The 123,539-nt window shown below is 37.5% G+C and overlaps 1 protein-coding gene and 1 long non-coding RNA gene across 8 annotated transcripts; one reads left to right on the forward strand and one right to left on the reverse strand.

Annotated features, from left to right (window-relative positions):
• Window positions 1–20,526: 20,526 nt before the first annotated feature.
• Window positions 20,527–45,903, reverse strand: LOC135291479 (uncharacterized). Of its 4 annotated transcripts, none has more exons than XR_010354268.1 (4): window positions 31,093–45,903; window positions 27,541–27,619; window positions 27,387–27,438; window positions 26,682–27,290 (listed from the first exon to the last, which is right to left on the reverse strand). It is a non-coding gene; the product is annotated as an uncharacterized LOC135291479 (long non-coding RNA). The 4 variants fall into 4 exon arrangements; XR_010354267.1 differs by having other exon boundaries at window positions 30,151–45,903; XR_010354265.1 differs by having other exon boundaries at window positions 29,976–45,903.
• Window positions 45,904–46,096: 193 nt separating this feature from the next.
• Window positions 46,097–100,420, forward strand: CHD1 (chromodomain helicase DNA binding protein 1). Of its 4 annotated transcripts, XM_064405709.1 has the most exons (37): window positions 46,097–46,400; window positions 48,185–48,394; window positions 65,378–65,582; window positions 66,547–66,648; window positions 67,951–68,018; window positions 69,222–69,371; window positions 69,682–69,959; window positions 72,320–72,545; window positions 73,409–73,509; window positions 73,761–73,939; window positions 74,986–75,113; window positions 75,701–75,917; window positions 76,602–76,691; window positions 77,527–77,717; window positions 78,798–78,986; window positions 79,298–79,460; window positions 79,869–80,021; window positions 80,501–80,572; window positions 82,254–82,403; window positions 82,993–83,141; window positions 83,377–83,473; window positions 83,567–83,662; window positions 84,592–84,768; window positions 84,936–85,096; window positions 86,436–86,477; window positions 87,173–87,303; window positions 87,681–87,819; window positions 88,536–88,686; window positions 89,666–89,788; window positions 90,157–90,288; window positions 92,469–92,732; window positions 93,134–93,274; window positions 95,684–95,862; window positions 97,718–97,814; window positions 98,034–98,091; window positions 99,027–99,237; window positions 99,435–100,420. In XM_064405709.1, exons 2-37 carry the CDS (start codon window positions 48,342–48,344, stop codon window positions 99,796–99,798), a joined length of 5,427 nt encoding a protein of 1,808 aa, XP_064261779.1. In that variant the 5' UTR covers window positions 46,097–46,400; window positions 48,185–48,341; the 3' UTR covers window positions 99,799–100,420. The 4 variants fall into 4 exon arrangements, with proteins under 4 accessions (XP_064261779.1, XP_064261780.1, XP_064261781.1 ...); XM_064405710.1 differs by lacking the exon at window positions 92,469–92,732; XM_064405711.1 differs by lacking the exons at window positions 46,097–46,400; window positions 48,185–48,394; window positions 65,378–65,582; window positions 66,547–66,648 and adding an exon at window positions 67,520–67,580.
• Window positions 100,421–123,539: the final 23,119 nt, after the last annotated feature.

The following is a 123,539-nucleotide window of genomic DNA, read 5'->3' on the forward strand; positions in this document are numbered from 1 at the left end:
ATACTTCAGCAAAGATTTCAGGGGTATACTGTGCCTACAGAATGAGATATCCATATTGGTGGTGAGCTCTGACATTTGGCACTGTGTTGAAGGAAATGAATAAAATGTCAGAGTAGCAAAGAAACTTTGTGCAGATATATATCTGCAGCTGAAGTAACAGGGGCAACAGTCAGATTTTGTTCAGAAGCAGACTCATTATCACAGAGGCCTAAACTTAGCAGTGTATCAATTGTATTGGATCATATAAAATTGCATATAGATACTGTGAAAACAGGATTAGTTAACTTATTAACAAGTTAACAAATTTAACAGTTCATTAACTGAGAAAACAGATTAAATGTCACACAATTATCCTGAATTTGGAAAGTGTAAAACTGATTTAAATAGCATGTGTCTCCCCCTTGAAAATTGTAGGCTTTTAATGGGAATAATGTTTCAGATTATGTGAACAACAGATTTTGCTGAAGGTGCTGTAGGGATGGAGCATGGAACATGTGAATAAGCTTCCATGATAACTTTTTACAAGGTTTATTACTTCAATAGAACTTGACTGATTCAGGTCCTCTGAATGCCAATACGTATCACCATGTTTCTATCCTATGAATTCCTGTGAGATATATTTTCTCTTGACAAGTCCAAGCAACTTATTTGCAACACAGGGACATACGACAGAGGAAAGTGTTATATTCTAAAGTCAAGGAAGAATATTTCTTAGAAAGATAGTCACTGATGTTAAATTGTCTTACAGAAATGTTCTTGATTCATGGACTGTGTAAAATCTAACAATGCTGGGTTGCTCACTTAGGGTGAATATGATGACACACAGTGTCATGCAGTGACATACAGTGACATGCAGTTTAGCATGTCAGATGCAAAGCATTAGGGGAAAAGAAAATAAGATTGCCTTGGTCAGTAAAAACTATAGCAAGGCAATATTAGTATTTTTAAATGCCCTCTTGGCAAAACTGCCATCCTTAAAACCATGGGTTCCAGTTTTTTGCATAGAGGTTTTTTTTTCCCTGAATCAGAAGCTAGTATTCTTAATAATCAGCAGATTAAGGTAGTCTTTGAGTTTTCAGATAGAAACCAAAAAAGTAGAGCAACTTGTGTTTTTTATTTTGAAACAAGAAGAATTATTGATGTCCTCGAATATTTGTTTGTTTCTTTGGTGTGGGGGTTGTTCTGTCATTGAAATGCATAGATTTGTTTAGTATTCAAGCCACGTAAAAATACAAAAACCTTGTATCCAAAAAATTTGAATGCAAAAAATTTGCTTCAAGACAGCTATGAGACAATTTTTTTCATGAATTGTGATGTAACTTCAAACCTGTGTGTGGAAACTGGCAATCATTTTTAGATTTTTTTAGAATTCCTGACTATTAGTAATTGAGTCTAATTTATTGGTTAGAGTCAAAGTCAGGAAACAGAATTTTAAAAAACTGGGATATTCTGTGATGGTATACAGCAGCTTTTTTGGGTTATATTTCCAAATTCTGAGTTAAAGTGTAGAACCTTTTTCACTTACAAAAGGAATATGGAACTTTCTTGTCTTATACCTAAAAGGTAAGAATTTGAGTGCCAGTGAAAGACCCTGAGACAGTTGCCTGTTAAAAATAATGGAGCTTACTTGAGTTTTACCTTTGAGAAAAACAAAAAAATACTTTTTTTTTCCTACTTCCATAAACCAGACCTTGCAGGTTAATTGGAAGAGCACAGAAATTACTTTACACAATTATTTGCATGTCAAGGATGTCTGAGAAGGTCTTCTCATCAGAAAATGAAACAGTAATTTGGAGAAAGGCACCTAAGAGCTCTGTATATTTTCAATTTTTCTTGTTTAGCTAGTTGAACTAAAATGTTATTATATGGTTCCTGATACTTGTAGCACCAAAGGGCAACACATCTATTTCCTTTTCCCTCACAACTATCAGCCTGTCTATATCATAGAATATTCTGTGTTGGAAAGGGTCTATAAGGATCATTAGGTCCAATTCTTAAGTGAAAGGTCCATACGAGCATCAAAACCACAACCTTGGTGTTTGCTAACACCACTCTCAATCTCAAGTGTTTGTTTTCATCCTTTATGAAGTCCTTGTGGAATGACTTTCTAGTGATTTTGAAAAAAGAAGACATAAGAGGTGACCACGTGTTTCTGCTCTGATAGGAGGTTATCGAGCAGCATGCTGCCTGCTGTCCCTGTAAGCCATATTAAGCTCTTAAACCCTGAAACTATCCAGCTCTTTAGGCCTCTAAGTCGTGTTCTAGTCTCTATTATTTATGCTATTTGAGGGCATCTTTGTCTAAATGTGTCTTGTGAAAAACACCAATCACTTGTTTTAAAATTTTAAAAGTTTAATAGTAGTGAAATGGTTATAAAAATAGCAATAACAATTAGAGCAGTAAGAATTTGGACAGAGTCAGGACAATAAAGAACAATAAAAAAGCAAAGAATTATGGATGTCCGGATGCTTCCTGGGCATTAAGCCCTCCAAAAGCATACCCAGCAAGAAAGGATTAACCCTTAAAAGCAATAGCCTCTTGCATATTCATATGTCTCATATATGATGCAAACATTCCTTTCAAACTAGGGATTTTTCTGTTTATTCTGTTATTTTTCTGTTAATTTATATTTATTTCAACTTCCCCCCTTCCCTCTTGTAAATCATTGTTTGGCTCCTCAAAGTCTGGAAGGAGGTGGAAGGAGTCTGGTTCTTCCTGATAAGGAGGCAATAATTCTTCTCTTTGGATTTTAGTGTCTCATTCCTGTTATCTCTGTGCAAAGAATTTCTTGATTATCTTATCCATTCCTTGAGCTAGTTACAAAAAGTATCTTACCTCACATAGTTTCTATTTTAATATTAGGTTATAGCCTAAAACTAGATTTGCCACACTACTTAAAAAGGATTAATTAACAGTACTACAAATTAATACAACATAACACATATAGTATTCCTTCCAATATTTGTGAAGAGCCAATCATATAATATACATTTTTCACACATTTAAACTTACCCTTCATGCATCAGAAATCTTTTTGAGTAATCAATTAAAAAAACTTCAGTTAAATCTCTTTTCTTTTAATGACTCTTCCCCTGACTATATTCAAACTAGCTATAGTCTGTTGCAAAACTTTGCACAATATGCTCTGCAAAGAATTTACAACTATACTTTGTAAACTTTTCTAAGAAAAAGTGATTCATTTTATATTTATGTGTGATTGGTGCATGACTGCTTTTTAGGATGCAGATGAGTGCCTTTTTAGATAGGTGCCTTTAAAAATCTAGCTATTTAGGTCTACATAATTGTTATTTGAAATGTCTTCATTAGCTCTGGACAAAACTAATTGAGCCATTTTATTTAAAGAAAACTTGGTGAAAAAGAGAGTATGACTTCTTGAACATAAAAGTGGTATCTACCTTCACCTAATGTGAAGGTAAGGAATATTTTGAAAGCTGGAAAATAATGCCTAAAACCAGGTTTTGAATGGAATTCTGATGCTGCACATAGATGTGCCCCAGAGGAGCTATGGAATGGCACTTCCTATACCTGTTCAGTTACAGAGCCAGGGACTCTCTGCTATTCTAGTCTAGTCTAGTCTAGTCTAGTCTAGTCTATTCTATATTGTTCTCATCATGGTGTTCTTACACTAAATGCTTATCATAATTAAAATAATTGATTATATTTCTGTGTAAGTTTTTGCAAAATTCCTTGAAGGGACTAAGAAATGCTATAATGTTTAGCATTATTTTCTCATGTTTGTTTATTACCTTTTCATCTTGTGCTACTAAAGGGCTCTGACAGTGCCAGGATCAATTACTTGTGCCCAAAAGCATGAAGTAATTAAGAGGGGGAAAAAATGCTACTGAAAAAAAAAAAAAAAAAAAAACCCTTATGCTTTTTATTTGAAATCATGAACATATACTTAAGGATATATCACATAAATTTATATTCTTTTTTAATTTTCACCCCAAAGAATTTTGGGGTGAAACTTGCTAATAAAATCACTGAATTTTTTTGCATTCTCTGCTTTCTTATTTTAAGCAAGGGAACAATAAGAATTAACAATAAATTTTACTCTTTTCATTGTGTTTTTGTAAAACTGAGCTGCCAGATAGAGTCTGCTTGTATTACAATGGCAAGTTGCTGAAGGTAGACAAGCTACTTTAATTTGTTTCATAGAAGGAATAATTTTATATTGGAACTTACTGAACTCAGCTGGATATAAACTTTCTAACATGGTTTTAAGTATTAGAAGCACACTTTCTTTACTACAACTTGCTGGGCACAAGGAAAATTTTCTTCTAGTCTTGTGTAACCAAAGACAGGCATAGAAAGCTTTTTGTTACACATATTGTTTACATATTTATCAGGTATCCTCGCTTGCTAGATGTGTATATTCGTTGCCCTGTTTTTGCATAGTTCCATCCCTATCAGAAGTCCTTATTTGGTCCTCAGGGGTCTCTGGTGATGTTTGATGCCCAGATTGTGGTGTCTGCTGGTTGACCCCTGGTTCTGAGCAAGCACAGTTTGTTTCCAACAATTTGCAAGACTGCTTTTACCTATCTGTGCTCCCAGAGCTCAGCCCACATGCCCCCCAACCAGGACTTCTCCAAGGTTGTACTGCCAGCATTCTGTTACTTATCAGATCATGGGATGTGGCAATGTCTCATTTCCCTTATCAATATACAACTACATTTTTAAAAAGTTGTTTATAGCACCAATAAATTTACTTAAGGAAATTAAAATTACTTCTTATTACTGTGTAGCCATGATATTTTATGGAAAATCCTTTGCTAGGATTTTTCTGCTGTGAAGTTGAGGGGCCTCAGGAAAGAAATGTAAACAATAACTATCTGCTGTTGTGCAATGCAACAGGTGCATCTGTGATTGGTGCATATTGGTTGTTTCTAATTAATGGCCAATCACAGTCAGCTGGCTCAGACTCTCAGAGAGTCACAAGCCTTTGTTATCATTCCATTCCTGTTCTTTCTAGCCTTCTGCTGAATCCCTTTCTCTCTGTTCTTTTTTTATCGTTTTAATGTATCATTTTAATATAATATATATCATAATATAATAAATCAGCCTTTTGAAACATGGAGTCAAGATTCACGTGTCTTCACTCGTCCTGGGAGCGTCCTCACACAGAGCATCGACCAGAGTTACTGATCTGAGATAATGCTTCTTTGGCAAGTTTTCCTCGACAATGGTATCTTTTGGTATTCCGATGAACGTATTTTTCTTTCTTTAGTCTCATATTTATCTTCAGGTCTAACAGCTTCTAAGAGAATCTAGGCTATCTATCTACAGATGAAAGCCAGAAGGAGTTCCAGCTTGTTGTTATAGGTGACCTTCTTTCATGTTCCCATGCTTTTTTTTTTTTTTTCCTAACTTAATTGATCAAAATCTGCGATACCCCCATGTTTTGAGCCTCTGGACCATTGCAGCCTCTTCCTCTGTCACAGAGACACTGTAAACTTCCTAGAGGCACTCTGCTTCTCAGCTGAAGTAAAATCATGTTGCTACCAAGCACTGTCTTCTGCAGCACTTAGTTAAAATCTTCTGCTGTCTTCCCCAGAAATAACAGTTCTGTTCTGAACAAATGATTAGCAAAAGGACAAAAATGCTCCAGTAGAGGGAGCCACCATGAGTGCCATATATTGACTGTTGTTAATATATGTTGTTAATATTGACAATAGCTCATTTATTTTCCACGCTGCTCTGGACTACACAGAGGCTCACCTGTACAGATGTGCTACTCCTAGTAAAAGCTTTCTGCATAGTGCACATACTTCATGCATCCATGGTAGTCCTGTCCCTTCCTGGAAACCCTGAATATTCTCTATAAGGATGAGTAGCCTATGGCTGTTTCCTGATGCTGAAAGCATGTATGTTAAAAAAGGTTGGAGGTTGAAGCTTCAAAATAAACAGCATTTCTTCCCACTTTGATTAATTCTTAAAATTCAAATGTATCCATTTCAGAGATTTACATTTATGACACTCACATTAAATGCCAGAAATTTCCTGATTAATAGCCACATTTAAGTACTCTCTAGGTTTGCATTACTCCTTGCCATTTAAAGTTACATGTTTTCCTATTTCTGAAATTTTGATGCTTTGCTTTCTTGTATTTTTTCTTGCAAAAGCATCAAGAATTCAATATGTTGTGTCAGTGGTGAAGTATGCTATCCATGGCTTTAATACTTTTTAAGATGATTTTCATGAGATGGGAAGCAAAGGGAAAAGAAAAAAGCAAACTAGAAATATATTCTCTTAACATTTTTCTTGTTTTGTCAAAAAAGGGCTTGTTTTAAGAACAAAAAAAAAAAAAATACAACAGGTCTATCAATTACAGAAATCTATATTATTTCCTCTATGAAATTGTGGAATGGTGCCATGATTTTCTGCTTAGAACTCTTTGGATTATTTTCAGAGAACTAATTAAATCTCGCTTAGATTCTTAGTATTATTATACACAACCAATTTACATTAAAACTCACAAGATTACACACAACTGTACTTTGAAGATGCAGAAAGTAGAGTTCATTATCAATTTTTTTGTAATCGTAGAACAGATAGTGGTCTTAAAAGACTAACCGGTTTTCAACATAAAAATGAGTTAGAAATGTTTCCAAGCACAGCTTGCACTCATTAATCAGGTGTCAAGAACCACAGTTTACAACTGGACCTTTATCACACCTTACTCTTTGTCTTCAAAGACACATTGAATGAAAAAGAGAAATTAAGAGCAGACCATATTGGGATAGTAGTTGAAAATATGGAGAGTGCTTGTTTGCTGATAATACTTCTAATTATTTTTAAATGTTTGGAGTTGTCACCTGTCAACAGTGAAATGCAAGAGACAGAAAAAAAATTGGTAACATTTTATTGAAAAATAAAAGTTTAGCAAAAAAGCCAGTGAAGTGTGTCGTATGACCAAGATGCAGACATCAAATACAGCCTTAAAGAAAGCAGAAAATTTCATAATAAGGCCTATCTAGAGAATGCACCAAGACACCGATGTACTGTACATAATGGATTTTAAGGAGGTAAACCAGCAAGATTGTCTCACACATTTGCATTGTGTTCTCTTGATAGTCATATTATAGCAGAAAAGAGAAACTATGTTGCATACAGGCAGAGATATTATCAAAGGAAAGCCTTATAAAATGTGGTTTAGGCCCTGCTACTCCAGCTAAGCTAGCAGTTAGCCTGCAACTTCCCGTGTGAAAAATCATAAGAACGAAAGCTGTTAGCACAATAAACCATTCTGGTAAGAGATTCATTTGCACCTGTAATAAACAAGAAATCTGTCACATAGGAATCAGTAAACAAAATATGTAAATTAACAAAAAATAGAGAGATTTGACGGACATACACCCTGGCCACTGACTGACTGACAATAAACTGAATGTTAGTGTATCATTAGCCAGTTAGATCTAGCACAGTGCCATCTGATATTTCATATAAATATGAGCTTTTTTTTATTCATTAATAATGAATGGGCTTTTTCTGCATGAAGAAATTGAGTTCTGTCTGGTTATTATTGCAACAAACCTACAACTGCCATAACTAATTACTACCAAAAATTCAGTCTTAAATTGTGTGATTTAATGCTGCAATCCTTACAGTAATTTGGTATGTGCCGAGTGCTGTCCGAGGTTTTTTCTCTGCTCCCCGGGCTGGGGAGGAGTCTGCACCGGCTGAGCTGTGGCACAGCAGCTGACAGCCGGGGGGCACTGCCCAGATGCGCCAGGGACGTCCGGGAGCGCCTCAGCAGGAGGCAGCAGTGATCAGCAGGAAGGCGAAGTAAGAAAAGAGGGACGCGTCTCGGGGGCAAAGTCCAGACTTTAACACCTCCAGGGGAAGCCAGCCGAGTCAGGACCACGAGGTGGGGTTACAGCCGATTATAAAGGGGGCGGAACACACAATACATCAACCAATGAGGGAGAACTTGGGAGGGAACAAACTCGTGACAAACATGCCGGCTAGCCAATAGGAAATGTGACAGGGAGGGACTCTTGTTCCCGATCCAATCACCCACCGAAGAGGGGAGAACTTTCTGGAAAGAGGGAAGGGGACAGTGGGTGATGGACAGGAACTCGGGGAGGGATTGACAGAGGGTAACCAGGGGAACAGGGGTGGAAACAATAAACTGACACTCTCAAAAGGAGGGGTTGCCGGGGGGGGGGGGGGGGCCCAGGACCGAACCATTATAGCTTTAGGGGGAAACAGAACAGACCAAATGAACCATGCACCACAACAGGTATGGGAAGCAATTTGCTATGGTGAGTTTCCTCCTCTGTGTCTACCCTTCTCATCATTAACAGCTTTTCCAATAGGAAAGATTCAAGAGGGGTTTTGGCAATTTTTCTCACTCTTCTATGTACAGGTTCCTTGTAGGGTGCATTAGTTTTAAGTTGGTTTATTCCTGTACCCCCCATTCCTGTTTATGGTTTTGCCCGGGCTATCTCTCTCTCTCTCTCCCTCTTCTTGATTGTCCCGTCAGTTACGAGTTATCTCTCCTAATCCCTCCCTGGCTGCCTGTCTGTTATTCAGTGTCCATGCCCTTCCATCCAGAACCTTCTGTCTTGGACATGGAATGATTGAACCAGAGGTCAGGGTTCAACCCTCAGTTTATTCCCACTGGAGATCCGAAATGTTTGTTACGCGTTATTCCCTCCTCTCAAAAATTTAGATTGGTCATTGTATTCTGTTTATAAGGCCCTGCCGGGCATGCATTTTTGTCCGCGCCCGACGCACTTTCAATAAACCCTCCCGTTTTCCCTGTCGGCGCGGTCCGGTCTTTCTCCTGTGGGTCGCAGCCCAGCTCCTCTTCCAACGGCTCTGGGGGTTCTCGCCCTTCTGAAGGCATTCAGCCTTAAGCACTCTCCCTAGGAAGTCTCCCAGGGGGAGAGTGCCCTTCCCCCCTCAGTGCTGCCGGCGGCGCGGCCGGAGCGTGCCGGGGAGTCAGAGTCTTAGAGGCTAGCTGTCGCCGCTGCAGTTCCTTATAGACAAATATAAAGTGAAGCGGTTGACATTGCTAAATTAGGTTCTTAAGAGTCATAGCACCTATCTTTTCCATCTAAAGTAGATTGGATGAGTACTTAGAAAAAGGGGGTGGGAATGAACACATTAAAAATATAGTCTCTTATGTGCAATTTTATTTTAAAAATGTGCCTCCCAGAAAGCTTGAAAGTACCTTTAAAATTGTAATGTCTTTGTAGTCTTCTAATATCAGGGAAAGATGTAGAAGAATTTTTGGCAGAACAAGAACATGCTGTACCCCTCTAGGGACTGGACAACCCTGGCCTGCAGATTACAAAGTTACTTTGAAGATCACGTACCATCCTCGAAAAAGATCAAGATAGACCACGTACTGTCCTCGAATAGATACAACAAGGAAGAATTAGCATTGTGTAAGGACGAAGCTGTATGCAAAACACAATATGAGAACTGCTGATTTAGCACACCTTAGCTAAAAATGGTTATAGTGTGACAACCAATCAGCAAATAACATGTATATATGGATGCAGCCACTTAATCAATGAGCATTAAGCAGTAGTGGCGTGGAACAGTGTACAGAGAAGCATAAATATGCCAAAGTTGCTTAATAAAGTAGGACAACATGCAGCCATATTGGTGTGATTGTCATTACTCAGCTGACTCTCTGTAGGACCCTCTTCAGAAAGATACCAATTTATGTATTTGAATCTGATAGTTTATGATAGAAAATTGAGCTTGCAACACTTTAACAATTATCTTCCACATTTCAATGACCCTGTAATGCCAAAACTTTCATATGTAAGAAAGCATGTTGTATCAGAAAGATCCAGAAGAAAAGTTAGAGAATGTTTTCTCTGTGGATGGAGGTAATGCAGAAATATGTTGACAGTAAGTGATGCCTGTAGTAGAACTGCTTTTCAGAACATACTTCAGACTCAGTCAGAATTTTATATGCTCATTTTAGAGACTCACTCACTCACTCGAGTGTCTGTCTCTGAGAAACTTGTGACAGTTTATATAGTTATATCATTCATTATACAAATTTCAAAACATTATTTTAAAACATAATTAGAAGTGTTTTTAATTAAATCTTTAACAAAAAACTCCAGTATTCTAAAATATAACTTAGTACTTCAGTAAGCAGAATGCTACTAGAAGCTGATATCACGCACCATCAGCACTTGCTAACATCTACACTTCAAAAGTGTCCTTTGTGTTGGTGTGAGGCAAATACCCACAGCTGTTGCCTCTATTCTCTGCAGAAAAACTGAGTCAATGGTGTTGATGCATGGAGCTTTGCTCCTCCCTTCACCTTCATGCATTATTTGCCCTACCTTTCTCAACATGGTGTGCATATTGCACCCCTCATTTATCAGCTCTGTCTCTTTCCTTTCCTGATTGCATTAGAGGGCTGCAAGTAGGTTCCTTGTGCCTGTCTCTAGCAGAAACCATGAGGGTTAATACAGAGCAACCTGCTCATGAACTCTAAGAGGCTCTGGTGAGAATAATAGTGATAGTATAGGTGGCATTGGTAAAGAAGGGACCTCAGGAGGGGAAGGGAGCACAAACTCAATGCAACTCAGTCCTTGTCACAGACAGGCTATCAGTTACTCCTTTCATTTCTGTAAGGTAAGCAGTTCAGGGTCTGTGTTGAATAAAATGCTTTCAGACTGAGTCAGCAATTTCAATTCCAAATGACAAGTATAACAGGTGATGATGCAAGGAAAGTAGCATGTGACCTCCTCTCTACCAGACAGTTTCTCTGGAGGCGTGCTCAGCAGTCTGAGGACATCCCGTACTCCTTCTTGTGTGCACTTATTATCTGCTCTCCAAGCACAATCACATTTTAAATGAGAATAAAGGTGAAGAAAGGCTGATGGGATAGAAAGAGGATTTTGAAATTTCTAAGGAGTGTGTGTTTCTGCATGCATTCCTGTCTTCCACAGAGCACAGAAATTGTGAATTCCCAGGGGCAAGAAATCAGGCAAGGAAGACAAGATACTGTCATGGCTGAGCTGGGACCTGCTGGTCAGACTAAAGGAAAAGAAGCAAATTCACGGGAAGTTGAAGCAAGTACAGGTGACTTGAGAAGAGTATAGAGAAGCATGATTGTTTAGGGCTGGGATGAGGATAGACCAAAGTGAAATATTGAAGGCAGCTTCCAGCCGGGCTATGCCCGGTGAGCTGCCTTGGCCAGGATAGCTCAGTGGTGCTCAGCACAGCATCCGAGTTCCCAAGTAGCTCCCAGCCACAGGCAACCTAAGCAGGCTTAAGTGATTTCAGCTCTTAGTGATTATCAGCTCTATTTCAGCTCTTTAGCTTGCTAGGTGCTGCAGACACCAGGAGAGAGAGGAGAAGTGCTGTGTGAGGTTATGAAGAATTCTTTATTGGTCTATGAAGATTCTCAGTGACAGCTTCTTCTACTAAACCAGGCAGGAGTGGGGGTTTATATACCTTACAGGAGTTTTGGAAATTGTCCAATAGTAAGGGTCAAGGGAAAGTGACCTATAGGCTTACAGAGAGATAAGCAGGCTCTGAAAGGCAGAAGAGAGGGGCTTCTAAGGCCCAGTCATCATGACCTGGCATTTCCTAGCTCAGGCTTCTGACCTCCAAGGAGGCCTTGCAGGCCCTGGGCCTGCTACACCCTATATTCTACTAAGCAGGGGCCTTTCAAGACTCTGTCTAAGTTTCTAGAGTCTGAGGGATGCTATGCATCACCATATATCATTAGACCCAGGGTCTTAGATAGAAATGAATCATGTAGTTAATTCATTTTTGGGACAGTCTACTGAAGATATCAGGCATAAACTTCAAAAATCCAAGGGCTAGAAAGGAGAAACAGTAAGGCCTTACTAAAAGAGGCATAGAGAATATCTAGTAACCAGCAAGAAGCATACAAATGAGAAATGAAAAAGCTAGTAGCAGTAGTACAAGAGGAAAAGTAAGAGAAACGCAAACAGGGACCACCCAGACAAGGTCCATCTCGGTTAGGCAGAGACCAGTGTGCAATTTGCAGGAGGACCAGTCACTAGAACAGCCAATGGCCACAGCAGAGACAAGGTGAACATCAAGAGAAAGGGGTGGTGGTTGCTCATATACAAGACGACTGAGGAGGATAGGGGGACTTCACCCAAGCGGAACCACTAGTTATAATAATGAAGCTAGGAGAAGAGAGGAAGAAAGTGAAATTTTTGTTGACACAGTACCAACATATTCAGTTTAAAATAAAGCTTTATTGCCTGTGGGGAATGATTATGTTGGAGTGCAGGGAACAACTGATCAATCTGAAAAGGCATATTTTTATAAATCTCTAAAATATAGACTGCAGAAACAGTAGGGTATACACAAATTTTTATACCTGCCCAATTTGCCAAAGGCGCTTTTACAGAGAGACTTACTGGAATAATTACAAGTAGCCATCACATTCAAGACTAAAAAGGTTACTCTAGAAGTAAATAATTAAAAGTATATAGGAGTGTTAAGTTTAATACTGACAACTATTGAACCTGAAGAAGAAATCAGTGGAGAGGTATTATGCCAATTTTCTCTTGGACTACAGACCTCTAATGTGCCAAGGAGGATGAAAAATGCCCCTCCCATGGTGGTCAAACTTAAAGAAGAGGAACCACCAGTTAAGACCAAACAGTACCCCTGAAAAAGGAAGACAGGACAGGGATCAGCCTTTGAGAGCTTTTTACAGTTAGGATTGCTAAAGGAATGCCTGTCTGATTTCAATACTCCCATTTCACCCGTTTGAAAGCCTGATAAGTCTTGTAGAGTAGTACAGAATTTAAAGACTGTCAACAAGATAACGTAAGATATCCTGTGGTGGCAAATCCATATACTTTGCCAACCCGCTTAACATGTGAGCTAACCTGGTTTACTGTTTTAAATATAAAAGATGCCTTCTTTTGCCTGCCCATCCACGAAACCAGCCGGAAAATCTTTGCACTGGAAGAGGAAAACCCTAAAAGAGGGTGCAAAACTCAACTCACATAGATCATATTGCTTCAAAGTTTTAAAAACTCTCCCACTCTGTTTAGAGAACAACTTACAAAAGGCCTAGAGTCCTGAGACGCTCCAGAGGAAGAAAGAAAGCTATTGCAGTACATAAATGGTCTTTTAATAGCCATTCAGCCCAAGAAAGCGTCTGTGGCTTAGACGGCAACCTTTTACATTTCCTAAGACTCCAAGAATACAGAGTATCAAAGAAAAAAACACAGATAGTGAAAGAGAAGGTAATCTACCTCGGATACTAAGTTAGTGCAAGACAACAGACTTTAGAGCAAGCTCAGAGGGAAGCTAAATGCCAAACCCCAAAACCTCAGACAATAAAAGAACTCTGAGTCTTTCTAAAGATGTCAAAGTGGTGCCAGCTATAGATTAATAACTATGAGCTACTCATAAACCCCGTATATACTCTTATTACTTATAAGAAATAGATATCGCCAGTAGACAAGGGAGGCCACATGGGCCTTTCACCAGTTAGTGCCCTCATATCAACTCCAGCTTGACAACTACCAGACATGAGTTAACAATTCTTTCTATATTCCCGTGAGAAGCAGAAGACTATCTTGAGAATATTAGCCCAATATTTAAATCCATATCAAGGGGTGGTTATCAACTTTTCCAAGCCACTAGATGCAACAGCCTAAAGATAGCCACGTTGCCTCAGAGCTGTAATAACAGCTGTGCTAAATATCCAAAAAGCAAGCAAATTTACCCTGGGACAGAAAATGACTGTGCCAGTGTCACATAGAGTGTCTACAGTGCTGGAAGTAAAGGGCGGGCACTAGCTTTCACCACAAAGGTTTTTGAAATACCAGGCCATTATAGTAGAACAAAATGATGTTGAGATAGTAGTAACTAATATTATCAATCCAGATTCTTTTCTCAGGGTGAAGCAGTACTATTAAAGCTACTTACTCCAGCAGTCCAGATTTAAAAGACACTCCTTGAGATGATGCAGAGACCTGGTTTACTAATGGGAGCGGCTACATCATCAGTAGAAAATGACATGCTGAATACGCAGTCACTACCTGCAAGAAGAAAATTGGGACCCTTGCTAACAGGGACCTCCACACAAAAAGTCATGCCTTAGAAATGGCAGAAGAGAAGACAATAAATATATACACAGACTCAAGATATGCATTTGTGGTTGTGCATGCACATGGAGCCAGTTTAGAGTGAGAAGGCAGTGGAGTGGTGGTAAGCGTGCCGCGATCTTCCTGAAGAGCGTCCTAGGAAGGACGGCTCAGGGGCACAGGGATGTCCTTCTCCCAGCCCGGCATGTGATGTTCAGCTCTGACTTCTTCTTCCAGGCAAGGAGGAGGAAAGAGATTGGAACTCTGTATGGCATTCCACAGAGTAGTAGCCTTTATTAAGAGCAGGGCCCTCTGCAAAGGGAGCCAGGGTCACAAGCATTCCTAAGTGGGCAAAACCAGGGGTTTATATAGGGAAGGTGAGGCATGGGACAAAACTGGGAGTCAATAGGCTGCAGGCTTAGGGGCGGAGCATAAGGGGAGGGACCAATGGGCAACAAGGGATTAACATAGAACTGCAAAGGCCTCTGGGGGTGATATTTGCTCACCCTAACCACAAGTTGGTAGCTGAGGGTTTAGCCCTCCAGGAGAGGGCAGTAAGCCTTTCTATGGCCAGGTCTTTGGCTCCCACAAACTTCAGAAGGGAAAAACATTTCAAATGGACAGGAGATAATTCTGCTAGAAGAAGCAGTTCACGTGCCTGAAAATGTAGCAATTATGCATATTAAGGCACACCAGAAAGTGAGCTCAGAATTAGAAGAAATAATCTGGTGGACAGAGAAGCAAAAGAACAGCAAAAAGTGAGATTCCCACTAAAAGAGCCCTAATTCCAAACAGACAAATTTCCCTTGAAATTAAGGCAGAATATAATAAGAAATACAGAAAGTTAATCCAAAATTAAGAAGATACATATATTTCATAGAAGGGTAAGCTACTATTAACAAGAAACCAGTTATTCCTTCTCATTTGTAGAAATCATTAGTGAGGGAAGAACATCAGAACACCCACTAAGGAATTGATGCTTCAAACACATATTTAAGTAAAAGAATTTTTACAAAGAATTTATATGCCACCATCACCCAGGTAACCCTTCAGTGTGACAATTACCTTAAGATTAACACTAAGAATATCCCCAAACCAAAACTAGGCCAAATTAGGAGGGGCCATAAACCCAGGCAGCAGTGGCAAATTGACTTTACAGAACTCCCAAGAAAAGGGGGTTATCACTATTAGTATTGACAGATATATTTTCAAGGTGAGCGGACACCTTTCCCACTAAGACTACCAAAGCTCAAGAAGTAACCAGAGTATTATTACAAGAAATAATATTATGCTTCAGTCTTCCAATCGCAACATCTTCAGACAGAGGATCACATTTTATTTCAAAAATAATGTAGCAGATTAGCATTTGCACCTAGGCATAGATTAGGAATCTTATACTCCATACCACCCCCAATTGAGTAGCCAGGTATAGAAAATGAATAATTGGATTAAACACCAAATTGTAAGGCTAGAGCAGGAAACAAATTTACCCTGGTCCCAAGCTCTTCCACTAGCATTTTTGCAGATTTGGACTAAACCTAGAGCCAAAGAAAAGTTAAGTTCCTTTAAAATGCTTTTATAGAAGACCATATAAAATACAAAAGAGAATGTCAATGTCTACCCACAATAGAGAGATAACAATGGCCATATACATGGCAGCATTCTGTAAACAACTCAGAGAAAATTAAAAAAAACATATAGCTGGAACTCAGAGCAGGGAGTTAAATGGATGAGTACATAACATACAACCTAGAGATTATGTATATATTAAGTCTCTTACAGAAAAAAACCTTTAGAAGCACAGTAAAAAAGGCGATTCCAGATGCTTCTTACTATTTTCACCGCAACTGAGATCAAAGAGAACACCTGGATTCACCACCCTTGAGTGAAAAAAGACAGAAATAGAAGAAATAGAAACCCCTTAGACAATGTTAGTGGGAGACAATAAACAGAAAATAAAACTTACTCAAGCAAAATAAGCATATTACAGCTGGGAATAATTAACACTTTTATTTACAAGAGTTTAAATAAGATAATTACTTTGCGTGTAATCACAATTAAAGTCCTAGAATTGGAAAGTACCTCTATCCAAAACAATACTAAATGGCTTTAGTCCCCAGCTTTTATTCGGTACAGTAGATTAGATCCATGAGAAAACATTCTGATATAAAAGATTTAAACCTATCAACTGTGGTCATACACAGAAACCCAGTATATAAGAGGCAAGAATGGTAAAAAGACAGTCTATAGTAACTTCAAGAGATTATTAAAGTCGAGATCAGAGTAAGATGTCAGATGATCAACCAAACTACTCATAAGAAACCAAATAAAATTATTTGTGTTTCAGCCTTTCTGGCATACAAGCACCAAGAAGTTTGTATAGCCCAAGTGAATCAAGCCCAAGTTAGTATAATTTCACATTACTGCAGCCTGTAGAGGTGACTTGTCTTTGAGTTCATAATGTTATCAAGCTCTCATTTAAATTTGTAATAGATGCTACACCTATTACAACAGCAAAGCTTCATACAACTCATACCAGCAGTCAAGCAACCCAAACCCAAACTAAATTTAAAACTAAAGTCTATGAAGTAGGCAGTAGGTAGTAAATAATATGGGACAACAACAGCAGTTATTTAATGTTGTGGTGTGTTTTTGGATTTTTAACTGTTTAAACTGTAATATGTTAGATTTTCCTATGTTATGAAATGTTTTTTTCCACACCCCCTGTTCAGTTTCAAAAACAGTTCTTCCCAGAGTTGTCTACCCCATATTTTCCCAACCTTCCTTATGTTGACCCTCATGCCAATCCCCTTTACCCCTCCCATACTTGTAAATCCTCTCTTGTCAATCATCTAAACCCATCCCCTGCAGCTTGTCAATTAGGGTCTTGCTGTACCCCTCTTACCAGAAAGTTCTGTGTCAGTTATGCTGTTCCCTCTCACCCATTTGTGCATTATGTATTCACCCCTCCCTCCTTCTGCCTCATCGGTGTTATGTTAATGTAAGCCCACCCTATGTTCGTCCTTGCTAATCTCTAATTGGTTGTAGGAAGTCTCCTCCCGGGAGATTGCCCCCCTTTATAAACTGTTGTAATCCCGTTCTGTGTTCCCTTCTGTGTGTGTTCCCTCGGGGCTTGTTTCATTGTATCATTCCGCCGGGAAGAATAAACGTTTTGGAACTTTGCCACCAGAGTCCCTCTCTCCGTTTGCGTCACTCACCATCGAGGAGGAACCTCTCCGGGTGCCCACCTTCGGCCAGGCCAGGTGGAAGGGGAGGTTCCAGCCGAAAGGCCGAACCGCTACCCTGGGCCCCGGCTAAAGGAGCTCGAGGCGGGGAGCGGCCACTCGGTGGTGCCGCTTAGAGGAAAAGGGCTGGACAGCTCGCTGGTTGCGAGGCTCGCCCTTTCTCCCGGGGTCCAGGCCGCGGCGTCAATTTAATCCAAAGTGGTCTCTCAAATGTGTTGAATTGCTAATGCAAATCAACATATCGGAAATCCAGTCAGCCTGCCCCTCTTTCCTAAGGATATCATTCAAGAGCTACACAATGCAGTTACAAAGACAAGTACACTTCAGGAGCAGAATGAGAAAATATTTAACTAGAATATTAAGGACAGGATTTTAAATAAGTTCTAAATAGAAACTTATTAATGAACAAGCTAGCCACGAAAAGAAGTTATTTATCAAAACTAAAACAGCCCCTACAGTCGTCTTTATTGACATTAAGAACTAGCCAGTAACAGGTTTCAAAAGTGGTACTAAAATGAGAAAAGTCTGAGGACCAAGACAACAAGGTAATAATGTCTGTTCTTAGAATAGTTCAAGATAACGTGTCTTTAGCTTTCTGTTGTATACAAGCACAGTTATAGATGCAGGCAACAACAGGTTGGATCATATAAGAAAGAAATGAAAGTGAATTTCCAGTTGAAATTCAAAAAGTTTGAGACAATGAGATTGAGTCTGGAAGAAAATTTCTGTCTTAGTAGGCTAGAGTAAATTTTACCTACGATTTTGCTTCTAATGTAGCCACTACCTTTGTGCTTACTATACGTAAAGCCACTGTTTATGGTATCCACCCCATCATTATACTTAGGCTAAACCATGAGAGAACAGTGCTCTACCCCTCAGAACATAGAGCATGGGCACGAATAATATATAAGAACTGACAAACAGTAAACTTAGAATCTTACATTACCCAGGAACAACTAGAGTGCATTTATGAAAGTCATACTCTTGATGCTCAAGATGTGTGTCTTGATCCTGAATAAAGTATTTGCCCCTTTGAGATTCATCCAGTCAGTAATCAGAAAACTGTACCTGTGTATACCAGCCAAAGTGGTGTATGCTTAAAAAATTTGTGTACCTCTGTAGAAATAAATAACGAAGATGTAGCTTTGCCTAGTAGAAATTATTATGATTTTTGTATTTGTAATTTCATTAAGATGATCAAGTGTGATTCTTTGTATCTAGCATCAGTAACATCTTGCTAGCTGATCAAAATCAATCACACAATTTATCACAGGTTATCACCTACTCATATTAGAATAGACCTTAAAATAGTAGGACAATTAATTAAACACCAAGACCTAATTAAATTTTTGAAGAAAACCCAAGAAAATAGAGAGAAAACTCTAATTACTGTCCATCATGATACAAGAGAAAAAAGCAGAGTTCTGCAAAGAATAAACAAAATGCATATTGTCACTAGGATTAGACAGTCACCAACTGCAACTAATATTTATAATACGTTGTGTCAACTTATTATAATTTTACTGACATTATTAAGTTTAAAATTATCTTATAATACTTATTTAGAATTAGAGAATACTACAGTGAACACCAGTGTTAACCTCTTGTGAAATGTACACAGTAAAACTTTAAGAGACACATATTATCACAGAGATTTCTATTAAGTAAAAAATTTGCTTATTTTCTAGAAAAGGAGGGGAATGAGACAAAAAAAAGGAGTCTAGACTCTCAAGGAGTGCATATGTTCTTTAAAGAGCGATCCTGTATGCACCCAGCACTGAATAAAGATATATACCTCCTTCACTACTTTTACCAGTTCTAGTTTTTTCAACAAATCATTATATCAAGATTAATATTAATAAAGGTCTCCTGAATGTTGCATTTTTATGATAGCTTTTCTTCCTGGCCAGAGTTTAGGTGAAACTCTGTTCTTCAGATACACCAACACTTTCCAAATCTTTAACAAAATATATGTGCAGTGGTATTAGAACTGTGCATTTGTAACATTTTTCCTCAAAGGCACATTGAGAAATATGAGACTGTGAAGAAGAATACATGTAGTCAGCTGGAGCACGAATGAAAAAGCTTACATGTTTGAATGACTGAAAACAATACAGCCTTTAAAATACATGTAGGTCAGCTCATTACAAGATGCAAGTCTTCCTACAACATCTCGTTTAAAGTTGTTTCTAATATTACATTTCTAGTTCTGGTACTGAAGTGGTCCCATCTGCATAAAATTGAATGTCACGGACATAAGAAAAATGGTACTGGCAAGTAATTCAATGTCAGTATTAGACCTAAAACAGATTGGAAGTTTCTCTACTGTAATAATCAAATTAGCTTTATTTTGCTCTGTAATTGCTAAGCTGGTCTTCCATCTGCTACAATATAAACGGACATTACTCATGGGTGCTGCAATTTAAAATTAATAACATTTACACTATTCTCTCAATATTTTAATAATATTTTTTTAATTTTAAATGTGTTTTGTTAAATCACTTTCTGAAGTTAAATTTTCAAAGCAAGAAAAACCTAGCTACTTGGAAATACGTCATTCTAGTCCATGGCAACATTTTATAAATTCATGTAAACACACTTTTACTTGAATCTCAGCTATATTCCCTAACATAATCATAGTATTCTTAATATGTATCCCGGGAAAATAAAAGAATGGCATTCAATATGCCTCAGTAACTCTGTCCTAAGGTTTTTTTCCGTGGGCTTGCTAACAAGAAAAATAAATTTATTTTAGGAATTGAATCTACATAAGATCATAAATCTTGCATTGGCTTACCTATCTAAAATAATCCAATGGTTTTATAGCTTCACTAACTGACTGTAAATATACTCTCTTTAAATTATTTTTTTATCAGAGACTTGTGCTTTTACCAGGAGAAAGAGTTAAATTTTCTTGAAACGAACTCTATATAAACTCCTAAGCTTCTGTTGAGGGAAGCAGAATTCTTTACAAATAAGGATTTTCCACCTCTAGCTGTGCCAGAAACCCCCATCAGGTTTAAATATAGAAACTAATTATGACAGCAGGGGTTTTCTTATTTTTACTCTGGTAACTGAAAATGTACTGGTCTATGGAGGGAGGAGACAAACCAGGTACTCCACCATTAGTGGAGGAATGATGTGCTCTAACCCTCCCAGACTGCTGCCAGACACAGCAGAGAGTAAGCTGTTCAGGAGAGGTGGTGCTATACAATTTTTTTGTTGTGGTGGGTTGTTTCAGCCTTAGGGGCACTAATGGATGGCAGATATGTTTACACCCGCAAGATCTACTGTGAGACAGTTTTTTACTGTCTCCTGAGTTTCTATGACTCCAAACATTCTTGCATCTTTGAAAAGCACGACAATTTCTTATGCTGGTTTCAGCTGAAGTAGGTCTGGGCTGTGTTTTAATTTGAGCTGGACACAGGGTTAAAAATAGGGAGAACTTTTTGTTAGTTCTTAGCAGGGCTTTGCAGAGAATCCACTATCTAAAAACTGCTATTTAAGTGTCTGCTGGAGAGATATAAATATTCCAAGAAATATTCTGGTCAAAATATCTGTCTTTTGCATTTGCATAAATGCATTTCAGTAGTACACCCATAAATGATTGTTTCATTTAAAGGTGAAGATTTTTTTAGCCCTCATTAATTTTATAACCAAAATCATATCTTGCAGAATATAATTCTTTTTCATAAATCTATCAGATTGCATCATTGCAGCACTATTTAATTGAATGAAAGTGGTAAGAAAAATTTAACATTTTTATTACATATGAAATCACCTTAAAAATCAATCATTTAAAAAGTTGATGGCTTCACACCATTTTTCAGCCTGTTTTCAGAGCAAGCAGTGAAATGTAGCTTTCAAAAAGTATGCTATATTGTTATATTCTCTGAGAATATTAATGGTATTTTTTTCAGCCCATCTTTATTAGAAAGCTTAGCATATTTCCTCATCTTCTATAGGTCATTTCAGTATTTAATACTCTTTCCTGGAACGTAGGCAATAGACCAGCAACTACAAAATTCCCTGCAAGCCCTGTCTTCCCAAAGGACCATTTAAAAAGGTCATTTTTCTCCTCTGACTAATCTGCCAGTATTTGCAGGGAGAATTTGGTACCTTAAGTAAACCTCTTAGAAGGGATCACATTGCTGGCAATATTTCAGGCTTTCTAGAAATACTTGCTTCTTTGGATCTTAATTCTATTCAGAGTACATTTAATTTTTTTCACTGAAGCCATTCAACAGTGCCTCTTCTCTTACAAAATGTGATGTGTGTGACAAAGATAGACCCCCACAAAAGGTTATACAGCTAAATTGTTAAGAATGGTGGCTCACTCCTGCAGTTACATTTGTGACTGAGTGGATATTCGAAAGCTAAATATTCCAGGCCTTTGAACACCAAAAGAAGTCTTTGTCTTTTGCAAGAGTTACTCCTAGGATAATTTGTGTTAATTTTGATTTCTACGGTGTTAGCCCTGTTGCAGAAAAAAAGTAGATTGTACTCTCTTCTTGTGTACTCTCTTCTTATGCTCTCATTTCTCCCTCTCTGCTTTGCATGCCCTAGTTAATCTACTTGTGTGACTCATTTGGCATCATCTCAGAGTGCAAATTCTGCATAGTTTTACACACTTAAAAATACCAGTTGTCAAGGAGTGTGACCATTCAAAAGGGCAAAGAAGAACTGTAGGGCTGGGCAGCTTAGGTGCTAAAAATATAAGTGGTTGAAGTCATGCCATATTAAAGTGACAGAGCAGATCAGTTGATATAGGACTTTCAGCTGGGCACCTCTGAGAACAGCAGCTTGTCATCAATGACACAGCAATTGTTCTAGCTGTAGTAGAGAAAGAGAAAAGAGACACTCAGTGGTTAAGCTATTTGGCATGAGAAAACAGCAAGAAATATACCACAAAATACTTGAGCTGGATAAATTGTGTTTTTCTAGAAAGAGTTTTGCACTTGTTCTTTCTTGCCTGCGCCTTTACTTTTCACAAAAAATGGTGGGGGTTTTGATTATTATTTTTCTTTTTTAGTTTTGTCTGCCTCCCTTTTTCCACCTGCTATTAACAATTTTGCCTTTCTTTTCTGGCTTCTCTTTCTTTACTTATAGAAGGTTGTATGAGGTCATCCAACCCTGTCATAAACATTCTCATACTGTGGGAATAAGTGTAAGGTACCTCTAAAGGGATAAAACAAACACAGAAAAATAGAGGTTTTTACAGTCTTCTGTGAGAACATTAGCACACAAGATATCTTTGACCTAAGTTATGCTGTATTGATCTAACTTTTAGTCCACTAATTACTATTACAAGTGCTTGACCTTTAGTACATAGCCTTTGAAATCAAGTCCAATAATTCAGCTAATCTTTTTTTTATTTCTAACAAAGGCTTTGTTTCTTAAGGAATATTCAAGAGCAAGAACATCCACGGTAGAGTTATGCTGACATAACTAAAAGCGTCATAAATTCTGGTACTGTTTGTGCTGGTAATACATCTAGAAATGAAAGATTTTAGATATTTTTTTACTTTTAAGAGTTGGGGGCTTTCCCCCCCACATAATACCTCTTTCTGAAATGTTTCTCAGGATTTACACATAAAAGCCAACCCTGTAAAATATGTTGCTGTTACTCTGCAGTAACCGCAGCTGAGCAAGTAGTGATGATAATGTGGGTTAAATGACATTCCTTCTGCAGTCATGGAAACTCTGAGACTGTCTACACAGCCATACTCAATAAAGGTTATGATGGCTTAGCTCCAGTCCTAAAGTTAATGTGCATTTTAAAACTTCCCAAGAAGGTAAATTCAACCTCCTTCATTGCTCTGTGTTGGAGTCCAAAGAGAATTTCAGTGTACTTTTTGTCATTCACAGCTGTCATTGCTTAGCTCTTGAATGTGAGATTCCCTCACGACTGATGAAAGTTGTCTAGTTAAGAGTGGTCAAAGACATGGTCCTGCTGTAGAAGGAGATGAGAAGATTTTTGCAGTCTTAGTCATCTCTACTGCTTGTGATGTCTATCTGAAACCAGTGGGAAGTTTTCTGAAGGTAGTGCAGAAGCCAGCAATATGGACAGCTTAGAGTGGGACACTTGCTGTGGTGCTACCATGCTGATAATAGAAAGGACTTAAAAAATTAAAAAGGGAAAACAAAGCAGTTGAAAGGAAAAGAAAATTCAGCATTATTCCATTCTTCAAATATATTTTTCTTTAAATCATCATTTTCATGAAGTTTCATGGCTTGAATTGGTATCCCTGAAAAGGAATCTGAAACAGAGTAAGCTTTTTAATGGAGTAGACATGATAAACACAGGCCAGGTGGCCTTTTTCACATCAAATACAAGTCAAGCTTGAGCTACTCTTTGCTTAAGGTACTTAGCTCACACTTGCTCAGAATTTTACTCTCATGATTGTCATTGAAATTTTTCAAGGAAAGATCTGATTAGCAATGTTTGTGAAAAAGGAGTAATTTATCTCTTGTGTTTATGTGAAGCAGATGAGCTTTTTGCCATCCACAGTGCTGCTTAACCTTTTGGGTCATATCCCTCTTCCATATTGTGCTTAAGGGGTATTAATCTACTTCAGAATTGGCATATGGAGTACTACTTTTTTTTTTTTTTTGAAAGCTCACGCAAATTGACCAACTTACAGCAAATATTTCCCAGCTAGCATATTTTACAGATATTCTAACCTTCTGAACAAGTAACAAAAGCACTCTAAAATACTTCACTTTTTAAGCACAAAACTCCTTTGCAGTTGGCAACTCTAAAATGAACTAGCTGTCTGCAGTATTTTAACGTGCACCATATCAATCTAAGTAATTCAAAACAAATAAAAAGTTTTCAATTTGAAAATATTTTAAAATTGTTTTTGAATACACAAAACATACCCTTACCATACGCATTACCTGCAGATTTTAATCATTGTGAAAGCAAATCCAATTTTCATAGCACACTTTTCCACAGTTTTCCAAAATAGCTCTCGGCACAGTTTTCTGCTTACATGATTGTTAAGACACTCTAAGGTACTTCTAAGATACTGTAGTAAGCAGAAAAGGAGAGGTTGTGCCTTATTTCTGACTTCCTTTGGTTTTCTTTTCTTGTTTTCTTGTCTGACTTCCTCTTATTTTTCATGTCACCTTTCTAAATGCTGTGATTTTGATTTAGATTTGCAGTTTGCTAAGCTATGTTTTTTGTGTTAAATTCTTGTAAATTTTGAAAGGAACCAAACCTGTAAATACGCACCTTTTTATGATTTGCTACCTACATATAAAATCTTCCTGCTTCTCCAAAATGCTTTTATTTCATATGCATTTTTATCATCATTCAAATTAAAAGAGAACAGTTTCTACAGTCACAGCTTTTGTACTGGATTCAGTTCAACGTGCACTAACGTTGCAAAAAAGTCCTGCTGGAAAAATGGTCTGCATAAAAATTGACCAAGACACATGGGAACAAGGATCTTGTAAAAGTTTGTCGTTTCTCTACCTTTCTAGCAGTCTGTCTTCACAGCAAGATTTGATGAAGTATTTGGCTAGTATTTATTTGACAGAAGATAGTAGCAAAAGGCATATTATCCCCTCCGCTATTTGTCATTGTCTAAGCAAATTTATTCTTGTTGTGTTACATAAAGTCTACTTATGACAGCACTGTAAATATGTTCTCACAAGTTTTTCCACCCAGATGACAGATATACCTTAGGTCACTTCTACAGACTAGTTTTCATAAATGTCTTTGTACAGGTTCTGTTAGCATTTTAAAAGTGGGAATATTGCTGCAGTGGTTTAAAATACATCTCACTTTCTTTATGCTAGCTTTCTGCCAGACACAAAGCATAAATGCCTGTCTGCACTGCCAATATACCAATTCACAGTCTAGTAGTGCCACTAAAACATGATTATGCAATTCTCCAATAGATACATGGTGACAAATGCTGGGAAACACTGGGAATATAGTCCTGACCATCAGCTGCCCATAGTCATAGTCGTTTCTATGGACAGAAATGTGTCACAAGTATGCAGAGTTGTTATCTTTGCCCAGTTAATTACTTGGCCATTGCATTACATTACATTACATTACATCTACTTGGCCATCAATAATATTTGCAATGTTGTTCTCTAGTTCTTAAACAGTAGATGTTAATAGAATCTACAGCTCATTTTCTGAATGAATGGAGAATATATATGTATGGACAGTGACTAACAATATTCCAGAGAGGTGTGGAATTATTACACTGTGCAAAAGTACAATATTATCTGGAATTATTACACAGTGCACAAGTACTGTATTTTTTGTTACTCTGCATTGACAACCTTTTTTTTTTTTTAGCTATATTGCCTTTGTTTTTTCTCTTACTAAGTCTACTTTTAGCTTCCATAAGAAGGTTGTAATACCTTAATTATGGACAAAGTGTGATACAACTGCATGACTAACAACAACAGAAACAACAGAGAAAAAATACTTTTCTGTAATATTTAGGGGACAATTAGGCACTTTGAGCAAATGGTTTCATTAAAAATTTAAATATAATTACAAATTATTATAACAACACATGAGGCTTAAGTAGTTTTAAAATTGATTCCAGTTTTTCCTTGATTATTTACAACCTAGCTTCAATATGGTGCACAATGATTTCATCATCTTCCCTGAATACTATTTATTGTGAAAATCTCACCTGTCAGAATAGGCTTCTTTTGTTGCAAGTTTATGATCAAACTCTAACTTGATTTTAGTTTTCAACTTTCTTCTTTTGTATACTGCAATCAACAACTTTTTCACACTGCTAAGCAGCAAGTGTAAATTAATACTCTTCTCAAAGTTTTCCATTTCCTGTAAAATTAATTTACTTGTATTGAACTCTTTTGTAGACACAGCAGGAAAACCTATCCTTGTCATTCTGTCTCTGAAGAAAATATAGTCAAGTTCTCAAATCTGTTCTCACACCTTTACTTAAATGGGCCAACTTGTGAACAGTTCATCATCTGAGAGTTTACAACAAGTTGCAGCATTCTTATAAGCCCTTCTCAAGTTCCTCGTAGACGAATTAATTTTCTCCTTAAAAAAAAAATTAAAAATTTGCAATTAAGCAGCAGCCATGGACTCTTTCTTACTGCCATCATCTCTTGTGCACAGGCAGTTTCCCAAGACAAGGTAATCAGTTCTCTGATAAACCCAGGCTTAATTTTTTTTCTCTCCCCCAAAGAAAATTCCTGCCTAGACATATTTATTTATGCACTCTTACTCTTGTTTGGTGCAGGTGAAAAAAACCACAACTTTCCTGGAAGCAGTTCCGTGCATTCTGCAAAAGCTTGTAAGTAAGGTACCACATTAGGAAGATCTGGGCTTTTCTCCTTGATACATGTTTTTGTGGACTTTTATGCCAGCATTTACTTCCTCCTCCTTTCTCCCTTCTCCAACCATTAATGTGTTCAAATCCAAGATAGTTTATTACACTCTAATACATGTATGCTACAAAGGAATTCAAATTAAATAACCATTTACCTAGATACTACACATAAATTCCCATAACCTGAACCATTAAAGAAAAAACAGCACTTAACAAGAAAGTGACCATATCCTTCCTGCCATTCAAATAATCATCTGTTGGAATTGATATATGCCTTTAGGACAATTAACAGTACATCAAGGAACTGGATTTACTTAACATGCAATTGAAGGAAGTTTAAAAGAACATTCAGACTGGCAATGATTTAAGTCCTTCTTCTCACCCTCATTCTGTTTACTTTAAACTCTATGTCCCTGAATAATACAATAAAAAATATATTAGAGGTGGCTAATAATTGTATTTGAAAATAAAGCTTTATTGTGAAAAATGAAGTTTGCCTAAAGTCTTCATTTACTAATTTCTGAATAGATTGGATGAAAAAGAACAGAAAACCCAACAGCTTGTTTTTTCTTGATCTTTGCAGAAAACTTGGGAGTGGAGCTTTGCTTTTCCTGCCTTGCCTTGGAAGAAAGAAAACAAAAGAAACCAGAAACTTCTTTAAATCTTGACAAATTATGGAAAAGGATAGCCTTCTGCTCAAACAACATTAATGGTACCTTCTTGTGCCTCTGCCATTTGTTATAATCACTTTAAGCAGAGCTGTGTCATCTAGGAGAAATAAATAGTTTAAACCACACCAACAGAGCTTGAGATTGATCTGACAGGCTCTTCTTCAGATGGATGTTGTCAACAATAGCCATTATTTTGTACCTTTGACAATGTTATTGTTTCTTTTAGATGTTATTTTCCTATATCACTTCATTTTCTTCTCTCACTTGGCTTTTCTATCCTTCTTTCAAAAAAAAAAAAAAAAAAGAAAAAAGAAAAGAAAAATAGAGTTGGTTATAAGGCAGCTAGAAACAGAATAGGGGTACTCAGAGTCCACTTCTCTGCAGAACTAGATGTGATTTTTTTTTTTTTAATTCTGCCTTCTTTTTCCCACTCCATCTACCTGTCTGTCCCTTTGGATATTCTCAAGTATTTTAATGTAAAAGGAATAGCTGTTAAAATTTAAAACAAACACAAATAAACACAAACAAAAAACCAAAACCAAACCCTTCACACCAACAGTGTTAATCCTACAGCAGCTTTTCCTTCTATATACTTGTACAGCAATAAATAAATTAAAAAACTCCTAAGGAAATTGCAGAATGAGAGTTCTCTTAGCATAATAAAGATAATCCAGTTCTGAAGCTTTATGTCAGCGAAATTCTGCATTGATTGCCTTGTGCAGCAGAATTGAGGCCCTGCAGTGCATTAGTCAAACATCCTTCAATGATTTTCTCATCAGAATCTGTATGGGTGAGCCAATCTGCCACAGTAATATTAATACCTTTTTTCACTAGAGGGAGCCAAAATCCCTCTGTATGTAGTTGTAAGTATCATATTTCCAAGTTTTCAATCCAGTCCTTGTATTAGCATTTACTGTGTAAAAGATAAATGTGCTACTCCTGGAATATAATTGCTATGGGATGGGCATATCTGAGGCTCAGTTTTGCCAAGGCAAAACAAGGGTAGTGATTATATGGAAGTACAAGAAGTATGAGGGACAGCACAACAAAGTGCTCAACTATGGGACTCCTTCTAACACAAAGATTTTGTACCGGACCTCAGAGCTGATGAGTAGTTGTCGAACAGGATCAGCAACATTACTACAGCTTGGCTTCATGACATGTATGTTTTGTAGTAACTCAAAGACAGCATTCACCAAGCAAGCACTTGGGGGAACTACACAACTAAACATGGCTTAACCATGTTCATAAGATCACAGCTGGAGAACACAGTGCTAATTTTGAGTGTAACAAGGAGAATGCTCAAATAAGTTTTTGGCTAAAAAACCGATCTTCTCCACCATTTTGATAATATGAGAAAGATCTTTTTTTTCATATGTATCTTTGATGATTCCAGTGATATTGCAATACTGGATTTGTATATGGCAAAAGGCTTCACAAAAAGAATGAAAGAACTGTATTTGGGGACTTAAAAGTCTGGAGTTTTCTTTCAGGTTTTCTTTTTTTTCCTCTTTCCTTTTTTCCCCCCCTCCTTAATAACTTCTGAATACTATGGCCTTAAGTTGTAGAAAATCAAATGTACATTTTCTTAGCTATAAATCCTCTTTATGCCTCTAAAAAATTATAAAAGACAGTTTTGTTTCCATTTGTTATCTAGATTACTATTCTCTTTTGGTTTATATTTGGTTTTAGCTGTTTACAAAAATTTATTTACAACTAAAAACAGCTCACATCAACCCCATTGTATACACCATCACACATTGCTGTTTCTTTAGATTATTTACTGTATGAAAAAGATACAAGGAAAAAATGCTGATGCTGTTGGAAAAAGGTGACCATTAAGGTCCCTACCAACCCAAACCATTCTCTGAATCTGTGACGTTAGGAAAAAAAAGAGTTAATAATAATAAAGATAGCATCTGATCACTTGTTAATCTTGAAAACAACGTCTTAGTTTCTAATTGAGAAGGAAATCGTCATGCTGTTTTTCAGAAAAATTTTAATTGACTACATCAAAATACCTTTTACAAGAACCTTAATAGAATTATTTTCTTTTTTTTCCCAGTCAATTTCAATTTTTTTTTTTACCTAAACAAGTTTTACTTTTTATCCATCTCATTGTTTTGGAGACGGAAAACATGAAAGAGAGTAGGGGAAATAATTACCCTTTCCCAGGGAAAAGTAACTCTCATAAATTTGCGAATGTAGCAGAAGAACAGCAAAGTCATATTTTGATATCTGTATTGCACTGCATTTGTGCTTTGAACTTGCAGACATATACTTGCAAAGGCTTGATAAGATTATAGGCTTGTTTCAAGAAATCACATAAATAATTTGGACATAAAAGTGGAAATTTCTGCACATTATAGGAATTAAGGGGAGGCAACATTTTTTATTTTAAAACATCATCTAGGTCTAATCAAAAAACAAACTGAACAAAACTAAAAGATAAGAAAGTAACATTGACTCAAAACATAAAATCCTTTCAATCTTCAGATCTGGACAGTGTCAGATTGTGAATGCACATCTTGTGTCTACATATTAATGATCACTGCATCTTCAGCTCTCTGCACTAACGACTCATGATAGTCACTCCTGCCCTTTTGCTACATTAATGAATTTAAGAGCACTTACAGCAGTCTGTTAATGACACAGTTTCCTTGTCCATAATATCTCTCCAAAGCCCAACACCCTTGTCCCCTTCACCATCCACCTCTGCACTGTCCAAGTCTGGGTGCAAACATAATGCACCTGGGGATACTTTTTAAGGAAGCTCTGTCAGTGAACCCTAAAGGGGTTCAAACCTTACTTTGCATAACAGAACTGTGCTTGAAAGCCCATTATAGATCTAATAAAGCTCTCTAAGTACAGAAGGAGGAAGTAGCAGCTAAGCAAATAAAGACTGCCTAATAATAATTTGCACCATAGTAACAGAGTTATGCATTAGCATCTGTATACTTGTATTGCCCCTGATTGTGATAATTATGTTTCCTCATAGCAGCCTGTATGATGCTACACTCTGCATCTGTGACCAAAATGTTTTGGTTATTGAACTGGGCTGGCACAGTCCAGGCCCTCTCTGTTTGTCACTCTGTCCTTGCAGCAAGCAGGCCAAGGGTGAGCAAGAGCCTGGGAGAAGCAGTGGCCAAGACAGGTGACCCCAACTGAACAAATGGAAATGCCATATGCCATACAATGACATGCTCAGCATCAGATCTGAGGGTGTAGTCTTTCCAAAGTAGCCAATCCTCAGACACAAGCTGGGCACTGACATACTGTTTGGAGACAGCAAGTCACTGCCATGACAATACTTGCTCTTTTTTCTCTCTCTTGTTCATTATTTAACTGTTCTTATTTCAACATGTAATTTTTTCTTAAAACAAAAAGCAAGAAGTATCTCTTTAATCATTGTGCCTATTCAGTCCATGGATCACCTTGCAGAATTTTCATACAAGAGGAAGACGAATGTGGGGGGTTGATGTAGAAAATGTATTTACTCTTTAGGTCAAATTTGTATGTAGCCTCCTCACATTTTCTTGGCATGAATAAATTAATTATACAGAAAATAATTTTCCCCATCTTTTATTCTATTAAAATGAAAATAAAATTTTTGACTAACAAATTCAGTTTTGGTAAGAGTAGCAGCAATTTTGTGGGTCTTTATACTTCAGTAAAAGAATGAGTTGAAGTTTTGACTCCTTATTTTAGAGATTTTAGCGAATAGTATCATAGAATCACATAATATGCTTACTTGGAAGGGACCTATCATTGATCATTGAGTCCAACTCCGGGGCCTGCGCAGGACATCCCAAGAATCACACTATGGGCCTGAGAGCATTGTCCAAACACTTCTTGAACTATTTCAGGCTCTGTGTTGTGATGATTCCCCTGGGGATCTTGCTCCACTGCCCAACCATCCTGTGGGTTAAAAACATTTTCCTGATATCCAGCCAGAACCTTCCGTGACCCAACTTCATGCCATTACTCGAGTCCTCTCACCACGGAGAAGAGATCAGTGTCTGTTCCTCCTCTTTGCCTCACAAGGAAGTTGTAAACTCTGATGAGGTGTCTCCTCAGTCAGATCAAGTGACCTTAGCTGTAGGGCTTCCTCTCCAGACCCTTCATCATCCTCATGACCCTCCTTTGGATGCTCTCAAATAGTTCCATGTCTTTCTTATACTGCGGTGCCCAAAACTACCCCCAGTGCTCAAGGTGAGGCTGCCCTACTGCAGAGCAGAGTGGGACAATCCCCTCCCTTGTGCAGCTGGCAATGCTGGGGCAGGCTATGGTTGGCTGTTTGGGCTGCCAAGACACTGCTGACTCATATTCAAATTGCCTTCAACAAAGAACCCCATGTCCCTTTCCAAGGCACTACTGTCCAGCACATCATTCCCCAGTGTATACACACAGCCATGGTTGCCCTGGCCCAGCATCTGTCCTTGTTAAACTTCATAATATTGGTGACTGCCTAATCCTCTAGTTTTCAAGAATACCTTTTTTATAAGATTTTCTTACCGGGTTACTACTATTGGTAACTATATGTTTCTCCATAAGTAACACCTTTCACTATCACTGATTTAAAATTTATGACGCAAAAACCAGTGACATATCTTACATTCTATTAGAATGATTGATATCTGCTTCTAACAAAATCCTTTTTTCCACACAGGTTTATGTAACAACTCATGTTTCAAAATATTATAATGAAACTCCCTCCCTTACTTCAGACCTTGTAAAGAACATTAAGCATACTGAGATTCTCTACAGATAATTAATGTTTAATTTTTGTACGGTCCTAATGCATTTTATCATTCTTCACTATAATCAATTCACCCTGCTTAAGCAGTAATTTGCCAGAGCTGTTCATTCAATCAACAAAGAGCATGACAACACTCTGAAGGATAGAGTTAGTAAAATACTTATGCCAAAATTGACTCACCATTATGTTCTCAGTGACAAGAGATCTGCATTTTTTAAAAATCAAATAATTTTCCAGTTAGTGATCCGACTAGACATTTCTTTGTCCTTTTCTAGTATCCATGTTGTTGTATTAGATATCAAAAAGATCAGCAATGAGAGATGAAAGATAAAGGTCTCAATTTTTAGTTTAGTCATTTTGCTTTAATATTTCTCAGTTATCTGTAGACTTCATCCTTCTAGAAAGCAGTAAGATCTTCCAGTTTTTGAGTTAATCTTAAGTTACCCTTAACAATCTAGGAAAAAAACCAACCCCAAAACAATAAACACAGTAAAATCTAAAGACAAGTCAACAGCAGTGGTTTGGAACTAGTGGACCCACATACCAGTTTAATAAATACCTCGTGCAGAATATCATCATGTGAGTTATTACAGCTCAACTATGACTACTCCAGGACTATCAGTTCTGATCAAAGAAATACAAAGATATGTAAATCTAGCTAAACTTAAAAACTATACTGAAGATTCAATTGAATAATTCTGTTGGGTCTAGCTGGAATTTTCATTGATGCTCCTTCTATTGCACACTATCAAATTGTACCAAATTTCACCAAGTTCCAGAATATAAACACAAAAACATATTAGATAATGGGTTTTCTTAATATAGTCTGAATTAAAGTTCAAGTGCCAGTGTATCTTGCACTGTAACTCATCAATGTTAAAACACAGATGTAAAAATTATTACAAAAACCATTCCCATTATTATTATTATGAATTATAAACTAAAATAGGGCAGATACTTTACTAGTATAAACAGTTCCAACATTACAGAACTAGATCAGTTTAATAATGAATAAAAGTTACACTGTCATTGGAGAATATCCACAATTCTAGTTTTTACAAATGCTGATTGTTCCACTTACAGTTTTCCAGAGCTTGTTTCATAACAAAATTGTTAATAATGTGGGGGATTTCCCCCTGAATTTTAGTATGTGTTATGAAAAACTACTATTTCAGACAAATTAAAATTACTAATACTACTAAAACAGCTACTACCAATTGTAAACTGACTGTGAAAGGCTGTAGTTACATACTTGGAAAAAAACAGTTTAAAAACACAGAGAAACTACTTACATTAAATTAGTTCCCAAGTAGAATTTCCAATGAAGAACAGGTTACTTCAAGAAGTAAAAGACATTTCTTAATAAAATAAAATTTACTGTACTAAAGAATATTTCATTTCAAAAATCACTAATGTTTACTTATGCAAGGAATTCACACGAACTACCTCTCAGTTTTCAGGCACACACAAGTACTAGAAGGTACTGAATACATACTTTTGCAAAACAGCTACACAATAATCCAGAATTTCTAAGTGAAGAGCTACTACTCTTAATTTACCAACAGCTTCCCAAAGTGGAACAGCTGTGCAGCATATTTAATTTTTATTTTCTTATTGCTAGGTAATGTTGGCCACCATAATAATTCAATTTTCTTCTTAAGAATGACCAACAGCATAGTACAAACCTTAGAACTCAATATAATTTATAGTACAAAGAAACCATGATACAGCTATTGGAACCACCTGGATGGAGGCAACTTAACTTGGAAATGAAACTTCAAGAAGTCATGACCACATACTTACTTAGCACTTACACATAAGCATAAAACAGGCAATTCCCTAAGATTTTAAATTACAGCACTGCTTTTCTCAACATGTCACAGAATGTTGACAATTCTTTTCAATTCAATTATTTAACATGATCCTCAATGACATGAAAGTAATCATCTCTGTTTCTTACACAAATACACACTCCAGCTGAAAGCTGAAGTCTTTTAAGTTTCAGTTTGCTCATTATTTTATACCATATTACCTCAACACTTTAACCATAGGCTGCAGTATTCACTAGCTGTCTTGTTTTCCTTCCATGTGCTGACTTTGACTAATTGAATTTTCTTGGAAGAAAAACCTCTTGGAATTTCCTTCTTTACCCAAAATGAAGTTAAAATCTGATTTCAGAATGAAAAAGATTAAATCTTACAAGAAAAATCTACCAGAACTTAGATCCAACAGTAGAATTACTAGGTTCCCACACAAGAAAAATGCATGTGCAAATTCTACTACTGGGTCAGAGACAAAAAAATTAAACCAATGTTTTAAGTGACAGAGGAGAAGCCAAACAATGGATTTAGTACCTTTTCTGATTACTTTTAACCCTTCCTTAAGTATCCTTTGCTCCTCTGCTGGCTGATTCCCAAGGTTACATTCTTGTAATGAAGAAACTACACAATCTGCTGTTTCCTTTTTGGTAGAGATATGCTTCGTAAATACAAAGGGCAAAACACTATTAAAATGATCATTTGCAAACAACTTTCCCAATCTTCCATTTTGGATAATACAATTACTTCCAAGTCCCAGATCCCTTAAAGATATTAAATACTCAGTGTGTATTGAAGGAAGCAACACCTATTCATATTATAATCCAGGTTTTTTCTACCAAAGATAGAGACATACATATTGTCACTCTCATTTACAAGCTGTACATGGACCCCTAAGGTTGGTTTTGAAGGGCTGATTTTTAAAAATACTTAAAATACAAACAAGCAAATAAAACCTTCAAAACCACAGCACTGCAACAGCAAATATTTCTTAGCTAGTAGAAGAATGACTTTAAGACACAGTTATTTAGGGGCAAACTGAAGAAATTCTTTGTTACAAAACCATACCTTAATTTTTCAACAGAAGAAATAATGTCTTGGAATTTAAAGAAACTTTTTTCAGGTTTGACTTACTTCATGATTGTGACAGTAAAGAAAAAGTTTTAAAATAGACATTATTTTAAAAATCAGTATGAGAAATCCTCAATTGCATTATTTGAAGGGTATATTTCTATTGTCCATTTATCAAGTGTAATCCATTCCTTTATTTAGGAAAATTTTGCTTAATTGCCAGAACTGTCTCACACAGCTCTGTGATCTCAAGCAATTCACAATTACTATTTCTCTTCCAACTTTCATAAATGAAGCTCTGAATTTTTTCATAGCAATAGCATGCACCAAAGCACCCTGCACCAAAGGCATTCTATATCTTGAAGCACCCTTTCTCACTAGTCTTTGCATTTCTCTTATTTTTGGAGCTCAGGAATAAAATTTAGTAATGTACAGCTGAAGTAAGTAGCTTTCTTATGACTTTGACTATGTACTTCCTTAATGTCAGCATAGATTTTAAATTATTCATCAAACTGATGAACCATATGAAAAAAAAATAAAGATAGCTCTCATTTCTATTCTACGCTCCCTTCCTATTTAAAATTATGAAAATGTTTTCCTGTCTGGTATTCTTAGCAAAGTTAAAAGTACTATTAGACTTGTCTTTCCAGGACTTTTAAAACAGAAATTGCCATTTTATCTTGATCTAGGACTTCTTCTTTCTTTAATTAAAACTCAGAACTTTGTCTATTTCAAATTCAGTAATTGAGTTTAGTTTTTCTTTAAGTTTTGACATTGAAAAGAATGAGGGAGGGGAAAGCAGAGTCTCTGTATTTTAAGTCTGTTTATAGAAAGATGTGGTAGAAATTCTGGCATATGAAAGTATCTTCGATCAACAACAAAAAATGAAAGCACCATTTTGTGTGACCAATAAAATCGAGGTGGTAATTTAATTTGAACATTTTTATTAAGTTTGCAATACTAGCAAGAATCATCATGATTCCATGGACTGATCAGGAAAACTATCTAACTGACCACTAGAGATTTATTTGAAATGAAGACACCTGGTACGGTTCATTGATTTGGTCATATTATTGTATTCCTCATGCCTTCGATGAAAAAAAAACCCAATCCAAGTTACATCAGTAGTGAAGTTTTGGGGGTTGGGAGTTTTTTTTCTTTTTTAAGTGAATATTCTAAAAACAGATGTATTTTTGCGGTAGGATTTCTAATTTATGTATCTGGAGATGCACTTCAAACTAAAAACTTAAATTAAGAATCTGCAGATATACTTGCCTTGGTTTGAAAAGTCTTGGTTGAAAAGGTGTTTGCTAAGGAAGGCAGGAGCCTCCACTGAAATGGAAAATGTAAATCCCCTCCCTCCAAACTGTTATAATTTTGAAATTAAGGGGGCTCTCAGGAAAATATATGGGAGCAGGAATAACAGTTTTTATTAGGGAAGAAAATATTTTAAAAAACCCCAAAACAACAACAACAAAAAAGAACCAAACAAAAACTGAAACAAATGTAGTAATACAAAACAACACAGACAGAGTCAGAATACAATCTGACACCCTGTAGGTCAGGGTGTTGGTAACAGTTCAGTTGAAATGGTGGCTGCAGTCATCCTGGAATGACTGATGTTGTTCTGTTGAAGCAGTTGATCCTGTAGAACGGTGTAGTCTTCCTCTGAAAATCCAGTGGTGATATAGATGGGCCTGGTCTTCCTCTGGGAATCCAGTGGAAAAAGCTCCCTGTGGTCTTCCAAACCTCTGATTATATCCAGGAAGGAATGCCTGGCTTCTCCTTCTGGGCAGAGCTTCTCACAATGGCATGATGTAATTTTATCAGTCATGCAGTGAGACTCAATGCCTCATTAACAAAAGGTATCTCCCTGGAGGGAGGACTGGTTGTGGAAGAGATAAAGAAAACTTCCCAATTAACAGAAGGTAACTGCTCCACAGATAGGAATAGAATACACACACCCATTTCCAACCTAAGACACAGTCAGTTGACACTTTCTGAATTTTAAGTTGTTGGTTTCTTTAAATGACTAAGAGCCTCTTAAAAGACAATCCTGTTGCAGTTCGAATTTATTTTATTGATTTCTTGTTAAGTGGTTCATCCTGTAGTACCCCCATGTTCTCCCTGAGTTGGTTTACCTTGGGTTTTACTCTCCCTCAAAGCTGTCCCTCAGGCCATTCCCCACCTCTTGTTCCAGCTCTTTCCCTGCCTGTCAAAGCAACACAGCCCTTGATTCCTGAACTTTCTCTGCCACTTAAACCTGGGGCCAGTCCCTGTTTGCAACACCCCTTTGGAATTCCCCTACTCCTCAAAGCCTCATTGGCCCATGTGACCCATCCTCCTCCCCACTCCTACCCCAAATGGTCCAGGATACTTTATGTAATCTCCTCACTCCTCCCCTGAGGATTCCCTATTGGTAAACTGTTTGTGTCCACCCCCTGACTTGTGTGCGTACAAAACCCCTTGCACAATACAGCTAGGGGCTTTTTGTCCTGCTCCCTTCACCTGGAATAAACTGTTCCTTGTGGAACCTCAAGACAGAGAGCCTCCTCCTTTGTCTTCTGCCTGGTCCCTGTTGTGGTTTGTGTCTGGCATGTTAGAGCAAGTGGCTCTAAAAGTTCTGCCTCTGGTAAATCCCCATACCAAGGCAGTTCCCCACTCCTGGCATGGCGCCGGAGTTCTAAGAGCTAGCCCAGGTTCCAGCAGTCACTTCGCAGTCCCACATTCAAATTATATGATACTTTGCTTTACCAAGTATGTTTGGTATCCATATCACTGAATGTTCTCAATTTAGAAACACAGAATGGCCAAATACAGTCCTGCCAAGTATTAATTTTCTGTGATGCTTTTCTTTAACCAACAATATTATTGCATTTTCCTGCTTCATAATAATTTACTAAGTTGATGAAATGTCTCTGAATTACAGCAGTGCTTGTACTTTCTCAACCTAAGAGGCCATACCATTGAAAATTTAACAAGAGGTCCTGTTATTCCACATGTGTAATTTGAAAAGTCTAGGATCTAAATATGTCAGTATCCCAACACATAAGTTCACTTACGTTATCTTGAATATCATGTTAAAAGCAAGCATGTGTTCAGCCTTACAGTAGGAGAGGCACAACTTGTATTTGCAGTCAGCTCCATAACTCCTGTCTTCTGCTGCTACAAGACCTTTTGCATTTTATATATATAAATGCAAGCATACAACAACACAACTTCCTGCAATGCAATACAGTGTTCTTACTTCCAGTCATCATATCCCTTAGTCTTGCCACACAACTATCAATTTGTAAGGACTTCCTCAGGAAAGAGAGAAGCATCTCAGCAAATTGCTTTGTCAGAGTGATGAAAAGAAAGAGAAAATTGTTAAATCTCTTCTGCATAACTCACGTCTTTGTGAAAGCATAATTCATGGCCCTCCATGGGACAAAGACTAGTTTTGAATTCTGTCTCCCAACCTGTACTTGGAAGAATTATCCAGTTCCAGCACAAATACCGCACACTTCCTATGAGGCTCAGGAATGCTCGGATGCATACCCAGCTAATGTCAGCCACCAGAAAAAACTTCTTACTCTCAGAATTATGGAGTACCAGCTCTCAAGGCAACTAAGCAGCTCAAGTGGAGGTAAAACACAAAATCATTTGGAGATTCTGGAAATCTCATTATGGTGAAAGTGACTTGGTATCTTACTGCATTGGGTCTACAATGCAAGATTATGATCATTGCAGTGGACTGTAAGGACAGCCTCTCTGAGGAGCAGCCAGCTCCAATGGACACAAGGCAGAGCTGAGCTCTGCAGTCAAAGTGGTAGCACATCTCAGAAAACTTATTTAAGAAATGGTAAAAAAGGCAGCACAGCAGTTGAGAGAGAGGCATGAGAAATATGTGAAACCAAGACCAGAGAATGATGGGACAAGGTGCTCCAGGCACTTGTCAAGCCATTTCCCTACAGCCCATGCTGGGCTAAATTTATCTTGATAGAACTGGGAGCCATGTACAATCTATGTTGAAGCAGTTTCTGAAGGACTGTATCCCACAGAAAGGACCCACCCGGGAGTACTGGAAGAGTGTGATAAGGAAAAAGGGGCAGAGAGGAACTGCTATGGGTTGATCCCAGCAGCCATTTCCTGTGTCCTGGCTCCACTCAGGGAGAAGAATCAGGATTGAATGACTGAAATTGAGCCTGAGAAAAAGAAGGAGGATGAAGGGAAGGCAGTATAGATATTTTGTATTTGTTTCCCACCATCCAGCTCTATTTTAATTGGCAATAATTAAATTGTTTCTCCCATGTCCAGTCTGTTTCACCTGTGATGTAACTTAGTAGGTTTTCTCTCTGTATTTGCCTTGACCCATGAATTTAGTCTATATTTCTCCCCATCCTGCTGATGTTCAGGAATGAGAAAGCAGCTCTGTGGGTGTCTAGCAGGCAGCCAAAGTCAACCCACCACATGTAGTGCAATTTGTCACAAAGAAGAAATGGAAAAGTCAGATAAAAGGATTTGGTTTCATTGACAGACAAGCTATAAGGACAAAAATAACCCGCTCACTTAAAATTACAGACTGTAGCAGAAACAAAAAAGAACATGTTAAAACTCACATTTCTTATTACTCATTACATGTTCTAAGGAAGTCTATTACAGCATCTAACTTTACAGTTCACAACTGCCAAGAACTCACAGAACTTCATCTTTTTTGCTTCTGTTCCCACACACAGCTTCATATTTTCTAGCACGTGATATAAATCCTCTTATACTTCCTTGCCCGTAGGATTGGACAGTGTAGTCTTACATGCTCGTCTGACAGCAAAGGCATTTCCCTTACATTTCTTTAAGTTTTAGGGTTGACTTAGCTCTCTTCTGCCTCAAGTAACAAATCCCTGTCTCTAAGGTGTTTCTTCCTACTAAACTGAGTTCTCAGCTCTACTTCTAAGTGGAATCATTAATTTCTATAATCTTTTTGAAGAATTAAGGCTTTGTATCAATAATTTCAGACAGAATTTTTATCCAATCTTGTTGGTAAGACCTGGAGACAGAGATCTATATTTTAATACATTAATGATTTGTCTTAGACAAGACCTCAGAAATCGGAGGTCCCATTGCCCTTCTTTTATTTACATTAGCAGTAAATGAATTATGTAATTAGTTTAAAAATCAATCTGAGAAAATAGATACAGAGACACTGTTATGAGTTCAGTGTCTTGCTGTAAAGTACATGCAGTTAACACTTTGTAGCCATTTTTTCTTCCAGTGCTATTGTATCCTTTTATTTCTTACTTACTGCCTCTTGCAGTAAGTAAGAAATAAAAGGATACAATTGAGGATTAAATTCTGAATGACAGTACAAACTCTTTGAAGGAATAAATATATTCTGCATTTTTGCAACTCTTCTCCACTTCAAAATCACTGCTTTCGATCACTCTCTCTATCAAAGAATTGGTTGTTGTAAACAGCAATATAGTACAGGTCTTCTCCAAACAGCCCTTCATATTTTATATGTTATATAGTTAAGTACAGAAGCATGATTCTTCTTTCAGACAGTGCTCCTGCTTATCCTCCATTTAGTAACTAGAATAAACTGGCCACATATGATTTCTTCAAATTCTTTAATCTATTTTTCCTAACAGCATTAGGATTAAGTAACAAATCTTAGCTTTGAGCTGAATTCTGCACATTCTAATAGCTCTTCTCAGAGAGAGACTCAGACACTGAAAACTGTTACTCTGTATAAACTTATTTATACCTAGAAGTACTGAAGTACCAAAAGACTACTCATTAGTATTACTTCCAACATGACCTAGCCATTATACTGCCACAATTCAGAAGGAAAAAACCAGTCTGATAGAACTTGCACCAAGTGTAACGTAATACATTTTTTCAGTTGGTCCAGTAAGAGAATTGCATTACTCCAGTACAAAGGGCATAATTTTCAAGGTTTTGGTGAAATGTAACCAATATACTAGTATAAAATATGTTGGTTTGCTAGAACTGATGCCTGAGAGTGGCCTTCCTGTAGCAGAGAGGAAGCTCTGAACATGTGGATTTGTAAACACTTGTATGTAGGCTCTGTATGATTGGAATGTGAGCAGGGGATTCTCATGACTGAAGTAGGCATGCAAATAAAATTTCCAGGTGTAAATACGGTGTTATATATAGTACCATATAGTTATGCTACTTTATGCTTCTTAACTTGTAGTAAATTAGAAAAACTAACGCTACAATGACACATTACAAAGAATTGGCATTTTATGCATAAGGCTATATAACAATGCTTATCAAATTAAAAACAGGTTCCTGCTAACACATGGTCACAGAGGAGGGCCTGCAGCACAACAAGTGCCTTATGATGGGAACTCATTAAGCAAGGGTGCATATTCCATCAGACCTGCCCAGTATAATTTTTGCTGTGACATTCTACCTGCCAAGTGTACCTGATCAATGCTCTACAAACCAGGCCTGCTGGCCAGCCATGTGAATTTGGGAAGACAAATCATAAATGAGACCTCTAGAAGTTTATGGTACACCACCAAGCAAACAAGGAAAGTACACCACAAGCAAACAAGAAAGATGCCAGATGAACAAGACCTGGATAGTATAACTGTTGTAAACCCTGAAAAAGGCAGTCTGCACTAGAAATGGTATAACAGTTCTCTAAAGGAGAGTTATGGCATATTAAACCTACCAACATTAACCTGACATATTTTGATTGTTTAGGTTAATATCTAAGAAGAGAAAGAAAAATATATTTTACACTCATTTTTTACTTTTGTTAGCTAAACATTGAGAAGGAAACAGTAATAGACATAACGCTTATTTGACACCTAAGGTCTACACCCTGCAGATGCTTTTGGAGAGAATTAATGCTTTCAACAAATCTCTGTTAACTTAGACCAAACAAAACAGTATTTTGAAGAAAAGTGTGAACTTTTCTCAGTTGTCCTGATGCGTATTAACTTTAAAGACTCAATTATAACCATACTCATGTCCTTGTTTATATTACTCATTTCAGCTTTCAGCAAGATATTCAGTCAGTGTAGAGATACAGTGTTTCTGTAGAGGTCCAGTTGTGTACAGATACAATGTTCAGACAAGGTAGCAATCTGTAAAAACTTTAGTTGATTTCAATGTGCCGTTTTAAGTGAAGCCTTAGTCATGCTTGTCCAGCGACCAGTTTGTTGTTCAATTTAATTAAATTCATATAGTTAAGAAATTTTATGCATACATTTGTACCAGCCACAGGTGTTATTTTTAACTTAAAAATAATTTAAATTATGTACTGACATTTTTTTTAGGAATCACATAAATAATGTAAGAAATTTATAATTAAATAATGAAAAAAACCTGTATGGTTCGTTGGTCAAACTTAACCAATGTATCTAAACTACTCACTCTTTCTTTTTTCTTTCACAATTCCAGTTTCTGTGCACTGCAGTTAACAAATCTACCTGCACTTTAAGTACTGGCAGATAATTGACATTTAAATCTAACAAGACTTTGCACCTTACATAAAATTATTTTGGAATAACCACTTCTGATCAACCATTTGTGAAGACCTAAGCAAGTCGCAGATCTAAACTAAACTGATTTCTGACAAGAGTAATCTGAAAGTGGCCCACAGACTAAACTGATAAAAAATTCACTAGCTTTCCCCCCCTGGACCTCAATGCACAGAATCAATTTATTTTTTCTTTCAACTAATTCTATAAAATAACTTGGTTTTTTTTGTCCCTGTTGTTTTCCTCTAAATCTTATCTCTCTAGTCTTTAGCATTTTGCAGCTGGCTGGTTTGTTGGGCCCAAGTGAGGAGAGGATTCTGGGGATGGTAAAAACAAAAGGGGTGTGAGAGATAAAGGCGGCAAGAAAGAAGGCAAGTCACAGGATAATGACTGTGTTACTTACATAAATTGCTATTGACAGCTTCTTAGTAGAAGAGAGAATGTAAGATTAAATGGAATAAGAGTAGGGATACAAAATGAATGAAAAAGAAGAAAACTAGACTATACCTGCTGCATTTAACAGCTACTCAAGAGAAAGAAAATCTTTGCTACGAAATTATATCTCAAGTTGTGGTCTTTGAGCTTTTCAGGACATGTTTTATAACTACCTGAAGGGTAGAAGCAAAAGAATCAAAGTACTAAGTGTGGTAAAGGAGTTGTTTAGAAAGAGAACAAAAAGCAAAGAAACCAGAATATAATGTAGTGCATAATTAAATCTTAGGCTACTTCTTGCATCTATCTTGCCTCACTGCAAGATACTGTATTGAAGGCTTTAGTACTTTAAAAAGGAAAAGCTTCTTTATCCAGAACTTCTAAATGTTAAGAATAGAACAGTGCTAAGTCTTTTCTTAATCATAAGTTACTGTGATAAACATGAAGCCCTACCAGTGTAAGAAAGATAAATAACCTGAAACATAGACATTGAAAGGGATTCTGTTCATTGCATAACAGTGCAGCTATCTTGTACAGCTATCTTGTCTATAAGAAAAATCCAACTCAGAGTGGAGTGACTGCTTAGGCACAATAAATTTTCTCACTCACACCCTGGTGAGGTGCCAGAAACTTGCAATACAGCTTCACAAAGAAAGAGTTATTTATTTTATATTTAAATATAATTTTTCCACAGGTGGTAGCTTTCTGTAATGACAAAAAGCGTTGTCCATCTGTCCTTAAAATGTTGTGCATTATGTGTACTTCTTTCTTGATGCAGACTGAAAGCTGTACATACCAGTAGTCAGTTTTACTTACACTATAAAATGCTGCTAAGATAAGAATGTCATCTATACTTTACTGTGACCTCTGGGAAAGAAGAAATTGGTTAAAGATGCAACATGAATAAGTTCTGATGTGAAAGAAGAGTCCTTCTCTCACATGAAAGTGGAGAAACATCTCCAAACAATGTTTTGGCAATTTTTAAGCACTCTAAGTAACAACTACTGCTACTATCACACTGCACAGGGATCACTGCATGTGCAGCTGCATGGTGACCTAGTTCAGACAGTTAAGTGGCTAGTTTTTGGCTCTCCTAGCAGATGAGGTTGGTATCACAGCAGTTCTAACTCTGGTTATTTAAACCATTGTGAAAACATACCTTCAAAAGGGATTTCCAAGGCTGAGAGCTGAGAAACTCTACTAAACAAATCTAGGTAAAGAAAACTGAAAAAGCCAAGAAGATTAGTAAGTAAAATACAACCAAACATGTAGGTGTGCTAGTTTTGGCTGGGATAAAATTAGTTTTCTTCAAAATAGCTGGGATGGGGCTATGTTTTGGTTTTGTGCTGGAAACAGTGTTGATAAAACAAGTATGTTTTAATTATTGCTGATCAGGGCTTATGCAGAGTCAGTGCTTTTCTTGCTCCTTATCCCATCCCACTGGTGAGGAAGCTGGAGGTGCACGAGGAGTGGAAGCCAGGATAGTTTAGCCAAATGACCATGGGGATGTTTCAGACCATATGGCATTATGCTCAGTATATAAAACTGAGGAAAGAGAAGGATGGTGGGATAGGTGATAGGGCATTGCTCCCCTAGGGATGGCTGAACAACCACCTGCTTGTGGGAAGAGGTTAGGTATTTTTTTTTAAATTTACCTTAATTTAAAAGTTATTTTCATTTTGACACTCGTCAGTTTAAACTTGAGTCCATTCTCTTTGCAGCACTCTTAACTATCCCAAAATATTCTCCATTAAGATGACTTAGGCAAAGTTCAGTGCTTCAGTAAGGAACATAGTATAAGTATTCCCTTGTTGTAAACTTTCAAGCTGTTTTCTTGTCCAAGCAATTCCTAAATGCATCTTTCTTAACTCCAGAGGGAAAATTTTTTTCTCTGACATCCATCACTGTGATTTTGTGGTAATCTCCTATACAGTGCTTGAGAACTGAGCCAGTGTATATGCCTTATCTGGCCTCTGCAACTCCTCAGACAGGGAATTGTCGAGCGTGACAGCCAACATCACGTTATGCTTGGTGCACTGAAGGTTCATTGGTAGGCTCCAGGAAACCTAACCAACTCAGCTGCAGGGTGGTGTGTATATCAGCTGTCCCACACATCACTGAGCACCAAGGCAGCCAGAATTGCTCACCCTGGAAGAGTAACCATGAATTAAGGTCTCCATTTTACTGACTGTGGCTCACATCTGGGTCCTGGCCAACACAATTCTTCAAGCCTGAATTCATTTGGCACCTGTGACTATCTCCCTCTCATATACCCACAGGGTGAGTAGCTTCCTTCAAGATCTCCTTTACTGATGACGGAACTGTTTTCCTGCTGATCTCTTTCACCCTTTTGCAGAGTGTTCAAAGGTCTGGTGCCAGATGTCAGTCACTAATGTCCCCTCAATAGTCTTACAGAGTGACAGAGCCTTACAGCGCAGGTGTTCTTTCACGGGGAAAAAGGCAGGTAAGCTGCTTCCACTTTCCAGAGCCATGTTGTGTTGTTTACAGCACACTCTCATTTAGCTGATACTTTCCTTTGCCACTCTGAGAACATTTGGACACACAAAATACTTTTTTGCTTGTGTGTTGTTTTTCTTGGGGCTGGGTTGTTCGGGTTTTTCCAATAACGAGCATGCGTCTCGTCAAACCATGCTGATCACTGGCAAGGAGTGGGCGTAGATATTTGGATCCAAGGAGGAAGGCCAGCTTCCTGCCAGGGACAGTCCAAATCCCCTTAAGCACGCTTTAGCACCGCTTGTGACCTCGTGAAGTGAGAAACGCGGTTGCGTTTGTCGTCGGGCCGTGATTTTACACTGAAAACCGCAAACAAAACCCCTGCGCCGCGCAGCGCCGTTCAGGCGGCCCACTTCGGGCTGCGGCTGCGGCGCTCAGGTCATAGAGCTCCTCGGGCAGTGCCCCGCGCCCGTACACTGGGATTGGAGTATTCCCAGCTCTAGGCAGAAGGGAGGTAACGGCGGATGGCGGGCGGGAGACCACCGGCTCCCAAAGCGACCGCACAAATTCCGCCGTGGCCTGCAAGGCCCGGCGGCGGGACTACTGCTCACAGCCCCCGCCCGAGGCTCCTCCTCCCACTGCCGGTCGGTCCCAGGGCGCAGGGCTGACATCACGCCCGGGGTTTCCATCCGACCGCGGGAGGGGGAGGCTGAACGGAGCGGCGGTGTGATGGCGGCGGTCGCCAGGACTTAGGAGTCGGCGGCGGAGCGGAGCTGCGCCCATCCCGGTTCTCCCTGCGCCCCTCCCAGAGTGGTCCTGACCCATTGTTCGAGCGACAGAGCGAGTGAGCCCGCGGCGTGGGCAGCGCGGAGCCGGCAAGAGGAGCGGCGGCCGCCCAGGCCCGGCCGCGGGAGCCGCCCGCGACCTGGGGCTGTGGTACGAGCGGCAGTACGCCCCGCAGGGCGCATCGAGGCTTCGGGCCTTAGGGGTCCCGGGGAGTGTTGGGCCGGCCGGGTCCCAAGCACCCCAGGTAGGCAAAGGCCGCCATGGCTCCCTTCGCCGGCCGGGAAATGTGCAGCTGCGGGAGATGAAAGCTAGAGGGGGGCGGGCGGTGTGGAGGAAATGCGGCCCTGCTGCCGGTCTCGAGCGGGGGTCCATGGCCGGCGCCGGGCTGCCTCCCCGGGCCCTCTGCCTGTTCTCCGCCGAGAGAGGGAGGGATTCTCCGGGACCGAGGTGGCCGGTGTGGTCGACCTGCTCCCGCGCGCTCCTGCGGGGGGAGCCAGTGCGGAGCCGCCCGGGCGGCCCAAGAGCGGCTCCGCTCCGGGCCGTGGGGGGCGCCGGGGGAAGCAATCGTGCAGGGCGGCGGCGGTGGCCTTGGAAGTGCTGCCAGAGAGCGGCGCCGTGCAGGCCGCGCCGATTGCGGTGCGAGCGGGAGGCGCTGCCCTCGCTCCCTGTGGGCGGGCAGCGAGAGAGTGGCGCGGGCGGTAGAGGATGAGAGTCGAGATCGCATCGGCCCGGAGCGGAGAGCGGGCGGCGGGGACAAAGTTTTGCCGACGCCCGCGATGTTTACCTGGATGCCTAAGGCGCGGCAGTTCGTGCCGTCGCGGGATTGCCCGGCGCCCCTCTACTTCTACGCGGGATCCCCAGTCGCGCTTCGCGGGCCCGCTGTGGCTGCGGGGCTCCTTCCGATCGCGCTGCCGTTCCTCATCGCCATTGTTCGCGGTCCGAAGCGGCCCGGAGGTGTGAGCGCAGGGCAGCGCCCGCCCCAGAGCGAGAGTTCCCTCACCACCGCCTCGATGGGCTCGGGTTGCGCTGTGGCTTGTTCTTGGGGAGCACCCCAGGGCTAGGCAAGACCCTAATCGCCTTCACACCGCTAAGTCCATGAGGGCGCGAGTTGATCTGATTATCACTGAGCTTATACTTGCGGCCCGTTTACCGTCAGCCTAAACTTTCTCTGGCTGCATCGAATACTGACTGTGCAGTAATCAGGCCTACGAGACTGATGTGTATGGTATAATGATCATTCCATCTCTGGGTTCTTGCTGGTTTGATTTTGTGGGAGCTCGTGTACAGTCTTTTATCTTCCTGCTCCCAACTGTAAGTGGGTTTCATTACATGTGTTCCTGGAAATGCTTGCACTGTGTTTTGTGTATGAAATACATTTTACTAAGAAGATCTTAGCAGAACATTAGTATTTACCTACCTCTTCTAGCAGACATTTTTTCTTTAATATTGAGATCTGTTTTGTCCTTAATTCAATACTATGCCCAAAGTTAAGACACAACGTATAGTGCAGATAGGCAGTAAACTGTTCTCATCCCGCAGTAATAAAGAAAATATAGTTTCTGTAATTTTCCCTATTCTGGAGCTAATAGTTCAGCAGAAATTGCCGTCTTCGTAGCAACATCCATGAAATGTTGCATAAAGAAGCATAATGGCAGAAAGAAGTGTATGCTGGAACCCTGCTGCAGTCAAACAGAAAGCAAGACAGTTTTTTCCTGCATTTTGGGTATTTTCTTTAGATCTTCCAGGTTTTTAAAAATAATTAATATGAAGACCTGTTGTTCTCTGGACATTATTTTTTGTTGTTTTCACAGCAGGAATTTCATTTTTTCCTCAGAAAAGGAAATGGTGATAAAATGTTCAGCCATGAGCAGGTAACACACACACAAAAAAAAGCTATTTTTGAGTTAGACATGATGTTAAACATGCTCCCTTTCACTGTTAGTGGAAAAAAAAAAAGTTTATTTTTGGAATGTCTTTAATTGCAAACATACTTTAAGATTGTGTTAATGTTTTCCTTTCCTATTTTAGGTGTTTTGGGAGAAATCTTGAATACCCGCTGAGAACACTAAAGCAAACACGTACAGTGTCTGGAAGACATACAAAGTAGCAAGAAGTGGATTCCTGAGATCCACCTTATACCTTGAGTGGACTTCTATTTATTTTTTTAAACTTTTTAATATTTACAATGAATGGGCACAGTGATGAAGAAAGTGTAGGAAATAGTAGTGGAGAGTCAAGGTAAGCACTTGTTTATTTCAGTTATTCTTAGTTATGTATTGTCTTACATTTTGTTTACTAAAACTAATTTATATTTCAACTGAATGCTGAAATGTGGTGGTTGGCATGCAGATCATAGTTAGAACTGGCTTTGCTTTCTTACAGGTGCTTAATCTGCCTGTTACATTCACATCATTTCAGCTAAGAATGGGAGTGATCATGTGTATGTCTTACATAATAAAGCTGAAGTAGTATTAAAGCCATGTCAGCATCCAGCAGCATAGTGACTCTCTTGAGAGAAAAAAATGCCTGCAAAAACAAATTCAAAAACATTTAATTAAAGTATTAAAGCTATCCTCTGTAAAGTGGAAGGCACATACGCATAATATACGTTGTATAAAACCCTAGCTAGGGTATCTTTAAAGGAGCAGTGGTTCACTTCAGTTTTTGATATTAAATACTTTATGGTTCTGTCATTCTTCATGTCATTCTTCGTGAGCTGTCCGACTTGTGTAGCTGAAAGTGTTAATTTTGTATTTGTTTTTGGGAGTGAAAGGGCTGTTGTCCAGCCATGTTCTTAACTAAAAACAAACCTAAAATCAGTCCTCTGATGTCAAATTACAATCTTCTGTCAAGTGCAGAACATTGAAATGTTTGGAAGAGTCTGATTAGAATGTCCTTGTGTCCCTGGGTGACAGCCAGTTTGTAGGGCGTGGAACTAAGTTCACTTACTCGAACAGTTCCAAGTTCAAAAAGCCCCTCCTGTGCTTCAAAGGTTAGATTTCTAAAACTAGAAATATTATAAACCTAAAGGTTTAAAAATCAACTTACCAATAAAAGGTGAGGATTAGACTTCTCCTCTAAGAGGTGGTTTGTGACTGCTGTTTTTCTGCCCCTCTTCCTGTCAGATTACAACCTGTTCAGCTTGTTAGCTAATTCTGTCAGTCAGAGGGCCGTAAAGAAAACTGCGTTCTGCAGACTATGAAACTTCCAGCTGGGTAGAGAGAGATATGAATTATTGTCTCTAGAGAAGAAATGAAAGAAGAACATGTAATTGCCTGCTAATCAGCCAGCCTGTGCTGGCCATCAAACTTCTGCAGTGTATGATGGACTGGGAAGACAGGGAAGAGAGAATTGTTTAGGTGACCCTGGGTACAAATCACAAGGAAATTTATGAACAGTGAAACTAAAGACACTTTTATAATTCTTGGGTATTTTTATGTCAGGATTATGACATGCAGAGTCATTTATGTCAGGATGTTGACATGCAGAGGTGTCCTAGACAGACTAGAAAGTAGATTTTCAATTTTGTGAATAATTCGTAGCTCAAACGCATAGTAATTTTTGAAGATTTCTGCTTCCCATAAAGTTGATATTGTTACAGTTAACAAATTATTATAAAGTCACTTCTGGGGCAAAATATTGCTTGTTACTTTAAAAAAAAAGGCAAAACAAAACCTTCCAAAGAACATGAACCTACCTGGCACAAGTTAGTGTGTATTTTCTTACTGCTTGAAAGAAGCCACCTTGCTGAAAGTCTGTGGAGAAACTATTTTGTATTGAACTGTCATTGCCCATAACTATCTGTATATAAAAGTTATTTAAAAGTTCATAAGTTCATAAGACTAAAGATATTAAATGTCATAAAGTTCCCGTGAATTTAATGAAAAATAAATATCAGGAGGATGCACAGTACTCAAAACTTCATGTTTGCCTGGAAAGTGAAACTTTATTCTTCATCTTAAACATCCTAATGAGCACATCTTAAAACTTAAAAAAAAATTTTAAATCCAAGCAACTGTTTTTCCTAGGCTTGTGTCACTTGATAACCCCGTAATTAATTCAAATGCAGGCCTTGGAAAGTTTATTTTCATGTTTATTATCAGAAAGCTTTTGGTCAAAGTGAAGTGAGAAATTTTGACATTTTAAATGATGGAACTCTCTTCTGTCTAACCTAGTTCTGTTATTAAAATAATGCAGAATATTTTTATATGACTTATCCTTGGGTTATATCTGAGTGGTTTTTTACTTTAATGTGTAGATTTCCAGTACTCTAGATGATTTTCACTCTGAGGTGAGGTACTTTAGTAGGCTGCAGTTGTAGAGATCCTTTACTGTATCTTGGGATGTGTTGCTGTAATTATCCTTCAAATCTGGGTGTGTGAATTTTAGAGAATAGAGGTAGAAATCGGCAACAGAGTACGTTTAGTAAGCTTATAGTGATCCCATTCTATTCAGAAATGAAATAAGTGAAGAAAGAGCTGCTGCAGGGAGTGAATTGCAAAGAAGATCAAATTCAAGAATTAGTAGGAAAAAAGATGAGGTGAAGATGAGTACAGTGATCATTTAAACAGCAGCATTGGTGTTAAGTAGGAGAAGTCTTTGAAAATTTGTGTCAGTTTGCAAATTTGATACTTCAGAAGTGCAGTAAAGCAGTTCACTTGCCTTTGGTGTATGGTGTCAACTTCTGTGCCTGTCATTCTGGAATGATAATAAATACATCCTGATGTAGCACAGCTACCATCATTACTTCGGAAAGTTAAGCAGTTGGTCATGGCTGGATTTACAAAAATACACCAGCACATGGTGTTTTATGGAAACACCATGACTTGAAAAATTTGTTGAAAGCTTGTGGTATTCTCCGCAGTAGGAGGGCTGGAGAAGGCACTGATCAGACCTTTGACTTGATGGACTGTGGTAAGGGATTGTAGCTTGCCTTTATTCACTGTGTCTAGCTATGAAGGTGATTATTTTTCTGAAGTGAGAGGAATGAACAGTTTGCCACAATGCTTCATATTTTTCCAGCATTGCATCTGTTCATCTGTCTGCTAGATCACTAGAAAACTTTCTGTGGTTGCAGGTGTTTGTCCTGAAGTTCTGTTTTGCTGCAGTTGGAAAAGTGCATGGCCACACCATTTGGAGTTTGTTTGCCTATTTCAGCCTCTGAAGCTCTAAATCAGTACTAGAACTGGGCATGATGGAAATTACTGTAAACATTGTTAACTAGTCTTGTTGCTTGGTGTTCCAGTTTCTGTCCAGTAATCACAGTGGAGTCTACTTTCCAGTTTCTTGTTTACTAGAAATAACTATTCTATAATGGTTTTATGTAGCTCAAAGTAAAATATTACAGATACTGTTCATCTGGATAGCAGGTGAGTGTAGACACAAAGACTTATTAGCAGTATGCTGAGAAGCTTACTCAAGCAGAGCATCTTTGTATAGCGTTCTTGACAACATTCAGTATAATTCATCATACAAACATCAATATGAATACATACATTCAAGTTACATAGCAATAAGAAAGTTTAATCATCAAGGAAGGACAGTTGTACCTGAATTGCAAGAGAAGTGCCAGGTAGAGCAAGGACTGCAGCATTGAAATGTTGGCACTATTTGAATAACAATCTGATTTTCCATCTCTTTGTTCTTACGTGTTTCTGCAGAGCAAGGTGTATAGGACTTGAGCATACCTTTCTTTCCTGTGGTAAAAAGACTCAGTGTAGCTTGAGTGAAAGGTAGCTGGCCATTTTTTGCAGTAAGCAGGAAACAGCTGTTTACACCAAAGACTTCTACAAGTCTTTACACACTTGAAAGTTGCTATTAAAAGAAGAGAGGAATTTCAGTGGGTTTAATTTGTTTAATGGATTGTGTAATCTGTGGACCACGTAATTAAGTAAAGAGTAAAGACTTGGTCAACAGGCTTCAATTTATTATATAAATGCATGCCTTCCATAGAGAGTAACAAAGATTCGTTTAAAGCAACAACTAAGTGGGAATTAGAATAGAAATTGAACAAGCATATTTGCAGAATTACTTGCATGCACTGGCTTCTTTTTAGTAGGAGTTTAATAGATGATATTTGTGAAAATGTATGTATACATCAAGAGAAAGCATATATATAAAACTGTATATATTTAGATGCATATTTGCTGCACAGGAATTCTCAGATCAACAAAAGTGCCTGAATGATAAAGAAAACTGTTGGTAGCATGTACAGCTAGTGGATAAAGCTAGTGGATAAAGCAAGCTCTTTGCAGTATTTTTCTTCTTAATTAACAAATGGTTATTTTATCAGGAACAATCTCTTAAAGAGTTAAGTGTACTAAAGCATGATAAGGTTAAAAGCATCTTTTCCCTTATTTTTCAAAGAGTTCAGAGACAGCATGTATCCAAACCAAAGTATTTTTTTTCCTAGAAACCTTTCCAATGAAAAGAAAAAATCAAAAATTCATGATCTAGTTCTTGATTTGCATCTGTGATATTAAGTTTGGTTTTGTTACCCCTGCTGAGTTTATCCTGGTGTTTTGTCTAACCCAACTGGATGCCACATACCTGTATCACACATTTTAAATTAAATTCCTTTATTCTAAGAGTTTCAAGATTTTAGCAGATGCAGGCTTTTCATGTTCCTCAAAACAAAGTGAAGTGTTGTGATACCAGCAGTGTATACATCAGACTTGTCCAGATGTGGTCCCTCAGCTGGCTTCAGCTGTTTTCTTTGGTTGGTTTTTTGTTTGTTTGTTCGTTTGGGGTTTTAAAGGTTCATTTTTGTTTGTCTGTTTGTTTATTAAATTCCATGTAATACTTTTTTGCTGGTAGTCTCTAAGGAGCTTCTAGTAAAGACATCATTGTATTGTTGGTGGATCCAGCTGTGTTGAAGGTTTCTCAGATTACACAACATAGTAGTAGACCCCTGGGTAATCACTGATGCCTCGTGCCTGTGAAGGGTTCCTGGAACAACTTTGTGTTCTTAAGATGTGTGACTTGCATCTTTCAAATAAAGACTTTCAATGTAGTTCATAGGGTCATGAAAGTTGGTAGGTAATCAGTTTAATTTTGATAACATTGTTTTGTTTGCAGCAGTAACAGCAGATAATTAGTCTGCAGGACAGGAAACACAATGTGTTAGCCCATACCAGGAAAATTCAATGCAGTTCATACTCTGTAATAGCTGAGGACAGGAAATAACATTTGGCAGATTGAACATTATACTCTTTGTGCCTTCTGTTCTCAACTGGCAGTGATGAATAAGATAAATCTACCTTATGCATTGTAATTAAGTTAAATAGTTAAGATTTCTGGAAGAAATAAGACTCGAAAAGCTTACTGTTTACACAAGTTTCTTACTATTTACACAAGCATTTGTCTATAGAAACGTACGTACAATTTTATGAGTTTGGCATTTAGTATTTGTTACTTCTGCAGTTTTTGAATGGGCTCTTCATATTCCTTAAGCTTTTCTTCCATCAGCTTGTTTTAAAAAACCCAACAACAAAGCATCAAAGGAGACAGTCCATTGTCATCTCAGATAAGTTTCAAAGAGTCTGCAGATAGTAATCTCTTTATTTTTTAGTCTGTTGAGCTTTAGTTCGCTTAAATTGTTATGCTCTGTCTTACTAGCATTGAAACAGAATATAACTAAGGTAACATCATCTAATGAATTCACTTGAAATCAGTGATGTTAAATTAGCAGTTCTTGGATCAGTTATTATCGTAGACAGGAGTCTAAATTTTCTGTCAGCTCTTTCACGATGTGACTTGTTTAGCTTTCCATTTTAGGATGAGTATTCCTAGTGCCTAGTTTCTGATTGTATGATTTGCTCTAAAGGATAAGCTAGTGAAGCTGAACTTAAGACTGCGGCAGCTAAACTAATGGCTGCATGGCAGGATGCTTGCTTTAAGCTTGTCATTTCCCTAAAGTGTTTCCCAGTTTTATTGCATAGGTATTTATTTGGGGAAGTTGAAAAAAATTATATTTGTTTTAACCTGTTACCTGCTTTAGTACCTTCTTTAACCTATGTTGCTTTTCTTTCAAAGAGTTCACAAATAAATACTACATTCAGGCACAGATTTGAACATGTAGGGAGTACCCAGAGGCAGTGTTTGTTGAAAAACCAGACAAGACAAATTCTTTCAGGGTGTGTCTAAATTCCATACCAAATCAGATTTGACATGTGCTGCTGTACAGGTGGAACTATGAAGGGCTAGAGGTAAGAGATTTCTTAAGTGCCTATCCTGGAAAGTGCTCTATGTAGGCTTTACGCCTCAGTTTGCCAACATACATGAAACTAATTTTCATGTAGAACTTCCATCCTGACACCTGCTGTTCATTTTCAGTATATGTTGTTGGTCTGCTACTGGCAGTTACTCCTGACTGTTAAATTTTTCATGGTTACTGGAGTTTGTTTGCACAGTAAAGAAATAGTCTCACTTCAGCAGTACCAAGGAGATACCAATAAAGATTATTGCTTTATCCATCATGTTTGTTTCTATTTTCCGTATCCTTATGAGGGTCCACTGTTCTGCAGTCTTATACTAGCCTTAGTTTATTTTGGAGAGGGGAGGTTGGATTTTTGAATGTTTATTTTTTCTATTTCAGTTGGGCAAAGTAAATGCAATTTAAGGTTTCTTATTCAGGAGCCTCTTTAAACAAATAATGACATTTTCATATTACCTTTTAAAAAATAAGTATTACAGGTAATTTGCTTGGAGGTGAAGGAGGGAAAAAGGCTTATGTGACACAGAAGACAGGCTTAAATTTCGTTTTGAGTAGTTGAGATAAGTGCCTAAAAGCATAAATGGTCTTCAGTGGTTAATTGTAGCAAACATTGTATTACTGTATCTAGTATAATAACACCTCTGTAATGTAGCTTAACTTGCTTTGCTCTGTTTGCATCTGCGCTTCATGTTGTGGTTTTGATAGTGTTTACAATTTCGGGAGCCATTTGGCTTTTTGGAATTGTAGTCATTTGGGAAGAAGGTAAGAAAAAAAGTCAAATTGGACAATAAAGTACAGTTGGTTTGAGGAGGTCAGCAGTACAAGACCAGAGCAAGGAAGGGATAAAGATAATGTGGTGTGGTAAAGTAGGGTGAATTTGACAAACACATATTCATAACAAACATTCTTAGTTAACTGAGAATGAAGGCTGTTACACTGATAGTTCCTCTGATTATGTTAGGTAAAGTGACTGTTCTGTCAGGAGACTTGAATGAAAAAAGTAGGTTCTAGCTCTTCACTGTCCTGTAGAGAGACCATCTTGACTAAGTTTGGAAAGGCTGAGGGAGAGGCAGAAGTAGGTCCTAATTTGTGCTGCCTAAAAATGGAGTTTTCTTGTAGTTACCAGTTTTAATCAGGCTTTTTTTGGAAGAAAGAAAAAAGTAGATACAGGTGCACAGGCAAAATAAAAGGCTGGTTAAGTTGTATCTTGGCCATCTGTCCTGTTCTTCTTTAGGTATTTACAGGAGTGTAGGTGAGGTATCCACTTTTGTGCTTAGCTGAACTGTTTCCAATAGGGCAATTTAAGCAAAGACTTTGGCTTGTATAGGAAGAAGAATTGTCAAGAAATAACACACTTGGCATCTCTTTCTGTAAGATGAACCTTTAAGAGAGGGAACCAGAAGCCCTGTTCCTGAGACAGTATTTGTGTGATAGCGTTATGCAACAGCAGACAGGTAGTTGTTACAGTATTCCAGTCAGTATTTTGGAAAATACTTAATGTTCCTTGACAGCCTTCCACTATAAGTATGATACCAGAATCTCAGTAATTTGTAATGTCAATTCAGGTGATAAATTTTGTGAAAGTCAGTGGTGCTACTTTGCACTAATGAGTATTACTTGTTGCAAGGAAAGTTAGTCAAATTAGGGACCCTAGTTAAACTGTTTATCAGCTGATGCTTAAAGTTCTTTGGCTGGAAAATAAATTACTTATAGACTGTGCCTGGAAAAATGCAGGTAAAGTTAAAGAATCCCATAGGAAAACATGCAAACGAGAGCAACCAGATATTATGACTACCTCACTGCTATTATCTCCCTGTATTTTTAATACCTTCATTACAGAACTTAGGTTCTGTTTCTTAAGTGCAGGTAAACTGCCTTTCTATCAGACAGGTTCTTTGTCTTTATTGTAGCAATGATTTTAAAAGTAAAATTTTAGCACAGTATGAAATATTCTCACTTATAATTTGGTTTGCATTAATAGCTGATTCAAATATTCCGTTGAATATTTTCAGAAAATACATATTTTCTTCTTACTTCATATTTCCTTTCCTTTTCCACTTCAAGGAAGAGTAAACAATTTCTGCAATTCTTCTAATACAAGTTGTTGAAATCAGAGATTACTTGTTAAAATAAAATATTGCTTGTCTTCATGCTCTGAAAAGCTTTTAGACCTCTCTCCAGCTGATGATAATTATTTTTGCCTTGTTATAGCTGATTGTTGGGGTATCCCATTTCAGCAGATGAAGAAAATGTCAGCTGAGCTACTAAAAATCTGTCTGAAACTTCTGTATGCATTTTCCTCTGACCTTCAGAAACTCATACAATTGCATTTCACAAACTGGTAAATGGGCTCTAAATTTGCAGTGGTCCTGCTAAACACTGCGATGTGGTATAAGTTCTCTATGCTGTTGCCTGTTTTATTTGTCTCATCTGCAGTTCCATGTGCTAGGGGAAAGGAGAGAAGATGTTACACCATGTAATAGATGTGCTAAAATGGAATAATACCATAGACAACTTTTTTGTTTGAAATCAGTTTTGGGTTTTTTCCTAGATTCTGTGTTGTTTTCCACTGGTATATGCCTCAGTTTCAGGACAGCAGTCTGAAGAAATACTGCCTGATCATACCTGCTTGTTTCTTGCACGTTTTTATAGATGCTTAAGGATGTTTATGGGAACAGAGGTGGTTTTGAAAAGCTCTGTCTTCTCTCTGACACCATAGGGGACATTAGAGAGGGCAAAAATATCAGTGTCAGAAAAAGTTATTTTTATATATCCTCACAAATATTGTATTGTATTGGTGAGGACTGAATGTCTTTTCAAAGTGTGGCAGGGCATACTGTTCCCAGTATGAATTGTGTAAATATTTCTGTAACTTAGAGCAAAGGTAGGAGCAGTTAGAGAAGTTTTACGGTTCTGTTTCTTGTTTCTGCATTCCCCTTTTACTATAAGAAGATGACATATATAAATGCCTCTTTGAATCCCTGTGTGTAAATGTATATAGCTCTTCTTAAGTAATTCTATTGCTACTCTTAAGCTTAGCATCTAGCATACTAGGATTTAATCTGAATTACTTTTCATGTGGAAGAGGGTCATAGTTAATTTTGCAAGAGGGATATTTGTTTTTAGTAATCAAGGCTTGTTCCTTGTCTGGGTGAAGCAGGACATCTCTCCTTTACTTTTTTTTTTTTTATTCCTTAGTGCAGTGGTTTCCAAAATAGTTGTTGGTGCACTCCTGTCAATATTTCAGCCTGCATCTCAATGTATATATATTTCATTTATGAAGTGTATATATGTAATAATACTTGTACTAGAATCTACCTTTATAAAACATACACAGGAATTAGAAAATTTTAAAGTTATGAGATAAAGATTTAATATTTGAAAATATTAGATTTTTATTGGTAAAAGAAACCTTTTAGCACTTACTAGAAAAATGTTAAGAATATTCTTGTTTAGTAATGTCTTGGTTTAACATTTTGTGACACAGCGGCTTGAAGGTATGGTTCTTCTTAAGTTTATTTTGTTACCTTATTTTAATGACTAGCACATCCGAAGAAGATACCTAGCAACGATATATGGCTTCAGATGGAAGAAGTGCATTGTTTACTGCACTTACTAAGTCGTAGTACTATTTTTTTCAATCCTATCAGCTGATTGTGCAAAGGTTTATATTAAATTTTGTCTAGTAAATTTCCAAGTACCCTGTCAATAATTTATTTCATGCATGTTAATCTGAAGGGATTGCAGTTTTTATGTTTTTAACAAATGGGTTCAAAACGCACTGAAACTTCTTGGAAGATTTTTTAAAAGGTTGGAAATTTTTATCTCCCAGCATTTAATGTGTATAGTTACAATAGCTTTTTTTAGGTAACATGCATTGGTTTTAGCAATAAGATCATATAATGATGGAAACCTTTCCAAACATCTGTTTTCAAAATGCTGTCTCTATGGCATGAGTTTCTTTTGAAAACTTTCTTTTTAACTTTTTCACTGTTAAAATGTCACCTTCATTTGGAAAGGGATATATAAAGTCTGTTTATTTTTTTCAAAAATATCTGTTAGGTAGCATACAACTGGTAACAAATTATTTCCACAGAAATGGTCAGTATATTTCAAGCACTCTTCTTTTTAAAACAAACACCCTCATAGCTCACCCAGAACTAATATTCCTGGTCAACAGTGCTTCTTAGCAGTTCAACTTCTTATGGTATAAATACTTCTTTATGTTCATTTACTATCTTGTTACAAAATATAGTAGGTATTTTACTATTTAATGGACTTGTTTTCATAAAATTAAGAACATCAGTGACTTTATGCATTCTTCTGGCTCCAGATTCTTTGCTGCAATAGCTTGCCTATTGTTGATGGAGTGGATGAATTTACTTTGTACTGCAATCTCTTACCACCCTTACTAGACTCTGGTTTTTATTCCAGTCAAAGCAACCACACGTTCCTAGTTACATTTGCATAGTTTTTTCATAAAACTTCTTTTTTTTCACTTTTTAAAATTAAAAGTAGTTTACCGTTGATAAAGTAACTTTTCTAATGCTTTTCCTTTAGTGGCTTAGGAAAAGTAATTTTTTGTGTACCTCATTATTGAAATTCCTGAATTCAAGACATGTTAGAAACATCTGTACTTTCATCCAACTGTAGAGCAAACATTCTGAAATGGATGATTTGTTCTAATACTTGTTTCTTCAAATCTTCAGCAATGTTTTCTATATGTCTTTGAACAGAACATTTCTTTCTTTTTGAAAGAAATGTGCTTCATTTTGTCACTGTAGTTTTCCATGCATTATTTTAAGCAACAAAAATTCAGTTCTCAGATGGCATGATGGTTTTTGCCTCTTGATCTTAGGTAAGAAAACCTCAGAGCAGGCTGCTAAATGTTTATCACTGAATTAAAGGACATTTTTTAAAGTACAAGATTGACTATTATTGCATTACTTGAAACATTGCTGGAAAAAATGAAGGTTTATCTTTGTGCTCTGGATGGTTAGTTTTCAGCTGTCTTGCTAATTGTGGTGGTTTCATACTACCATTGGCTCAAGATATGATGCACATTTAGGGTTTGAGTAATTGTTAACATTGGTAAGTAATATTTTGGATAGTCTTGTTAACTGAAATTTTCTTTAATCCAACTTCTTGTCAGATGTCATTAAATTGTCGTTGTTTGTTACCTTGTACTGTAGTAGAGGTGTCTGTGCTGCCATTTTCTTTTCACACGCACTCAGAGTGCCTTCAGCCCATTGTTTCCTTACAGGACTCTTTCTAAACTACTCCATTCTGTAAGGGTTAGTTTGGTTAAAACTAAGTAATGCTATCCAGGAATCCACCTCATCAGGCAGAGACAAACTGCACACAGGTCTGTCTTACTGCACACAGAAGGAATGGAGCGATCGGGCCACTGTCACCTGTCTGGGTTGTGGAGCACATACTTGCCCCAGGGCCCCTCAACTGCCTTATGTGGCACTGGCCCATCAGATGTACGGGCTGAGTGAGCTTACAAGTGTCAAACTGTTGGCAATGAAGGGAGGCTGAGAAGACTGATTCAGTGATCAGAATCCAATTTTATTGTGGGACACAAATGCTTATATACTATTTCAGGGAGACTAGTAATGTGTACTACAATGATTAGTTTAAAATCACATACACAAACTTACGCATATAATAATATCTCTTGCTTGCAGAATGTAATGGTTTTTGGTTTTTTTTCCGGTAAACCTGTCTGATTTAATCTTCTTGCAATCTAGGTCTAATTTTCAAAGTTCCATTTGCTTTTACTAAGGCATCCTCTTACCAAATCTCTTATGTTAACCAGGTCCAAAGTCCGTAATCTGTCTTGTACCCCCAACATTCCAACATCATTTGTTAAATAGTTGAATGTTTGTAAAGTTGAATTTGGGCCTGCCTCCCCTTCCTTCCTTTCTGTCCCTTGCTGTCCTTCCCATCCTTTCCTTCTTGCATTTCATGGGTTGTCACTTTGGTTTGGGTGGGATTTTTTGCTTTGTTTGTTTGTTTTAGATAAAAGTAAAACTAAATATCAGTTCCAATATATTCTTTACATACCTCCACAAATTGTCTTTTCTGCTTGTGTGCATTCCTCTTTGAAAATCGTTGTCTTCATGCGACAGTTTTGTCTCATCAGTGAAGTGTGGTGAGGCTGGGAGAGGGGGGAGCTGTTTCTCTTTCAAGGAACACCTTAGGGCAAATACTACAGCTACAAGGCTGGCTCCTTAGACCATGATAAAGCCTTTAGGTAAATCCTAGCATTCCTCACATCAGTTTGAAGTATGGATTGTCTTTATCACTAGGAAGGCTGTCTTTAAGAGATAGTTTGTCAGTTAAGTCCTGAGGTAAGGTCAGTCTGGCTCATGCCATAATGCAACGACTCATTGCTTTGTGTAGGTCAGGACTACACGTGGAACAAAAATAAAAGTACGGATAATGTCCCAGTGATGTTACATCTGTAGAGGCAAAGTGCTAGAAATAATTGGTCTCTGTGTGTTAGGGTGATATGATATAGTAAACTGCTAGTATCTATGCTTAATAGAAGTAGAAATGAAAGACTGCTGCTACACTGGCTTTTCAGTAAGACTTAATTTTTACTGCTCCACTTTTTAATTATGGAATGCTTAAGAGATGTGGCTAGAAAATGCCACAGACATATTTAACTTTTCCATTTGTTGTAAGGGGAAATGTAATTCTTTATTCTCCTTTTTACGTAACTCTTCTCCCTTTGTCCTGAGGAAGTCTGTGCATATTGTGGTGGATTTGTTCATTTTTAGAAAAAGTTACATAGGTCTGTGCTTTTACTTCATTGCTGCTGCTTCTTACAGGTGTTTTGTGAAAAACAGATAAGGTGCTCCATTATATCGAAAGTGGATAATTAGTTGAGTCTGATATTGGTCTAAAATTGCTTTGCGTGAGATATGTGAAGAAACAAAAAAAACAATTGATAATCAACGCTATTCTTTCTATCTGCCTTGTAGATACAGAGCTTTAAAGCTAATTCATTCATTCTTAGACTGAAAAATCATATTCAATTTCTGTTTGAATAGATACCTAGTCCTGTTAGACTATTAGTAGAGGTTTTATTGTTGTTGTGTTGATACAAAAATATTTTCTTTAAATTACTGTGTTATACAAAATATTATCATTGGAAGTTCTAGACAAGTATTTTAATTTTTTTGTATGTATGGGAAAAGCAAAACAACAGTGTGCATCCAGAAGTGTATAAAAAGAAAATTTCATCTTGACATAAACATGCTCTCTTTTGGATTCTTGACTTATAGGAGGAACAATACTCATTTTCTCTGTAATATTGAAAATACTTCACACACTGAAAACTGAGCCCTAAACCAGTAGTTCTTGCTGTAGGTGCGTTTTTTTGCCTTATGTGCCCCATCTCTGTTACTGTTGGTTCAAATCCTTCATATTTCTCTGGAGGAAAGTCGTTTGATGTATGGACTGTTACAGCTATTGGGGATTTGCAGGTGTTACATCTCATGCAGTGCTGCTTGTCTTAAAGATCTGCAATTGTCTTTATGCAGAGCTTATTTATTATTCGACTTTCTACCTCCTTTGCAAACAAGAGCTTTAGGTTTCTGACTTATAGTGACTTTGTAGAGTTTGTGCCTCCAAGTTTCAGTGTATGAAAGTACATGATAAAAGAAACTGTCAGTTACTTGTTCTGTAGCGAGTCGACCGGAAGAAGTCAACTGCTAAGTCAACAGTAGAAATGAAAACCTATTTGTTATTCTTACCTATTTTTTTAATACATGCTGTAGTTCCGTGAAGATATCTGGGACTATGTGGTGCACAGGCAGAACTTACAGTTCACACAAGTTTCACACAACTGCATTAATTTGGATGATTATAGTTGAAGTAGTCTCTTCCCAACCTAGACTAGCAGTGTGTGTTTGAGCTCCTGTAGTGCTTTTTATGAGTTAATATAAAATGTTTTATGCGTGTATGTAAACTGACATAGATAACTAAGCTTTGATAAATGTTTCAGCAAGTTGTTGCTGTTACCCTGGTTGTAAAATTATTTCAGGCTACTCAGTTTGTCTTTTCCCCTTTCCTTGTTCTGATTTGACACTGGGATAAGAAAGCCTAGTAAGTTATTATTGGCGCTATATGTTTTAATTTCATTTGACTATTTTTTCTGTTTTGTGTATCATGTGTTAATCTCTGGTAGGGATCCTACATTGTCCTTCATACATGCTATCATATAGGGCACCTCTAAATCAGTTGTGGTGAACTTTTTTATTTGTTTTTTCTTCTTGTGATTTCTTGTAATTTCTCTCCTCATTCCTTTTACTTCTATGTGGAGATTTGTTTTGTAGTCTTGCATTTATTAGTAATGCAGTTGAATTAAGATTTTTACTCTTTGTCGATGTTACTGTGAGTTGTGATGCAGTTGAGTTGTATTAGGCTGCTCTTCTCCAAATCAGGCCAATCTATTTTGAGAAGCAAGGATTATGGAATAGCTGTTACTTTGCCGATCCTTCTTATAAGCCTAATGGAAATTCATTACCAGACTCAGAGCTTTGATGAGAGCTAGCTGGCAAGATAAGGAGCCCATGTTCTTTTCTTTGAATACTGTATGATCTACATCAATATCCACATGTTGACACATTGGTATTGTTTAACAGAGACCTTAGATGATAGTTAGCTGATCCCTTAGTAAATAAGAAAATCTGGCATTGCTGTAGAGCTCAATGCAAAAAAAACCCAGCTAAATAGCATTATCCACTAGACTTTGATTTTCCCTGTTTTAGTCCTTTTGGTTTTGAACTTACACTCAATTCCTGTGAAGAACATAAAACGACTTAAAATTTCCCCAATTGTTTGTCCCTGGAGATGTCCAAGAGGCATTTGGTCTGGTGCTGGGTGATAGGGTTTAGGAATTACAGTGATAATGCTGGGTTCACTGGATGATCTTGAAAGTCTCTTCCAATCTTGATGATTCTGTGATTCCGTCTAATAAGTGTAATTCTTGCTTATGTATCTAAGTAAACTAAATTTTTTTTCGTATTTTCTTTTATCTCCAACATTCTCTTCTCTGTCTGGTTTGCAGTGTTAGCAAGTTGACCAAGATGTATTATTGCACTGTTAGTTTCCCCATGCTACCTTAGAAAACTGGCACTTAGTTTTGGTTGCCTCTGTCTCTGTATGCAGTTAAACCTATGGTTAGTACTGTGTTAGTATGTGTGAATTATTTTACTGCTATATGGAAGCTAAATTAATTACCATCCATATGGCTTGGTGTTTTGCATAAGTTTTTGATTGTAATCCATGTTGTTAATGTCCTCTTTGAGCAAGCCTTGTCCTGCATGAAGGTACTTGATTCCTTTCCCCTCCTTCAAGATTCTGTGGGATTTACATGTTTTTGGTAGCTTTCTATGACTGGAACTTTGGCTGGTACTTATTTGTGTCTCTCATGCTGAGTTTTCTTCTATATATCTTCATTTACAGTTAGTGCTGCCTTCTGTAGTCTGCCATATATTTATGGCACTTTGCTTTGCTGAGAAATATGGTTATTTTATAAAGGTGCAATTCACCTAGTATTTAAAGTAAGGTAATATTTGTGTGCAAAAACTCTATTACAATAGTTTTACTTCTCTTAAGAAGACAATCACAGAGTGTCATTAATTTCTGGTGTAATTTAACCTCCTGTCATATATTGTATCATCATATTCTGTAACCTGCTTTTTGGGCAAGTGGAGTTAGTGTTACACCACCATGCCTGAAGTAAGACTTTGATGAAAGAAATTAGAAATTTCGGAGCAGCCTTCGTTTCCCAGCTTTCCTCTCAGCAAGTGCAAGGAACCCAGTAGCAACATGTTTCTCCACATCTTGCCCTTCAGGGCAAGGAAGCTTCACTGTGTTTAGTTTGCTGCTCTTCATTTTCCTGGTTGCTGGTTGCAGATGGGTGATGGAGGTGCACTCTGCAGGGATCTGTTAATGAATAGCTTCATTTCTTTTTTTCTGGCACAGTTTTGTTGGTGGCAGCAAAAGAAGAGGAGTGATTTTGCTTTGTTCTGCAGTTCTAAAATAGACGGTTGAGTATATTCTGGGACAAATGATCAATCTTCCCTCTCCCTCACCTCACCTCCAGCTGACTGTCAGCCTGATGAGTTGTGCTGGCAGAGACCAGCTGGGCTTTGATACAGTTTTGACTTTAACATTTTCAGTTCCAGTGTCATGTTTACTCTGGTTTTTCAGCATTCATGTCAGTGTGTACTTAATTAGAAATTATTTTGCTATGTGGTGTTTCTTTCTCATGTTATTTTTGAAATATAGTATTAATCTGGTAAGGAATTTTCCTAAAGTTTCAAACTCATCTACTCTGTGAAAAACAAATGCTAAAATTATAAAAGAAGTATCTTTAATTATTGTGTGTTCTAATTATGTTAAATCTGGTGTAAAATGAATATACAGATTAAATAATTTAGACAGCTCAAGTGTATGCCAAGGAAAGTGCTTTGGCAGAAGTCATACCACCTCTGACAAAATCAGAGTTGTCTCTGTGGGAGAAGTTTGTGCTTCTCTTTTAACAGAACACCACGGTCTGTGTAGTGTTTTGTTTTAAGGACTACCGTGGCTTTATGAATATTGAAAACAATACTGGGTAGTCTTTTGTGAAGTAGACTAAACTATTAGCTAATATGGCATTTGATGGCGCTAAGCAGGGATTTTGAAGGGGGTGAAGCTCAAGTTTGTATGGCTACCAAGCATTTCTACCACTTTTAATTCCCCTGTATGACACTGCTGTATGTGTCACATAGAGTATGTAATTACACTTTAAATTCTTATTCCCTGTTTATTTTTAGCTTTATTCAACTCACCTTATTTTGTCAACTGCCTCCATTTGTGTGCTACCCATTTGTCTGGTCTAACTTAGCAGTTGAGTTATAGGTAAAGCTAAGGTGACCTTTTTTTTTTCTTTTAATCCTGCTGCTTTGGCAGTTGCGTAATGTCCTACTGACTTGTCGTTGCAGCCGATCAGATGATGATTCTGGATCAGCATCAGCCTCTGGATCTGGTTCAAGCTCTGGAAGTAGTAGTGATGGAAGCAGCAGCCAGTCAGGCAGCAGTGACTCTGACTCTGGTTCAGAGTCAGGCACTCAGTCAGAATCAGAGTCTGACACACCTAGAGAGAAGAAACAAATTCAATCTAAACCACCAAAAGTTGATGGATCTGAGGTAAACAAGATACATAAATGAATCCTTTGGCAAGGAAATGGCAAAGGAAATACTAAAAAGCTGGCAAGGAAATACTAAAAAAATACTTTAAAGAGCAATGCTCATATAAAAAAAATAGGTAATGAAGTGTTCTTAATTAGATTTTAGCTTGATTGGGTTAGTGAAAGTGTGTATTTTGCTGCCTTAAACATTGGGCAAGTTTCTCATATAAGTATTTAAATTTGTGCTTTTAAAATTCTCACATTTGTGAGTATTTTCAGTTAAAAGGCTACCTAGATTTCATCATACAGAAGCATGTGCTAATTTACTGAAAGTTATGGAAGAGAAAGATAACATGTATTGTTGTTCCTGAATTCTGTTTTTATATTGTTTCTCAAATGCTTGGTTTCATTGTATCTATAAATAATTGTATAAAAATTTCATACAGTTAGCTTTATAAGGAAGTCTGCTAAAAGCAGGAAAAAAGTGGTGTTGAGAAATCTCTTCAATCCAGTGGGCCAGAATTACATGTACTCTCCCACGTTTAAGGAGTGGTATACCATATTTATGAAGGTAGTTACAGATGAGACACACTAAGAACTGAAGACTGTTAAGGATTCTCTGTTATGTTTTTTCCCATATGTTTAACTATTACTGTATGAAACAAAATCGTAGCAGTTTAGCAGTCTGAAAGAATTTATCTGTGTGAATTTAAAGTTTTGTTTTAACAATTATCTATACAACTATAGTTAAACATATATCAGTAATTATCCTGGTGATTAGCATATAACATTCTGTTTTGTAGAAATCTTATGACTTTAAAAAGCTGTCTGATATTGTTAGTTAATGTTAATGTTTTGTAGTGAATTTTTTTGTAGTGAAATGTTTTAATTGATAAAATTAAGATGCTACTTAGGAAAAGCATGTGTGGTAAACTGGAGATTTTCAGTATGTTTATCTGACTCGTGCATCTCTTCCTGTTCAGTTTTGGAAGTCTAGTCCAAGTATACTTGCCGTGCAAAGATCAGGAGTACTCAAGAAGCAGCAACAACAAAAGGCAGCCTCATCAGACAGTGTTTCAGAAGAGGTGATTAATGTAATTTTTAAAATGTACACATTGCTGTCTCATTGTCTTACACATTGCAATAAAATTACATAGGGCAAGTTCATGTTCTCTGAGTGTGCATAGAAGGCTGGGGTTAGTCTACAAAGGTAATATTCAAGTAACTGACATTTTAATGCAGAAAAGTAAAGATACCTCTGGTTACTTGTTTCCAAAGTGAGTTGTTCCAAAATTTTAGCAGTCTTGATTCTACCTAAAAAAGCGCTTTTTTTAGGTAGCTATTCTGTGTTCTCTAGACAAAATTTTCAAACCACACAGTACTGACTTACATTGTATTTCTAGCTTCTTGAGTTTATTGTAAAGACAATAAAAATGCTAAATTATTTTTTCAATGTGTTTTTGGAAAAGATGTCTGCTGTAGTTTTCAGAAATTCCATATTAAGTAGAAAACTAATTTTTACACATCTTGTAATAGTTACTGCAAAAGAATTCTTGTATTTTAAGAATGAGGCCTGTATTTCAAAACCTAAATCATAGGCTAAAGAAATACTGACTTTTTGCAGTAGGAATATCTTTTAAGAACACTAATTGGAACTATGAAATGTAATTTATTTGTAAAGCTGTCTTTTTGTCTTGTATTACAAAGACTTTGTAATGTAGTCACACTCATTTGGTTGAATTTCTGTTTTTGTCTGATTTAGCAGCTCATCTTTTAAAAAGAAAACTTAATCATGTATCATTGAAATGTTAATTTACACCTGTTTGGCACTATCTTCCAGAAAGATACTTTTCAGGATAAAAGTTATTCTAAACTAAGTTTAAGGCGATGAGACTGGCCTTAAGAAAACCTAGCTTTAAGAAGTTTCTTGTTTTTTTCTTCTAGTGTAAAGAAAGAAGGGATATGCTATTCTCAAAATTGTCTTAAACTGGTGTTTTAATGTGAACGAATATGAAAGGTGAGAAAGCTCTTGAGGGTAGGAGATTTCATTAGGAATTTTACAGTGACATCATCTTGAGTAATGTGGAGCAGCTTACACCATGACTGTTTTTGTGTGGGCACAATGTTGATTTTTTAAGATGGCAGTTTCGTGTGGTGTTCTCCAGAGTGGCATTGGCACAGTGTAGTCATAGATTAATAAATACAAAAACAATAGCAATATTCAAACAGCTAAATTGCAAGGCATAAAGAGGGTAAAATATGAATAATATGCCTCAAATTTGAAAGTGGAAACTGATGTATCTTTTCAAAATCTACCTGTTAGAAGATTTTTACATAATTGTTTTTGTAAAAATGAATTGCCTTTGGTTTATTTCATTCCCCTGCAGGACTCCTCAAGTAGTGAAGATTCAGAAGATGACTCCTCCAGTGATTCCAAGAAGAAAACACATAAAGAGTAAGATATTTTCCTAAGTTATAGCACACATTTTTTATTATAGAGACAGATGCTTGTAACTTATGTTTGATTTCCTCACTCTTGAAATGCTTAAATTCTCTTCTTAATTTGTCTTGATCTTTCATTTCCAATTTTGTAGTTTAAAAATGAACATCTCTATCACACTAGTTTTTCAGCAAAAAAGTCTGCAGTATTGTTTGAAAACGTCAGTGCTTTTATTTCTAAAATACTTTGTTGCAGTTTACTTTTGAGTTGGAGGGCCTCCATAAAAATTCTTGTAGACCTAGGAAACTACTTAAATAGATTGTCTCAAAGAAAATTCAAGTTAGAATCCCTTAGTTAATGCTAGATGGCTTATCTTTTTGTGGATTGCTTTTTGTTTCCTTTTTTTCCTTTCCTTGGACATGCTTAAAAGTTATTGTAGTTTTGATATGAAATAACTCAATTAAATTGTTATTTAAACTATTAAGATTGAATTATCTTGTATAAAGTCAGAGTTTGAATAAAGATACTGTATCTCATCTTTCCTGTCACAAAGTAAAAAATCTCAGTTAAGCAGAAACCAGAAACTCCTGCTACTCTGTTACAAGTGTCTTACTCATAGTACCTTGCCTGGCTGTGAAGCACTGATGTGAGAGTTTAGTGGAAGCTTTTGGGAGCCAGTGCCACTCACTAGTTGCTGCAGTTCAGGTTTTTCTGCATTTCTCAAATCTGCCTCTGTTAATTTTCAATTCTTGTGCCAAAGTTGCTGATTCTTCACATGGGACCATAGGCATTAGACAATACGAGACTCTCCAGAGTCTCATATTAGACATGTTCAAATCATAAAGTATGATAGGACTTCATGATTTGAACATGTCTAACTTCTGATGAATATGTATCTTAGCAGGTAGACTTATTTTCTAGCATGCCATGTTAACTAATTTCTTCATGCTGAAATTTATATAGAAATCCAGATTTTTGTTGTTATATTAGATTTTAAATCTACCTCTTAGTCCAAATCCCTGTGATGCCATTGGACGTTTTTTTAACTTACCTAGTATTCACTGAGGATGAATTTCTGTCTCATCAATTGAAATAACTGTTAGAAGATTTTTATTTCTGTGAAGAGTCTTGAAATTACAGCAGATCCCTCATGGGTGAATAACTGTGCTAAAAAATGCAACAACATGAAATTCCTGTTTTGTCTTTCATCATGTACAGTGAAGACTGGCAAATGTCAGGATCAGGGTCAGTGTCGGGAACAGGTTCGGATTCTGAATCGGGGGAAGACAGGGAGAAAAGCAGCTGTGAAGAGAGTGAATCTGACTATGAGCCAAAAAACAAGGTCAAAAGCCGGAAACCTCCAACCAGGTAAGAAGTTGGGGATTTGAATGCTCTATTCTAAACTATTTCTAAAAAACAATTGAGTATTTACTACTACTATGCATGCACCTGAGAATGGTGGTATACTTACTGAGAGGAAAAAAAAAGTGATTTTTTAAAATATACATAATATGATAATATATTAATGCTTTCTAGTGAATACCTTTTCCTGTCTGCTTTAAACGAAAGCTGAGTAATTGAACATTCATTAAATACATGTATTCAGAAAACAATGCAGAAAATTTCTTGTTGCCTCTGTTGAAACATCATTGTTGTGTCATGCATTATTGTCTTGAAGAATTAAGCCAAAAACTGGGAAAAAGAGTGCAGGACCAAAAAAGAGGCAACTTGATTCTTCAGAGGATGATGATGATGAGGAGGATGATGATGATGATTATGATAAGAGGGGATCTCGTCGCCAGGCAACAGTCAACATTAGTTACAAAGAAGCTGAAGAAACCAAGACGGATTCTGATGATTTGCTAGAAGTTTGTGGAGAAGATGTTCCACAACCTGAAGAAGATGAATTTGAAACTATAGAGAAATTTATGGATAGTCGGGTTGGCCGTAGAGGAGGTATTTTTTTAAAGTGTTTTTAAAATCCTTATTAAGATCATGGTGCAACTTCAATGCATATTCTCATCTATAGGTTAAAAAGCAATAGTTTTAAAGTTACAAAGAAGTCATACTGTGTCATCTTTTATATTCATAAGAATGCTTCTATTCCTTTCTAAGTATTGCAGAATACAGAAAAATTGCATACCTAAGTAGAAGATAAAAATCAGGTGGAAGATAGCTCTGTATTGCATGAGTGCACATCATGTTGTTATGACACTGTTTGTACAGTTCAGTGGTACTTGATCAGTACACATTATGTACAATGCAGTGGAGGAAGCAGACTTACATGGGAGAGCTGACTAGTCTGAACATTGTGAGACACTGTTGGTACGGCTGAACCACTGAAATAAGGATTTCAGTTACTGCAGTACAAATACAGAACAATGTGTGGAATGGCTACAAAAAAATCTAAAATGCTTTGTATTTGAGCCTGCAAGTTAAAATCATAGACTCTTAGAATGGTTTTGGTTGGAAGGGACCTTAAAAATCAGCTAATTCCAACTTCTCTGTCATTGGGAGGTATACATTCTACTACACCAGTTTGGTCAAAGACCCATCTAACCTGGCCTTGAACACTTACTTCCAGGCATGGTGAATCAACAGCTTCTCTGGGTATAGCTGGGCAACCACTTATGATGCCTCACCCCCCTCATAGCAAAGAATTCTTCCTAATACCTGATCTAAGTCTCCTTCAGTTTAAAGTCATTACCTCTTGTCCTACTACTATGTACCCTTGTCTAATGTCCCTCCCCAGCCTTCTTATAGCTTCCTTTAGGCACTAGAAGGTGCTGCAAGGTCTCCCCAGAGCCTTCTCTTCTCCTGGCATAACAGCCCCAACTGTCAGCCTGTTTTCATACCATAGGTGTTCCAGCCCTCTTTACCATGTTGGTGGTCTCCTCTGGATGTACTCCAGAAAGCTCACATCCTTCTTACCATGGGGACCCCAGGGCCTGGGGTCTTCCTTTTTTCTCTTTTTCAAAAATGAGGTTTATATTTCTCCTTTTCTGGTTAGTGTGAACTCCCCTGAACCACTGTGACCTCAAAGATTATGGTTGTGGCTTAGTTATTTCCTCCGTCATTTCCCTCGGGACCTGTAGATGTATCTTATCTGGTCCCATGGACTTGTGCACTTTCAGTGTCCTTAATTGGTCTCAAACTTGATCTTTTCCTGGAGTGGGTGATTCTTCCTTCTCCCATTCTCTTCCTGCCTTTTCTTCCTCTGGTGTGGCTGAGTCATTTGCTAGTGAAGACTGAGGCAAAGCAGTTGTTGAGTACCTCAGCCTGTTCCTTGTCCCAGGTAACCTGTTCTCCCCTACTACTCTTAATTATCTAAACAAACACATGAAAAAACCCTGCCCAAATGCTGAGCCCCCTTCAGGGCTATGTTTTTCCATTACTTGTATCTAGTGTCTTAAATTATTGACCCTTCTCAGAACTTGTACTCTTCTTTTCTCTCTAATTCCCTCTCCCATGCTATCTCATATCCAGTGTATGGTGTTACTGCTGTGGTCAAAGCCTTAGGAACTAATCTGCTTTCATTCTTCCTACACAGATGATGTTGCTGCTTTTTTGGCATTGCCTCTCTGTTAGAGTTTATCTGCTCCAGCAGCTTGCTTTCCTTATCAACACCACTTGGTGAGAGCTAGATGGTAGTAATGTCAGGGGTTTGATCCCTATACAGGCTTAAGAGTTGGACTCTATGATCCTTGTGGGTTCCTCCCAGCCCAGAATATTCTGTGATTCTGTAACCTGTCCACACCAAAATGAGCCTGTTTCCTGCTGCTAGTGTGCTGCAGCTACAATACAGTCTGTATTTAATCTGTACTTTATAATTTTTGCCTCGTAAGATAACAGAGGCAGGACAAGCAACAATCTTGTTTAGGAAAAAGGAGATTTATAGCGTCCCTGTTAGTAGGTTTTTTATGTCTTGAGGCTGATCAGACATAACATCAGATTTTTTTTTTTATGCTCAGAGATAAGTAGTGTAATAGAAGATGGCAAGCAGTTTTAGTGTGGAGCATTCCCTAGTGACTGCTTTAAATACAGGAATACAGATAAAATTTTCATGAGGAAAGGTAAGATATTGCAGGGTAGGTGTAGAAGTTTTGGTTGCTCTTTTATTCTCTTGACTGCTTGTGCATGTCTTAATATATCTACATCATAGTCTTTCAAATAATAGTAATGACATTAGTGCAGTAGACACAAGTCAAGTATATGCTCATCTAAAATTACCACCAATTACTTTACTGCATTTCTTCTAACTGGTTAACTTACGACAATGTACTTACTGAAGGCATATGATGTGATTTCTTTCTCAGCCACAGGTGCTGCAACCACAATATATGCAGTTGAGGCAGATGGTGACCCAAATGCTGGGTTTGAAAAATCAAAGGAGCCAGCAGAAGTACAATATCTTATTAAATGGAAAGGTTGGTCACACATCCATAACACTTGGGAAACAGAGGAAACACTGAAGCAACAAAATGTTAAAGGAATGAAGAAACTGGACAATTACAAGAAAAAGGATCAGGAAACAAAACGATGGTGAATCTATTCTTTTTATGATACTTATTTTGAAACACTATAGGTATTCTGTTGTGTTTCTGAGACCTGTTACCTGGTTTTGAGGACATAACTTTGTGTGTCTGTGCAATGGGAAGACAAAAACTTTGAAAGCCAAAGCCCCTTTAACATGGTCCAGTAACATAATTCTCTGAATCTAGTGTGGGGGTATGTGTCTGTATGGTATAAATGGAGTTTTAACAAGATGAGTAGTATTTAAAAATGAATAATAAATTGTAGCTTTTGGTAATTTTCCCATTTTATTTTGATTGTATTTCTTCAAGAATTGCTGCAAGGATCAATGTTTTCTTGGTGCATTAGCCATTTCAGGTAACTTTGAAGAATTCAGTTTTCTTCACTGAAACCTGAGGTTGAAGCTTGAGAATAAAAACCATGAAGAAATATATGCATTTTAAAGTCACCTCTTTGGTGCCTAGTTTTATTACTATGTTTAATAAAATCAATGAATGGTGGTGGGATTTTTAGCAACTAATCATTAGATGTATTCTTACAGAGTGAGCCACCCTGACTACTATTCCATGGAAATAACCTGCAAAGTGTACTGCTTATCTAGAGACATAGCTACTACAGCTACCAGTTGTACTAGCCAAGCAACTAATGGAGAATACTAATTATCAGTGATAAATGTATTTTCAGTCATTAATGGTGAGGCACTGAGGCCAGATGCAGCCATTTTGTAGTAGGGATTTTTAAGTTGTTCCTTCAAAAAAACTTTCCAGCCAAGATTTGTAGGATAATTACATTCAGAGCTGTACGGTTGATGAATTTTCTTAGTTTTAGAAGTGTATGGTGTAATAACTGTTGTGAATTAATTCCTGCTCCAGGCTGAAAAATGCTTCCCCAGAAGATGTGGAATATTACAACTGCCAGCAGGAGCTTACAGATGATCTACATAAACAATACCAGATAGTGGAAAGAATAATTGGTATGTTACAAACTTGTGGACAGAAATCAATGTCAGGGATTCTGTATGTTCTCAGTGGTCTTGTGTTTGTAGTTAAGAAATGTAAAATATTGATATCACAAAATTTTAATCCAAAACAAAACTTCAGGTAAAGAGAAGAGCTGTCAGGCTGTCTGTATGGGTCTAGCTTCTGTTGCATTATTACGTAAAATGAATGTTTTCCTACAGTACAGAAGTAAAATGCTGATCAGAACTCTGGTGCATTTTTGCAGCTCATTCAAATCAGAAATCAGCTGCTGGTTATCCAGACTACTATTGTAAGTGGCAGGGTCTGCCTTATTCTGAATGTAGCTGGGAAGATGGAGCTCTCATTGCCAAAAAGTTTCAGTCACGCATTGATGAATACTTCAGCAGGAATCAATCCAAGACCACTCCCTTTAAAGATTGCAAGGTGAGTAGGTAATTTACAATGGATTTATAATGAGTTGTACTGATGATCAGTACAGGGTCTGTACTAGGATAGGGTTAATTTTCTGCATAGCAGCCTTTACAGTCTGTGGTTTATGTTTGTGACCAAATGGTTTTGGTAACACCTATTGGCTGTTACTGAACAGTGCTTGCACAGTGACTTCTCTGTGTCCTGTTGTGTCATCCCCACCATGAGTAGGCTGGGAGGGAGCACACCAGTAACAGCTGAACCCCGTCTGACCAAAGAGGTGCGTGGTGCCGTTTAATGTCTTACTCAACAATAAATTGAGTGGGCTGAGCAGGGGCTGCCTGTTGCCTGGAGATTTTTTGGTCACCAGTCTGCTGATGAATTGATGTGTGACTCATTCTGTCACTCTGGGATTTTTTTTTTCTATGGTTTTTTGTTTTGTTTTTTAACTGGGTGTGTGTTTTTCCTTCACCAGTAGACTCCTTATTTTGACCCACAATTTTTTTTCTCACTTTTACCTTCTCATTTCTCTCTTGTCCCTCTAGGGTGGAAAGTGAGTAAGCAGTTGGGTGGCAGCTTGGCTCCTGGCCAAGTTCAAGCTACCACATCAGTTATAATAGTAAAAATGTGTTTGTTTTTTGTTTTTTATTTTTTTTTTAATTCTCATATGAAATACCGATTATGATTTTTTTTAAAAGTTTTTTTAGAATACCAATAATGATGTATAGTAGGATGTATGGACAATAGCACTATTGAGGGTAGGTTTTGTAGATGCCAGTCCCCTGCATTTTTACTAGCATTCAGAAATGGATTTGTTTAGTATTGTAGTTTATTTTAAAAGAAAACTTTGACTGAGTTAATGTCACTCATGTTGTGACATTTGGATTCGCAATCAAACTAGTTTCAACTTGATAATTGCTTGCTGGTTTTTTATATAGCCTGGATAAAAACTAGAGTTGATGAGCTAGTAAATACCTGCTGTTACTTTTTCTATAGGAACATCTTTTGGTAATTTCACTTACAGTTCAATCATTGACTGATGATCAATTTGCTTTTCACAGGTTCTAAAACAAAGGCCACGGTTTGTTGCACTAAAAAAACAACCATCTTACATTGGAGGACATGAAAGTTTAGAGTTAAGAGATTATCAGTTAAATGGGTTGAATTGGCTTGCTCACTCATGGTGCAAGTAAGGAGTCTCAATTTTGTTTGTAAATTGCAAGCGTCTGTAAAGTATTGAAATGTTTTTTTCTGTTGGGTAGTTTGGTTCTTTTAAATCAGAAACTTCCATACTGTAAGCTCAAAATAGACCTCAAATAGAGGTCTAAAGGGACTGGTTTTGATCTAAGTAGTACCAAGTTATCATTTTATGGCCATTCTCAACAAAAAACAGCTAAGATATGTCATTACTTTGATTTTAGTTTCAATGGAATAAGTAATATTTTTAAAACAACCGACAGACCTAAAACAGTAAAATGAGAAAAGCCAAACAAACATATATGGAATGTCAGCATTACTGTTAAAATTTAAAAATTAGCCTCAGGAGGACTACTTGCAACCTTTTTGTTAATTCAGGGGGTTAGGAGGGATTGGAAATCTTTTGATGCAAAAACAATGTAAATAAATATCTTAAAAATGTATAGTAGTAAAATCTTGAAAACTGTTATGATTGGGTTTTATGCTCAAAAGATAATGATTTCTTTTTATCCAAACCTTCTCCATCTCCACATGTCCCCTAAATAGCTTTGTTTCCTTTTTTTTTCTTCTTTTCTTTAGAGGGAATAGCTGTATTCTCGCAGATGAAATGGGTCTGGGTAAAACAATACAAACAATTTCTTTTCTGAACTATCTGTTTCATGAGCATCAATTGTATGGGCCTTTCTTGTTGGTTGTGCCACTTTCTACTTTGACGTCTTGGCAAAGAGAGATTCAAACCTGGGCTCCTCAGATGAATGCTGTAGTTTACTTAGGAGACATAACCAGTAGAAATATGGTGAGTACTTCGCCTTGTCATTGGAAAGTCTTGTACGTAAACAAGACATACTTCATATTTTTATTATCTGTGTATCTCAAGTATTTTGGTTGGGACAGAGCAAATATTTGCTGAAGCCCTATGTCTTTAAAATGTGAATTGAAGGCTTGGATTTTGATCTCATGTAAATGTGTGTGAGAGATTCCCTTTCTGCTTAATAGTGGACAGAATTTAAAAAAAATTGTCTTGCATTTGAAAACCAGTTACCTTCTCCCATGTGATTATTTAGGTGGATATAGTGAAAATAAGTATATAAGAATGCCAGTCATGATATTACTTTATTTCCTGAAAGGTTATTGGTTTGTTAATGTTATTGATCTTACCCATTAAAGTAAAAAGTTCTTGTCTGTTATGTATGTGTATGTATGTATACATATATATATATATATACACACACACATATATATACATATATACATGTGCATATGCTTATGTACATATTTATGTATAAAATGTATATGTTAACATGTATATATGTTTATATGTTACATATATATAAATGTTATATATGTGTGTGTTGTCCTTCTGTTCCATTATCATATTGCTTTATACTAGTAAATGTATACATTGTTGCAGTATTTTAATTGATTACAGTTAGCAAGACCTTTTTTCTGCAGCTTATAGTTTACTTGTTTCTTTTTGTAGATAAGAACTCACGAATGGATGCATCCACAGACCAAACGATTGAAATTTAACATACTCTTAACAACATATGAAATTTTGCTAAAGGATAAGGTAATTGCCCTTCTGTGGGAAGAGAAAAAATAATTTCCCCAGTATAGAATAATTTGCTTTAGACTTGCATATATTTGACTTATGACCCATTAAATTTATGGAGAATATGATAGTTTTTGCTACGATAGTGTGTAGTTTGGGGTTTTGGTTTTTGTTTCTTGGGGGTCTTTTCTTATTTTAAGCATTTCTGGATTTTACATACCTGTGGTGAGGCTTTCAGCCTTTTTCCATTTTGTGAGGTGGGTAACACTTAATTTTCTTCAGTTTGCTTGAGAGTCTCAATGCTGTAATGATCTCCTGTCAGCTTCATGCTCTGCTTCTTTGCAGACCACCTCAAGGAACTGAAACAGAATCTAACAGAACCTTAATCCCAAAACTAGGAAATCCCATATAGTTTTTCTGTGATACTCTGCATACAGTAGTATGTGCATATGTATTAATACTGCCTGTGAAGTGAGAGGACACAGAGTTATTGTTAATACTTCTAACAGTATGTGGAAATTGATAGAGATATTCAAGAAGCACTTGACTTTGTTTCCTTCATTTGTTTGTATGGGAAGAAGTCAATAATGATTTTTATTCTGTGCCATTTTAAAAAAATTGGGTCAGACTTCTGGGCATTTTTTAAAATAATAAATGTTTTCTTAGGATGATACGCAGCTTTTCATTGAACCTGGAAATGTAAAAGCCATAATTAGTACTAAAAACATATAGCTGTTATTTTATTAAAATAAATCAAGAAATGATTGGGTTTATAGCTTGTTTGTATTATGTGGAAAATCACATAATGGGTTGATTTGAATAAAGTTTCCTCCTTCTCCATTTCCTTTTCAAGTCATTCCTTGGTGGTCTGAATTGGGCATTCATAGGAGTTGATGAAGCTCATCGTTTAAAAAATGATGACTCTCTCCTGTACAAAACTTTAATGGACTTTAAGTCTAACCATCGTCTTCTTATTACTGGAACACCTCTGCAAAACTCCCTCAAAGAGCTTTGGTCTTTACTCCACTTCATCATGCCAGAAAAGTAAGAAAGAGTTTTCTATTAAGTTGTTCATGGCAAAGTAGTGTAGTGATGTGAGAATCAGTAGAACTAGGGAATTGTACTGAAAGATAACTTAAATATCCTACATAAAGTAAATGCATGTATCTTTTGATGCTGCTTTAGGTAAGTTATGCTGGTAGAAGATGTCACCTTTTTCCATTTTAACAAAAGTGATGAATTGATGTGTGGGTCAGAACCTGGGAAAAACGCTTTGTCTTAGCCTAAGAGAAAAACCATGTAGATTTGCTCTGGGAGAAGAAGAATGAAATTTTTCATACGTAGTACTATTGATGAAAACAAATTTGTCAAGATGACAAATACCCTATAATTCAATCAGATAGCTGGTTTTCCCAGGTGTTTTTGAATACAGTACGTTTATTGCATTGGCCTGATTTTGTACTGACTTGTTTAAACCTAAGGTAAACTAGAGGTCATGTGTGAAAGCACATGTTCCTGTCAGACATCTTGTAAATCCCAAGCACCATAGCTCTGCTTAATTTGAGCTATGGATTATACAGAACATTACGTGCAAAGCCACTGAGGTTGGATAGCCATTATTCATTTGTTTGATCATAAACTCCATTCTCCAAGTCTGTTAGTACAGACAATAGTTATACATGAGCTAAACCGTACAAGCTGAAAGACACAAATTTTTAAGTATGTTCTTGTTCTCTTGCACACTCTCTGGATGTGGAGCTGGCTTTTTGTGCTGTCTTGATAAAATATAATAATGGACTTTTCTGCAACCATCTAGACAAGTGTCCTTGCAGAAAAATAAGAACATTTCATTTCCATTGTGTAATCAGATGTCTTTGTTCTGTAGACATTTTTGGAAAATTCCATTACTCTATTTACAGGCACAGTATCTGGGATTTCTTGGGATATGAAAATTCAGAAGTGGGATGAAACAGAAGGGAGCAGGGAAGAAATCTGAATGTATATATGTTTTTGTGGTGTATGTATACATGTTCTGTGTCTGTATTACCTTTCTTCCTGAATTTTGCTTCATCGGGGTGTTCACAGTATGTCACTATTTTGCGCTTACACTTTTTTATGTTGAAGGTTTTCTTCATGGGAAGATTTTGAAGAGGAGCATGGCAAAGGAAGAGAGTGTGGTTATGCAAGTCTTCACAAAGAACTTGAACCATTTCTGCTGAGAAGAGTTAAAAAAGATGTAGAAAAGTCTTTACCTGCTAAAGTTGAGCAAATTCTGAGGATGGAAATGAGTGCATTGCAGAAGCAATATTACAAGTATGTACCAACTCTTTGTATATTCTGCTGTTTCAGTGATATGTCTGTGTAAATTTATTGAATTACAGTGATGTGTATACTGTATGGAAGTTGGGGCTTTGATAGGATTTCACAATAAAATTCTGTGAAGCAAGGGCTCAAGAATTGCATTGGTCTAATATCTGTTTATGTAGTTTTCTTTTGTTGGGCATATTGATACACTCTTTTGGGAGATGCTTTTTTTCTTTAGCTTGTTCATATTTTGACAGCTATATCTGTCTTACTTCCACATACATTTAGAAGTTACTAATATTGTACATCTTATTTCATAGGTGGATTTTAACCAGGAATTACAAAGCCCTTAGCAAAGGTTCAAAAGGCAGTACCTCAGGCTTTTTGAATATCATGATGGAACTCAAGAAGTGTTGCAACCATTGCTACCTCATTAAACCACCAGATGATAATGAATTCTATAATAAACAGGAGGCCTTACAGGTAGTGTCACATTTCAATTAAAAAAAAGAAATGAGAAGTTTTACATCTGTAGTTTTCACAAAATTTTATAGTTCCTTGGCAGTTCATTAGTTCTTATTGAAGTATATTAAGGAAAAACAGGTTTTCCATAAAATGTGTATGTTGGGTTTTACAGTGAAGTATTTTTTGATTCTTAATTGGAACTGAATAATTGACAGAGAATTGAGTAAATAAATATGCCCAGTTTTAATTACATACTATTGTATGGATGTTTTAAGTTGTAAAATTCCTCAGGAATGTAAGAATTTACTTTTTATTTTCCTGTCCACAGTAATAGAAAGAAAGGCAAACCTCAGATGGATGTCCAACATACCCCAGTGTGTATTAGTGTTGAAATTAATTTATTTTGCAATGTATTGTTTTTTGTAGCATTTAATACGTAGCAGTGGGAAACTAATCCTTCTTGACAAACTACTGATTCGTCTGCGAGAACGTGGCAACAGAGTCCTCATTTTCTCACAGATGGTAAGGATGCTGGACATCCTGGCAGAATATCTGAAATATCGCCAATTTCCATTTCAGGTAAGAAACTTGCTAGCAATAGCTGCTAAGAAGCTTTGATCTTGAGGTTTTTTTTCTTTACTGTAAAGGTGCCAAAGCAGTGGAACAGGTTTTCCAGAGGTTATGAAATTTCTATTTCTTGTTGAGGTACAAAAGCTGCTTGGACGTGACCTTCGCCAGCATGGTTTAGCTGTCCCTGCCTGAGTAGAGGATTTACATAAGATGAACTTCAGCAGTCTCTTTCACCTTTGTTTGTGATTATGTGGCCTTTACCCCTTTGATTAGAAAAAGGTCAATAAAAATGTCTTCTTTTTCTAGAAGGGGACTGGCTCTATGATGAATGTTATTTTGAAGTGAAACAAATTAATTAAATATTATGTGAGCTGTTTGTTTACTTTTTTTCCCCTTCACATAATAGTTTGGCAGCTGGCAATTGAAATTGCTCTGATATTGAGTACAGTATAAAATTACATTTTAACTGTAGTTCTCAATCTCTCTAGAGACTTGATGGATCAATAAAAGGGGAATTGAGGAAACAAGCACTGGATCATTTTAATGCAGAAGGATCAGAGGTACAGTATTTTTTTCCTGGGGCATCTGTTTTGTTTTTTCCCAAGTACCAAAAGACATTGCACAAAAAGGGAGAGTTGATAAAAGTGAGGAATATATCAATACGGTTGAAAATTCATTGCTACTGCCTGGAGTATAAGGTTTATATAACATTTTTTTAAGAAGATATTAAGTAGATAACACATAAATTAGGAAAGTGGTGGCTGATTGCTCTATAAATGCTGCAGAATTTTAACCCCAGCTTTGTTCCTCTGTAGAATTTAGTAATATTTACAAAAGTGCTGAACTTAAGCAGTTAGTATCCAAAAATCCTTTGGCAGTGGGCAGAACTTCATATATCCTTGCTTCAAATATCATTGCTGTTATCTTCATTTGTTGACACCTGTTACATGCCATGGAAAAAATAAAGTACTGATTTCTAGCAATTCTTTGTGAGTAACTGGTGAGTATGTAGGCATCTGTTATGATTCTCTTAGATTGTGAACTGGGATATTTGTACCTTATTTAGCACTCCTGTTAGGCATGTTACTCCATACTGTTGGATTGGTTTAAATCTTTTGTCCTACACACTCAGATTTGAGGGAGAGGAGGTTGGTTGGTCATTGATGTTGGTTTGGTTTAATTTGTATTTGAAGATAGCATTTGTTAGTTGCTGCTGAGCTTCTTTCTGCTTTGTGGAAGGAGAAGTACCAAACTCCATGTTAAATACAAAAGCTAACTCTCTTTCAAATTTCTTTCATAGACATTTTTAGCATTTTCTGAAATCTTAGCAGTTACACTGTACATTTTTCAGATAAAGAAGAATTTATGCATTTCTAAAATTGAGACAAAGTCTGCATTGGTGCAGCAAGAAGAAGAAGAAGAATGCTCTCAGTTTTATTTTTGTTTCCTAAAATTTCATAATATTTTGGGGTGGATTTTGTAGAGTTTTTGTGTTACTGAGCTACAGGCTACCTGGAAATCTTTAACTGTTTTCTTATTGTAATGGGTATAGTTTCCTGTAACTGTACTGAAAATATGGTTTGGTTGGGGTTTTTTAACCTTCTTTACTTTAGCTTGGATTTTATATGTTGTTTTTTGCATGCCTCAATATCCTCCACAGTCTTTCATAGTTATGAAAGACTGATTCAATAAGTATATATTGCCTACAGGGTTTTTTTCTCCTTGTTGCTTACCCATTTTCCTATTGTTCATGAATATGCTGAGCAGCATTGAACTTGGGAGAAGATTTTTGCTTCTGCCTCTTAATCGGTTATGTGTAGGCTCAAGTGCTTTCCCTACTCTGACATGACTGTTTAGTCCTCCAGGACTTGGGGCAGGGAGGGTGGGAAAGGGTTTTTGTAACATTGAAGGCTTTGACGGTAAGATTTGGTATTTTTGTGGCCAGTCTGGTTTTGTTGGGATGTCCTGCTCAATGATCGTCATTTAGGACACTGCTTCCTTTAAGTCACTGTTACTGACTTGAGTAGTCAGTAGCTTTATGAAAGAAATTGGTAATCAGCATTTGATTTAAAGAAGCATTTGATTTAATTTAAATCAGTGTATTTAAAGAAGTTTTAAGCGTAGAGCAATTATGGATTTGGTAGCACCACACACTGCATAAAGTGAATTGTAAAGTACGTTGGTTCCTTTAGGAATATACAAGTATTGTATATAAAACTATTTCCTACTTTATGATTTTAGGACTTCTGCTTTTTACTGTCTACCAGAGCTGGAGGATTAGGTATCAACTTGGCATCTGCTGATACGGTGGTTATATTTGATTCTGACTGGAATCCACAGAATGATCTGCAAGCACAGGCTAGAGCACATAGAATTGGACAGAAGAAACAGGTAAACACACTCAGTTTAAGCTGAAGACCTGAAAGACAGTTCTGTGCATCAGCTGTCCACCCTCTGTCTGCACCATTCAGTCCTTAAGTATTTTTGATAATAACTGATACTTTCTGCATATCTCCAGAAATGTTAGTAATGCTAATTTCTTTTTTCCTAAGTCTCTATACAGGAAGAAATAATATGGCAGCTGTGGTATTTGGGTGGGAGAGGGAGAAGAGTTGTCAGCTTATCTGACTTACATTCATTGGTGTGATGTCATTGTACAAAATAGCTGCTACATCTGGCACATCCCCAATGCTTAAATATTCTAGTTCTCAAGAGGATTTTTTCCTTCTTACAGAAGACATACAGTAACAATTAGAAATATTACATTATTGCCTCTGGCAATGCTTGTGCCAAGTCACTGAAATTTATAAAGAAAGGTCTGAGACAATTTATTAGGGCTTTATAAAACATTTCTGTAAAGACTGTGGTAATGTGATTAAATTAGTATTTCATATTTTAAACTGATGAAAAAAAATCAGAAGTTATATAATGAAGACTGAGATTTCTGCTTTTAATTTTTTTATTTTTTAAATACACATAGGTTAATATTTATCGACTAGTCACAAAAGGATCAGTAGAAGAAGATATTCTTGAACGAGCTAAGAAAAAGATGGTGTTAGATCATTTAGTAATTCAGAGAATGGACACTACAGGGAAAACTGTGTTACATACAGGCTCTACCCCTTCAAGGTACCTTTGTGTTTGTTTCTATACCAACTTACGTTTAAGAATATTTCAATTGTAAATGAAAGGCCAAACAGAAGACACAAAGTCTTTGTAGATTTTTATTTGCATAATAAATACATATCTCAAATATATAAAGAGTTTATATTTAACAGTAGAGGAGAAAGCTTAATTGACTCATGATTAAACTTTTCCAAGCTTGTAAGTTAAAATGTTTTTCCTGAAACATCATTTATTTCAGCTCAACGCCTTTTAATAAGGAGGAGTTGTCAGCAATTTTGAAATTTGGTGCTGAGGAACTTTTTAAAGAACCTGAAGGGGAAGAACAGGAGCCTCAAGTAAGTAGTGCTTCTGGACTAGGTAGATAAAACAGCCAAAAATATGTATGAATTATTTAATTCTAAAGAAAAACTTCTTTATTTTATCTTCAGGAAATGGATATAGATGAAATATTGAAGAGGGCTGAAACTCGGGAAAATGAGCCAGGTCCATTAACTGTAGGAGATGAGTTGCTTTCGCAGTTCAAGGTATGGCTCTGTTCCCTCCTTCCTGCCAAATTATACTTCCTTTTTGAAACAGTAGTATTCCTATTCTATGTATCTGTCTCTTAATTCTTCAGAAATAGATGCCTCAGTAAGTCAGCTCTGTATCACTTCCTGGTTTCTGCCTATACCTCATACCTTACCACCAGTATAAACAATTAGAAATATATTATATATTTTGATAATAAAATGAGATGTATTTATGAATGTGTTAATTATTAGAATTTTAATTTTGTGTTTTATTTACTGTTTTTGTTATTAAAGAGCTATAGTATCAATAAATGCAATGTGTTCTTTGTGTTTCTTTGCTGATCATTTCTCCAAGTTGCTTTTAGCCACAAAGTAAACTTGGAATGCCAGGTATTTTTAAGTGTTATCAGTTAAAAATATTATGTGTGAAAAAAATTATAGTGCAGAGCATGATACGTTTGTTTAGTTCAGGAAATTATTAAATAGCTCTCCTGCTGATCACTAATTCAGCATATTTTGATATCTGCATTGTATTAATGTTTGATTAATTTTATATTATTATAGTTTCACATTAAATCAGGCATTTAAATACTGATAGCCCTGTTTTGAAGGAACTTAAATCACAGTCACAGAGGTGTGAGGGCTGCGATTCTCCTTATATCTCTTCTTAGCCCATGCTGAAAGGAGTCTGTCTTTCCTAAATGAATAAAAGTACTTTCATTAGACACTGTTTCATGAAACATTTTGCATTTATAAATTTAATATATATCTTATAAAACAGTAGCATATATATAAATAGATAAAATATGTAAATATTATATGTATAAATGCATAAAATATGGGATCTGTAAACTTTTTTTCGTTAAATAGTAGTTAATTAGGGGTTTTTTTTTAATTATGTCATGTATTGATTTGATGAAAATGTATATGTTTTGATGTACAAGGTGGCCAACTTCTCCAATATGGATGAAGACGATATTGAGTTGGAACCAGAAAGAAATTCAAGAAATTGGGAAGAAATCATTCCGGAGGTCCAGAGGCGAAGAATAGAAGAGGAGGAAAGACAAAAAGAGCTTGAAGAAATATACATGCTTCCAAGAATGAGAAACTGTGCAAAACAGGTGTCTCTTGGTTTTGACTGAATTGTAGTTCTGTGTTGCTTTTGGTGTAGTTTGTTGCTTTTGGGGTTTGGGGTTTTTTTTCCCTTTTCTGAACACATTTTTTGACAGAGCAGGTAAAACTTAATTATATTTGTTACTTACATAGCTTGCTTGCTCTGGAATTCCAGATTAGCTTCAATGGCAGCGAAGGGAGACGCAGTAGGAGTAGAAGATACTCTGGATCTGATAGTGACTCCATCTCAGAAAGAAAAAGGCCAAAAAAACGTGGAAGACCACGAACTATTCCTCGAGAAAATATTAAAGGATTTAGTGATGCAGAGATAAGGCGGTAAGATATGGGAGGACATGCATATTTAAAGGAACAAGAAATTATTATTCTTTTTATTAATAATATTATTAATCTGGAAACTACAGCTGGTAGTCTGTTTTCCCTGAAGTTGTTTGAAATCTTTTTATTCTAGACATTTATTGTTTCTACCTTGTGGTGCTGACATAGTGAACTGCTATAGCAAGAATTTGTGAACCCATTTTAATGAGGTATAAAATTAAGTTTGAAAAATATGCGTGATTGGTTTAATTTTTTTAATTCCTGCAGCCTATGAAGGCAGTAATTTCACTGAATAATTACTGACAGTGATTTTACGAGGGGTGAACTTTCCTTTAAAAATAAACAAGCAAAATGATCTGATTTCCACCAATTTATCTAAAACCTGCGGTGTTCAGAGACTGTGTTACATCTGTTTGGTGACAAATTAAATAATTTGATTGGATTTTGTGTTCTTATTAAACTTCTTGGCACTATAATTGAATTGTTACATCCTGCTTTTTTAAAATTAAGAAAATATAAAATTCTGTTTGAAACTTGTATTATCATTGGTCCCTTCTGTATATGTTGAATATTTGCTGAAGTATTGTTTTGGTAGGAGGGGGACGAATTCTTTTGGTTAGCATTTCTGGTTTTGTGAAATGCTACTTTGCTTCTGAAATTGAAGTATGCATGTTTCCCTCAATTGCTGTAAAGTCTTCAGAGTATTTTTTTAGAGGAATAACATCAAAGATCCTTTTTGGCTTTCTGTCTCATCTGACAGCAAGGCAAATTGGTACTTTCTTTTAAGGCTATTCTTGTGCTTGGGCAAGCAATTTTGTTGTTGAGGAAGTTTTCTTTCTTCTTCTTTCTTTTTTTTTTTTTGTCAATTAAGAAAAAACTATATTTAATTTCCTTTCTCCTCCACGTATCTCCAGTTTCTTTCCATTGCTTAGATATTTGAACAGAGAGTATCTTTTATATCATTTTCCTAAGTCTTCCAATTACCTGTTGGAGATTGGTCTTTTTAGTAACCATATAACTATACCTAACATGATATCTGAAATCTTCATTTACTGTGAATCCACATTCAGTTTTCATTTTTAGATACATACAGCTGCAGAATCTTGTGAAATTAATAAAGTGATTTCTGAAATAAATTATATCTTCTATTGTTTTATTTATAAAACTGATTTTATTTAAGTTATCTGAGTGTATGAAGCTGCTCTACTCTCTCTATCCTTTTATCCCCCATTGTCCACATAGCATTATACTAAGATTTACAATTGTGTCAATGCAACTTCAAAACAAATGCTATTTGTTAAGCTTATATTTAAATGGTAAAATTATTTTCTGTTATTAGGTTTATCAAGAGTTACAAGAAATTTGGTGGCCCTCTCGAGAGGTAAAGTTGTTTGATTATTATTTGTGTGGCGACTTGGAATCTCTATGGAACTTTAGGCAGTAGGGGGAGTACATCATCTTGAATATACTGTGACTTGAGTGTAGTATCTTGCATTTCTTCATGTATGTGTGCAGACAGCCACACAACAGACTGCCATTTGGAGGAATACTTCTTTCATATTTATCTGCTGACTTGTTTACTCTTCAGTGGTGATAATCATTCACTTGTCATGTTTGATAAGCCTGTTGAAAGCCTATCAGTTTATTCACTCTGTCAAAGTTAGTTTTGTATTTTACATATTGTCAATTGTAACTTTTAAGCTTCTTTCATTATTCCTCTTCTAAGAAAAACTTCCCATCCGTAAAAATATTAATCCTTAGAAATATTTATAGTGCATCTGATCATATGTTATATATATGTATGCATGATTTAATGATTAATTTTATTTTCTGAAGAAATGTACAATAATTTAACACAAGGGTTAGGGTTCTTTACAGTTCTTGTTTTATTGTCCTCATACCAATCATTAAGGTTATTTTTCCTTTGTTCAAAATTGTACACCAAATAGAAACCACAGCTGACTGCTAACTTATGTAATCATATATTTTGTTTTGAAGTTTGAAGGAATAATTTCTGCCAAAATCACAACTGCCAAGTTTTCAGAGTTACAAAAGTGAATCTTTTTTTTATTTCAGATTAGATGCTGTAGCTAGAGATGCTGAGCTAGTTGATAAATCAGAGACAGATCTCAGACGTTTGGGAGAGCTTGTACATAATGGATGCATTAAAGCCTTAAAGGACAATTCATCTGGACAAGAAAGAGCAGGTACAGTATTCAGGGTGCTTGAGGGGACAGTGAAAAATGACAAGAAAAATTAATTACTCTGATTATAACAGAAAACAATTCTGTTAGGAAATACGAACAAAAATGTTAGGGTGCATACAGGATAATTTTAAAAAACCCAGAGTTTTAGAAAGGTGACTTTCCCCCCTTCTGTGTATGACTTACCACTGGAAAATGAAATGGATTTTTGATTTGCTGTGAAATTTGGATGTACCCCTGTTATGTAAGGACTTCAGTTCTGAAGCATTTAATTCAATCATTTGGTCAAGAGAAGGTGATGTGATATAATTGTTTTCTTACATTTTTCTGATGTTATTTGTAAAGGTAAATATTTTAATAGTGTTGTCATTTATTTTAAGGAGGTAGACTTGGTAAGGTTAAAGGCCCAACATTCCGAATCTCAGGAGTGCAAGTAAATGCAAAGTTAGTCATTTCTCATGAAGAAGAGTTGGCACCATTGCACAAATCCATTCCTTCAGATCCAGAAGAAAGAAAAAGGTACTGATTTTTGCATATTTTTAAGGGAGTAGTAATACAGAAAACTTCTCAGGTTTTTTATGTTGGTTTTTTTTTTTTTTTGCAACTGTGATTCGAACACTATTAAAAGCATTGTCCCTCTATTCCCTTTAAGTACTGGCAGCAGTAATCTGCTCCACAACTGTACTTTGCTTTTTTTTCTTCCTTTGCCACAGAAGCCGGTAACAGCTTTAACTTGCCAATTGTATTCACTATGAACTGTGTTGATTTACTAATAATAATTGGGACTAGAATTCAGGCTTGCTGAGGAGCTAAATGTGTCATCTCTGCTTGAGAGGAGTATCAAAGTGCAACAGTAGTTGTTCCTACCCTCTAAACTTGCCGCCTTGTGTATTGCAGTTCCTAAACTATCCACTTAGAACACTTGGATGATAATTTTTGCTTTTATTCGTGTCTAGCCAATTCTGTCACACAGCTCATGGCTACAGACAGGTATCTGTTCTTCATATTTTAGTCTTAATCAGCTTTAAAGCACATTCCAGTGCTGATTTCAATTACTATTTTATAGAAATACTAAGAAAATATTATTATAAATATTTGGATTAATTTCTTAAATTTACCAGCATCTCAGCAGAGAAAATAAATCTAGTTACATTACCTTTAGTATGTTCTCTTTCCCCTCGCTAAATTTCAGATGTAAAAATCATATCTTTTTCTTTATGATATATTTCTTCTAGATACATCATCCCATGTCACACTAAGGCTGCTCATTTTGATATAGATTGGGGTAAGGAAGATGACTCCAATTTGTTGATAGGCATCTATGAATATGGTTATGGCAGCTGGGAAATGATAAAAATGGATCCTGATCTCAGTTTGACACAGAAGGTATGTCATCTACAATAGTTTATCAAGGACTGTTTGCTTAGGTATTGACACTGCTAAGTAGTGTTACTGAAAGAACTTATTTATGGTGAATGAATTGCAGAAACATTATATGTCAGTTGTACTTCATACGTAATTCATATCCTTCTCCTGGTATAGTACTAGATTTTGGGGTCTTGAGTATTTATTTTGAAGCATGCAGTCTTGCAGTCAGTTATGTTTTCATATTCTCATGTGGTTGGTCTTGTGTCATTTGATTTTTTTTTCAGTTGTTTCCTTCTTTACTTCAGATGTTCTGGTTTTGTTTCTCCATCCCTGCTTAATCCCCAGGTTCTTCAGTTGAAATTGTCTTCCACTCTGAACATTGAGAGTAGCTGTACTAGAATTAGTGCGATAACTTCTTAGCAATAGTGAGCAGCAGAAACTGAGGAAAAGCCTTGGGTGAAGTAAACTTTGTGACAGTGCTAACAAGCTATAGCTTTGGGATTTGAAAAGCCAGGTTTCTGTCAAAATTTGCTTAGTAATGATTCCTACTCCTGCCTTCCATTAATTTGTCTGGCTTTTGAAACCATGTATTTGTATTCTTGGCAGCTGCGTTTAGACAATGAATGAATCAGAGCCGGGAGTTCTGTGACTGATTGATACAGGAGCCCATCATTTCTTAGATGAAATATCAGAGTGGAGACAGAAATCTGAGGCTGGTTTCTTGAGCTGGTTTAAACCCTGAGGCAATTTCCAAGACGCTGCTTTCCAAGCATTGTTGCAGTCAAAGCATTGGTTGCTTGCATTGGTTTCATTGGAGAGAAATGAAAACTTTTATGAAATTCTCCTTTTCTTCAAACATTCTGATGTATTTACTAGGTATAGTTGGAGTGGATTACCACATCCTTTTGTGCAGCTTTTTCTGTTCTGTGTGCTCCAGGCTAACATCTGAAGTTGATAATCTGTACTCACAGCTGTGATGCTTCTATTTTCTCCTCAGATTTTGCCTGATGATCCAGATAAGAAACCCCAGGCAAAGCAGTTACAGACCCGTGCAGACTACCTCATTAAATTACTGAATAAAGACCTTGCGAGGAAGGAAGCACAAAGGCTTGCTGGAGCAGTAAGTAAAATGTAGCATTCATTAGTAAGGTAAAACAGTATGGTTATTGGCATGTCATCTGATCCTTTTCATTTTTGGTTCTGCACTTTTTGTTTGTGTAGTATTACTCTATTCCTAATTGTGGAACGTAAGACAAACTCAGGATATTAATTGCAAGTTTCATTTTCTATTATTCTCTTATTATTTGTGTGCATTCTATACTGTTGCACTATGCTCTGTCTCCAGTCCTGAGTAAAGTGGTGGTCATTAGTGGCAATAAATAAAATAAAAGGAACCCTCTCTTTAATGTAAAATCAAATCTTATTTTGCAAATATAGTGCAAGGATGCTTGTCAGTTGACATGGTTAAAGAGATCAATTTGCATTCAGGGCAACTCAAAGAGGAGGAAAACAAGAACTAAGAAGAATAAGGTGCTGAAGGCTGCAAAATTAAAAGAAGAAATAAAAAGTGATTCTTCACAACCCTCAGAAAAATCTGATGAAGATGATGAGAATAACAAGGTGAGTATCTTTCACACGGTAAAGATACTCACCATACATTCTGTTGTTCCTGTTAGTATCAATTTGTATTTCATCTTCTGCTCGTTTTAATAAAATTAAAACACCTGAATGTCATCCTTTTCCTGTGGCCACTACAACTGATGTTGCATCACTACAAGAACTTGGAAGACTGTATCTATTTCAGTTTAATGATAAACTAATAAGGAATTATGAGTTTTCCAAATAGTTATTAAAATATTATAGTCTGATTACTACTGATGTTGCTCAGTTTCAACATTTTTTTAAAGCATTGACCCTGTATTTGCTGGAATTGCAAATCACAGTTGTAAAACTACTGGATTTTGCTCATGTGTTACTACTACTGGTAATGATTCTTAAGGTAAAGGCTTTTTTACTGAGGCTGAGAAAAATGTCGTCAAGCTCAATTAGAATGCATAGCATAAAAAATTGTATTTCAAGATTTGCATATGAATGCTCATGTATACATCATTGGTCTCATTTTTCAGAAAGACTAACCTTGTTGGGTTTTTTTACTTATGATCATTAATCTTGGTATTATGCTTTTGTTGTGTCTTTTAATTTTTGTTGTTTCTCACATGGCAAAATCACTATACATAAAAATTTGGATAAAATTTAGGGTCATGTCACAGCTAATTTGAAAGCAGTTGAAATAAGTCACTGCAATTCTATAATCAATAAAATACTCTCTAAGTGTTTTAAAGCAAACAGTAACAAGCCATTCTTCTATAATTACTTATGGGAATACATAGTTAAAGTTATCATTAGAAAGGCCGTGATAAATCTATGAAAAAATAGTCATTTTTAATCACTCTTTCAGTGTATGTATTTAAATTGTACTATAAAGAATAAAATGTGAAGCCAGCAATAAATAAAAAAATCAGTGTAGACTGCGTTGTGTTTATAGATATGATAATCTGCCTGGAACATAAGACTTAAGACCTGTAAATGTTGCCACAGTTCCCAGTATATTAATGGGGACAACTGGACCCTAAAACTAAGCAAATTAATTGTTCAGACTACTTTAAAAATGAGTGTTAGTCTTCGCCTCCCTTCAAAAGAGAAGAAATTGCCATCAGTTGATGGACTTAATGATGTTTTGGGAAACTGTCTAGAATGCTGTCCTCTCTGTTAACAACAGGTACTCATCACTTCAGTACTTTTGGTCACTGAATAACAATTGCATTTCTGAAAACTGGACTGTATATTACAACCTTCCTAAATTACTGGCTGTAGCTACTTCGATTCCATACTGTGTGCAGCATTTAAAACTTACCTATTCTACTGCTAGAATTAACAAGAAAGTTTTGAAATCATTGGATTTTTGCTAGAAAGTTTCCATGATACCTAACACTAAAACCTAGCCCTGGTCGAGCTCATAACTTCCTACTTCTACTAAGTAACTTGTTCAGTTCAAGTACTAGACAGTCTTTCATCTGTTTTTATGCAACGGATAAGCAGTTTCTGTATGTGCCTTTCTGGTATGTTAAAATAAATTCAAATCCATCTGTGTTATAATAATACTTTATAGTGTTTTTCTGTGTCTGAAAAAGTATTAGTTTTGATCTCAAACCTTCTCAGTGAATATTATAATAGAGTAGTGAGTAATACTTTGTTCACCTCCAAACAGTTAAATAGGCACATAACAGATAGTCTGTAATTAAAGATTTTTTTTAAAGCCTAGTAAATTGAACAGTTTTGGAAAAGAGAAAGTTGGTATTCTGTTACCTTCTCCTGTGAGTGTTTAATATGGGACTGGGACAAAGCTAATTAGATCAGAGGTCTTCTAACATCTCCCATCACTTGACTGTCTTGGCTGATCAGGTCAGTTTTGCAAGACCATAGTTCCTTTTAGATTTCAGTTCTTCAGTCTAACCGCCTTTAAAGGGACCAAATTCAAACTTCATTCCAAGTTAACTGGATGCAATTTCTCATGCCCACTTCCTCTGCCAGTCAGTACTTGCTTTGTCGCATCAAGGAAGTGAGTGCATAGCTCTCATATTTCTTTACCAACTGCCATCAGTTCTATTTAAGAGGTGATTTGATAAGTCTATGTCCAGAAATAAAAAGTTCACAGATAAAAAGTGTTTTAATCTGATAGTTGAAAAACCTGTATAGATAGGAACGCAGTTTGATGTGACATATATGTTTGCATATTGCAGGATGAGATTGTTTCAGTGAAACATCTGCATAAAAAATGTAAAGCAGAAAAAGAAAATGAAGAAAAGCCTGAGTCAGATACTGGTATAAAGAAGGAAGCTGAAGAAAAAAGAGAGACAAAAGAAAAGGAAAATAAGAGGGATTTGAAAAGGGAGAAAAAAGAAAAAGAGGATAAGAAAGAATTAAAAGAGAAGGATATTAAAGAAAAGAGAGAAAACAAAGTAAAAGAATCCACACAGAAAGAAAAAGAAGTAAAGGAAGAGAAGGTAACTAGGTTTACTTATCTTACATAATGCTAGAGAGGGCCACCGGGTTTATGTGAATTATTTTGAGATGAAAAAGTATTGTGGATCTGATTAGTTGTCATTTCATTGAAGTATTTTATGTTATTTGAAGCTTTATTTTTACTACCTGAAATCACTAGGACAGGCATTTGAAATAGGGAAGTACATCTTCAGTGATATAGCTCTTAATTGGACTGAATGTGTACAAAAATTTTTTTTCCATTTTCTTTTTCCATGTCACAGAGAAAGTAAAATGTACTGTCACTGAATGTCAGATTTTATTCTTATATATTGAAGAGAATGCAGTAGTTATGGGGATTGTCATGTTATAATTGCAGAACCAAAATAAAATGTACTTAAATATTTTTGTATCTTGTTCTTAGGTAAATGAAATCAAATCCGAAAATAAGGAAAAAGCTAAAAAAATTCCATTGCTGGACACTCCAGTTCATATTACTGCATCTAGTGAACCAGTTCCTATATCAGAAGAATCTGAAGAGCTAGATCAGAAAACTTTTAGTGTGGTAAGTCACCTTTTAATAAATTAGTGTGTATACTTAATAGTCTAAATGAGGACAGTTTGGTGGTATTCTTGATAATGCTTGTGTTACTTAGCACAGTAACACAAGTGATCTTACGCTATGTCTCAGATCAGTGAATGTTATTGACAGTGTACTGAAGTGATTTTTGACTCTGTTCTGGCAGTTTTATTTTGGATTTTTGCTGTATATATGCAAGATAGTAGACAAACCTACCCAATAGTTTGTAGGATTAATAGGTTGAGAATATAAACTCTAAAGATTTATCCTCAAGAATCACTTGTATATCCTGCCTCTTTAGAACAGATGTGAATGAATGTAATTGGAATTGATGGAGTCTTTGGCTTCATCCTATAATATGTTTTTCTTCTTTGTAAGATAGCAAGAAAAACTAGGATTCAGCACTTCTCTTCTGCAGTATTGCAAACTTAGTTAGTAAGCACATGAAGAAGCAATGCTAAAGTGCTTAGAAATATCTTGCTAATGTAATGTCTCTGACACCAGAAGAATTTTGTTTAATCACAACTGCTTACAAGAATAGAATTAACATTTGAGAAAAATGTATATGCAAAATTTATGTGAAGTTTTATAGGGTTGAGGCCCATGAAAAAGTATCAGTGAGTTACTTTGAACAGCTGTGGTTGTTTTGTCATTCAGATTTCAACAGCTGTATTTTTGCCTGCCAGGTCTGTTGGGTGTATTGTGGGTGCTGGCGGTGAGAGCACCACTAGGATTCTTATGAGTATGGCAGTTACTGTCCATGGGTTTATTCTTAACTCACCTGTGATTTTCAGCGTGGGCCTTGAGTCATTCAAGTGGATATGTCAGTGTGGCTAATGACAGAAAATAATTTGATTTCCATGTGCAGTTAAATGTTTCCGATCACTTCTCTATTTAAGAATTGCACTCTGTAAGCTGTCTTTTTAAAAACTAATTTAATCTGTGGTGAGTTTAATATGTAAACCAGATGCTTAATTACTTAGTGGCATGAGATGGCAATGGAACAGCTTACCCAGTTTTTCTGAGCTGTCCCTAGATGCTTACCTGGTAATGGTGATATTCCATTTCATTCCATTCCAGGTATTTGTTTGGTTTTTCTAGGTTTGGTAGCATTTAGCGAGGGGTAATGGGGGAAGGAGGTGATTGGTGTTTATCATTATGCCGTGGTCAGGTGCAGTCTAATTAAACATAGTAAATGGCACTGTCAAATGGAAATGTTGTTCAGGTTTAATTGACAGTAACCTTGATGACAAGGAGGATATTCCAGTCATGGGTATCATGCTATTGGAGTTCAATGTATGATTAAGCAAGTGCCTGCAATTTAAACCATGCCAACTGGTTTTACATGGATTTAATATTAAAACATTGGATTCGAAATACAAAAATTCAAGAATGCACAACCTTTATCTGTGGCTAGTCTAGGCATTCCCTGTGGCCACATCTCACATGCTGTCTTCAGTTCTGGGCCCCTCAGTTCAGAAAGGACATTTTGGTGCTGAAGCAAGTCCAGAGAAGGGAATGGAGCTGGAGAAGGGTCAGGAGCACAAGTCTTACAAAAAGTGGCTGAGGGAGGTGGGGTTTTTGAGCCCAGAGAGAATCAGGGGAGACTTTACCACACCCTATAGCTGCCTGATAGCAGGTTGTAGCCAGGTAGGGAGCATGTCTTTTCTCAGGGAACCAGTGACAGGACAAGGAGAAACGGCCCCAAATTGTTTCAGTGAAGGTTTATGTTGCATGTAAGGAAAGATTTCTTCAGTGAAAGAGTGGTTAAGCAGTGAACAGTCTGCTCAGGGAGGAAATAGAGTCACTATGCCTGGAGGTGTTTCAAAAGAACAAGTGATGTGGGACTTGATATAGTTCAGTTGGGATGGTGGTGTTCAGTCAAAGGTTGGATTTCATGATCTTGTAGGTTGTTTCCAACCTTTATGGTGCTATATGCAAACCAGCTTTCTTCTAGGTAGCATAACTTCTGCTAATATCTTCAAAGGAGTGAGGTTTAAAACTGCTCAGAGAAGCAATTTTGATCCTTTGTTGAATGCCAAGTGCAAACCCTACAACAAACCCTCTGTTGTAGGGTTTTGAACAGAAAAAAAAGTGGCCTCACACCTATCCAGCTCCTGGTGCTTGAGATACACACATTAGCACCTTCTACAGCTTGATACATTATTTTGTAAAATCTGATGCTTTCATAGAGAAGTGAATTTCCAGTTGGATTGATAATCTTCCAAAGGGAACATGTAAAACCTTTTTAAGACCTCTGAGGAAGTCTTGTGTTTCATTTGGCTTCTAACAATACTGTCTTCACCTGTGGTTATATATCACAGTAAAAGGTGGGTCATACTTAGAAAAAAAATTTTTCTTTTGAATCTATACATTCCTTTTTCCATTTTACAGTGCAAAGAAAGAATGAGACCTGTCAAGGCAGCATTGAAACAGCTTGATCGACCAGAGAAGGGCCTTTCTGAAAGAGAACAGCTGGAACATACTAGACAGTGTCTTATCAAAATTGGGGATCATATTACTGAATGTCTAAAGGAGTACACAAATCCTGAACAAATTAAACAATGGAGAAAGTAAGTTATTTTCTTGGGTTTTACTTGAAAAAGGGAAATCTACAATTGCTTCCATTGAGAAGAGTAGGTTTTAGTTATTTCTCCTGTTTATTTTTCCCCCTTTCTTGTATCTTTCTGCTGTTTAAATAGGAGTCTATTAAAAGGTGATTATACATTGTTCTGATCTGTAATGGACTGACTTTAAGCCTTGATGCAGAGCCCTGAATTTTGTCCAGAGGGTGGAGACATCTCTCTGCTTAACACTGACAGTAAATGCTGGGGACTTGTCACTGTCACTGTGTTTAGTCAAAACCATTCTTACCTTTAAAGATCTGGTTTTTCAACTTCAGGTCATTTTGCTTTTTTCATAATTTGTGTTGAAAATACAGTTCTAAAATAGTATTGAATGTATGATTCCAAGTTGTAGAATTCTTTCTTTTTTTTAATGTACTGTAAAATGAAATTGCATATTATGTATTAACTATTACTTGATAACAGATGTTTATCATAATGTACTCAGGTGCACTTCAAAAGTGAGCAAAGAGTTTGCATCTATATCAGGTGACAGTATAAAAAGAACTAAGAAAAAATACTGGTCGTGTATTTCATTGATAAGTTCTTAATGCAATTTGACTGACTTTTGTTGGAATGTTCAGTTAATGTCTTTATGCTTGAAAGTACATCCTGTGATTATATATATGTATATCAAATTCTTAAGTGTTGCATTTTCTTGAAGAATTCCGTTAGTGTAATATGCTTCTGCTGATTTTACTTCTTTACTTGAAAATAGTAAGGCCATCTGAGATACAAGAACAAGATCCATGTCCTAGGTCTTGGTAAATTTTTTGTTATTTTAAGTGGAAACTTGTAATAGAGCTGTTATTTATAATAATGCTATTATATTATGTGTAGATAAATAAAATTATTTCAGCTACATTTGATAAGAAGTAGTTTATATTAAAGTTAGAATGGTCTCATTAGACACACTTGGTTTTGCCTACTTAGTCAAACTTCTGGACAGGAATTACCATGCTTAAATAATCACAGTGAAGGAGCATACTGTTGCTTTGTGAACCACCACAATTTTTTGAACACTGTTATTCTGCAGACTTTTCTAAGCCTGCAAATTTCACTAAAAAATCAGTATTTGTTAAGAAACTTTACCTGTGATCATGGAAGAAAATTTTTCTTCAGAATTTTGGCATCTTGACAGCCAAAAAAACTTAATTCGCTCTTCTTTGGTTCCTTCAAGCACAGATTTGGCACAGATTTATTACCCTATGACTTCTGTCCTCTTTCACAGCTCTTACTTGGTTTCACAAGCCTTGACCAGACTTTCAAAGTCTGTGGAAAATTTTTCTTGCTTATGGTTGAATACAGTAAGGTTTGTTGTATCAGGTGTCTTATGCTGTAAGAAATTCCACGTTTGAAAGAATTTTTACTACCTTTAGGTACGTAAATTTTTTAATTTACAGACTGGTAAATATTCAGAATTCAAACAATTTTTTAGAAGACACACACACACACACACACATATATATATATATGTGTGTATATAAACTGATAGCTATGTTTTAATACACATTTCACAAAAATTTAACAATTCTTATTAGTACTATTGTCCATGCACTTCACACTCTGAAGTACTTAAAATAAATACTAAAAAGTGAAAAATTGTTAAAGGAATTAATCTTTCAAATATTTCATTTGCAACTGCATAAAATTTCTTGTGCAATTTGGCAATACTGTGTAAGTTATATAGCAGGTTTACTGAAGTGGCATTCAAATAATTTCAGTCAAATACATGTTTCTGCTACATAATATAGGGAAAATAAATTTAGAGAAGAATTACAGCTTCTCTTTTCTTCTTCCTCAGAAATTTGTGGATTTTTGTCTCTAAGTTTACAGAATTTGATGCCAGAAAGCTGCACAAACTGTATAAACATGCAATCAAAAAACGTCAAGAGTCTCAGGTAATATTTTCACATTTTTTTTAAATACAAAAAATATATTTTAATTATTACAACTTTTATTAGATATAGAGGATTATAAAGAACATGGAAATACACTTCAAGTTGGTATTTGTGTGTGCAGTATAGTAGTCTCTTTTGATAGGGTATTTTTCTAATGTAGTCAAATGAACTTTGGGATTTACCAGTAAGTACGTTTACCAGTGTACTTGTCTTTTTTAGCAACACAACGATCAGAATATTAGTGGTCATGTGAATGCACATGTAATTAGAAATCCAGGTAAGAAACTTTTAAGTATATTTTTGCATTAAATACCTTAAGTATTCCTGTTTATTTAATTTCACACATCTTCTGGGTCTGTTTTCCACGCAGTTAAGTACCACATTTATAGACTAATTCTAAAAGCTTCACTAATTTACTGGTGAAATCTAGCAGAGTGCAGAGTGAAGCTGGTACTTACCAGGTTATTTGAGCGTCCTTTAAAAAAACAATTCTTATGTTAAATTTTGGAGTGGGCAAGAGGTTTATTTAAAACCTGTAAGCTTCTCAGAAAATCTGAGAGTGTAGCTGTCACAGTATCACTATGGTGAAAGAAAGAAGTTTATTAGTCGCAGTTTGACAGGGGCTGTCACAGTCGTTAGTTACAGGGGTTGTCTTTTACTGTTGTCAGTAACACTGATTTTTCCCCCCACATGTTCCCACAGCTGCCTTTTTGTATGTAGTGCTTTATTTAACATTGTATTACTGAGCTTCCAAGTATATTGTCATGGAATTAAAAGCAACAATCAGGAATTTTAGGAATATCACTGAAAATTTTTTTTGCTAACAAGGTGTTTCTTTAGAACTGTTACTCATACTAAGTCTGTCCCTTCTTAGAGAGGAAGTTGCTGCCATTCTATCTAAAATTGCTCTACTGAAGGTACCCTCTACTCACTGCCCATTTGGACACTCAGCTTCATAGACTGGATGGAGAAGTTGAGAAGTTCAGTTTCCAAGTCCTATGCATCTACATTCTAGCTTTCTTTCCTCTTAAATCTAAGATTTTCTTCTGTTCACTGGCATTAGTGCATTTGATTTTCAACTATTTAGATCTTGTTTCTTTTAAATTATGTCCATTTCCTACTGGTTTACAGCTGACAGGTAAAAGTGCTGTTTGAATTAGGTAAAGTAAAAATATTATGGTATTTCCTTTTAACCTCTGCTTTATTACACAGATGTGGAAAGACTTAAGGAGAATACAAACCATGATGACAGTAGCAGGGACAGCTATTCCTCTGATAGACATCCGTCACAATACCATGATCATCATAAGGACAGGTATCAGGGAGATGCTTACAAGAAAAATGACTCCAGGAAAAGGCCCTATTCAGCCTTCAGCAATGGAAAAGATCACAGAGACTGGGATCACTACAAACAAGACAGCAGGTGAGCAATTGTGAAATCTGGTCAGAATTCCTTTGTAATTTTGTAGTTGTGCTTGTAGGAAGCACCAAACAATCTTTTCTGAGTAACACAAAATTACAACAATGATCTTTCTCTAATGCAGTTCTGTCAGTTTTACATAATTGTGGCTCTTGATGTGTTACCAGTAACTCTAATACAAATAAGTTCTTATTTTTTAGATACTACAGTGATAGTAAACATAGGAAGTTAGATGACTACAGGAGCAGAGATCACAGGTCAAGCCTGGAAGGGAATCTAAAAGACAGCCGGGTTCATTTGGATCACCGTTCCCATTCAGACCACAGGATACATTCAGATCACCGCTCCTCTTCCGAGTATAGCCATCATAAATCTCCCAGAGATTATAGGTACCACTCAGACTGGCAAATGGACCACAGAGCTTCAGGTAGTGGCCCAAGGTCACCACTAGATCAGAGGTCTCCTTATGGTTCAAGATCTCCCCTTGGTCACAGATCTCCATTTGAACATTCTTCAGATCACAAAAGTACACCTGAACATACATGGAGTAGCCGGAAAACATAACAAAGACTGATATTTTCTGGACCTTCTTTTAGCCATATACAGTAAATTAACACAGTAATTGCCTTACATGACTTGAAAGATACAGATGGGATATTCTATCAGTAGCAGTATTGTTACTTCTTTCCAGGATGCAAGGTCTATTATCCCAACAGAAGAAAAATATTTTTGTATTTAAAGTTTATGCTGCACTGTGCTGCAAATGCTGTGGCACTTCTTTTTAAGAAATGGAAGATGTTTACTTTTACAGGGACCTCAACACTGCCCATTTCAGACTGGATCGTAGTATAACACTCTTCATGTCAAAGTGGTTTGAGGCTGATAATGTTTTAAGTTATGTTTGTAAATGAACTTTTAAACACTGACCTGTGCTCATATTTCAGGAGGGAATGGGGAGAATAATTTTTTTTCTTAGTAAAGAACTCTCAAGGACTTTGTTCACTTTCCAAAGCTACTTGTTTACACTGTACACTGCGACCACCTTGCCGCTTTTCATCACAAGCTTGAATATTTAAATTCTGTACCTATAACTGTAAAATAGTTGGGATTTCTCCTGTTTGTGATCAGTTACAATGCCTTTTTACAAAACAAACAAAAAAAAATAAAAAAGCGAAACACAAACTAATGGCTGTAAATTGTTGTAAATTTATTAAATGAGCTTTTTCCCCCCTCAGGCTTTTTTTGACTGTTCCTTTCCCCACCAACTCAGGACTACTTGTCACAGTTATGAAACAAAATCAGTGTACATATATGTTTCAATAAAAGATTTTGATGGAGTCACTATTCAGAATGTAAAAATGGGGAAGGGGAATTTTATTGCATTTAGTGGTCCCTTTTTTGATACTTTAGATACATGTTTTGGTTTGTGGTTTTGTGGGGGTTTTTAGGTTTTGTTTTGTTTAGTTTTGTTGGTTTTGTTTTTTTGTTGTTAGGCTGGTAGGGTTTGTGTGTGTTTGTTTTGGTGGGTTTTTTTTGTTGTTTGTTTGGGGTCTGGGCTTTTTTGGTGGGGGAGAGGTTATTTTTTCTGTATTAAGCTGTCAGTGTTGTGATTGTTTGTAATGAAATGGTAAGAAATATCTAGCTAAACTGTGCTCTGGAAAGCTTTTCAGGTGCATTGGTTTTAAAGGAGGTGTGTCAAATACCTGAACAGTTCAGTATCCAAATCAATCAAAATTAATTGTAAATTCATATGTTCCCTCTTCATAATGGGCAATAATGTCAAATGTGCTATGCAGGTAGTTAATATTTTAGAATATTTGAATTACGACTTTATTGACAGAATTGTTACAATGCACACTGATTGTACATAGATAACTTCTATCTGACAAATTAAATTTAAACTAAAAGGACATGTGGGTCTTTTAGTTTTCTGCTGTGTTTTTCTATACTGTGTTATTTTTCCCCAAGTTTAGCATAAAAACATTAAAAATACTGAATTTTATTCCTGCTGATAAGTAGAGAAGGTACCTGGCCTGGCATCAGGTGGCAGGAGCTGCATCTCGTGCTGCAGTTTTTCTCTCTTCCTGCAATATGGAGTATTTTTTCCAATTAAGCAGGTGTATATGGAAGCATTTCCATAGAACCACGATCTGTCCACACAATATGTCTAAGGATCTTACTATAGGCACAGTTGCTGCACATTAAGTAGTTGCTGCTCATTTATTGTAGGCTGGGACTTGGTCAATTAATGCTTCTTCATTTCTTAACTTTTCATCTTGACAGGAGCTGAGGGGTTTGAGTGGTTCTGTTTTCAAGCTTGATTTTTGAACAGTGTTTAGGTAGCAAGAGTCTGATAAGGTTGTTCATGTGTACCATGCACATTCCACTTCTAAGGGTGGAATTGCAGAAGTTTGATCATCTCCAGCCATGGACACAATTCTTCCTGGCTGGGAACCATACAACTGTATCCTAGAGCACAGGCAGACAGGGTATTCCTACTGAGCCTGGTTCTCCATGAGTGTGGCTGTGGTACAACACTGCGGCCTCACATGACATGATTGGTCTACATTTTCACCAAAGGTACTTCAGGTCTCTGAAATACTTGATGGCTTTGATGATGTCAGTCTTTGGGAATTAGTCTCCTTATGCTTTGTAACTATAACTTAGTCATATTTACAGATACACAGGCCACATTTGCAATAGTTTAATTTTTTCCCCTCTGGTTTCCATTACTTTGTAAGTATTTGAAGTTAGATGAAGGAAATTGTCTTCTTCAGTGCTGCTGATGCCTGTTACGCTGTATCTTTTCAATACCATATCCTCTGCAAATGAACCATTTATCATTCAGTCTAAATGTAGGTTTGATCCTTCTTTTGCTCATTTTTAATGAAAAGTCTTCAAGGAGTGTGTCCAGTTCTGAAGCATCTATCAGATACTAAGGTTGGCTGTCAAAGATTTTGGGAAGTACGAATTCTGAGGACTGCAAGAAAAGTCCTCAGGTGGTTAGTGATAAAGGCTTTAGGCATTTCGTCTACCATGCATGGAAGTCTAAGACTTCCATCTTAATCCTGTTACATATTTCTAGTCTACCATTCCCACTACTACCCAAAAAGAGTAGATTCTTGCTAAGTATTAAAAAGCAGATTAAAAACTGTATTACAACTCTTAAAGTTTTAGGGACAGAGAAATGCATATGCTGGTTGCTGTTGTCAAGAGTGATGATATGATCATCATTTACCTGATCACAGTTGCTCTATGTTTTTTTCCCATTTTGATCCTCCACGTCATGGTATCTGAGCAGCATTCAGACAGTTGCTGGTTTCTGAGAGTCACTACAATCAGCAGGACTTGCAAAAGACTCGGGTACCACTCACTGAAGGATTGGCAGTTCCTGCAGTGTTAACATGACACTCCTATGAAAGGAGTGTGCCCCGGACCTCCCTTTGAGACGCCAACTCCCTAGGATAAGGATCTTTGATGCCCTTTTGAAGCTTGATTGGCTTGTTTTATCCCTGTTTGATAGTTTGTCATCCACGGACATATCTTGTCAGTTTCACAGCCCTAATGCAGGGCTCCACTTACAATATAAAATACCAGGGAAATACTCTTGTAACCATGATATTTTATGAAAAATCCTTTCCTAGGATTTTTCCCCTCCTGAGGAGTTGAGGGCCTCAGGAAAGAAATGTAAACAATAACTATCTGCTGCTGTGGAATGCAACAGGTGAATCTTCCATTGGTCCATGTGGATTGTTTTCAATTGATGACCAATCACAGGTGACCAATCACAGCCACCTGTGTTGAGGCTGTGAGCAGTCACAAGATTTTGTTATGCATTCTATTCCTGTTCTTTGTAGCCTTCCTATGATTCTTTTCTCTCTGTTCTTTTAGTATAGTTTTAATGTAGCATTTTAATACAATATATATCATAAGATAATATATCAACCTTCTGAGAAAATGGAGTCAAGCCTCATGTCTCCACACATGGGGTGTTCTCCACAACATACTCTAGTACTAAAGCAGTTTTAAGGAGCTGTTTCCATCTCCAGTGTTGTGCCTAGTGTGTTCAGTGACAATAGCTCTTTTTGGTAGGAAATTGCCTCACCATTACTTAGGAATTAATGTAGAAATCAATGTAGACAATTTCTTGTTTCTGTTAAAGAGTAGTAAATAATGTTAAAATAGTAATATCTGGTATGAGTTAATCCATTTGTACCAAACAGGTTTTGTTTTACTGAACTCCGTTGGGACATGTGTGTGCTGGCACTTTAGGTCTTCATTCTTCCAAAAAACTAGTGTGGCTGCAGCTGAAATTTCAGTTTTGTTCTTTAAATTTTATGCTGAATCTTTTATTTGTGAAAAAGCCAGAAGCAGTAGCTATGGAATACAGTTGTGTGGGATGCTGATACAAGCAGAATGAAGAGAAAGTTCATGGAATTAGTTGTTTGTTTCTTAAGCTTTTTATTTTCCTCTCTATTCTATTTACTTACCTTAAGATATAAGTGGAAAACACCTGAGTAATGGTAAGTACCTTCTGGTCCACCTATCCTTAAACTCCCATGGTGTATTTGGATATGGCCAACACAAAACCAGTATTTCTAGCATGTATTTTCCAGGCCCATAGCCCTAGCAATTCATTGGTAATAATTTTATTTTTTGTATTTTTAAAGCTTTTAACAAGTGAAAAAAAATTAGCATAAAATATGAAATTTAGTGATGGTGGTTAATTTGCATAAAGATGTAAGAATTGCTGTTGTCCTGATTAAAAGAAAACAACTATTTCTGAACCTTGCGTAACAAAATAATTCTGATTTTTGAATTATTTGTAGCATCTTCACAAACCTATTCAAAAACTACTCTTGAGACTGAGGCATTACCACAGTTGATCCCATGTTTGCACTAACAAAAAGAAGGGCTTTGCTATAAGGCTGACAGTCTCAGCTGTGTTAGGATGCATGTGAGGGAGTCAGGTGAGTGCATGTTTCTTGTATGCCAGACAGGTGACTGTAAAGGAAATGCTGCTCCAGGGTGCTGCAAGTCCCTCTGATGCCTGCTATTCAAACCTGAAGTGTCCAGACCCAGCCTGTACTGAGTGCACCTATTTTTATACCCCAAATTCCCACCCCTCTACTTCATCCTCAATGTTTCTTGAAGGCTTTGGAAATCACTGCTGCAAGACTTCTGAGATGTTCTTGAAGAAAATGAGGCAAGGAGACCTGCTCCTTTAGGATGCCTTTATTAAATTATCAGCTCTGGGTGGGGGCCCGAAGGGTCGTGCACTCTGCTGCTGCTCCCTTTGATGATGCAGAAGAGGAGATGGAACAGTTTTGTTCCCAGCAGAACTGGAGCTTTCTTCCTCACAGGTGTGACTAGAAAGATAGTTTTTGGCTTGTTGTATAGGGCACTCATTCTGACCCAGTTCTAGTCAGGTCATGGTGACATCTAAAATCTTGCTGGTGGAGTAGGAGGACTTCTTGCTAGTAGGACCCGTTGCTTGGTTCCTTAAATCATCGGCTAGCTCATTGTTTTTAGGGTCTTCTGTTGGACTTTCTTGAATGTCCCTTAATTTGCATATTTCCCAGAGGTGTTACCTGGCACCATTTTGGAGAGCAGCAGAGGCAGTATCTGACAGATGCAACATGGCTACCGGTAAGGTAAGGGGATTAACAGTGGGGGTAAAGGTTTAACATTTAACAACAATTTAATTAACACAATTAACTTACTACAATTTCAGATTACCATTAACAGCTCTAATTGTATTAATTTATGAAATTGTTCATAACATTTTGACACATAAACTTTAGATCTATATTGAGTTCAACCACTAAAGCTGAAGCCTGAATAACACACTTGAACATTACATATTATTTATATGACACAGGTTTTTCATCAGGCAAGTCTGTCTCCTCTGAAAATAAACACACAGATCATGGCAGAAAATCATGTGACACAGATCACATGAGAGAAAATAATCAGAAAGCTTTTATTAATGCAGTACCCTTAGACCTCCACTGTGTTTTATTTGCATCAGAACTAGTATTTGCTGCAGTAACTGAAGCATTTGGAAAGTAATCTCACTCATCACTTAGAATTAGTTACTGGATTTGGGTTTCCCTAATTCTAGCATTGATATGTGGCTACCTGTATTTGACACTTTGACATTCTTTTTAATCACTAAGGAGCACAGCAAACTTCAAAGCTCTGATTTGTGTAAGCATACTAGATCATCATTCTTTTCCAGTCTTGGAACTGTGAAAAGCAGTCAATGGCTAAGCAACACATATGTCTTAGTTTGAAAGAGAGGTGTCTGCTGGGTAAGACAGGAGCCTTGAAATGGAGAATGTAAACCTTCTCCCTACAAATTATTATAATTTTTAAATTAAGGGGCTCTTGGGCACATATGTGATGATAGGAATAACAGTTCTTTACTGGTATGTGTAACAAGGCAAACAAACAACAAACAGAACCAAGAACCCCCGTGACAGCCTTCTTGGCCAAGATGGGAAGGAATGGAGGGACGGCTTTACTCAACTAAGCCCTGGAGCAGTCAATTCTCAGTGCCCCTTCAGGAGGAGCACCAAGTAGAAAACAGCAGGAATGAGCAAAAAAATCCCGGGGTGGACGGGATGTATCAGAAACTCCGCAGCGGTAGCCGGAACTCTGGGACGTCCTGGCAGGGCAGAAGATTGTGGTTTATACCGTGGGGAATCCCAGAGCAGTACAGAAGAAACGGCAGGGACAGGGCAGCAGCAGCTCGGCTCCCAGCAGGGCGAGGAGAGGCGGAGCTCAGGATTCCGGCGACACACAAGCAGATGGTCGAACTCTAGCAGTGCCAGTGAATTCTCCCACAGTAAGTGACAGCCCCCCATCCTCCTCTGATGCCAAAGAACGAGAGAGAGCAGCTGGCCCAGCCCCTGTCTTCTACTTGCCTCTATTCTTCTGTCTCTCCAAGAGAAACTCCCCGAGAAAAAAGTGTAGCCAGATGCCATACTCTTTTCCCGACTTCAGCTACTTCTTTTGTCTTTAAGTACCCATAAGTATCCAGTAATTAGTTTCCTAGCAACTTACTGGGGAAAATTCTATAAGTAAAAGAAAAAAAGAAAGAAACCCAACCCCCAACAACATAAAACATACCAAGGCACCAAGTATCCATAATAAAGCTGTTACAGGTCCACAGCCTGAAATGTCCTTTAGTCTTTTTTCTGGAACTTACTGTTTCATCTCCTTTTAGCACTGCTTGCAAAGAAAATGTTAATATGAGACAGCTTTCTAGTTTAAATTTTAACGAAATTTCACCTGGGAGTGTTATGGATGAGTAATGAGATGGTTGGCTCTCACAATTAAGGAGTGAACATTATATGTATGTTAAGAGAAGTTTTGTAGATATATAGTTATGTTACTGAAATACATCTTCTCCTCCCCTCATTGTTATCACGGGTAGTCGGCCTGGGTAGTCGGGTAGTCGGCCTGGGTAGTCGGCACACTTGGGGAGGGTTGGCTTGTTACTATACTAACACCTGACCTCCAATCAAGATGCAGGAAAGTGATCTCCACCACTGGATGGTAAGGAAGGAGTCGACTTGGCAGGAGATCTTTCTCCTTTTTAATGCCTTTATTAAGAAGAATCAGCTCAGGTGGGGAGAAATCGACGGGTTGCGCCCTCGCCGCCGTTGCTCCCAGGCGTGGCACGAAGGAGGAGGATGATGCAGTTTTGTCCGCTGGTCTGCAGACAGAACTGGGGACTCTGTCCTCACGGGAGAGTCGTTGAGTCCTTGGTTTGTTGGTTTAGAAACCCGGGGGGGTCTCTTTAATCAGTTTCTTTTCAGGTTAGGGTGAGAAAATAAAAAGGTCCAAGCAGGTACGGGACTATGCTCCCATCCTTAGACGTCACTTTAAGTCACTTGTTGGCTCGTGATTTTAGGGGTTTTTCTTATAAAAACTGTAAAACTGTAAAAACCCAAGGTGCACTGCATTTCTTATTTGCATGTTGTCTCTGATGTCACTCCTATTTTCTTTACCTCGGAGGGGTCTCTCCTGGCAAGTGGCCAGCATCAGGGAAACAATCAGTTAATCACCGGCCATTAACAGGTATTCGAAGAGCTTTTCTTCGGCAGCGAAACCAAAGGAGTCTGACCTGGTCTGGCATGGTTTTTTTAACTCTGAAACTTAAAAAAAATTACAACTTTCTATTCATAACAGTCCCCCCTATTTTTCTTTGATCAAGCTTAAGCTTGCATCAACTTATAATTTTTGGCTCATTAACATAGAATTTCCTATATTTTTTGTATTGATAATACATTTCTTCAGCACTCGGGTGATCATATTTACTAAACTTCATTACCCTTTTTGGTTTTTTCAGGTTAATTTCTTTAGAGATCCTTAGGTTATTCTGTACAACAGATGTCACTATTTTTGTTAAACATGGAAATAAGAACAGACTAACAAGTGTACCCACAGTGAAGGTTATAGTTTTCCAATTTTTTTTGAAAATCCATAGATTATCCCACCAACTGGAATCAAGTGTAGGAGTCCTTTGATTTCGTAAATATGCTAGTTTTTTAATTTCATTTAAAGTGTTTCTAATGACTGCCACAATTAATTTGATTTGATAAACTACTGTTTTGGTTTGGTTGAGTTGGTCATTAATATGATTAAGAGCCAATGCGGTCTGATTAGATATTACTTCTAATTCTGATTGTAGTTTCAAAATTTTGTTTAACATATATTGTTCCTTCAGTTTTGTTTTTCTCAAATCCTCATATATAGGAACTCTTAAACTTGATCCAGATTCTTTGTGTATTATAAAGACAGTTTGTTTTATAATTTTAATGATGCCACCACTAGACCAGCCTCTTGGCAATTCAGTGGATGTTGTGGTACCATTGACCCAAAACAGGTGTTTAGGGGTTTCCTGAAAGATATTAATTTTTGTCGTGCCCTCCCAATATTTAGAAATACTTTTTCCTTTTATCAGATTTACCAAGTTTGCTTCAGTAGCATCACGTTCAAAGCACCACCAGGTTTTTCCTACAGGGTGCTCTCCTAGGAGTGGCTGCCTAAAGGTGGCGGTGTTCCGGGTCATCCAATATATTTTCTTATTCTCTTGATAAAAGATCAGTTGGGAGAGGTTAACACAATTGTTGTGGACTCTCAGCAAGGAGCTTACTTCTTTCTCATAGAAAGGTTGGTAGTACTCATTGCACAGCTCTCCTGGGCTCTCCAGAGCACCACCAGCAATCAGAGCTAGCACTACTACCCTTCCCAAGAGTCCGGTATGGGTCATCTTGCACAGCCTGCCCACCCGGTCTTGCCTCTTGAGGATTTTACTGAGAAGAAGTCTCCAAGTTCTTTAGAGTCTCTTGCTCCTCTGGTTAAACCTCTCTTGATCTGTCCCTGCTAATTTGGTCCTCCCTAGGGGAGCACTCTGGAGAAGATTAACCTGGGGTCTTTGATACCAAGTTGGGACGACTTAACCAGAATTACTTATTAACAATTTTTAACTTTTACAAATTTCTTAAAACACTTCAAGACATGTTATGATTCTAAACTTTTTTCTTACACAGTTCATCAGTCTTTTTGAATGTCAATTTTAAGTCATTTGGTCCTTTTATAATAGTATACTCAGCTGAATTAACTCCTGATGCTGTTGAATCTTGTCCTGAGTTAGAGTGTGAGGGTGGTGTGGAATCTGGTCCAATACCAGAGGGAGACACTGACGAATCTTGTCCAATGCCCGGGGGTGGGACTGGTCCTTTAATTCTCGTAATGTGAGTCCAACCTTTTTCTCTGGTTCGCACAGCCGAATTAGCGATGAGGAGTACCTGAAAGGGGCCTTCAAATTTAGACATTAATGGTCTATAATTCCAGGATTTTATTAAAACCCAATCTCCTGGGTTGATGTCATGTGCTTTTGTATCAAGAGGGGAGGTCTGGGGGAGGTATCTTCTTTTTTTAAGTCCTTCTAGAGTTCTTCCAATTACTTCTAAATATTTCCTTGTAGCTTCTTCTCCTTCCAGGTAGTCTCCTGTGCTATAGGGTGTTAACAAGAATGGCAATCCGAACATCATTTCATAGGGTGAAATCCCTATATCAGACCGGGGTCTTGTTCTGATGCGCAAGAGCGCTAGGGGCAAACACTTTAGCCAATTCATTTTTGAGAGTTTTTTTTCATTCGTTCCACCCTCCCAGAACTCTGGGGGTGCCACGGAGTATGCAATCTCCATTTTGTCCCTAAAGCTTTTATTATAATTTGCAATGTTTGGGCCACAAAATGTGGACCTCGGTCTGAGTCTGTGGTATTCACCATTCCGTTCTGGTTCACTTTTTGGCAAGGTAAACACTATTTTATAATTGTTTTTGCTAGATCATATACGCTTATGCACAGGTTATTTCTTAGGAAATAATCACATAGTCCTTGGACTCCCCAGTGGGTTAATTTCTGTAGTTCTGTTAGCACTATCCCAGCAAGTGCTTTGTTTAGCAACACCCGTCCGTCAGATATTAACCACTCTTCCATACTCTTTGATGTAACTTTAAATTTCACAAAATATGAGTTCTTTTTTTTTTTTCTTTTTCCCTACTCGGGTGTGGTTTCTGCTTAAAAAAACTTTTACCAGATCTTCTGGTCTTAAAGCTGCTTCCTTTGCTATCTTGATAAGCTAGCAAAGGTTTCACAACTTCAGGCTAAACAGTCTTGGCGGGGGGGGGGGGGGTCCAGTTGCTCCACAGTAATAGCAACAGCTTTCACTCAAAGGGACTCGAGGCCTCTCCATGCCTCCTGTCCCTGACAGTACTGCCGTATCCTTGCCTGCTCCTGGTGGTGGACCCCCCCACTCTTTTGTGGCCTCGTACTGTAGGAAAGGGTTGTTTACTCCCCCACTTTCTCTAGCTACAGCAACCATGATCCTGGCTTTGGCTTTTGATTTTTCTTCTTCCCTCCTTAAATACACTTTTAATGCTTCCCTCAATAACTCATTAATATCTTTTTCTTGCCAATCCTCAATCTTTTCCAGTTTTCTCCGTATATCAGGCCAAGATTTAGTAACAAAATGGACTTTTAGTAGCATTTCACCTTCGCTGGTGTCCAGGTCTGTTTTGGAGTACAATTGAAAGTTCCGCCTCAGGCGATTAAGCCTGAGTTTCATCTTTCTCCTGTATACCCTCAAATGCCAGTTTTGTATTGGTTCCTTTGGGAATTGATTCTCTTATCCCTCAAATTATCAAGGACCTGTACTCCATCATGGCCTTCCTCCCTTCCTCCTGGTTAGGATTCCAATTGGGATCCACTAGTGGCAATTTTTCTTCTCCTGATGGCACTTGGGGCCCTGGACGGTTATCTTTTTCCCAAACTCTTATGCTTGCGGCCCTAATCATTCGGGACTCTTCTGGGGAAAATAATATATTTAGAATGGAATTCATCTCTCCCCAAGTGTAGAAATTTGGACCTAAAAACTGATCCACTTGGTTAGCAATGCCCACGGGGTCTTCAACTAGATTCCCTAACTCCTTCTTGAATCCTCTCACCTCAGAAGCAGTTAGAGGAGCATTTACAAAACCAACACCTCCTGCTACTCCTCCCATAGGAACTTCTCTAAGGGGAAAAAGTTTCTCTGCTTTGGAGGTCTTGGATCGGGTACTACAGTATGGCCCATCTTCAGACACAAGATTGTTCATTTGAGGGACATTAGCATTAGCTTGGACTTGCTGTAGGCTAACGGCTGTACCTGGTGATAAGGGGTTACTAGATAAGGAGGTATTTATGTCCCAGTTAGGAGGAGGTGGAGGGACTGCAGTAGGAGGGGGAGAAGAGCTTGGGTGCATGTTAGGTAGAGCTGGAGAAGGGGTGGAGCATGCAGCAGGTGTAGTAGGTATTAGTGGTGGTGCAGAAGCAGCTGAAGGAGTCGAAGGGGGTGGTGAGGGAATGGCCCCCATAGCAGCTGGGAGAAGAACTGGATCTGCTATTTGAGGTGCTCAAAGGAGAGAGTTATAAGGTGGAGGGGCATCAGGAGGCAAGTAGTCTAGGGGGTCCCACCTTTTACCAATTTCTTTAATTCTAGCATCTCCTCTTTCATTCCTTTCTTTCTTGCTCTGCACTTTACAAATTTGCACTCCTTCTTTCTTTATAGCATTCAACCAACAAGCTATATACAATAATTCCTCAGCATCAGTATTTTCTCTAGCCGTCAGATAGTTACTCAGCTGTTGACACATCCACTTGTCTTTCATCCCACACCATGGCCATCCTCCTTGCACTTCTAATTCTGGCCACACTTCTGAACAGTAATGAATCATCTTAACTTTATCTAATCCTTCTGTGCCTTCTATAGAGTCCCATTTCTCTAATAGTTCACCTAGGGGACTGTGGGGAGGTATATTCTTCAATCTTTGGCCACTTTTCTTACTACCGCACCCTCCCATTATTTTCTGCCTCTAAACAAATCACAAAGATGTCTTTTTCTCTAAAGGAAATATATCTTATTTAAGAAGTCTCGACCTCCTGCCAAAACTCCAATTTCACTGACCCTTTTCGTCAGGACTTTGTTAAGACCTTGGCCTTCTTGCCAAGACTCAACAAACAACCAAATTACAAAAAAACATCCTCGAGGTCTTGACCTCTGAGGTTCGCCTGACCTCCTTCGTCAGGACTTAGAGAGACCTTGGCCTTCCCTTGCCAAGGCTCAAACAGTCAAACCTCGAAACCCTGGCTTCTGAGGTGCCCGACCTCCTTTGTCTGGGCCAAACTGCCTGATATCCTAAATCCTAACTTCCTTCGTTAGGACCTGTATCAGGGCCTTTGGTGTGCGTGCCACTCACACAGCTATTTCCTCCGCACGCCCAGAGGGGGGTCCTCTTTACCCCTCTGGAGGCGCCTCAATCACCAGTTCCACTCGCTTCCCCCTGTTCCCGGCCGGCCCCCTCGCGGGGGTGCGGAACCGCGGTATTGAGGGGTCCTCACTCGCTTCGAGGGGCCGGGCTGCCGGCTCTCGTCTCACTCACACACACTCGCTCGCCTCCCTCTCCCGCCGCCGGATATTCTCACCAGTCCGGCGCTGCTCCGTGTCACTGTCCCAAGCCAATCTTCTCTGGTCCCGATAGCCAGCTGTCCTGCAGGTCCAGGGTGGGCGGCCGTCCCAGTCCTGGTGTCCTCTTCAGGCGTGGCTATCCCAGACGAATCCCCCAAGCTGAAATAAATGGGCAGGAGATCTTTCTCCTTTTTAATGCCTTTATTAAGAAGAATCAGCTCAGGTGGGGAGAAATCGACGGGTTGCGCCCTCGCTGCCGTTGCTCCCAGGCGTGGCACGAAGGAGGAGGATGATGCAGTTTTGTCCGCTGGTCTGCAGACAGAACTGGGGACTCTGTCCTCACGGGAGAGTCGTGGAGTCCTTAGTTTGTTTGTTTAAAAACCTGGGGGGTCTCTTTAATCAGTTTCTTTTCAGGTTAGGGTGAGAAAATAAAAAGGTCCAAGCAGGTACGGGACTATGCTCCCATCCTTAGACGTCACTTTAAGTCACTTGTTGGCTCGTGATTTTAGGGGTTTTTCTTATAAAAACTGTAAAACTGTAAAAACCCAAGGTGCACTGCATTTCTTATTTGCATACTGGCTCCGATGTCACTCCTATTTTCTTTACCTCGGAGGGGTCTGTCCTGGCAAGTGGCCAGCATCAGGGAAACAATCAGTTAATCACCGGCCATTAACAGGTATTCGAAGAGCTTTTCTTCGGCAGCGAAACCAAAGGAGTCTGACCTGGTCTGGCATGGTTTTTTTAACTCTGAAACTTAAAAAAAAATACAACTTTCTATTCATAACAGACTGACAAGACTCTAGGAGAGGGCTAGAGATATGAAAGGGGCAATGTTATGAGTAAAAAGCTATCCTTTTGTTAAGGATATAGTTAGTAATTGCAGATAAAGTTGTATAAAATATATAAACCAAACCAACTGTACTTAGGGGAAGGGAGAGGGAAGAATTTTCATCCTCAGGATGGCGAAACCGCAGCAGATGGACAGGGAGGCACCACAACATTTACATGTGGAGGAAACCTCGGCTGCACAGGAGATGGGCATTCATGAAGGCATGTGTCCAGTGATGCCCAAGAGATGATGGCCTGGACGAGATACCAATCTGAGATAACACCTGCCATCTGAATGCCAGATTCCGGGAATCCTGGAAACGCATTAATCAACTCCCGGACAAAAGCTTTGTGCAGCCTGGACCGAAGAAAAGAACCAACTTGAATATGAACAACTCTAAAAAGAAACAAAGGGACTCTGCCACGGGTAAATTAAAGAGTGTAAGAACCGCTGCCTCGGAGCAGCCGGTGTGGACAAGGAGGATTTGGTGCTGTAGAGGCCATATCCACGTTCACCCACCTTACCTCCCAGGAGTGTTATGCTGTCCGTTTGATTGTTGGCTGTCGGGACTGTATTACGGTCGTAAAATAAATTCTTTTTATTTTTATTGGAATTGGGCATGTTTAATTTTTACTTATAACACTTTTTTTTTAAGGTTGCAGAGTTAAAACAACTTGAACCAGTTGCTGTTGAATTGAAGGTTACCTGCATGTTGCAGCCACCTATTAAGAGTTCTTCTTCAATTACCTGTTAATAGTTGGTGATTAGCCATTGTTCCCCCGATGCTTGCCAGGGAGTGACACCAGACCCCGCAGGTAGCAGGGGAAGGGGAGTGACATCAGACCTAGTATGCAGATGAGAATGCATTTCACCAGATTTTGTGATTTTCCAGGAAAAAAACCCTAAAAACAATGAGCCAACATGGAATTAAGAGACCTATGTCTAAAGATGAGGAACTTAATCCAGTATCCTCCTCAATTCAGTATCTGCTAAGATCCTTTTTACTTCTCATCCTAAACTAAAAAGATGTTAACTAGAGAGAGGACCTGGAATGTTAGATGAGAAAAAGCGGAATCTTCTACTCTCCTGTGAGGACAGAAGCCCCAGCTCTGCCTGCAGACCAGTGGACACAGCTGCATCACCCTCCTCCTCCGTGCCACTCCTGGGAGCAACGGCAGCGTGGGCACGACCCGTGGGTTTCTCCCCACCTGAGTTGATTCTTTTTTTAATAAAGGCATTTAAAAAGGAGAAAAGTCTCCTGCCTTATTTATTACAGGCAACATCCATTTTGAAGAGGAGCACGTGGCTAGTAGTCACCGAGCCTCCCAGTACTGTAATTTTTCCTTATTTCATCCTTTTTTGTTGTAGTTTTAGTTAAAGTTTAATACATTTTTTTAAAAGTGAGCAGTTGTATCTCATAGGAGGGTTGATTATATTTCTCCTGTGATAAAATCTGCAGGTGAATCCTCTATCCAGAATACAATAAGCAGGAGGTCAGTTTAGAAATATCTAGAATACAAAATTGTAATTCTACCTCACAGAACTCCATCAAAGCTATAAAATCTGGAAGGGTAAGGTCTAACTTTTTTTTTTTTTTCTTGTCATGTAAGAAAACAAGGCTGGAGAACCACTTTCAAAGATTCTAAGTGTTCAATAAGTCATGTCAAATTCCAAATAAACACATCTGAAGAGTGAGGTTGAAGTTATTCATTAACTGTAATGCTGGAGGAAAATATGCACAGGAGGGATACATCATAAGCTTTAATGAAAAAGCAACAAAGCACAACACTCTCTAGTTTGATGTTTTAAAATGATTCTTTCTTTCAAATGTCTCTGCGAGTGACTGAAGAGAGGTGAACTATCACAACAGATCACCTTCCAACATGTTCTGGACAAGTTTTTAAAATATGGCTTCCATCTGATGTGTTACCTTTGACGGTGCAGCCTTCCTCATTTTGTTTTAATTAAATTAATACATTGTAAAATGAATGGACTTTATCTTTAGGATAAATAGGTATCTTTGGGATGACAGTTGGACCCCCAATTGCCTTCCTTATGATTGTTCTAAATTTTGAGGCAGATTGTTATAAATGAGAAGCTTGACTAGGCCAATATTCAACCAGGAATCAATTTATTAATTAATATGGTAATGTATGAGCAATACAGCGCTGGGTACGGTGGGGGAAGTTTTCCCTCCAACTGCACACCAATAGTTGAGGCTTACAGATATTTATAGGGGTACTCATAAGCTTTCTCAGCAGTTTCTATTCCAAATTTTTACGTCACAATTCTATACACTATTGTGATTTAGTTTTTCTCAGGATATATCCCAGAAAGGAGTATTCCCAGATGGTGGTGGTCCGGCTTCTGAAAGAAAAAAGAAGTCTCCCTGCTGGTGAGGTCCAGATTCCAGATGTGGGTCCACCTTTTAATTGCAAGGACTATAAATCTCGTAACAGTGATGTCCAGCTTCCCTTGGTCGAGTTGATGTTCATCTTCCTTTCTCAAGCTGCTTTTCACTGTTTTGTTAAGGTGTTGAGATAAGCATGTTTCCTTTTTATATATTCTAAAGCTATAGTTTCAAAGATCCTTACTACAAGAAATATTCTAAAATTATACTTCAAAAGGTTATTATTGCAAAACTCTTTAAGGCTTAGCTAGAAGCAGAAAGTTCCTGTCAAACAGCAATATCCCCCTTAAAGCTTTAATTTAAATGCTCCTAAATCAACTTAAGACTTATAAAGGTTAATTGCAAACAAAGGATAGATTCCATTCTTTACTTCCTTAGTGATTTATTAATCTCTATAACTGTCCCATGGTTGGTTTCCACACATATCACAATCACAAATACACATATTGCCTGTATGTACCTGACATGAAACACAGCTTTGTATTTCATGAGATGGAATCAAATGCATATTAAGCTCACTAATGGTACTTGAGTAAAGTTATCCTACCACACTTATCACAGAGATTTTGAAGGCTATAAAGCATTTCAGTGCTTCAGCCTCCCTAGGGACAGGTTTTCTGACCCCCTATTATATAAGTAAAACAGATGTCCATGATAATCAGTGGTAGTGGCAACATCAGAACAGAACTTGAACCCTTTTTAGTGAGTTCTGATACAAATCCAACCAAACAGCATGGGATGCAACTGTAAATGGAAACCCCATTTAGGAGCTCAGAAATACAAATACTGTGTCTCTTATGGTGGGGCAACTATTGTTGGAATACCGTTAGGCCCAGGAAAAAAGCTGCATTCTGACCCACCAACTGTTGACGAAAAGTGGGAAGGCCCCTTTGCCAACAGAATGTGGAACTTGAAAGGACATTATTTGATTTGTGGCCAACATGATTATTCCAAGTTATCTGCAGAGTGGTCAGGGATATGTTATATATTCTATATTAGACTGTTGGAGTATTTTTGCTACCACAAGCTCAGGGAAATCTGGAATCAAAGCATATGTAACTAGAAAAAAGCAGTCAATTGACACATCCCTGGCTGGAGGGAGTGCCCCAAAGCAGAAGAAAGATGAATGGCCACCAGAACAGATTATACAGCACTGCAGACCAGGCACTTTGAATCCTAAGAAGTTAATATCAGGTACTAGAGAACCCATTTATAATTTGACTTAGGTAATTAGTTTACAAGCTGTCTTTTAAGTAATTATCAACCAGACAGTTACAGCTTTTGATCTTCTTTCTGATCAACCCACTCAGTTGAGAAACGTGATATTTAAACATGGGATGGTGTTAGATTATCTATTAGCAAAAAAGGAGGAGTTCATGGAAAGATAAATTACTCAAACTACTGTTTTCAAATGCATGACAACAGAAAAGTGGTAAAACAGATAGCAAAGGAAATATGACAATTAACTCATGTACCAGCCCAAACATGGAAAGGATAGTAATGTGACATGTTTTCATGGTTACCTGGTGGACTATGGGTTAAACAAATGCTATTATTCCTTTTATGTTCTATAGCAACTTAAATCTTTTTTTACCCTGCATGATACTCTGCTTAGTGCAGCTCATTCTGATGGAGAAGGAAGACTCATTCACCAGATGATGATCTACAAGTCTCGTCTTTATTCCCGAATCGCCAATTGTTTTACACTTTTCAATTAGCTCATGCATAGTGCAAAATCCCAGCTCACCATTGGCTAATTAGTTATCAGCTATCTACGTGCTGTTTTGGTGTAACTATCACTACTTTCCCAAGGTTTGGCTTTACCACCTGTTACTGTGCATTACTTCATCCCGTGGGACAAGGACACAGTTTAATTGGAATGGCAACTCCCCTCATTCTCTATCTCGGTCAAATTAATCTCACTGTGACCTTTAGCTCGGAGCCAGCTTGTTACAAAGCTCTCAACATCATTCAGCATGTAATTAAGGGGATGCAGGTGGTAGCCATGACTACTGATCCAGAAATAGCTAAAGAACAGAAAATTATGTCACTGTGGATAATTGCAAAGCCAAGAAGACCCAGGAAGAAAATATTAAATCAATTATTGTCACAGTTCTGGAGACAACAAACAAACTCAGCGTTCATGCAGCAACCGCCGTTGTTTATTGAAGGGCCCCTTCAATAAACTTCAAGGGCTTCAAACTTCCGACTCTTACAGAGTTGATTGCACAAAGGTTTGAACTCTGTCCAGCTTACTGGCCAATGATGTGGGTGAATCCTTGGCTCAAAGGAATTGGCTGGGATCGCCTTGTTTGAGTCTGAATTCAGCCAATCACTTTCATACTTGGGGATTTCTGTACTTCAATAAGCTAAGGAGATAGCTGGTCGAGTAAGTAACTATCAAGGCTGAGTTGTTTGTGTATGTATAGACCAGCTATAGTTGTCACAAATGATAATTAAGGTTTGCCAAAAGAATTATTGAGAAAATAAAAAGAGGAGGGCTTGAAATGACTAAGACAAATGTGTCTTTATAAACAGACCATGTGAATTTGCTTGTAGATAGGGACAGATAAGGAAGTAACAGAAGAAAGAAACTAGCAGTTCTAAAAAATTTGGCTACTTGACGTGGACTGATGCTCAGCCAAGGCTTTGTTAAATACCTGAACTTAGAGAAAAAGAACAGAGACATAATGGAATTATGAATAGTGTTACAAAAGAAAAACAAAAAGGGGGTGCATATTAGAAGTGGGCACAGAGAAGGTGATTCAGGGTGTCTCTACCTTCCAAGTACCTCGGCCAATGGGGAAAGGAAGAGGGTGACACAGCTGGGAGCTTTGGGTAATAAGGGAGTTGCTTTCCCCAGCGATTATAAGAGATTCCAGGGGAAATGCCCCATGGCCTCTCCCTTTATTTGAATAAAGTTACAGGACTCCTATGTCTTCTCCTTGGACATAAAACTCTGGCATTTTGAATTTTTCCACAAAGTTTCCTCTTTAAGATTATGTGACTGTGAAAGCTTGTGAAGCTCTTTTATGATTAAATGAAATGTATTTACAAATGTCTGCATGACCAGGCTTGTGTAAAAACATATTGATTTCTATAAACTTGCTAGCAATTGTCAGTAATGTCAAAGAATACAGCACCCTGAAATATGGGTGACTTCTTGTCCCAGAGCACTGTTAATGTTCAACTATTTTTAATATTAAATATATAATAATTAACCATAATTTGTATTTAAGTTTTGTGAATAGTAAAATTTTCATGCTTCCTACAGTCTGTGTATTTCTGTCAAGCCTATTTCAAATGCAAAATATGTATGTTAGCTTTATTTTGAGCTCCAGAATGTAGCAACTTTCTTGCAGTTAATCCCAAAACTAAAACTTAAACTAAAAACTAAAACTAGAGAAGTAGATGGTTGGTACAGTTAGATTCAGGTCCAGACTCTGAAGTGAGCCCTATTTTGTTTTCCCACCAAAATATCAGATTCTAAAATAATGACTACAGCACAAGTATAAAGGTATAATAATGGCTATTTCTAATGTACTTTATTGATTGAAATTAATATTTTAGGTAAAGTTAACAGCATCAGAAACAGAGACAAGAGAGACAAGAAGAACAAAGCATCACACAATCTAAGAAAAGACGTTTAGGACTGAAGTTCCAGTTGGTAGATAATAGAAAGTGAAGCTTTCATGATGTGTTTGGATAACACCATGGCAGACTTGCCAAACTCTTAGGGGGCAAAGAAGGGCATGAAAAGGGCAAACCAGACGCAGAGCAAAGGAGAGTATTTCCAGCAATAGACTGATCTTAATTTCAGTTCAGAGCAGTCCTGTGAGTCTTGTTAACCTGTGCCTAACCCTGTCTTGTCGTTACTTCTGACAGCAACAAGGATTTGTCATCTTGTCTGTGTCAGCCTGAATCGCCCTTGAGGGCACAGGTAGAGTCTATGCATGCATAGAGGTGTGGGAAATGAAAGGGGCAAAGACTGAAGGGTGTTGTGCCCCACCCGCAGGTCTGTACCTACAAAAGGGATTTATTACCCCAACAACAGATGAGGGGCTGGGACATTCCCCCATCTGGCAGCCAGTGAATCCCCTCAACAGAAGCTGGGGAAGGTGGCAAGTGACAGTGGAACTCCCTATGGATGGGCAGAGGTTCCCTTCTTCCACCTACCTGGCCCTGGGTCAGGATAAAGGAGATGTGCTGCTTCACAGGGGTACTATGAGGAGGCTGATAAGGCTTCTCTAGTTTCTGGCCAACTCAAGAACCAGCCATATCTTAAGGTGAGGTGAGTTTTGATTTGATCCACAATTGAGCAAAGTAGGTTCTAGACATATCTGAAAGCGATATTAAAACACAAACGAGGTTAGACGTTTGGATTCAAAGTGATAACTCACTAATTTTTTCATGAAGGAAGGATAGAAAGGAAACAGAAAAATAGGAAATTTCCAAGGATAATTATGAAAACCACAGGAAAGGGATTACCAGGGTCCAGCACTGGCTTATACAGTGCATGGGGAATATCTTCATCCGGCATGATGGGTCTTTCCCTGGTGAAGCTCCTTTGAGAGCTGGCCAGCAACCCAGTGAAATAAATGGGCAGGAGATCTTTCTCCTTTTATAATGCCTTTATTAAGAAGAATCAGCTCAGGTGGGGAGAAATCGACGGGTTGCGCCCACGCCGCTGCTGCTCCCAGGCGTGTCACGGAGAAGGAGGATGATGCAGCTTTGTCTGCTGGTCTGCAGACAGAGCTGAGGATTCCATCCTCACGGGAGAGTAGCAGATTCCTAGCTTGTATCCCTCTTTAGGAGTGGGATACTAAATGCTGTCTCTATGCATAAGCAACAGAGGTGAAAAGGCAAGAGGAAAAAACCCTAATTGTTTTAGTCTCCAAACCACCGAATACTCTGGCACAAAAGAAAACTATATCTGGACACTAAAAATCAAAGAGACTCTCTATGTACACAGTGGTCTACACACATATACAATAAAGAACCCCACTAAGGTGAAATTAGTGGTAAAAAATCTTGCTTAAATTGTTACCTTGGGAAACTTCATTAATGACTGTCAATGTAATGTAATGTAATGTAATGTAATACAATCCTATTGTGCACAATTACACTGCAGTTAGCAGCTGTTAATTTAAAGCCTCCATCAGAGGCCAATATATTGCCATTTAACTACTGGCACTTTGCTCAGAGGATACTTTCACTGGCTAGTTAAAGTTGAAACTGGGAGGGGTTTTCGGTTATTAGACTAATGAACTGCTTTTAGATTGCAGGGTTCTGGTTATTATTTTTTTTATCCAGAGATTTTAAAGGTTTGTATTATAATTACAATACAACTGACATTTGCATAACATTGAAAGAGCTGGTGAGATTTCCACTATTGAAGAGAACCTCCTTATTTCGTCCTCCCTCTTACCCTGCATTTGATTCACATCTCTGACTGGATGAAATGGATCCTTCCTGGCAGAACTAATGGAAAGAAATGTTTAGAAGATCATGTAATGCACTCCAGCTGCTGACAGCTGTTTGCTTTGTTTGAGCTAGTGTAGAAAAAACTCAGAGCAAAATCACCTCAAATGTGCAGAAATAGAGATTTGCCTACACACTTTGTTCTCAGCAGACAATGTAGGAACAACATCCTAACACATTTATGAAAAGAGCTCTGTTTGGCTTCATTTTTATAACTGTGAAATTGGATTTTTATCTGAGTCTAAACCCTTAAGTAGAAAGTGTTTCCACTTTTAAGGGTCTTCTATTTCTGTCCATGAAACGGCAACATCGGGATTGTCAGATTTTATTATCAGAGTAAAACGATACAAAAAAATGCATCCACAGGAAGTGAAAAAGTAATCCATTGTCTTAAAAGAGTTACCTGATGGTCTGTTGAGACAGAAGAAACTCTCAACACTTTAGTCAATGAACAGACAGGTCTGATTGTGGAAAGCTCTTAAGGACTCAAACACAGAGGATTTCATATTTTTTAGCCAAGAAGCCTAGACTAGTTGTGGACAGAGGGCAGAAGACTGTGACTGCCATAGGCACAGGCATATCTGTAATGATTTTTTACCAATTAGTCTTATTATAGAGAAGTATCTGTCTGTGATTTCCCAATGGGACTATTTATTTATCTCTAACATACATAAAGCTCATCCCATATTGAAAAAAAAAATCATTCTGAAATGGTAGCATTCCAAAGAACCCCAAACACTACTGTGCAAAGCACAATTTAATGATTAGGGCCTTTTTATAGGATTTATAATTGCTAAAGCATTGTAATTCCCCCCCCCCCCCCCCCCCCCCCCCCCAAAAGACTGTTCTGGTAACAATTCTCTCTCATGGCTGAGTATCAACTTACTTTTACAGAGAATTTGTTCATGATGTTTTAGGCAAGCTAGTGAGTGACAACTGGCAGCATCTGAAGGAAGAAGAACTAGATGAAGGCATTGTCATGCCAAACCACTGGCACTACAAAGGTCAGAAGAAAGGGATTAGAGATGGCATCACAGATAGTGATATACATGATTTTTTAACTTGACCTGCCCACAAGAGTTTGCCACCACTAAGGTATCTCTACAGACAGTGTTAGAGAAAGTTATTCCTCTGACATACCCCACCAAGTGGGAGTAGTTTCAATCCAATATACTGTTTGAAGGCAGGTCTCACACAATTCCAAGCAGAGCATTTTTCCTGAGAAAGGACAGCAGCTTGCTCTTTTATCACGGATTATTCTCAGATAAAAATGGTAAGCCCAGTAGGATTACTACTGCAGTCACCCAAGCAGGCAAGAAACCTTTGTTTGCACATCTCCTTCACACAGTTTGGAGTGGGGATTCAAACAAACACCTCTTACTTTCTAGTCAAATACATTAATAACATGGCTGCAGGGTATGTAAGGGTTTTGCCAGCTGTTGAAACTGTTTTGCTTTCTGTAAAACCTTTGTATGGTAATGGCAGCAAGGACACATCCAAGAAGAGCCTAAAAGATAAAATTCTGTAATTAGAAAATGCAGCCCTTGTTCCTCTGCACACTTGTTGCAGTGGATGTTCCTGTGTGGGGACATGAGGCTTGACTCCATTTTCTCAGAAGGCTGATTTATTATCTTACATATTATATTAAAATGCTACATTAAAACTATACTAAAAGAACAGAGAGAAAAGAATGATCAGAAGGCTACAAAGAACAAGAATAGAATAGAATGTATAACAAAATCCTGTGACTGCTCACAGCCTCAACACAGGTGGCTGTGATTGGTCATCAATTGAAAACAATCCACATGGACCAATGGAAGATGCACCTGTTGCATTCTACAGCAGCAGATAGTTATTGTTTACATTTCTTTCCTGAGGCCCTCAGCTACTGGACGGAAAAATCCTAGGAAGGGATTTTCCATAAAATATCATAGCTACACACACTTGTTATATCATGTACATCATTCACTAGAAAATGTAAACAGTTTGGGATTTAAAGACAAAAAATAAGATTAGAAGCACTTACCACTAAGACCTTACCCACTTGGTCCACTCTCCTCTTTACCCTCTGACTAGAGCTTCATAATTTCTCTTTTCCACCCTTCCCCTGACCCACAGAGCACTTAGAGAAAATAGGCCAGTACAACAAACATGGGGTTGCCTTCTTCAGTTCTACTTTCAAGATAATAAAACATTGAAGGTTTCAGACTACAGGCAAGACCAAGGTCTGGTGTGAGACTTTCCCAGGCCAAGGTATCTCCATCAGCCAGGTCTGGGATACAGGGAGTTGTGCAGGAAGTGCTGGATCAGGTGGCTTGTCTCTAGTGAACATAGGTTGTCCCTGGCTGTGAACCTAGGCTGGAATTTAAAATGTACCCATCAGGGCTGGACTAGTTTCACCTGACTTCAGCTACTTAAAATAGCTGTCTCCTTCTCTCCTGGACAATAGTAATAGCCATTTCCAGAAGATAATTTGGTCCAATCTAGAATGTTGTCATTCACTCCACCAACTACAGAAGTAGCTTACAGGTTTAGTTTGCTGAATTTAGGTAAAATACCTCTC

This window comes from Passer domesticus, chromosome Z (assembly GCF_036417665.1).
Source record: "Passer domesticus isolate bPasDom1 chromosome Z, bPasDom1.hap1, whole genome shotgun sequence".
Lineage (NCBI taxonomy): Eukaryota > Metazoa > Chordata > Aves > Passeriformes > Passeridae > Passer > Passer domesticus.

Bases quoted from the DNA above. Each gene is read 5' to 3' on its own strand.
- CHD1 (XM_064405709.1), top strand. From the start codon at position 48,342: ATGAATGGGCACAGTGATGAAGAAAGTGTAGGAAATAGTAGTGGAGAG. The intron at 65,583-66,546 runs GTAAACAAGATA...CTTCCTGTTCAG, and splicing joins CAAAAGTTGATGGATCTGAG to TTTTGGAAGTCTAGTCCAAG. The intron at 97,815-98,033 runs GTAATATTTTCA...TGTCTTTTTTAG, and splicing joins AAAAACGTCAAGAGTCTCAG to CAACACAACGATCAGAATAT.